The sequence below is a fragment of the Lonchura striata genome, chromosome 2, assembly GCF_050655825.1.
Source record: "Lonchura striata isolate lonStrDom1 chromosome 2, ASM5065582v1, whole genome shotgun sequence".
NCBI lineage: Eukaryota > Metazoa > Chordata > Aves > Passeriformes > Estrildidae > Lonchura > Lonchura striata.
In genome coordinates, this window is record NC_140704.1 from 120685959 (window position 1) to 120829357 (window position 143399).

The 143399-nt window shown below is 35.9% G+C and overlaps 1 protein-coding gene across 20 annotated transcripts; it reads right to left on the reverse strand.

The window, feature by feature from the left end:
- Positions 1 to 2653: 2653 nt before the first annotated feature.
- Positions 2654 to 110643, reverse strand: ASPH (aspartate beta-hydroxylase). Of its 20 annotated transcripts, XM_085572126.1 has the most exons (29): positions 110482 to 110643; positions 104462 to 104526; positions 94112 to 94261; positions 93327 to 93371; positions 91993 to 92061; positions 78295 to 78339; positions 71307 to 71396; positions 69752 to 69826; positions 69116 to 69277; positions 67405 to 67464; positions 65837 to 65893; positions 65303 to 65347; positions 64471 to 64506; positions 61310 to 61348; positions 59921 to 59962; positions 58452 to 58505; positions 57439 to 57483; positions 47295 to 47336; positions 36665 to 36753; positions 34450 to 34536; positions 31271 to 31421; positions 30212 to 30348; positions 24908 to 25006; positions 24135 to 24224; positions 20527 to 20664; positions 14003 to 14138; positions 13029 to 13120; positions 8243 to 8376; positions 2654 to 2922 (listed from the first exon to the last, which is right to left on the reverse strand). In XM_085572126.1, the coding sequence occupies exons 3-29, from the start codon at positions 94188 to 94190 to the stop codon at positions 2772 to 2774; spliced, it is 2289 nt and encodes a 762-aa protein (XP_085428252.1). In that variant the 5' UTR covers positions 94191 to 94261; positions 104462 to 104526; positions 110482 to 110643; the 3' UTR covers positions 2654 to 2771. The 20 variants fall into 20 exon arrangements, with proteins under 20 accessions (XP_085428252.1, XP_085428244.1, XP_085428257.1 ...); XM_085572118.1 differs by lacking the exon at positions 104462 to 104526; XM_085572131.1 differs by lacking the exon at positions 93327 to 93371.
- Positions 110644 to 143399: the final 32756 nt, after the last annotated feature.

Consider the following 143399-nt stretch of genomic DNA (forward strand, 5'->3'; position numbering starts at 1 on the left):
CCAGTAATTCCCTGCAGAATTTCTGCTCTATGTATCCTCCCCACGTACAGAGGATATGTACTTATCCAGTAACTGTACCTAACAAAATTATCCACTCTTTGCTCCCTGACAGGTGGGCATAGAATAGATTCCCTGCAGCGTTGCAGAAACACCTTGTCTTATTTGAGGCACTTAAGATTTTTAAAAGGCCAATGTATCACTACACAATCTAATAAAGAGTGCTGCTCTGGTACACATGCATCTTGGGGAGATTACTTTTATCTATTTGCCAATTTTATCTATTCACCAATTGCAATTGGACAAGGTAAAGTATGAGCCTAAAATAGGAACAAAGAAATAATTCGAAGGATGGCATGGATCTTCATAAATAAAGCTCCAAAGCTTTTACCACTCCTTTAGCATTTACTCTGAGCTACAGAAGATAAAATGCAACATTAAGAAAAATATTCCTAAAGCATCAATTTTTGTTTAAAAAGTTCTTGATTTTTTTATTTACACACGCTGTCTTTATTTCAAGAGAATTACCTTATAATTTGTACTGCTTGATCACTTCAAAAAGATATAAAATATAGGCTTTAACTTGACAGCTAATAGGATGTTTAAAAAACATTTTTACTCTTTTACTCCCCACAATAAGTACCTTATTTCCAGTTTTGCATGATTCTCCAAATGATCTCCAAAAGTATTTTTATATTATGCAAAACTTATAAATCTTTACAGATTTTCATTATTATTAACTGAGAACGGTTACTTTCTTGAACATTGTGTATAGTTTCATGATTATTTTTGATATGGACAACATGTTAAAATCTAATTATCTTAGCTGTCTAAAAGTGACTTTTGATAAGAGAGGGTTTATCAGTTTAATATTCAGAAAAGGAAATTAAAGTGCACACTTCCAGAAACTGTTTACACTAATTTATGGTGCAGTCACCATGTGTTATATGGCATTACAAGATTTAATGACCTAGTAAAATATGAGTACCTGAAAAGCATTCAGTTTATGGGAATGCAAAGCTCTTATCTGCAGTCTGCTTCAGCTAATAGGACATTCAGGTCAGGATACTCCAATGCCATGATGTAGATTCTGCAGTAATAAACCACTGAGTACTACACAAATAAAAACTCTTCTGTGTCTTTTGGACAAGAAAGTCAAAGCTGCAAAAAATAAGTAATCTCAGTGCCTCCTTGCTTAGTGTTTGTCACTCACAACCCTCAGTAATGATGCCCAGAACATCCTAGCACACCTGTCTGCACCCAGCTGGTGCAGCAGGTGAGGAGATAAAAGCCAGCCAAAAACATCAGCAGCACAATCTCTGCTCTCTCTCCTGTTAGTGTTCTTAGAAGTTAAAAGTGGAGGGTTCTGCACACTCCATCTCTCATTAAACAGACTCAAAAGATCTGCCAACTGCTTAAACACTAAACTAGTTTTCTTTCTTGGAAATAAGCCTTTCTATTGTATAGTAAATTCTGTATGGCACATACAGAGTACACTGTAAACAGTACTGGGATCAGATTACTTCAGTATTATGTCACACATTTCAAGACAAGGAAAACACCATTAAGTCAATTAGAGGCTCATTCTATTTCTCTATAGGATGCTAGCAGTGGAAGTTAATACAAGGTAATAACTGGAAGGTCTTCATCTGCTCTGCATTCTGGCAGGAAGCCAAGTTAGACCTTGTCCTTCTGCCCAAAGCACAAGAAATTCTTCATATATTTTTTTTATTCTGAGTGATCACCCAAGGACAGCCAAGGAGGAGCCCCTGGAAGGAGGGGCCTCAGACCCTCAGTGGATAGAGAAAGGCTATTACACCAGAAGCTTTTGTAATTATAGGAGAAATAGCAGCTCACCATATAATCCTAAGAACAGTCAAGTACTTCAAGATCTGAGCCTAAAAATGTCAGATTTGCTCAACATTTTCCAGAATCACATTATCAAACTGAAGGTCACCTGCTGACTAAGAGAATTATTCTGTTTTAAAAGAAAAAAGCTTCACTAGGCAGCTATTATGCAAGTTTCTGTTAACATTTGCAGGAAGGCAAAAGAAGGCGACAATTGGCAAAAATTAAATTTGTTCATATATAGTGTTTTCCTTCTGCCGATAGGTAGAGAGGCATTTGTATATATATCACCTTTTTTAAAAATAGTGGTTAATTAAAGAAGATTTGTTCATAATTAAGCTAGAAAAATACAGTTACTCAGGTAGAAAAAGTACAAAACACACATAACTCATTCACATTATCTACAGTGATAACATAGGGACATGTTCTATGCCTAAAGCAGCTAATATTACACCTGCATACTGATTTTCAAAGTCGATTGTGTGCATACATTTGCAAATATCTTACATGTTGCTTCCCATACAGAAGGCCAGGAAGTATTTCCTAGATGTAAGATTATAAATCATGAGCCTGAATATAGTCAAGCATGTGACTTATTGACTGGCTTTGTAAAGAAAATACAGGCGTGGCAAAAACATCTGCATATTCCTCAGTTTGAAAATCCAGATCTATTGCTTTTTGGCTGACAAGACTTGTGTTTTTTGACTTGCAGCCAGAAAAACAATACACATCAGTGCTGTATCAGTATGAAACAAAACATGGCATCTTTTTTCTTTTAAACCAAGTCCACTCTGATTGTAGAATGTCATCCTTATCTTTTCTTACCCTTAAAATGCTTGTATACTTTGTATGCTGGATAAATTAATCCTATTTTCATTCTCCAAAGGAGCTAATACTCCTCTGCTCCACATATCAGAGGAAACCCCCTAAATAGCAGGAAGGGTACGTCTCTGTTGAGCTGTTAACTCAGGGTGCCACACATCCACAATGAATATAAGGCGATAACTTTCAGCATCCTGCCATACTTCATGTTCAAAAGAGTCATCAAAAATAAGGACTTTCCCTTCTTCCCAGTCTCTGTAAAACAAAAAAGAACATACTTTAGTGTAGTATTTGAAGTGCCATGGTGTGGGTAAGCTATAGATCAGTTCTGAAGATGCTCTTTGACATATGAGAAATATTTTAACAGTACAGATTGCATAGTTAAGATTTCACTGCCTAATCCAAGGAGATGGGAGCTTTAAAAAAACTGCAGAAAGATCAGTCTAATGGACCTTCATATTACTGAGGGATCCTTCCTCCTCATTCTGCACAGTTATGCTCACAAACACATTCAGACATTTATGGTGTATGTTATTTATTATACTTTTTAATTATTTGAGTGAGTATACTACTGGTGTGATAATCCACTTCCCTTCTAATCAGATATATCAGTGATGTACATAAGTGATGGAAAATGTGGGAATGACAGTAACATGGTCATACAGTTCAAAAAGAAATGACTATAAATCAATTTACTTTTTCTAAAAATCAGAACAATGCCTTTGGAAGGTCATGTTATCCAAGCCTCTGCTCATAGAAGGACTCACTGCAAAGTTAGATTCAACTTTGAGGTTAGATGAAATATTAAAAAATCTACTAGTGAAGAGCTTGAGATATCTGAGATATCTGCAACCATGTCTACTCTACCATCTTACTGTGAAAACTCCCTTTTACCTAGATGAAAGTTCCTTCACTGTCACTTGTGTTCATTATCTCTCATTCTACAACTGCACCTCTCTGAAAAGAGTCCAGTTCTGTCTTTCTCACAGTCACCCACCCATTAGTACTTAAGAGAGTAACTAGGCTACTCTATAGCCTTCTGGTTTCCAGACTCCTAACCAGTTCCTTGAGTTTCTCCTCCTAATCATCTTATCCATCCTCCACTGGAGTCCCTCTAGTTTATCAATGACTTTATTTGTACTGAAGTATCCCAAACTGGACACCATACTCCAGAGGCAGTGTATTGAATGCAGAAGAGAGAGGAAAATATTGTACTGCTCAAACTGTTTCCTACAAATTTACTAACACAGCTAGACTTCATCAATACAAAAGAGGATTATAAGCCATGTTCAACTTGGTCCCTAGGCTCCTTAAGCCCTTTTCTGCAGAGCTGTTTTCCAGGCAGTCATCACCCAATCACTACAGCTGCAAGGTGTTTATCTGTTCTCAGCTGCAGGACTTTGCTTTTGCCTTTGTTGAACTTCATCACGTTTCAGCTGGCAGTTTTTCCAGCCTGCTGAGACCTGGATTCATAATTTTGAAGAGAAGTTTAACACCTGATTATACACCTCCAGGTGAGACTGGATGAATAACAGCCAAGGTAACAATGGTCAAAGAAACATTCCTTCCTAAAGCCACTCTACCATGAACACACACTCACTTTTTTTAACAGGATCCCTCAGGAGCTGAAGCAATCCAAGAGGATGGATGCCCTCAGAGGGAAGCAAGCACTGTGAACAGTAACAATCGTAAAGAAACAAAGGTCTTGCCCTCAAAGATGGAAATGCATTGCTTAAGCTCATTCAGCTGTATTCATTTACAGAGAAAACTATTTTCTTTTTCAAAAACAGGATGAAAACTAGGTTCATACTTCCAATTCATCCCCATATTTTTAATTCAGCAAGAGAAAAAAGTAACCATCAAAATTTATGGGGTTGTGCTGTAAGGTTATGAAAAGAAATTGAAATAGCATCAATTGAAATAATCAGCTAAACAAAATTTTTAAAAAAACATAACATAGTAAAAGAATTCACATTGACTTGCACATGCCTTAAAGGCCTAGATAAACAGCCTTTTGCAGATTTTAAATATGATCATGTGGGGTTTTTTGTTACCACATCAGTTATCTGGTAATGAAAATGTTGTATGTTGCACAGACCCTGAGTTACTGGTACTGCACTGAAGTTACATTGGTTTTATTAAAGTCCATGGGAGTAAACCACTTGCAATGCTATAATGAGGTAAAAAAATTCAAGCAAACTTTGGGTTGTATAATTAGTTTGGCTTGGTTTTTTGGGGTTGGTTTATTTTTGGAGTTTTTTGTGGGGGTTGATTTTGGGTGGCTTTGAGTAGGGTTTTTTTGGGAGGCGGTGCCAAGGGTGTTTGGTGGGGAGGGTTGGAGGATTTGGCTTTGCTTTGTCTGAAGCAATTGAGATCTAGTGTTGTTTTTCTTGTTGGGGGAAGTAGCTGGGTTTTCAGTTGGTTTGGGGTTTTTCTGAATTTTTTTTGTTTTGTTTCTAGTTTTGTTTTGTTTTGTTTTGTTTTTTTTTTTAAATTAAATCAAGCCTGAAAAGAACTGCTCTAAATAGCCTGAAAGTGCAACTCGGTTAAGGACAATAAAAACCCAGGCACCCAGATGAAGTAGCTTCAGAGGTTAAAACCCAGGCTCTATCATTTGCATCATAATGGGAATGGCTGTTTTGCACAACAAAGAAAAAGTCATAAAGCTGACAGGACTATTAGCCCCTTTTGAAAAGGCTACAAACCCCACTATTAGCATGCAAATAAATATTTTCTAGAAGCCTGATGGTGTGAAAAACACTTCTCAGTAGTAATACAGGGACCATATTGTTCTGGTCTGGTGCTGAGCCACTTTGGGTTAGTTTCCAGATAATTTTCCATATAAGCTCTAGTGTCACCTGTTAAAGGTGAGATCCCAGACTGGCTTCTGCATAATGGCTCTAGCTTCACCTTAATTTCAACATAAAGCTACCTTCCTTGATAGTGATGTTCGATTATGATAACTAGATATTATGTACCTACCATTTCCATGCATAATACTCTGCACTTTACAGACCTGGGACCTCAAAATAGCCAAGTGACCTAAAATTATCAATGCCATAGAAAACAAGAAACATAGAATTATAATAATTTTTGTTGAAAGAACCTTTAAAGGCATAACCTGCAATGAGCAGGGACATCTTCAACTCAATCAGGCTGCTCAAAGCCTTGTCCAGCCTGACCTCGAATGTTTCCAGGCATGGAACATAATCCCTGTGGGTGACCTGTTCCAGCATCTCACCACTCTCTCTATAAAACACTTCTCCCTTATATATAATCTAAACTATTCCTCTTTTAGTTTAAAAGCATTACCCCTGTCCTGTTGCAACCTATCTGATACATACTGTCCCAATCTTTCCTAAAAGCTCCCTTCAAGTACTTAAAGGCTATTATGAGGTCTCTCTGGACCCTTTTCTTCTCAAAGTCAAACAACTCCAGCTCTCTCAGCCTTTCCTCATAGCAGAGGTGTTTCAGCCCTCTGATCATCTTTGTGGCCCACTACCACAGGGTACACCAACTCCAAACAGCTGCAAAAAGCTCTTCTGCAAATGAAGGAGTAAGCCACAGCACTGGACAGTGCTGATTTGCCTGTCCATCAAATGATGAGTTCTAAACAACCACATTGGGTGGCATAGAGGTAACCAAGCATGAAAATCTCATTGTTTCTGTTGTCTCTCTCACGCGCACAGCGGTGGCACAGGAGGCCAGAGAAGGCTTGATGCTAACCTTCCTCTTCCAGCCAGCTCTCCTGCTGGAAACCACCAGTTTACCACTGCTCTGAACCACCAGGAGGAAAAGAATGGAAATTGATCAAGCTAAGTCTTCCTCCTGGCACCATTCCCTTTGCCAGTAGTCTACACACCTCCTCTGCCATAAGGGAAGGATATATAAAAGCCCTTTCACTGCCAGCAGTAGACATACTTTGAGAGCTTCCAGGGAAAATCTTGCCCTTGTTTCTGAATGTACAGCTCTTGCTGTAAGCAGCTGATCTTAACACATTTCAGCAGAAGTTGCAGTCAGCTCGTGAGTGTTTTACACATGAAATGAGTATGTCTGATGCATCAGACTGACTCAGGTTCTGGAATCTGGACGCTGACATGCTCTACATTCAACAGGTATTTTTCTGCTCTTGAGGGAGCATTGCTACCAAGGAGGTAGTTAAGTTCGTTTTCCACAGGACTATCCCTTCTGTCCAGGTTAAGACAAAGAAGGGTGCCAGCCTTATAACAGGTGGTGAGCTGTGGACACCTGCTCTCTTGGCAGCAGAGCAAAACCACTCTTTTTTGTTCATACCAGCTACTAAACAGCCACCTAATGGTCATGCCATGCAGTTGCTACCAATCTGAACTAACATTAATGTCCTAAAGTGAAAAGACTCCATGCCTCTATATCAGTCCTCTAAGGCAATTAGCTACCTCTCCCTCCACCCAGCTTGTTTTGGATATTGGATTGGAATGCTGGAAAAAAAGTCCGTCACTCCCTAGACATAGGCAGTGTAGGTTGTAACACTGACTGTCAGCTACATGTTGGCAGGAGAGTATAGTAACAATGCTTTTGGTTATTAACAGCTGGATACTTCTATCCTCAACAATTCCAAAGATTTCCAGTTGTGGTTGTTTTCAAATGTTATCAAAAAAACCCTCCTTTGCAGTCATGCAGACAGGAGTAGCATTTCATTTTTCAATACCAAAATTAGCTCTTGTTGCCCTCAGAAGCTGCAGAATCTTTCAAAATATATGTACAGATATTAAGCATCATGAGAACTTCACTTAAGCCCAGTAAATTTAGCCTGTAAGCAATAAGCAATATAGGTAACACTACATTTTTCTTTCTGTGTTTAATAATATAATACAAAAAACCTAGCACAATTTCCTGTCTTCCTAAGGGGAGTATATGCCCTGATTGTAAATGTATAAGCTATTGCATTTAATTTCATTTTGGACTGAGCAAACAGAGATAAAACTGACTTGAAGTTCAGTACAATTTTTCACGGGTAAGAAACTTCCCTTAAAGCATACTTTAAAATAAAATTGCCACCTGAGTAATCCACTGGGCCTAAAACTTCAGAGATGTCTTCATCTTGAGATCAAATTCAACTGGAATATTTTAACTGAATTATAAGAAATAATACTAGCTGAAAAGAAGGCTTCTGCTGGAAGTACCATGGTATTCTGTCACAGCAGTGAAAATGTAGTCAGCTTCTGCCAAACAAATTCTATGTCTCTCCAAAATCAAAATAAATACAGGAACTCTTTTGGCAGCAATATTAGTGTGGCATTGTAAAAGTAAATAGAGATCCCATTGACCAAACCCTTATTTCAATGCCATAGCAGAGAAGAGCAGGTTTGTCTCAATACGTTTGTACCATGAGTCAGAGTGCAAATTGTTTGTTTCATGAAATATATTACACATCCTCATCATCAAAACAGTCTCCTTTTTTTTAACTACATGCAGTTCCATTCCTTCTTCAGTCTTGAGAAAACTGGGGGGAAAAACACCCAAAAAAACAACCAAGCAAGCAAGCAACCCCCTTCTCCCCAAAACAGTAAAAAATACCCCAGTATTGCAACCATACCTGTTCTCTTGGGCACACCGTATTCTGCAGCCTTCCTTAGGGATCACCAAGCCCAAATGCATCCTCAGCCGACAATTGGTGGGCCCTGTGTGGGGCCAGACATGAGTCCCTGGGTGCATGATAGAATATTTGATCTGCAAGAAGAGAAAGGCACATATTTCAACACATTCTGTTTCACAACCATGCTGCTGGGAGTTAGGACTTCATTTAGTCTCATCCTTGGTGATGGGTGAAAAGTGTAATGTCATCTTTTGTTTGAGTTTCAGCAGCAATTCTCTCTCATATCCTAAAGGCAATTAATACTACAAAACATATGTCTTGTGGTGTGTGTGTGAAACCAGGGGTGTGTTTATGGCTGAAAGCACATAGTTTTAATTTTACTTAAAATAACCAGTATTCACATTTCAGGCTGAAAATAATTATCTTCTGTCTACAGTCAGAAAAAATACCTTATTTCCTATGGAAATATTTAAAAGTATGGACAATAGGAGACACAAGGCTTGTGTTCATCAGACTGGCCAGCCCCGCTCAGATGACGTCTTTGGACGTGACTGTCAACCTTGGGCATAGCAACCATGGGAAGGTGGAGTTCAAGATTGTGAGAGGATGGAAAATGTAAAAAAGCAGAATTACTACCCACAGCTTCAGGAGAGAAGATTTGGTCTTACTCATGGACCTGCTGAGAAAAATCTCAAGAGAAAAGAGGGGTCTAGGAGAGCTGGTTGATTTTTAAGTAGCACCTTGTCCAAACTCAATAATTCCTATGTGCAGGAAGCAAGGCAACCCAGAAAAAATGAAACACAAAAGGAAGCATACAGGAGGTGGAAGCAGGGTCAGGTCACCCAGGAAGACTGCAGAGACACTCTGCATGGGCAGGGATGAGGTTAGGAAAGTCAAAGCTCTCCTGGCACTGAATCTAGAGATAGAATTGAAGGGTAACGGGAGAGATTCCTACAAATATCTCAGCAATAAAAGGAAGTCTAGGGAAAACATGCCCAGCTACTAAATGTGACAGAATATCTGATGATATCTGATGACAAAGGTCATGGGAAAGGCTGAGGCACTACATGTCTTCTTTGCCTCAGTCGTTACTGGTATGACTGACTTTCAGCAGTGCCAGGCACCCAAGACCAGTGAAATAGACTGGAGCACTGGTGATTGATCTTCTGTGGATCAGGTTAGGGATCATTTAAACAAACTCAACAACCTGGTTCATGGGTCCTGATGGGATGCACCCATGAGTCCTGAGGGAAATGTCTGATGTGAATCCATACATAATCCATGCAATCTTTGAAAGGTCACTGCCACCTGCAGACGTCCCCTGGTAGAAAGGAAAGGTTCCTATCTTCAAGAAGGGCAAGTAGGAAGGTCTGAGGAGCTATTGTCTAGTCAGCCTCACCTCAGCCCTTGGAAAGGTGATGGTGCAAGTAATCCTGGAAACAACTTTCAAAAAAATGAAGGAAAAGAATGTACCTGGGTATATAGCCAGTATAGGTTTATGAAGGGGATTCTGTACTATACCAGCTTTTTATGGTGAGTTTTCTAGTTCGGTGGATATTGTTTATCTCAACGTTAAATCTTTGAACAGTCTGCCATAAACATCCTAATCAGCAAAGTGAGGAAATAGAATCTAGATAAGTTCCCAGTGAAAAGGATTGAAGCCTGGCATTTAAGCCAGGCTCAACAAGTTATGATCAGAGGCACAAAATCCAGCTGAAGGCCACTCCTCAGAGGTGCATCACAGGGCTCAGTACTGGGTCCAGCACTGTTTAGGAGATTCACAGTGACTCAGAAGATGGGACAGAGTGCATTTCCCTCAGCAAGTTTGCAGATGATAGAAAATTGAATAGGAATTGCCAACACACTACTTTTTTTTTTCTTTTTTTTTTTTTTTTTCCTGTCTTTTATAAAGACCTTGGCAGGATGGAGAAAAGGCAAAATCTTAAAATACTTGACAAAAAGAAGCATAAAATTCTGCACTAGGGAGGCATGCACCAATACAGGCTGATGGACAACTGTCTGGAAAGCAACTTCCTAGAAAGAGACCGTGGGGTCCTCAAGGGGGGCCCTCAAAATGTCCTCACAGTGCCCAAATTAAACAGGAGCCAGCATTGCAGCAAAGCCATCAACAGCTTCCAGGGCTGCATTATGGAAAGGTCTGTCAGCCTGTTGAGGGAGGTTATTCTTCCCCTCAGAGCTGGTGAGACATCTTAAATGTTGGACCCAGTTCTGTGCTACCTACTGGGAGAGAGATGTGGACACACTGGAGCAGGTGAAGGGGTATAAAGGGGATTAAGGGATAGGAGAATCTAATATACAAGGGGAAGCTGAGGTAGTTGGGACCATTCAGCCTGGAGAGCAAAAAGGTCAAGAAAGGATTTTATCAATGCATATAAATACCTGATGAGAGGAGTGGAGAAGGCAGAGGCAGGCTCTTCTCAATGGAATCCAGGGAAAGAGGCAATGGGCACAGATTGAAACACAGGAAATGCCATTTAAGCATAAGGAAACACTTTTTTACTGTACACAGGAACAGGTTGCCCAGAGAGGCTGTAGAGTCTCTGTCCTCAGAGGCATTCAAAACCTGGCTGGACACAGCAACCTGCTCTAATTCATCAACTTTGAGCAAGGAATTGGACTACATAATCTCCAGATATCCCTCTCACCTCAATCTTTTTGATTCATTCTACAACAACTGAAAGAACAGGGAAGTGTGAATAATGCATGACAGTGATGAGAAACACCTTTTCAACTGAGAAAAGTGCACATTTGGTTGGGACAGAGTAGTTTTGATAAATCTTACAGATTAAGGTGTTGCATGCTCTTCAACTGTTATCAAAACCAGCAGAAGACAGTGTGTGCCTCTTGCCTGAGGTTTTTTTGTGCCCCTAAGCTGAGGTTTCAGCTTTTTGGCAGTTTCTTATGACAGCAAGTGATGATCTCCAATGGCTCTGGTGAACACAGACCCTCCCACCCAACTCTGCTACACTGTGATGTGTTAGACCCTAACACAATGCAAATAACTGGTGATGCAAGATACTTTTTAATATCTGAGCTAAACATTTTTTGTAATGCTAATATGACAGCACTAAAGATTGATTGCTGTCATGTACATTATCTGCCCATGCAGATCAGTCTGGATATGTCTGTGAATTATATCTGCCTGCTGTGCTCAAGTGCTATAGGTAAATTGTTCTAAACTACCAATGAGTTGTACTATGGCTGCAATGTAAGAAATGTCCAGAATTAAAACTACCTGTGATACTTTTAGTTTTCTGCTATTTTTAAGAAGAATGCTACAATTTTGATCATTTCCTATTGTTCTATACAGTGTCTCAGCAACACTGAGCAGGTAGATGATTATTTTACATTCCATTTATCTTTGTCACTACATGACGTGACCAAAGCATCCAAATAGTCTATCCACCACAGAATGCCTTATTTCCTGATTGTGTTTGCTCCCATTGCTTGCCAGTGCTTCTGTATGTGAATAGGGATCAGCTGATATTTTATTTTAGCAGTAACATCTGAGTCATGGTTAGCATAAAACTAAAATTTCCCTAGGCATCTCATAATAGTGGATGTAAAACTTTAGACTTCTAGAGCATGACTTTTCAGATTATTTTACATTCATATGTTCAAAACATGTGACTACAGCTACAGCTGTAAATGTACAACATCTCTGCAAACCATATCGTGGTCATAACACGTAGGGCAATGAAGAACAAAACAGCAGCTCTCAAAGAGAATCTGCTCTCAGGGACAGATGCGACTGAGAGCAGTTTTCTTGTAGCCACATTGAGTGTGATGACTTCTCATCAGTCATATTCACTACAACCTGCCTTTGCAACAACAGCTTTGTTCATTCCCACAGCAGTAGCCACCCAGTGCAGTTCTGCACATCAAAAGCAAGGGACTGGTGAAAAAGATGAACACATACACTCAAGGATCTGAATTAGGCCTACATTAGCACTGTGGTTTTCAACTTTTTCCTTAATTTTGCCATGTGAAGGATATTCTCACGTAGTCATTGTAGACAAAATATAATAACTTGGAAAAAAATGAAAACATGTCCTACAGAACCACTACATGTATATTGACCCATACAGGTCTACTGCATGATTAAGTGAGATTAACTGATAGCTGAATAGTCATCATAGGCCCTTGAAACAAATTTGAAACGAATTTTGTTGGCACTCACACTCATGGATATAAAATTTCTTTCCTTCACCTTCAGGAAAGAAGCACGTGGGAGCACTATTTGGCTTCCACAAGGTGATTCTCCCTCTGTCTAATGCAGCCAGGCTGGGGTAGACAGGTGAAGTTTATCACAGTGAGAATCTGGCTCACCAAATTAGTCATGTGAAGCTGGGTTCAGATCAGAAGAAAAAGAAAAGCTCAGGTTAGAAAGGACCTAATCCAACCTCCTGCTGAAAGCAGAGTTAGGCTACGAGTCAGATCAGGTCACTTCAGGCTGAGGTTTAGTAAGGCATTACTTACTGGTTGACCCATGGCAAACAGCTATTTGCCTACCATGAGCTCCCAGGAAACACAAGGTAAAATGGCTCAACTAAAGAGTCCATAGAAAGGTTTCAGCTAACATATTTCACCTGGTATTTACTGACAGTTAAAATAGGGCATATCTTTATTGTTAAGTTTATTGTCTACTTGAGGCATCATTAAATATACCAAAATTGTGCATTCCTCTGTACATGTCCCTCTATTCCTCAAAATCACCTGCTCCCAGCATTATGAATTTGCAAAAATGAAGAAGTTTGTCAGGTACCTGCCCTCTTCTGCAGCCAGTAGCTTCCGGGAACCTTTCCAATAAAGCACATGTTTTTGGAACACTTTTACAAGCATTCTCATTTTTTCTCCCTAGTGAATATAAGGGATAGAACATTGGTAAGAGCAATGAATAAATATTTCCATTTTCTGCTTTGCATAAGACCAACAAAGCTGCCAAAGATCTGACTCTGAGAGACAAGTAAATATTACTATTCCCATTTTACAGACTGTGCAACCTAAGTACCTCCATGCTGTAATATCATAGCAGCCTACACATTTTACTTTTACATTATTTGTGAATACCAGGCTTTCTACCATTTAAAAAAGTGTTATTTAAAATGTATAATCACTAACATGGATGCATAAGAAAAAAGAAGATTTTAAATGCCCCCAGTATCATAAAATTTCAACACCAGATTATATTTTGATATAAATTTAATTTTAATAATTTATTTTACAGTACCCTTTCATATGTGGAGTTTTATAAGAATTTAAGGTCATTCCAAGAGTTGGGCCTCCCAGTGCACAGCATAGGGGCAAGGCAGCAGGCAAATTAAAGTTATATTCTTTTGCTCATACTGTTTCTGAATGACAGATCTCCTCCAGCTGGCAACACAGAATTGAGGATGGGGAAGATGGGGACCTTCTCCCAGGTTCCCATCTTCCCTCAGCTCATCTGTACTATGCATTACCAGGTAAAGAGCTGGCAGCCTTGCCAGAAGAGGAATACACTCATTGAACAGTTACCATACTCAAGGGACCCTTAGAGGTATTTGGGGACAACAGAGTTTAGAATTAAGAACTCCTGTTCATTGTCATAGGGGTCCCAAACATTGTTTTATCAGTTCCCTTCCTCTGTACATACTGATTACAAAAACAGTTCTAGAAAAATCTGTGTTGGTACTCCTTACTATACTATGTTAATCTGAGATAATGAAATTGAGGTAAGAGGAGAAATACAGAATGTTTTACCTTGTTGCCATAAGGTAAACTGGCTCCAGTCTCCTTTTTCCCGTAGGTTCTCATCTTCAGGCAGGAAGAGGCTTTGTTTTTTATCCATCACAGCAAGACCTTCATCCCGAATGAGCTTCCAGTTTTTCTCTAAGGACTGTTGTAAGAGCCATGTTACTGCACTGAGAAATTACTTTGTTTGGCTTTAGTACCATTTTTATTTTTTCCTGCTGTTATTAGCTTTTTTTAATATTTAAAGGCAATAAAAGAAAGTGTTCTTTGCTATTATCAAGTTGCTTCAAATTCTATTCCCTTCTGACATGTTAAGGCAGGAAAAATAACTCTTCAGATTCAATTGCATTGGGATTGTAAGATTTCAACAATAGCCAGTGTCTTTGTAGATGAGGCCTCACTTTAACTTGCTTTTTGATGAGCCTAAGGGATCTTTAAGTATTTTTTGTATTGCAAGCTAAATGTATTGATCTTCCTAAATGCTGTGCATGCGACCTGGAATCATTCCTCTAACTGGAAAACCACTCATATAACCTGGAACTCCAGGTGTTGGCAGAATTTTACAGGCCAAAGAGGCCAAATTTAAACACACCACTTGATTAGGAATTTATCATTTAAACCTTCAGAAAGGCTTGCTGAGATTCACTTGCATGTATTGATGCTATTGCAAAAATCATATACAACTTGAAATGCCAGGTGATCATTTATGGACACAATTGAGAACATGTGAGCTGCCTTACACTTCATACATACAAATCCTCAAAATACCAGAATTGAAATTTCTGTTCTCTGCTGCCTTAGGACATCATATTTGGAGAAATCAGATAGCTTAGGAAACCTTTTATTCTACCAATAATAAGTCATTTTAATGTTATAGCAATATAAATGGAAAACCCATAACAATGGATCTGGATAAAAGTAACTTCAATTTCCCAGCAGCTTACTTTTCTCACTAAACCTTATTTTGGGTGAATAGTTTTCATTTTTCCTTTGTGCTCTTGAACAATGCATTTCTGTAAGACATCTTCAATCCATTTAACACTGAAATAAGCTATGGTATGTTCCCACACTTCCTCCTTATATGATGAATAAAAGGTGATACAGGTGCTAGGTGATATAAGTGTCCCCTTTTAGTCTTAAAACTTCATATGATTATTAGCCATCCTCTTGTAAATTAACAGTTGCATGTTCCACTTGAGTTTTATTACTTAAAGGAAAAGCTGATCTGACAAAATAGGTTTATATTGCTAGATCATAAAATGCTCAACAAAGCAAACTTTAGTTAGAACATTGTCTATAATACAGCTACTTTCTTCCACTACAACAATTTTAGCTAGGCTAAAATATATGAAAATATAGATTTCACTTATCCTATATAGTAATTTCTATCATAACAAATTGTTTTTTTTTCTCACCTATCAAAAAAATGAGGAAGAACACTTATTTTTCCTAGTGTATTCACATTATTCTCCCTCCACAATATTCTCCTATTGATGGTTTCTTTAACACTCATTTACACTCATTTCTATTACACTTATTTCTGTAACACTCATTTAACAGCTAGCATTAAGTAAAATTGCAAAAAGTTATTCTGGAGTTTGGGTGTTTTTTTAGAATATCTTTGGAAAACTGACTTTTCCAAAATGTAAGGTATAAAAAGATTGAAAATTTCCACCTAATTAGAGATGTATATGAGAACAGTGCTGCTACTTATTCAGCATTACCCTATCTACAAAAGGAAATGCTAGCTTGAGTACCTGGTTTTGCACTGGGTGGAGAAGAGAAACAAGAAAATAACCTACACTCACACCAGCCTCAATTTAAAGTGATACAGAGCAACAAAACTGGAAAAGTTTAAAGGATATTCCAAGTTCTTCTGTGCTTCCTCAAACTCCTCCTACTCCCTCAGCTGAGAAAAGGTAAGAGGGAGCATTCATCCATGCAGACAAGATGACACATGAAGAGCACTGGTGGTCCAAGGCATTGCCAGCAACAGCTGCTGTCACCTCCACTTTCTCTCTCAAGTGCCACAGGTTGAAGGTTAACCTATACAGGTGAGTGTTTGTCCTTGTGTTTAAAGGCTCTCCCTCCCTAATATGTTAGGTACAAATTTATTTGAATATATCTCATCAATTTTGAGCTAAAGTCTCAATGGTTTTAGACATAAATTGCTCAGAAATCAATAGGGTTTCTGCCCTGAAAACGTAGACCCCCACCTGTAAAACACACTGACAGTGCTTTATAATGACCAACAGACAACTCCTAGGGACAAATAAAGTGGGGAGTTCAAACACCACCCAGCCTTGGTCTTCCTGATACCACAGACTCTCAGGGATACCTTGAATAATAATAAAAAAACCAACATTTAAACATAATGATTAAGTCCAGGACTTGGACTTCCAGTTCCTGATCTGAGTTAGTGTCTGCAGGAAATAAGTCAAATATACTTATGACTCTGTGATATGTAAGGATTCAAGCTCCATGTTAGAGCAAAAAATTCATATTATATTTGGTGCAGTATCCTGATTACAAGTGAAAAATCAGGAGGCAGCCAGAACTGGGAGCATATGTACTTGTTTGCTAGCAGCTGATTCCCATAAACCTCCATATGGCTTTTTAAATACAGTTCCTAATAACAATTGAAGTTTACAGTTGCTGTACATCTGGCAATAATGTTGATTTTATTTAAATAGGGATTTTTTAATATTGGAGGCTTTTATGTGAGACTATTACATTGAAAATATCTTTACTCTGTGCTGTCAAACCCATTCAATGTGTGGTTATAAATGACAGAGGAAGAGATTAAGGGGTTGCTACCCTTCATGTGAGGCATAACAACTGGCCACACATCCATTTTAATCCACTGAACTATAAAATAAAATCGTGGTGAAGAGTTTAATGCACTTCACTTTGTTACTTAAACAGAATAGGAAAGCATTCACAATCAGTTACCACATCTCCACTGGGTAATGCTGATAACCTCCAAGCAAGGAGCAGTGTTTTAAAACAGATTCCTTGTACCCATTCAATCAACTCACAGAGCTTAAACATCAACACTTGTATGCATCATATTTGCTCTTTTCAACACAACTCTCTCCTTAAAGCATACAAACACACTCTAAGTACACATTTCAATTTAATTTCTCCCTTGACTATGAATGTTTAGCTATCATTACCTAAACTATTAAGGCCCAGCTGTCAACCTATGGAAAACTATAAAGATATGTGCTGCTGCCTATACTTTCATTATCTTTCTGCACTTTTCTTGATGCACTTGAAAATTAATATAATAAAATCTAAGCCATCACAGCAAAGCAACAATACAAGTTCTACTTAAAATCAATCACCTATTCACTGTAGTAAATTATTGGCAAAGCATCATCTGGGTCCTTTCCAAAAGCCAAAGGACACAACATGCAGAAAGGACAAAGTTACTGAAGTCAATGCCTACATATTAATTTCAGACCAGTGGAAAGTCTCTAGGATCCAACACCATCATAAGTCTTTTATTATCTTTTAAATGAGCACCAGAATAGAATAATGCTATGAATGGGGTTCTGCAGAAGGTACTGGAGAAAGATGCAATGACTCAGTAAGACTGGCTGAGGAAAGCTAATCCTCCTGAGGGAAAAGAATGGGATTTTAAAGATGAAAGTAAGTGTTCCTTTCAGCTGAGATAAAAAGAAGAAGACAAGTTTCCTGAATTCCCAGATCCAAAGGTCTAAAATGCCTGTAAATCAGAAACATTAGCAGAACATCTTTACATAAATCACTCACCACACCCTTCTTAATATAAAGGTTTATATTTTCTTCTCCCTGAGAAATCAGGTGTCTCTCCCTGTTCTTTCAAGGAAAAACATTAAGCCTCAGTGAACTGCAGAGAGATTCAAAACTCCCCTTCAGCACAGTTCCACTGTTTAAGGTCTACAATGTCCTGATAAGTGTTACTGAGATATTCTCAGTCTTCCCCACTTCTGCCCACCAAAAAAAAAGCCCAAACCAAAACCCTCTTCCTTAAGACATACAGGCAAGCAGGTAAAAAAAAAATAGATAAAGTATGGGATTGTCTTATTCTAACCTTATTTTAACACATCAGGAAGTTAAGCATCAGGACCCATTTTTTAAGTAAAGTAGTAGGACAGCTAACACCAGAAAAGGAGATACACCATGCTTACAGTTGTTATTCACCATTGTAAAAATGAATAATCCTGTGGAAATATCCCTTTTTTCTCACTTGCAAACAATGCCACTAGCATGGACAGTTTGTCTCACATCTGTATGATTACAGCTAGTTAAGCTGAATGCCCCTCAGAAGGAAGTTATTAAACTGAGAATACCAAAAAAAGACAAATTTCTTTTTAGGATTTCTGTGGAAGAAGCAAGTCAGTGTCAAAATTCATATCTCCATCTCTATGCCAAAGAAACTAGATGACCTTTTATAAGAAAATCAAGCCAGGTCTGTGGTATAAGATGTCACTGACCACAGCTGTGTTGGTTAATGGAATGAATCAAAGAGAGTTCAGCTTCACTACTGCTCCAGCCCCAAATAAATGCTCAGTTAGCATTATTAAGATACCAAGTTATTGGTATAAAAATAGTTCATTCCCATTTAACAAGCAGTGAAATTCAGAGATAGGGTCAGGGCCCCCAGTGCTATGTACATTATATATCCATATTGAATTCTACCATGGTGATTTGGAAGCATTTCCCACATTTCCCACACAGAAGTAAGAGAAATGTAATGAAATGAAGCAGTAGGAACTAACTGTTGATTGGTTTTTGTTCTGTGAGAAGGGGAAATAATTTTTTTTAACTAAACCATGTACAGAAGTTGGAGTACTTCAGAAATTAGAAAACTAAGGTCATCAATATTTTTTTCCTGCTTCCTGAAGAATACTACTTCTAGTCTTGCTTGCAGCATTGAATCTTGCTTGCATAATTAAAATCAAACCTGCTTTCTTGCAAAACTTCAAGTACTTTCTTGAGTTACAAAAAAACCCAACAACACAAATATTTGTCCTGATGAATATAGCAACATTTTGGCTTTATACTTTAAACTCTGTTGTCTTAAAGATCTTACTGCTCCCAAATTACGATACATGTGCAAGTAAATTATTAATCACAATTTAATCTAGATTCACTGACATATTGCTAATAAACATGTACCACCAAATTATTGGAATAAAAAGGTATTACTGAATTCCAAAGAGGCAATTGTACTGTGGAGGTCGGGGTGAATTTTTATCCTTGCTGGTTTTCTGAGCAGCTCTTCTAGGAGCCAATCATGATGCTGATCCAAACCATATACAGCCTGATTCATCTGAAAAAATCCCCTTCAAGGTGAAGCTCTGGCCATTTTGTAACATCAGCTGAATTCTTTCACCCTTCAAAGCTGACTCAAAACAAGTGTGAATGGATCATTACCTTCTGTGACATAGGAATTTGAAAGGTTTACATGTAAGGAACTGTAAAACAACACTGCAAGTAGCTCTAAAACGCCAATCAAATAATATGTATATTTCCTTTTTGTTTGACAGAAACAAATTAAGAAGTTCCCAGTTTCTCTATATCTTGTATGGCAAGAAGCATCCATTCCCCACATACCTCAAGAATTAGTTCAATATGAGCACATTTCATGTGCTAGTACATAAAGCTCACTACTTTTTGGTGTAGCTGAGATTACATTGGAGAATCACACTTTAATCTAAATTTCTAGCCTTATTTTTGTTCCCATCAAAACCATAACAAAGAGCAATCTTTCTTTTTAAACTACTTTTATTTTTTTAAAATAACCATCACTCCATAGTGTTTTTTTAAATATTCTATGTAACTTAGTAGAAAGAAACAACCACTCTGAAGGAATTTGTTCCTTAAAAATATACTTTTCTGGGTTTAAATTATTTATCCATAATAGTTTCTCTAAACCACACACCAATAATTGAAACATACAGGAAAAAAGGCTTCTCCTAATTTTTTAGGAATTATTATTAGAATTCTAATAAATTAATAAAAAACAATGCTATTTTGGAAATAAAAGCTATTGTTATGAACAATATTTAATGCCTTGCTTTAAATAAATAAATAAATAACCTTTTAAAGAATTTAAATTCTGCATTATTATTTTTGTTAAATCCATCACTGGGAATCTATATTTGTTTCTCTCATGCAATTAAAAGCTTCCAAATATTACACAAGGGCTCAAAAGCACAGTCTTTCCTGACTAATTAAAAATTCACAATGGTTATTCCAGATATTACCAAATTGTGCTGTCATTTTCCACTTGAGATGTTACATTTGTTTACCATGCAAATTTAGTATTTATTAATAATTTCAGTCATCTTGTCCCCATTCTCAAATTTGAAAATGTCTAAGCTTATTTTATAGTATCTTACTTAAGTCTTGTGCTCAGTCTGACAGTGGTGTCTGGAATTCACAGTCAGTAGTTCTGACCTTATTGATTAGCATTTTCTCTGCTTAATAACTGAAATTATAGCTGTCATTTTAAGAAAAATAAAAATATAAGGAAGCCTTACCTTCACCAGTTCTGTATACCCAGTTTCCCTTGCTGTCCACCAAGGTTGAGCTTTCAGTCCCTTGACATTGTAGAGGGAGCGCTGCCAAACTGATGCAAAGTGACCTCTTTGGTATCCAAGTTCATACCACTTGTATGCCTAAAACATTGCAGTTGTAAATAACCAAGTTCATATCAGCCAAGCTCCTACAGGAAAAAAGTAACATTTCCTGGCAAGGTAGCAGACAGTCTCTTTGGATGTTGGGGTTATTCTTTTAATAAAATATACTAATGAATACTTTAAGGAAAAAAATCCACAAACAAACAAAAAAACCAAATAAGCAAATAGTTGGCCAAGAGTGTCCAGTCCAACATTAACAAAACAGGACAATCTTCTCACAAAAGTAATATGGGCCAGTAACCCACACCCTGTCCTTGGACTTGGAATATCAAATTGTTTCTCATCTTGGTCAATTTAATTTTCTCTGTTTCAATCCTCTACCTACAAATGAAAGATGCCAGTCTTCTGCTGTCAGTGGAGATGCTGTGATGATGAAAATAATGATGACTTTGTGGATCTAAAGTGTTAATTATCTAATATTTAAATGCACTTGAGTTTTTTCAAATACTTTTAGCCACACCAAAGCTGATCACATGACAGAAACCTGCTGAAGTTAATAGTGGACCTTTGCTTGTCTTTACTCTCCCTTTACACAACTTGTTTTACTCCTGCATAGCAGCAAAAAAAAAAAAAACAAAAAAAACCAAAAACAAAAACAAAAAAAACCCAACAAAAAACAAAGAAAATGAAACGTATGGAAAGAAAAGATCCAGCATTTCTAGTACGGCAACAAACCATATGCAGAGAGGGCTATACAGAACTGCTGCCTTCCCACCTTGCATTGCTGCCAGAGCTGCAATATTTCAGACAACATAATTTTAAAAAATCCCCTAATAATCAAACAACATTCCCCCACAAAACACCACAAACTAAAAAAAACCAGGACAGCTAAGTAGGGAAATATGAGAACAATAATTCCAGAGCGGAGGGACTGAGGCAGGCAGCAATCCCTGCCTTGAACAGAAACTGGCCAAAGTCCTCATTAAGAGTTTGTAAACTTTCTTCAGGTTTTTGAAAAATGTGGTACTTTGATCTTTATAACTCTCCCAAACTATGGAGCAAAGTCTGCAATACATTGTTGCCCTACAGTATTTATTGGAAGTGCACAAAAGTAGTGTGGATGAACTGAATAACAGCAGATCATATATAAATTGTCATCTTTTTCTCCCTACAGAAGCTCAGTAAAATTATGCATGGGTCAAAAATATAATAAGGTAATACACAAAGGTAATACACTGTATTATATCTTTAAATGTTGATGTTATCTTGTTTAACTGTCTGAAATGGAAGCATTAGGATTTATAACATTTGTTCCTCAAAGTTAAAATACCAGTGAGATGTCAATAGATGGTTCATGTTCTCTGCCTGCACTCAACTGCAATGTCTGGAGTTAGCCCAAATGATAAGGGGAATTAATTATTTGTTTCAGCCCCTGAGTGATGTGAGTATGTGAGTATGAATGTTGCTCTCTTTGAGCCACATCAGCTATTATGACTATGTATAATACAATTAATTTTTATTTATTAGAATAATTGTGCTATGAATATTGCCTTTACCAAGAGGCTGTCTCACTCATCCTTCCCATTCTCAAGACTTTGTGAGAAGCATTCCTTTTCTCATGCAGGTCTTGGCAGTGGAACATGGACAGCTACAACAGTGTAGCTCACCTTTCCAGGACAGAAATTGTTTGAGATGCACTCAGTTTATACATTCTGTGTGAAAAGTGCTTTTGTTCTGTAACAACTTCCACGGTTTTAATTTCTCTTCTCTTTTCTTAAGTCAATATGGCATTTTATCAATTTATAGTTGGAGAAGGCATATTCAATACTCTTCCCCTAACATTTCCCAAGGCCACATTCATAACTCCTAATTTAGCTCTAATAGATGAATATCTCCCTTCAACAAACCTTCAGTGATAGCAATTTCACATTTAACTTAAATATTGATCTGTTTCCCTGATTAAATCTTGAAAATCAGCAAGTCTAGCAAGGTCAGTGAGAAAAATTTAGCTGAACAATGGACTTTCCACTGATAAATTTAGAAGTCTTCTCTATCCCAATAAGCTCATTTGTCATTAATTAAATTTTTTCTTCAGAATATTTGGCCATTAACTCCATAAACATTAACATATAATTATCCTGGGGTTAGAGATGCTGTACATTAATTACATCTATGTGGTATCATTATTTAAACATGTCATTGGGATATTCTAGGCTCAGCAACTCAACCCAGAATGTTCCATGGAAATGTACAGGGATTTGAGAGGAGACAGAGTTAGATAGAGTCTGAAAGCAGACCCTGTGTCTGCATGTGTTTCTAAGTAAAATGAGGTAAACTAATTCTCACTTAAAAATGAACAATTAAAAAAAAAATATCATTGGAAGAATATTGCTGGGAAGGCAATCTAACTTAAAATTTGGATATTACATTCTAGGTCTACTGCATGTATAAAGTATTATAATAAAAGTTCCATGAATTATCAAAAAAAAGGTAACCTGATGAACTAGACTTGAGAAAGATTACATACAGAGGCTTCATCACAGCCCAGTGATGAAGTCTACAGCTCATCCTGGAAAACCACCAACTGACAGGGCCACAGCACTAAAGGGGTCAGTATTTTTTACAATTTTTTAGGTATTAATATTGCACACATTATTAGGTAAATAATTAAAAAGCAGTGATTTTCATGGTTATTTCTACTCTGATTTTTAAAGCTTATTCTCTTTATATTTTTCACCTAGGAATCGGATTTTTTTTTTGCTGTTGTTTATAAATTCGTGCCCATATTTAAGTACATGACTAATCAGAGTCTTCAAAAAAGGTTCTTTGCTCCCCTACCATGACCATAGTGGAAATTCATACATTTAAATTTCACTTCTAAGTATAATTTGATTTCAAATAAACAAAAGAGAAACTCCTATGGTTTCCAGCATCATATGTTTGTTTTTGTTGGCCACTTAACTATACATAGTACAAATTTCTTTTTTCCTGATTGATTTGCTAATTTAGTTATTGAAAAAATTTCATAACTCAGCCCACACATTCAATCCTCTCATGATTCTCTTTTATCTCATACTCACTGGCACTTTTTCCTTGGAAAGAAAGGAAGATTTACAAAACAGTGTTATACAAGAACTTCCATACATGTAATATACATGTAACTGATTCTTTTAACTCTCATTAAAATCTGTGTTGTGATATAAGCAGAAAACAAATTCTAGAAATATTCAAAACCTTTGTAAATTTTTCGTTCCTTGTTTCAAGCAGCCCTATGCCAGCTTCAACATTTTAAGTTAAATCTAAAGCAAGGGATGCTAAGAGATTATATTGTAATGCATACAACAGATTTTTTGCTGTTAGTAATTTTGACCTCTACACGCACATGCTGGATTGTTATTGCAATCAGACTGCTCTTGTTTTTAACGTTAAGCCCATCATTAAATGCTTCTCTGGATTCTGTCACCGCTCAGAGATTTAGATTTTAAAGCAAGAACACGTTAAACGTGTACCTCTTTGTCTCCCATTCTCTGTAATGCATCACCCAGATGAAAATAAAAACGTCCATCATCTGTGCCAGGGTCACCAGACTCCAGTCCTTCCTAAAAATTACATAAATAAGTAAATAAAAATGAAAGGTATAAGAAAACTTCAATAGGACTTCTAAAATACTTCATTTGATTTCTCTAAATAGTCTGTCAAGCCTATGCAAGAGACAGGCTAAGAAATTAGGTAAAAATGTAACCACCATGTAACCTGGAATTTAAGCTGAATGAATACAATATGTCAATAGAAAGTCATTGAGAAATGTTATCAGTTTTCCACAGCCCACAGCCTCTCCCCTCAATCCCTCCAAGACAGAGGTATATTTGGAGATTGATACTTTGTCCTGACCCCCTGTATATAAACATATATACAGCATTTTATAAAGCTGGATCAAGACTTATTTTGTAGTATTTCTTCCCAAACACTCAGAAGTATACACAAGACTTTTCTGGATCTTTCAAGAACTTTAGGTTTGCAGCATACTACCAACCTCAAAAAAATTTGAGGCTCAGAGCTGTTACTTTGGGTCAACCATTAAGAAAACAAAAACTTGATGCTTAATAATTGATGCTTTTCAATGTACAAGTTTGTTCCAGTTCATAAGCAGTGATACACCAATATAATTCCAACAAATAGCTTAAGCAGTGATTTGTAATTAGTACACTTCTAATCTGACACATTTTATACATTCCAATTCTACTGTTTGCTGGTAAAACATTTACTGTGGGTGAAAAAGTACCTGTAGATAAGGTATGCTCTCTGCTATCTTGTTTTCTGCCTTCAGGATGAAGCCATAATGTACTTTGGCAAAACCATCATCTGGAGCCAGACTTAGGACCTGTTTGAGAGGAAATGAATTAAATACACCAGTATGAATATACGCCAAATAACAAACCTGTGTACATAAAACTATTTGGCACTGTCTTCCATTACTGATTCTCAGGTAAACCCTTAGCTTGTTTGTGATTTATTTTCCTCATTCACTTTTGTGCTTTCTCCAGATAAGCCAAACTTCGAAGTCTCAGAAGTAAAATTATTTCAACAGAAATTGCTTTATTTTTCACTTGTCTGTCCTTTTCTACACTTCTCTCTTGAGTTATAACATGCTACTTACAGAATTAAACCCACTATTAACACTGAAGTTACTTATTCCAGGTTGTACTAATCAGAAGAAAGGCATCGACTCTTGAAAAAATCTGCAGCAGAAATAGTTTTAAATTATATAGATTAACTAGTTTTTGCAAGAGAAAGCATGTGAAGCATGACTACAATTTAGAAAGAAGGTGCAATGTAATGCCAGCATTGTGAGATGGGGATGTGCAAACCCTGGAACACCAAGGGTACTCTCACCACAGTGGTGAGCTGGAGCACTCTCTGGAACAGTGTGTACTTTCTGGCCATGAGAAAGAAGGCAATAAAAAGTCTATTGCAGTAGTGACTCAATGTGCTTTTACACTAGAAGGTGATGGAAAAATTATTATTGTGTAGTTTTGTGCTGCACTTCTTGACCAAGAACAAGCATGCTAGATTCAGCTAAAGGATTTTGTACCCTCAACAACATTCAGTTCATATCTGAGTTACAAACTGGCTTAATTTTGCAGAAAAGGGAGACTCATAGGCAAATGTCCAGAGATGGATATTTCATCTTGAAATTTTCAGCTTGTCTTCCATTTGTCATGGTAGACAAAGATTTGTGAGTACAGGGACAGCTGTAGGAAAGGATTGGTGTATGGGGCAGTGTTTCAGGGAAAGGAGCTGAAAAGCTGGCAGCCTGACTTCTGAAACATGCACCCCAACACCAGTCAGATAATTTAAGTGCAACTGGTCTGCCTCAGCTAAGGGCAAAAATTAGAGAGAACGTCTTGACCTACTTTTCAGCTCTGCATTTCTATGGTGTACATATTCAATATAATTTGTGGCTCTATGCAATATAATTACACAGTTAAGTTACACCTCTTCTCTCCTTAAAATAAGGGCAGACAGTCTTATCAGGATAGACCCTCAGTCTGTGAAGATCATCACAGGAGACTGGCAGGCAGAGGAATTACAGAAGCTGATATCCACTGAATGTCTAGACAGGTGCTAAATACAAAACAACAGACAGATGAGCAATTTCTCTTGCCTAAATCCATTTTTTAAGTTACTAAACTTATGCCATGGATAAAATGCCTGCATTCATTATAGTTATTTTCCTCTGCCTTTTCCAGTCCCTGTCTGATATCACTTTTCAATCAAAATAATTACAATCAAAATAATAAGAAATTTTCTGGACCAATTTCTCTCTTTTCTCAAATCTTAAACACACCAACTACATCCAAGGAAAACCAAAAATGATAGCCATGAAGGTACAAAACGTTATGAGTTAAAAATAGCAGCATTTTATATATTTTCACAGAAAATACTTATTACGGAGGAACAAACAATTTGAGAATCTATTGGAAGTCCAGAGTATGAGACATTATTAGGAAAAAGTGCCACAGTAAGGATGAGCTTGATCTCTAGTATAAGACTACACTACCACCTTCTGCATCTTATGCCTTTTGACTACAGCATTCTGTGTATAATTATTTTGATCCAAGAATCTGTACCTGCAGGGTGAAATGAAATGACTGACAGAAATATTTATTAGCCACATAATTTCGTTACAGTTTCTTTAACTATAGGATAAAGCTATCTGATTAATTAAGACAGAATAGAATTTTCTGTACTATGGTTCATTTAAACTATGCCGAGTTGCATTAAGGAATGATCTACATTCAGAGCCCCTAAAGAGAAGCAAAGAGATACAATCAGCAGAAATTACACTGGAAGTATTTAATGTAAATTGTATTACTCTGTTGCTGTTGCTGTGTGCAATATTAATTATGTTTAGAAATAAGTTTTACTAAACTGCTCATAGCCCATTAAATATTAATCATGAACATAGAAATTAACCTCTGGGGCTATCAGAGACTAATTAGCCATGGCAAAGTACTGTGTTAATGTGCATATTCTGGTTTTGGTACCTGAGATAGCTTAATCAGAGCTGGCTTATGCATGTCTCTATAATGCTGCACACATGCCTCAGCATGGAGGCAGAAAAAGAGCTATTAGCTGAGTAGCCAGTCTTACAAAGTTCTCTTTTACTGTATTTTTTATAATCTGTGAATGTTTGAACCAAAAATAGTTCTAATTCTACCAGGACTACTTTTAAAGTTATGTTTTCTTTGAAAATAGAAATAGCTCTGAATTCTACTAAGATTACCCTTAAAATTATGTTTCCATGTCCATAAGTGCAATATTCAAAGGAAAACAATTTAATATTAGAGGCAAAACTGAAATCCTCTCCAGCTGGACACCATTTTCCATCTGTGGTTCAGCAAAAAATTATGGCAAACACAAACTAGAAAACTGTATTTTGGGCAAGTTATACTATACCACACTACAGTTGGAAGCAAAAAACTCTCTTGGTCTGAAGTTCAGTGTTTATACACATTGCTTCTGTAGCTAAAAGAAGAAACACATATTAAAGACTTTTAAAATAGGCTGCTAAGATGTAACAAATTTGCAAAGAAAGATAAGAATTAACTGGCAAATAAGTAAACTGGCTATTAAATGCAAAGCATAACATCTACTAGGATTTCCTGGGCTTCTATTCAGTTCCTTGGAGATGATCCAAGCTTGGGTTAGTCTGGTCTGAAATGGCATGTACTGTGATCCCATGTAGAGAATGTTGCCTGTGCAGGGTTCATCTGGTTGCATGCTTAACACAGAGCAGTAACATTGAATGGAGATTGAAATGTTACAGCAGGAAGTAAAGATTTTGCCCACTAATCTAGCAGCTTCCCAGGAAATGGGAAATTTGGAGTTTAAGTTCCTCTGCAGAGAAGAGTGTTTAACTACTTGGGAATTTTCCTGAGCAGCAGAAACAAATACCACATACACAGGAATTTAGACAACCATGAATAAGGCTAGAGGGAAATCAACAAAAAGCTGAGACTCTAAGTTGAATGAGGTGTATGGTCTCCTGAGGATGTGTACTGACATCTAAGATGCTGTGCTTTCTGCATTAAAGAACACTTGAATAAAATGTATGAACACCCTTACAGTGGGAAACAGGATGTATAACTATTGGAGGTATCTACTTTGCAGCACTGAGTTCATGCTCTTGTCTGTGCTCTCTTAACATTTTTGTATCAAAAGATGATACAAGTGAGAAGGACTTAGTTACAATTCAGCAGTTTCTCAGTTTTTTCAAAAATCATGGGAAGACTAAGACGTGAGGCCCTCAGAACCACTATTCATTTTTCCCCTTTCTCTACCGTGCAGAGAACCCGAGCACCTATGGTAGGAGCTCAAAACCAAGCACTTTCTAAATATGCATTGCAACAGCTGAGCAAAGCACTCCAGAGCAAGCCATGTAGCCCCTAAGCAATCTGCCCAAAATCATCCAAGAAGCCTTCAGCAGAACCAAGAACCAAAGCAGGTATACAAAAGATTCTCCCTGTTTCTTTGGGTATTCTTTCTAAAAATCCTTAGTGTAAATTTATCCTGAATTGCAACAAAAAAAATTACATTATTGTGTTGGAATTCAGCCTGAGTAATACTTAAAATATGGACAAACCCACCATGATTAAAAAAAAAAATCAATCCAAATCTTTAAAAAAAAATTAGTTGTCCTCCTTTTACAATGACAGACGATCACTATGCTCTATTCTGTTTCAGTGCTAGTGAACTGCAAAACAGAGTAATTAAAGATTGGATAAAGAAGAATGGAAAACAATATGTTAAAAGCACACCAGTTGCATATCTGTTCTTCATCAGCCCTGTATATTTCTTCTGAAGTATATAAAATTCAGTATCAAAATAATTATATAGCAAATTCATGACCTTCCTCCGTGTATAAAAATCCCTGTGATTATTGAGAAATTCTAACAATTATGTTGTTTCCCACAAAATAATGAATAATTGCATGGGAAAATCTTGCCTGAAAGGAGTATATTTTTGTTTTCTCAAATTCCTTGCAGCTTGAGTAGCAGACTTGTTTAATAAATTCTATCTTTAAAAGCCAAGATTTCCAATCCTCTGAAAAATTTTGATAGCAAGCCAAAAATTATTGGACAGAAATGTTTTATGGAAGGACCTAAAAAGTAGCCAAGGTAGCAAAGCAAACATTATTCTGGCAACATCTGAGACTACCAGAGGAGCTTGAGGGAAAAAAATGGTATTCCTTGTGTTTGACTTCTGCTTCCAACCATGTGGTTGAACATCCTCCTTCTCTTTGAGAGGCTGTCTCAGATGAGAATTGCTTCAGCCTCCCAGATGTGGGGGGATGGAAAATTGGGCCTTTATTCTCAGGAGGTGGCACTAATCCTGCTGATCCCTTCCCAGCCTCCATAACCAGACAATCAGCAAGCCTGTCCTACACAAGCACCACAAGTGTGCCAATATCAACAGGACCATTCCTGGTCAGGTGTGATGATTTGTGCTCTACCAATGATGTCAGATTCCACATCTGTCAGAGAGTTTCCAGATGTTAACAGGGTTTCTAGATCACAGGAAGAGAGTGGCCTTTCCTGGCAGTGAATTTTCTCCAACCAGATAACCACAGTATAAGACAGAAATATAAATTCAATTAATTGTCCACACTACAAACATAATGAAATATAAACAGATTTTAAGCTGCTTATAAAAAGATGAACAAAACTAAGGTTAAATAACTTTGTGAGTACTGATCTACTTGATTACATAGTTAGATTCTGTTCCTGTAAAAAAACTTACTTCTGCTTTCCTTATCTTGAAGATTGGTTATCTTTTTTTTAGAATGCGTTATATGTTACATACATCACACCTAGATGTGTTGTCAATATATTCCAAACCTGACTACCAGAAAGTAGAGATTTCTTATTATTAAGCATGTGGAAATAATCTGCATTCCTGTCAATGAGGAAAATCTTAGCATGACAGTATCAGAAAATAGAAATTAAAATTAGAAGAATGGAATGGAATGGAATGGAATGGAATGGAATGGAATGGAATGGAATGGAATGGAATGGAAACTCACCTCTTCATATACTTTCTTAGCATTGCTGTTATCTCCTATCAAGAGGTAACCAACACCAAGGTCATTCTTGAATGAAGTCTCACTGGGAAACAGCTGAACTAATTTCTGTAGAGTAACCAGGGAACCCCTCATGCGACCTGATTTGATTGAACAAGGCTTAATTACAAGCACAGATATAAGAAACAGTAGCAAGACAACATCTAATGAAACACAAATCAGAGGCAAGTGGTCCACTTTCACTGACAATCAAGAAGGAAAACCTGGAAAAACTTGTGCAGACAGGAGCACATTCGGCTGCCTGGCTGTCACTATGGGTGTACCAGGAATATCTCAGAGAATCACTGAGATACTGCAATCACGCAGTGTTAGGGCAGCCTCTTGTGGAGAACCTTTCACAGTGCAGAAATAACATTATTTAAGTTTTAGTTGCTCAATCATACACAGATTTATTTTAGTTGCTCAATCATACACAGATAGCAAAGCACTGGACAAAACTAAGTAAACATATATTAATAAATTTCACCTTAATTAAGTAAATTCAATTAATTTCTAGTGTTAAGTAATAGTTCTACTCTATCTCTGTTATGAAGTCTATCATGCTTTGTGTGCTTAAAATTGAGTATGTTCTTAGACTTCCTAAATGAGGTCATGCTAAGGAAAAGTAAGATCAAAACAACTTGATATTAAAAATTCAACCCATGGGAACAGAACCCTTGATTTTGCCTCATATTCTAATCATCAATTCTCATACATCACAGAATTGAGATCTAAAACTAGAATCTCAACCAAAATCTTGGGGCTCTTCTCCTCATATTTAATTCCATTCTTCTCTACGTTTATCAAAAGTTTATTCTAAGTATGCTTACTCTTCTTACGCCAGAAATTTCCTCTTTTCACTAGAAAAAAATTAAGTAATGTAAAAATGTTTTTAATTTAAAATACTAGGAAGACAAGTCCAACCAAAAATTCAATGGAATTGTCACCTTAAAATCCTTAGTGATATCTTGAAATCCTTGTGCAGACAACTTCTGTAAATTTTATAGCATCCTCAAAACTTACCAAGGAACTGCTGCCTGTCTGCCTCTCGCTTCAAGCTCAGTTTTATCAGGTCTGAAGGGACGTTTGGCAGACTAACCACCTCATCATAGGTGTTGATAGCTTGTTGCAGCATCTCATTGCTTCTCATTTTCTCAGCTAAGTCATCTTCAGACTAGAAAGAATAATACAACCATTATTAGAACACCTAATAATCTGTTAGGCTTAAAGCCAACTATTTTCTTACCAGGAAAACTTATGCTGTGTGTTGTGTTTTATGGGAAAGCAGACTAGAATTACCATTAAATCCTTTTACCTACAAACTATTTGAAAGGAGAAATATGAAAAAATTTGCACCAAAAACATATATTAACACAGATTTTTGCTTAATATTTGTAGAATTCATAATTCCTACTTTCAAAAGCAGATGGATCAATCTGTTTTAATAACACAGAAGAAATGCAAAATTTTGTCTATGGACTATTTGCATACTAAGCCTCACTCTGGAAGCAATACACCAACAGACTTTTCATCTATTCTGACACATCTATTTACACTCTTTATTGCAAAATTAATTAGGAATTGCCTTATGCCTTGCATACATTAATAGAATATGTACTATACAACTCCTTCAAAACTTAAATTTGTTCATCAAATTCAGAAGCAGACCAAAGCATCTATGACCTCTCTACAGTTAAATTACAACTGCAGTGAATCTAACAGAAGTTATGACTGATCTCACCTGTGGTAAGGCATGTTCATACTCAGCTTCCATAGCTGAAAAAGACTATGTCTCAAATGCAGAATTTTTAAAGGCTTACTTTGAATTGTTTATACAAATGCATGCATTTTTATGTGTTTAACTCATTCTTCTCAAATACTTCTGTATTTATTGTCTTACGTTCTTTCTTAAGAACCACAGCAGATGTAACACAAGCATGATGGTGCAGAAGCTACTGTTGGACTATTTAAATTCACTGTTGCATCAAAGACACACATTAAATGAAATTGCTTCAGCTGTATTATCTGTATATGTTACAGCAAGTATCTGAAATCTTTTTGCAATTTTGTCCTTTAATTTTTCCTTGAGTTGCTTTAAAACTTAGTATTGGAAATACCAAAAAATATGGTTACTCAGTCAAACAGTTCATCAAGCAGCTTTCAGAGACAACTTCAGAAATTAGTTTTAAGCAATAATTTATTTTTTCTGATGTACATTCACTAGGAAATTTATTTCTCCTTTTTTCAAAGGAATTGCAGGGCAAAGAATATTAAAGATATATAACAAAGAAGGAAAAATTGTCAGCATAAAATCTGCACAGCTACACCAGTATAAATCATATAAGGAGGTTAAAAACCTATCCATTCTTCTTTTCAGCTGTAAAAAAGTTAATGAATTCTGCAGAGTATAATTTTATCTGGCTCAAATGTAATTCTGACAGCAAATAAAGAATTGCTCATATTTCTGAAAAACACACCAACACTGAAATATTTTAGATTTTTGGGAAAACAGTTGCCTTTTAAAACCATTAAAAGATCCAGAAAAAAATCAATCCTCATGTCTTATTAAAAATCAAATCTACAAAATGAGCATGTAATGTTGGTTCATGCTTCAAAGAAAAGGAGAAGTACACTTTTGTGATGAATTCTTGACCTTCTTTACCTTTAACCTTCAGGGCCTTTGACCTTATCTTTTGCAGTTTTCCTTCTAGTTAGTGATGAGAAATAGCAAATTTAAATGAATTTTGTTGGTATGAATATGCATTTAAAATAATACCGTGTTACAATGCAAATCTTAAAAATAATTCATCTGTCTGAAGCTTATGGTTTTCCTTTTCCTTCAAACAGCTTGAATTTACACATACTGGGTCCAATAAAATTACCATTGATAATTAATACGACTGTTCAGTAAAATGAGTAGTATGAACCTTCAAAGGCAACAGAAAATGTATTTATCGTTGTTTTTACACACTCACAGAAAATGCACCTAATTATTTATTCAGATCTTGGTCTGTATTGACCTTTCATGAATTACTAAAGTAGTAGTAGGCAAGTATAAATTGCTGTAAATGGAGAAATGAAGTTGGGTCACTGAGATGGGAATTTTGAATGAGAATAAATTTCACAACTGGCTGCAGTGATCTACCCTTCTCCCTAAAGCCATTCAGGAGGAGGGAAGCATATCGAGTAGATTTGTATAAACTGGTAAATATTAAAAGTGTAACTTAACAAAGGTAAGTTCATTACGTGTATGAACAAAGTGGTCTCCTACTGTAAAGAGGAAAAGAGTTCAGCAAACTGTCACCACAGAGAGCAGGGAAGCATTTGGTCTGCTCTATATCAAGTGCTTGTGTGATAGATTTTTGGATAATCACAGCTTTGATTTTAGCATGGCCAGTTTTATTATTAACCGAGTGGAAACTGGTCGTGACTCCAAGGTCCTCATCAATTGTCTAACAGCACCATTCCTTCCTGCAGTGAGGGCTTCACTTTGTTATCCTGATTAACATGAGTCCAAGGAGTCTTTTATTACTCCTAGTGCAGCAGGATTATCCTACTATTATTCCCTTTTGAGACATCTCAACACAGCCTAAAAGTATTATAAATGCAGAGATTATTTTCTGATGCCTTCTGGGTTTTATTTGGTTTTTTTAACTTTTTTTTTTTTTGAAGGGAAACACCTGAAACAACTCACTCTACAAGTAAAGCTAATTAAGCCTCATCACTCAAGAATTTGTGTTCTTTATCCTTTAACTCTTTCTGTCTTAAAACTCCAAATCCTCTTCTCTGTTCCCACTAGAGCAAGAAGCAGCATTTATCCCAGGCTGACAGTCATGTTGGTTTCCCAGCTATAGCAAATAGGATGTAACAGGTAGGTTCTGCATGTTGTGACTGCAGTATTAGCTGGTATTTATCTCATTCACCTGACAGTTCTCCTGAGATCTACAGGATGTACCATATATATATATTTTTTTTTTGTTATTTACAATACGTCCCACTGAAGTTCCACAAAAGCTGCCAAAACAACTGGGGAAGGACAATTGACTGAAGAGATACATATGAAAGATCACATGATTCTTTTTTCACCTAGAAAACCAGCATAAATTTATAAATTAGTTCCAACTGGTGTTTATAACTCTATTGGTAAAACAAAATGTTTAGTTTAGCTTTTTTCAACACCTATTATTTCTTTTTCTAAGTACCTGTGCTTTCCCGTATCTTGCTCGAGGACTTTGTGGATATTGATTCACTAACACTTCAAAGGCCTTTAGGGCTTCTTCAACTTTCCCCTGAAAAGCAGAGACATTTATCAGTAATTCTATCTAATAAAAATGCTGAAGGATGCAGGACCTAAAAACACATTTGTTTTTTAATTAAAGAACAAACACAAAACAATGCAGACTGAATCAACAGCTTTCACTCATATACTCAGCTTTTCCATACTTCTTGGGATTGTCATTATTTATGAAAACATATATAATATATATATAATATAAAATATAATATATATAATATTATATTATATATAATATAGAATATAGAATATAGAATATAGAATATAGAATATATGTATATATAATATAGAAGATAATATATATAATTCTCATGGTGAAAATTAATAACTTGTTTTTTCATACTTTACTCACTTTCCCTTGTTCACTGGATAAAATGCTGAGATGAAAATAACCTGACTGTATACAAAAGTAAAGACTCCAATAACAAATTTCAGACCAGAAATCTTGCTAATAAAAAAATTCAGAGCAGAAATAATAGAGTACAGCAAGAAAATTCTGGAGACAGGTGGAAATTTTCCCTCTGCATACCTCTCATGATGAACACTATCATAACTGCAGTTCTTCTAAGGGAAATACTGTAGACTTAATCACAGTGTATTGCTGTTTCCAATTTCTTTGCATGACCATGTCCCTCAGGACATGTCACACAAGTCTAAATGTGACTGTGGTATTCTCCTGATGGATGTTGATCCCATGATGGACACTGACTAGAGAGTACAGGTGGAAGTTGAGAAGAACCAGCCCCACTGTCAAACAGGTGCTAAGCACTGCTTGACAACATTTGTCAATAGACCTTGCTGCCACTCCCACCTTATTACAGCTTTATGAGTTATATGTGTATAAATTATACACAACTGCCTTGTTATCTTCAAATATTATACATGTCTGATTTGCTCCTAAATTTATCCTGCTTCCTACATGACATGTATAGCTATCTGTAACTTATCAAGAAATACAGTAGGGAAAGAGAGTCAACAAACTGACCCTACAGATTCATCAAATGTGTCTATTACGCCTATTTCTGATTAACCAATTGCTTAAGTAACAGAAGCATGAACATTTTTGGTTTTGTATTCTAAATGTAAAGGAGGCTTCTAGTGAGGAACAGCAGCAGTGGCAGCCAGAGCCACTATGCAAGAGCCCTCCAGCCCCATCACAGACCTACCAGAACTCTGGGGCTGCACAGATGGCAAGGTAAAGTCAAAACTGCACAGTATGTCCTGAAAATCAGGAATAATCCTGCACATGCAATGACCTAATTGGTTTTTATTTTCCTGTACTGAAAATATTATATCTCACTGCTCATCCACCTCAAATCTAAGGTACAGCACAGACCTGCAGTTGTTCTTTATGTGCTAGGAATGTCTGCCATATCAGAGTTTTAACAAGAAATTCAAAGGACTTGAAGTCCCTCATTTTTAACAGCCACAATCTTGCTTCACTACTTAATCTCACATCTGGAAAAGGGATATCTCTGCAAAGATATTATTTTCTGAAATATTCAAATGAAAGTATAAAATTGGAAGCTATAAGGGGAGATGACTGAAGAGCTTGGGGAGATTTTTGTTTCTTTTACATGGTCGAATTATTAAATTCAGAACTACCCAAACTGAATGATTGATGTTAAGGCCATGCTGCCCCTGGTGAGAAGCAGGAACATCTGTTTCATCCTCTAAGCAGCTGTACAAGAGCCTAGGTGCTCCTAGGACACAGAATCTCAACAGAAACAACACCTGCTTCGGTGATCTGCACCTAATGCTCACGAGGCATCAGAAACTCACTGAGAGATCCCTGCGCACAGACTCAACTTCAGCAGTCAAGTGGACAAGAGTGATAGGACAGAACTAACCCTGTTTGATGTGATCCATTTAAGCAGAAATTCAATGATTATGCTATCTATCTTCAAGGTAAACAAACACATATGAACAAACATATACTTATAACTTTAAAAAATGTAAGACAAACTATCTAGCAGAAATTAAACATGAAGGACAAATATGCACTGACTATTTCAAAAGTTTAATTTCACAAAAAGCAATCTAAAATTCATTCTCCCTTTTTACAAGTATTTATCAATTTTTGTCCACTGTGTACAATCCTGAGTGAAACATTCAAAACTTACTTTTTTACGTAGTTTTTCTGCAGCATCTAGTTCAGCTTTAATGGTCTTATCAAACTTGTTTAAGAGCTTTGGCTTCTTCTTCTTTTTAGCTAGAAGATTTAACAAATAGACAGCTTATTACTTCTTTCATATTTCAATTGCCTGGAGTAACACTTAGCTAGGAACTGTGCTGGCAAAGTGCATCATTTTCAAGTAAGGCAGTTTCAAATTACACTGAAAAGAAACTAATTTCTTACTTATTACAATCACAATCTCCTATATGAAAAAGCAAACTTCAGTCATTCGAATAGAGTAACTTGGCAGTTAAGAGAAAGCATTTTTCATCACACTACAGTCAAGAATTTTTGTTTTCCAAATGTTCAACTGATATGAAAGAGCAAAGGGAACTGTTATTTTTCCACATTTATATGGTATCATGAAAAATATGATCATCAGGGCACACTAGCAATTTCTAAAAGTTGTGACTATATGCTTTGCCTAGAGCAATTACTGAGACCGCATCTGGAGTGCTGTGTCAGTTCTGAGCTCCTCGGGACAAGAGACAAGGGAACCCCTGGAGTGGGTCCAGTGGAGGGCAATAAAGATGGATGATTAAGGGACTGGAGCATCTCTCTTATGAGGAAAGGCTGAGGAAGTTGGGCCTGTTCAGCCTTGAGAAGAAATAACTGAGATTTATACATCAATTGATTTATACATCAATGTGTATAAGTATCTTAAAAGTAGGTGATAAGAGGATAGAGTCAGGCTCTTCTCAGTGCTGCCAAGCAATGGGACAAGAGGCAACAGGGAGAAATTAATTCATAGGAAGTTCCACCTGAACATAAGGAAGAACTTTACTGTGCAGATCACCAAGCTTACCAATCTGTCACTGATGTCAGTCTTTCTCTGTCTTATTTATTATCCTCCATTTCATAGGAAATCAATGTCTTTCCTGCCTTTTCATGCATTTAATGACAATAATGGTTAAGAAGCACACAGCACTGGCTATCTTCCAAGTGTTCACATCCCCTGAATCCAGTAAAATTCACATGAACAGCTCTTATTTCAAGTGCAAGGATCCCTCCACTCCAAACCTTCAGTCCACAGTGACTGACAGGTGTGGTGAGAAGTTTCTCACATAATGTCTTTGGGCCTGAAAATAACAACCCATAACATGAAAAAGGTTTGTTGGGTTTTGTGTTTGCTTTTTTTTTTTTCTTTTTAAAAAATATGCCAGCTCAATTTTTCAAGAAATCATTGCTATTTCTAAGGCTTGGCTTGCTTCACAGCAGGAGTGGAAGAACACAGAAACATCACCCTAAGGAACCAATGAAAGCAAGTAACCCTGAGGATCTTTTAGGTTTATTTTGCTCTTAGCTGCCATGTGAAACTGTCCTTTGCTGTTAGCAAGAAAACTGAGGCATGTCAGTTCCTCTGGGTATAGTATCAGGGGAGCTTCCAATAGGATATTGCCACTAAACACTTGGTTTAGTTTCTGTTCTCTAAGTAACATAAACTGCAATTAAAATGTGAGTTCGCATGAACAAATATATTTAAGGTCAGCCAGCTGCACAGGAGCTGTATTTCAGTGAGACACAACAGGTATGTCTCAGCTTTTTAGCTTTGAGCATGCATAGAAAGACAGAGTTATTTGGTCCTTCTCAAACCTCAAACTCTGTCAGCATGGCAACAGTGAAGCTCCTTTGAGGCAAAGGAAAGAAGCTCTCCCACCAATCAAGAAACTCCCACTGCCCTCCCATTGTGACACTCTCTGCAGTTCATTTAAGTTTACAAGTACTGAGAAACAGCTCAGAAAAAAAAAGTAAATGAAAAAAGTAAATTCAAATCTTACACGTCTGTGGCACAAAGATACAATATCTTCATGTCCAACTTGGGTGATGTGTTCGAAGAACCTATTTAATACCCTCCATTACAGAAAAAGAATTACTATCTTCCTATTTTCAGTACAATTATATATCAGCCCTAGAACAGCAGGAGATCAATATAAAAAGCTGGAAAGGAGTTGTTAACATAAATATTATTCATCTTCTAGGCACCAATATAACACAGTAAACACTATATAACGAGCAAACATTTCCAACTCCCATTCTATTCCTGTGTCAAAGGATTCACCAGGGAGCTTTCAGTGTAAGCATCAAGCATTCCTCTATATTAACCAGATAGCCTGCTATCTCCCTGCAGGGGTATTTTAATAAATTATCCATTGCTTTCTTCTAGTGCAATAATCCTTTAGCAGATGTGACCCAATATATTAAATTCAATGATACAAAGAAGTTAACTTATCTGTTTTCAGAGGAAAATATATGTAATTTTTCTTCAGTGACAAATTTCACCATGACACTGAGATTGTACATGATCGTACAACTGCTTGCTTCAGTTTGTGGTCCAAATCAGGTTGGGCATTAAAATGTTAATAATCCTTTTATATATTGTACTGTGGACTTTCACGAATACTACTGGGGATTTTCAATAACAGCCTTGGGGAATAGGCTTTCTATCTAGAACTGCTGTCATAGGATTTCTGAAGACTTCCTTACGAGAAAACAGTTTCCACTGAAAAAGCAGCAAGCTTGGAAGAAGTCTTACAAAAAACTCTATGCTAGTTCTTGTGCTGGAGACAAAACAATTACCAGTGATGACAAGCAAACTCATATCTCACCAAGATACAGAATTTAAAAAAAAAATCAAAGTAGCAATGTATTAAAATGAATTACAATAAATGTACAGTAAACTTAATAGCCTGTCATATCATCCAGTGAAATTTGATAAAATATTTCATATAACTGTTTTGGCATATGAAAACTAAAATACCAGGCATATTTTGGTTTTATGTTGGAAAGCACCTTGTCATCACCAAAAACAGTGACAGTCTTACTTCTACAAGGGACAGAGAAATTATTTTTGAATAATGGACACATTGTTGGATACTCTTCAGACTACAAGAGAATCACATCAAAATTAAGGAAAAGTAACCAAATTAATAAGCATAATTGAATCACTCTTGAAGATTAGTTTAAAAATATTTTCCCTTTAATTGGAGTGGGGAGGGGAGTAAGAAGTAAGTAATAAGTAAGAACAAAGGATAAAAAGGCAGTAATAAAGAATTTGCCATGGGAAGATGGGTACACACTACACTGTAAAACATAGCCACAGAGATGAAAAGAATAAATTATTTTCCGTATCATCATAGTTAGGATAAGGAAGAGAAGGCTTGAAATGGCTGTAACAGAAAGTTTGTCTTGAACATCTGGAACTACTATCTCTGAGCAAGCACAGTAGAACAGGTTGCTGAGGGCAATTGTGGAATGCTAATTACTGAAAATTTTGTTTATCTGAGATAACAAGATGTGTAAGCATCTGTCAAGAACAATGCACACAGCTGATAAGGCCTTCAGTCAACCAAAGAGACAAAGTAAGTTTTAGGGTCCCATTTAGTCATATGTTCTACAATTTCTGTAATATACTATTATATGTCAATGTGCTTTAGTGCCAACACTGTAATTACACAAGTAACTTTCACTCTCTCATTTGACAATCAAAGAAATCCTCACAGGATCTCACTGTGCCAGTCATCACAGCAGCTGAGATTCCTCCTAGCCCAATGCTAGCAATAGAATATTGAAGTTCCAAAATCTTTCTCATTGCAAAATTTCACCTCAGTGCTATAATTCCAGAAAAGCCATAAGTGATTAAAAACAGTCTTGTGATAGAAAGCAATCTCAATTACCACTGTTCTTATTAGCTTTTTCAGTAAAAATAAAATACGAATACAATTCAAAGAATCAAGGTCTCTGATCTTCATCTGAAACAGGTCGTTTTACCTTAAGAAACCATCCAAACATCATCAGAAAAACAATTTTGCAAACTGTTGATTTATTCACCGAATTTTATTTCTTGATACTTGATAACTTTTAATGTGAAAAGCTGCCTGAAGCTATAATAATCAAGAAGTTAAAACTTTCTCTAGAATTTCTAGACAAATGTCCTCACATGATCAAATGTCTGCAAATTCTTGTGCAACTGACCAGAAAACCCAAGGTTGGAAATTGGTACAAAACACCAAGTAGACAATTATGTTAAGGCAGTTACATGGAAACAATGAAAACAAAAAGAGATAACTAGTACATGGCAAAAAAAGTTGATTACATATGACCCTAAGTCCAAAGCAATAACAAAAAAACTGATAGATATGTCACAAATAACTAGTAATACCACTTCTAAAATGGAGCAAATGAATCCTCTCTAGCTTCCAGAGAAGTGGGAATTGTTGTGCATATGAAATCTCTCCATTTCATCTTTTCATCTGAAATATAACACCATCATCCAGGCTAAGGAAAACCTCATTCTCCTGAAAGAGAAGACACTGATGTCCTGTCTGATTAGATATCAGTCTAGTAAATCAAAACAGCTAACATTAGCCAGAATTGGACAAAAATATTGAATGCTATCATGCAATCATGATTGCCTTTCACAATTAACACACTTCTTACCCTAGAGAGATTGATTTTAACAGATAGCAAATTTAAGTGGGTGAAGAAGGATTTTCTACACTGTAAAGGCTTCAACTTGCTGTTTCCTGAGAAGATAATTTAAAAGATAGGGTATCTTTACCACAACACATAGCATGAATTATTTTGTCCTTGCTGCTATACTCTGAGCCTCTGATGCATGTACAGTTTTCTTCCTGAGTAAAGTAAGTAGGAGATAACATCATGCTGCTATTAACACTTCCAGAGCAATTACTGTTTGTATCTAAAAACAAGTATGCACTTCCATACATTTAGTACAAACCATCTCTCACTCCTATGCCTTGTAAAATATTGGGAGCAGATATTCTACAACTCTATGATTTTATTCTAACCCAACAGACATGCCAGGAAGGACACCTCAAACAGAGAGCTTTTAGCTGATGTGCAGCCACGACCAGGAGTAAATTTCAACTGGGACTACCTCAGGCAGTTTTCCACTTGCTGCTCTTTTCTCCCCCTCCCCCTTGCTCTCAGTACTAATGATTCCCTTCCTAAGCCTTCTGCTCCCTTTCTTATGTTCAGAGCCTAGGAAAATTGGTGGGATGGGAAGGCAGGCTTACCTCCAGTGCTGGAGCTGACATTTGGAACCTGGTCTGTTCACTGAGAGCAATGAGTGACAGCCTGGCTGGTCTGACTTGGACTTGCCTTTCACAAAGAATAAACGGTTTTGCTTCAGTCTTTGGAAACGAATGCTCTAAGATTTACAGTCAATTGAGAGGGGCCTGCTCTGTGATTATGAGAGTCCAAATTACATATTAACATAAGTATTTCTTGTTAAACTTGTCTTTAATGAAATTTCTAGGTCCTCAGAAATAGTGAGACAATAAGATTACAATCCCTCTGTGGACTTGAGGGAAAAAACATGAGGATGGAAAGGTATTACTCCCTATCTAACAAACCACCTTGTAAATGTGGTTTGGATCTTATAATTAGATTTTTTTATTCACTCATTGATTCATTCATACTGTCATTATGATGTTAAGGGAGCATTCCTGGTGGCTTCCTTGATATTGCATCTGCTATTACTTGCATGCAAAACAGAGAGGAGTTAGGACTCCAGTTTTAATTACATCTGTAAGATATAAGTGATTCAAGATAAAGGTTGGTCTTTACCTTGAGGATGCATGGTCCCCAGTTTCTGATTTGAAAAGTACACTGGAACAATCCTACTCCATTGACTGTATGTTGTGCTTACTGCTATCCAGAAAATTGAATGACCCCAATGCAGGAGTTGGACAAAATAGCCTTTAAAGGTCCTTTGCAACCCAAACTGTTCTATTATTTTATGACTTGAGTCTTAAATGAAATTTTAATAGAAGTTATAATTATTTAATTATAGAGGCTATAACTATATCGTTATGTCTCCTTATGTTATGCCATCCCTAAAGTTAATCTGAAATAAAACCCCCTTCATGTGATGCAGTCTCATAAATAATTTGCAGCAAAGGTTCCTCCTGTCAGTTCTCGGTCTTAAACTTTCAAAAACTAAGAAAGATATTTCCAGGGGTGGGGGGGTCATAGGCTTTGTTTTCAAACACCCTTCCATCTCTGCTGTGATATAAATTCAATAATAATGCTCTTGGCAACTTGTGAATGACAACTTCTGAGTGTGGGACAATGACAAGTAGATACTGATGATGATGGTCTGTAGTTGTTTTCCAACTAATTTCATGATCTTTTGTTTTACTAATTCCCTTTGCCACCCACTAACAATACTACATCTTCCCAGTTCAAAGTTTCAATTATATTCTGAAGAACATACATATATTAGTAGACTTTGACTTGGAATTCAAAATTTACTCAAGTAATTGACCTCCTTCCTGATACTAGCCCAACATCATTACCCAAATTAGTTTTGGAAACTGTGCTGCATCTCAGTGGACACTTGAATGAGAATTTGATGATGATAAAAAACTCCTGTCATTGTCCTGTTGTTTGGGAAGCTCATTAGGTGAGATACAGAGAGTGTAAGTAATCTGCTTGTTTTATGGGCTTCTATAAATGATAACTTAGAAGGTATAAAACCAAGAAAACTGAATCTACACAATTTAAAGCCGGGAGCACTAGAATAATTAAAAGATCTTTCTAAACTGTATTGGTAGAACAGGCAAAACCACTATAATCAACTTATCTGGGGAAGTAATCAGACAATAAAAACAGAGGCATTTTAGGGGCTAATAAAGCTGGAATCTAATTACTATAATAAATCTTTAACTGCAGTTATTCCAGAACAATTTCCCTTGCAGTAAAAAGTATTCTACAGGGCTTTCTGTATGAAATTATTGTTGGTTGGTTGGTTAGATGTTGATCGTAAGAAACAACGGCAGAATGATAATTTTGGTTTTGGCATGCGCTTCCATCATTCACCTCTCCTTCACCATTAAGACTTTTGGATTCACTCAAAGAGTAGACTCGAGCAATCCTCTGACAAAACCAGAAAGAAATTTCTGCATTGACTTTCTGTTAAAACATACACTGTAATATTCTAATGTCCTATATATTTAGTTCAGAATGGCATCATGCAGCAGTTTTGGACTTTGACAATTACGCTTGTGTGTTGGTCATTGTGGAGTTGCAGTCATTCTGCACACAACTCACAGATATTTAATTGTAACCTGTATCAGATTTGCAAATCAATAGGTAGTATGTATATTGTTATAAGCAGAGCTTGCAAGGGTGCAACTCAGCCCACATAACCCAAGGAGACAATGCTGGAGGTGAGCTAACCATGTAAGCTCCTTCTGCAGACAACAGAGCTCTGTCCCCAGTGGAATTTAGCACATAACTGATCTTACCCTGCAGCAAACCCCTACATTCAGTCAGAAGAACAGCACTTTAATCTCCTCAGACTAGATCTCTACTGGTATCACAGTGGAATCCTACATATCTGCAAAGGTAAACACTCAGAGTAAACAATGGTGAATGCTGATCTGTTATCAAAATGACACCAAGTGGCAGGGGCATGTGTGGAATGACATTGTCCTAAGCCTGGCTTACATGTACTTCTGTTCCTAATGCAATGCAGCTGGGTGTTCCAGCCAAACAGCACTCATTTTTACTGTCATGCTTTATCAGTTTTGGAAAGGGAAAATTATTATTTATAACAATAGCACCTATGCTGAAATTCACTGTATGAAACAAACCTGTTCATAGCTGAAAATTACTTTTATATATGTTCACCAATATAAATAAATATTCAATATATGTCCAATAAGAATCAAAGTAGAAAAATTAGGCTTACTTAAAAATATTCTTTTTTTTAGTCTATGTGATCAAAATAAACTTAAAATCACCTCAGACAGAAAGACACCTTATGGATGTGGCATGCATGTCCTGCATTGTACTACCTATGAAACCTTTTAAAGAATTAGTTCTCATATTCACCTGGAATACCCATCCCATTCCAATTAATTGTTTAAATATAAAGTCTGATTGCATGCTTATGGATAAAATGAAGATTCCACCTCAATTAAATATAACAGAGAAATCTTGAAGCAACTGTAAGTTAGAAAAAAGTTTATTTTCATTTTTATTTCTTTAGAGAACTTTCCAGAGGGGGATTTTGTTAATATCAAATAATTTTCAGTGAGAATTTCAATAAACTTGATGAAATAGTTGAATATTAAACTTTACAAAATTATTAGGACACTTTACTAACCAAGTACTATGAAGGCTGCAGCAGGAAAAAATAATTATGTTGTAAGAGGTAAGAGCTACTCCAAGCTATAAATACTTTCTGCACAGAAGGCTCTTTGGAGCGTGTATGGCCCAATACCACAAAACAAATGCAGACATGCAGATGAGAATGTACTCTCAGAATCAGAAGCAAATCCTAACCCAAGCAAAACATGAAGTTTCAAATTCCCAACTCATTAGATTTCCAAATTTCCTACATATATCAGTCACAGTACAGTATATTTTATAATACATCTCTCATCAATTTATTGCTGCATCTTATTAGCCTAATTTAAACAAATTCAACAGTACCTTATACCACTTCCTTTGACCAAGACATCTATAGCTAACCACTTTTATTGAAAATGGAAATTTAAACCAGTCCAAACTATGAAAAAAAGTTTAAGAAAATTCAGCTTGTATGAAAATCACACAAGCAGTGTACCCATAAACAAAGTTCATTAAAAATGCAGGGTTGTTTTTCCTCATAGGATGAAAAATTCTATCAATTTAACTTTGAAAACAAAACTATCCCTTTTTCCACCTTATAGAAATTCTGTAATCTGCAGTGACATTTATTTAGTTGCTGTTTAGAAAGAAACAACCACAAAGCACCTAGGGTAGAAAAGGAAAGTAGCTCCACTTTGTCATACTTTCATATCCTAAAGCTCTTGTACAGACTCTGAAATGTTGCATAATAGTATGTATCTTGTACAAGCTGGTGTTTTTGCCTATGACTGCTTTTTGCCTATACTGGATGGATCTTGTACATCATTTTATTATACTGTTCTAACAGGTCTGTAAAAGCAGCACATAACAGTGAGTTTTTTCCTACTATCAAGTACATAGGAAATGGATTCATTGCAGTAAGATATTCCCTGCCAATAGATGGAAATGTAAGCATAATTGCCAAGCTTTCCAAGTTGTTTTGGTTGTGTTTTTTATATGTAATGCTTAAATAAAATGTCTGAAGTTTGCCAGTCCTAGAAAATTATGTTTAAACCACCAATATACAAATCCAAACCAAAGAAACCATACCACAATATTGGAAAAGTAGTATTTCTAAATACTCAAATATAAAATAACAGCTACAAAGGAATAGAGCTACTGAATTCCTCGGCACAGGCCCTGAGGTTTCTGGGCATTGTCAACAACCAGACACGACCCCAGTGAAGGAGGTTTTGCAAGCTTTGTGCAGTGACAGGGAACACATGGGGGCAGAACAAATGTCATTGCAGGGAGAGCACATTCAGAGCAGTGCTCTTCAACAAAACCTCACTTCTCCATCTAATCTGTCTCTGCACCTTCCTACCCAACCTAAGACAGACTAGGCAATCATGGTGTCAACATTAGCATGTCACCTGTCTCTTCATACTTAGCACAGCTGGCAGTGCTGAACCCAGCTCCAGGGGCCAGGCAGCCCACATTGCTTCTTGCCCTCAGATGCAGAGAGAGCTTGGTGGAACTCTGACCTCCAGAATACTAATCTAGGAGTATGACACTGAACATTTTAGTCCTTAAACAGCAGGACTTGCCATAACCATTCCACGACTCAGTGCAATGCTACAAGCTTGGGGCAGAGTGGCTGGAAAGCTGCCCTTCAGAAAAGCACCTGGGGGTGCTGGTCTCCAGCAGCTGATGAGCCAGCCTGTTCCCAGGGGGCCAAGAAGGCCAATGGCATCCTGGCTTCTATCAGCATTAGTGTGGCCAGCAGGACCAGAGCAGTGGTTGTCCCCCTGTACTCAGCACTGGTGAGGTTGCAACCAAATCCTGTGTTCAGTTTTGGGCCCTTCACTACAAGAAAGACATTGAGGGGCTGGAGTGTGTCCAGAGAAAGGCAACAGAGCACAAATCTGATGAGGCAGCTGGGAGTATTTGGGGGTGTTTGGAGAAAAGCAGGCTCAGGAAGGACCTTATAGTTCTCTACAGCACCCTGAAAGGAGATTGTAGTGAGTGTAGTGAGGTGGAGGTTGGTCTCTTTCCACAGGTAACAAGGGACAGAACAAGAGGCCATGGCCTCAAGTTGTGCCTGGACAGGTTTAGACTGGACATTAGGAAAACTTCTATCACTGAAAAGGTTGTCAGGCTGTCCTTGTGGCATTTAAAAGATGTGTTACTTAGGGACATGGTTCAGTGTTAGGTTATGAGTTGGACTCAATGACCTTAAAGGTATTTTCCAACCTAAACAATTCTATATTTCCATTCTGTAACCAGGTAAGATTGATTGGTGCACATTTATGCCAGCCTTGGAAACAACCAAGTGTTTACCAATAAAAGTACATTCTCTCTAGATGTTTATTCAACTGCAGTTTATGTACATGAGATGTGCAGGAGCAAAGCTTCACTAGCTGTTAGTCTAATTTAAATCAATCCTCCCAGAAAGCATGGTTTTGAATTTCAGAACAAAATGTTACTTTCAGACTTACCTTTTTCTGTTTTGTCATGTTCAGTTTCTTTTTCACTTTTCCCTAGAACATTAAAAATATAATTTCATTGAAATAAATTTATGTTATCATTTTACAATAAGAAAGAGATATAAGAAAATTACAATTTATACTCAAAATGTATTGAATCAACAAGACTTTTTGTTTAGTTTTTATTTTTTAAAATAACCATAGATTATTTTCTGAACTATACAGTTACCTAAAAGGTCTTTCCCTGCAGATGCTTCAAATATTACAATATTGCTTCCATCACAAAACATTTCACAGAATTTCTCCTCTAGATATTTCATATATTTTTTTTTGTATACAATTACAATGCAAGCTATTTTGCAAGAAAGAAAATCTGTTCACTAATTAAAAGATATTGGAAACACTAGCTTAATACATATAATTGTTTAAAGTATGAAAAAATAGAATCAATTGGAACTTAAGTCTCATTTTTAGAAGTGACTTGGGCACTTGGAAGCTTTTGTCTTTTTACAACTTCTAAAACAATGTAACAGGTTTTTTGCAAACATCTGACTGCAGAGGTAGATGTTAAGCAAGCATTAGGCTAGTCTGTAGCAAAGGCAAACTAAATCCTGGACAAAAATCATGTATGTGTATTTCATGAAGGTGGTAGATACATAAAAATCTTTTCCCCGCCTCTAAACACTTTTTGATCCTGCTCTACTCTATAACATAAAAAGCACCTTGCCTCACAATTCTAACAGTTATTCTATTTCCATGTCCAATTTTTTCCCAATAAGCTTCCAATATTTCCCCCTAATAAACTTAGAGAGCACTAAACAGGGAGCTCTGTTGCCTTTTTAGCTAGTTACTGTCCTCTTTAACATATACTGTTTAATGTGAGGTATTCTTACATATATAAAAAACATATTCTTTAATTTCCAAATAATTTACAGACACCTTATCTGAATACTCAATCTTTACTGTTTTCTAAGCTGACTGATCAGAAGCATTATAGTACAAATACAACATTTAAAAATGCAGAAAAACATTGAATTTTTTAATAAAGAAACTGGATTATGCACACACATGAAATAAAATTTTTTAACACTGTAATTTCACCCTTTACTATAGGCTGAAAACTGCTATTCCTGAATGTATGGACACTATAACTCTAATTTATATTCAGTACAAGGCAGAATGAGCATTAACTTGATTATATGGTAAATTAAATAAATATGATCACACTGAAAGTCATTCACCTCTTCAATTACATCATGGGATCTATATTGTCAATTCAATTGTAAGAAATGACAAAAGATCTATAGAGTCAATTACATACTAGGAACAATTATTACTGTAGCAGTATATTATTGAAAGCATTGTGCAGTATTTCCCAAAACCCCGGCTTCTTTATTTTTTTGCACATATCACACAATCAATAAAATGGTCATATGCCATCCAAAACACTACAATTTTAAAAGAGCAATAATGCAGTCCCAGATGAAATAATAGTTTATTTTTACAGTTTTCACACAAACCATTTCATATACTCATATTTCTATTTTTACCACCTCTCGTTACCGTGACACATCATGCCACTTAGCCACCCACTTCTCACATATCCTCTCCTTCATTAGCAACACTTGAGATTCTCACTTGGCCTCTTCTCTCTGCTTCATTCTAGGTCACTGGATAACCCACCTTCACACATCTTGGACATTCATGTTACTTCTGCAAGTTCTTTGCCATTACAGGGAAAACAATGTATATGACCTCCTTACTCTAAAGCCCACTCCTATCTTCTGTTTCTTGTCTGGCTTCACATTCTTTAATCCTGAGACTCATGCAACATGCAACCTACAGCTCTCCAACTCTCTATTTATGCACTAGAATCAGTTCTCCAAACTCTCAGACTATTTTCAGCCTGTATTCTGCTAAATTAGTTGCAATTGACTTCACTAAAGCCTCTCCAATGATCTTTAAATACTCCCACTTCTCCTCCTATGTAGCTGCTTTTGAAATTCATCACAACTTGATCTTGTTAGCTCTGAAGCTAAGAATTGACACTTCACTAGGAATTCACTTCAGCATCATATTCAGCACATACTGCTTTGTTCCTTCCACACTGATCCCTAGCATATTTCAATGGTGCAAAAGGTTTTAATTATGCTATTTCTGACAAAGGCTTGAAAATGTGCTCTCTCAAAGTCAGGAATATGATAATAAACCTTGAGACTATTTTGTCATCAACTTAAACCAACTGTAGCTCAAGCAAACAAATAGAAAAAACCTTAGCTCTTCCAACCACTCTCATCCTTTATTCAATATTTTCATTTCCAGCAAAATTACTGACAAAAGAGCTTTAGCTAATCTCTTACAGGCCAGGAGTGCTATCACTATATAACGAAGGCACCAGGGATTCCCAAGAAGGTTTCTACCAGGAAGAAATTTATTTTTCATATTACAATACAACTAAATGTTTTATAGCATATGAGAATGTTCCAAGTCACAACTAAAAATGTGTTTCAGACCTTGTAGATTTCATAGGAATCTCAATCAACAGTATAAATGCACAGTACTATTTATTTACATACACATATTTTTTGAAAAATATAAAATTACAAATGATGTTCAGTAAAATCTTTATATTTTTCAGCATCTTTCCTATACCAAATCTTAGCCATTTACTTCTTAGAAAGAAGTGCCAAGATATGGTACCTTTTCAATTACAGAGAATGTTAAAAAGTCACTTAAATTGTAGCAGATTGGCAGTATTAAAATACAACTTTAGTATTCTACTCTGCTCACTGGTATTTCTTCTTGTGATTTCCAAAAAAACAAAAAACAACTGAAGCCAAGATTTCATAGATTCACTGACATATAATAAGAGGCTATGTAGCAATGTGAAAATATTAAGGAAAAGGTAATTTTCTGACTTTTTTTTTAACTACTATTCAGTAATAGCAGATCATTAAAGCTTTGGTGGTATTTGAAAACTGAGAAGGTCAATGAAGATTTTTGCTTTCACAGAAGTGCATGGACATTATGAGATTTCTGATTTAAACTATGGACCATAACCACAATATTCTGTATGCAAAACAGATATACCAGTTTCCCAGACATTTGTGTTTGCTAAGAAGTGCTATCTCATCCATTATAAATTACAAACAGAAATGATGTTTCATGAAAAAAAATTCAGACCTAGTTGGTTGCAGAATGTTAATACTCCGAAAGGACAATCATGACACAATTATAGATGACACAGATCTTAGCATACTGCCCATTTTCTCTACATAACAGCAGCCAGAAAGAAAATTAATTTATTTTACTTGCTACTTGCTCCTTGTAAACAATACTTTCAAATATATTTTTTAATATTTAAATCCACAATTAAAAAATAATATTACTTAGTGTCTGACTCAAATATTTATCCCTATAGCTAATATTTAATACATTTAGGAATAAATAATGACACTAGAAAGACAAAGATATTCTTCTGTGTTTTATTGCAGCCAAACATTAAAATGGATTAAATACACATATTTTTAATAGTCCACTTGACCTTGCTCAGCTTGGCATATTTTTGTAAACATGAAGCACATAAAATCACATACCCAGTTACAAAATACTTAGAATTCAATCACAGCATAATATACTCTCACAGCCCCATAATTCTACAAATAGGCTGCCACTGTTATATAAAAAGTCTTCCATTCACCATTCTAAAATAATTCCCAAGATACCTCACAAAATATGGCTTTGTAAAAATTATTGCTCTGCAATTCACAATCACAGGTAATTTTACTAGAATATCCCATCCCAAAACACATCACAGTCTAAGTGTATTATTGCTTTCCTGAAAAGTCTAAAGATATCACTTTGGGACATATGTATTTGTTGATAAAATGTAACACGTGGAGTCTTACTGACATCCCAAACCCAAAAAAAGGGCAAGCATATATGATGCCCCTTTCACTACAAATGTAAGCATCTAAAACCCTGCCTTCAAAACAGTGTTACAGAAATTGAAAATCTTCCTGCAAACCAAAAGGTAACCAACGTTAGGGTTACCAAATTGATTTTTCTTTTTATAAATTCATCTTACTTTATGTCTCCTAAGCTCCTGTAACAGGCTTGGCATCTTCCTAAAATCACAGCAATTATTCCTGAGCCAAAAAGGAACACATGCAAAATATCAAAGAATAAAATATGTCTTCGTAATTGTGGAACAGCAGCACAGAACAGGTAAAAAGCACACCTGTTACATTAAAATTCTAAATCCCTCACAGTACCTAAATTTCAGATGTACCATTTTTAAGAGCATTCATAACTGTAGGTCTTAAATTCTGACATATTTTTCTTAAGGTTGAATTTCCAAAGTACTTTTTGCAAATCAAGTGTTTATGCAAATTTGACTTTTAAAATAATTTACTGAACATAAAGCTTATTAAAGCCAGCTTTGAGATAATTATATTGGTAGGCAAACCAAAATGGAATAATTTTACTGAATTCAACATGATTCTAGCAACTCAGTCTTGTTGCAATCTCCACTGACTCCCTGTCAGACTAGCATTTAGTCTCTAGACATTTTTGCCTGAAAAATCAGATAAGCATAAATAAAAAGTGCTAATTCATACATAACAGGTTTTTGAAAATTGTAATTTTGTAATTTGGCCTTTTACTAGTATGAATTAAACACACATTTTATACCTTGTTAGGTATTTTAAAAATCACCTGAAATTCATGTTGACATAACATCAGTGCAAAGAGATATAAGTCAAACTTCACAGCATAGTTTGTGCCTGATTAGTGTTTTCTAATAAAATGTAATTAGGCTGTATTCTATATCAGCAGTTATGAAACATTTAAAAATTCATAACATCATATGTTTCATTTGACCAAACTGCTCTGTACATACTGTATGAATCCACAACAAAAGATATATATTAAAATCTGAAAAAAATGTACTTGCTGCTATGTTATAAATAGAATATTAACAGTTGCTTAAACAGTACATGAAATGCAGCTCTAAGCTGTAACTCTGTCACAAACACAGAAGAAAAATAATGAATTCACTAAACTTGACCAAGGGAAAAAAAAATATCAGACAGGAATGTAAACTAAACATCCAAGTGTTAAAAATGCTTACTAAAATGACAGTTGGCTAAAACCCATTTACAGCATCTTAGTGTTCATTCCCCAAACCCTGAACTGCTTGGTAATTACATCATAAGGTCTATTTCAACCATCTGCTCCCCTTTTGTAGCGTATGGTTAGGACTGGTCCTCCTGATGTAGGGACTTTTCTTTTGAAGCTTTAAGTATCTGAAAAAATAAGGGGAAATCTATATTAAAGGACCAACCAAAACACAACTTCCTCTAAAACAACAACAAAAAAATCTTAAATGCTAAAAAATGCAACTTTGTAGCAGACTACTTAATATTAATAAGCTACCATTTCTAAGAGCTACCTTAATGAATATACACAAAGTTGCTGTACAAGGTGGGAAACAAAGTTGTAAGTATTTTTCTAGGCAGTGATTTTTTTATTACCATATGGCACTTTATTTACCTTGTAAAGTATATCTAGGCCATGCCACAAATTCATTTAAACATTTTTAGTTTGGTTTTGGTTTGGTTTTTAGTGTTGGTTTGATTTTGGGTTTTATTTGTTAAAGTCAAAGGCAACTAGAAAAGAGGAGCCAGGGAATGAGGAAGGGTCAAAGTTCTAAAGTGGAAACTTCTCTACATGTAAGGGGTTTCAGCAGTTGGTAGAATAAATGTAGAGTTATAAAAATGTCAAGAATACAAGGTGAAGGGGAGGAGTGGAGCAACTTGTCGATATTTTAAATCTAAACACATACAAGCAAATTCAGAGAATAACAGTATCCCCTAAACCCACAATGTCTCCCTCTAGTATTTATGTCCAACAAGTACCACTCTATCACAACCACTGCAATTTATGTGCCAGTGTAAGGTAGGATTAGCCAGAAAATCTGAATCAGTACTATTTCAAGCTAGTTTATCAAACCATTAGTTTATAAAGTGCAGATTATAACAGTAGCTAAAGTATCCTATATCTGGAAAAGAATGCTGGCAATAATTTCAGAAGTAAACTCAGAGAACTGGAAAACAGGACTTACAGATACCTAAGGATGTACTTGACTAGTATGAACTTTCTTGTGATGTGCCCTGAAGTCAGCAAAAAACTTTTGAATTGCACTCTAGCATATTCAAATCCCACACCCAGTGTCTTCCCCGGTGATATGAGAATGCTCCTAACAGCTAAATTCAATCTCTGAGCTCTCCTGTTTTCTTTTCAAAAAACTAAGTTCCAATGTTTTAGCTAAAAACCAAACTACTCCAAACCGGATACAAACTGGTGCCATCATGCTTCAAATGCAATTGTATAATTTGAACTACCAAAGAATACAGACTGTATAGTAACTTTTCTGAATTTCTTTCACACTACCTGATGTTATGTTTGTTACTGCTTAAAGAAAAGGAAATATTAGCTTTGAACAACTGATGAAATAAAACCACAAACAAAGAAGAAAGACTCCCGACAACAAAATCTCCTATACTGAACCCTCCATCACAAAGATATGAAAGAAACACAGGAAACATGGATGTCATATTCTGAGAGAAAAATCTGAGAGCAATGTTGCTTTCAAACTGAAATATTCACATCAAAAAAAGACAGGTAGATATACTTAATAGCAGAAGAACTAATAATTTAATAAAATTTTATTCACTGTCAGTAAAACTACAGACATAAACATGTCCTATATTTCTTTTGTCAGTTTCCCAAGAAGCTACTTGAATTTTATGTGCTGAAACAGTAAGATTTTTAGAAAAAACTATAAATACTGGTTCTTCTGCCCTCAGAGTGGTTCCCACATGACTACACAAATTACAAGGATTCTTAAGTTAGTGCAGTGCTCAGATTTTGTGCTGATCAAATTATTTTCATTTTCTACTTCCTAAACAAGAGATCATGAACATTCTACTATGTCTATTAATTACTTGTGTCTTTAATAACTGTAATAACTGTCTTTAAAACACATTTTGATTGATTCTATCACTTTTTCCCTATGAAGGAAAGAAGAAAATAATTAATTCATTTGAGTGCTGCTCGAAGGAATTAATTATGTGTTTCCAAAAGCTATGTCAGAATAGATGCCAAAATAATTTTGTGATTTAAATGCTGTGTTGCACTAATTTTGAAAACAACCACAGGTAAAAAAAGAATAAATCTAAAAGATTTATTCAGAAATACCTACAATTTCAAAGTAGAACAAGCTATTTCTCATTCCAGCAGTGTTTGAAAATGGCAGTCTCTCAGTATCACGATACAACAAAAGAAGAGTGGGTAACTAGGTTCAATTCCACCATCTTATTTGCAAGTACATCTGCAATTAGAGGAGTGATCATTCCTCTCCACTTGGCACTGGTGAGGCTGTATCTCAAATCCTGTGCTCAGTTTTGGGCCCCTCACTGCAAGAAGGACACTGAGGTGCTGCAGTGAGTCTCGGGAAGGACAGAGCTGAGGCTGGGTCTGCAGCACAAGTCTCATAAAGAGCAGCTGAGGGACCTGGGGTTGTTTAGTCTGGAGCCAAGAAGGCTCAGGAAGAACCTTACTGCTCTCCATAAATGTCTGAAAGGAGCTTGTAGCCAAGTGAGGGCCAGTCTCTTCAGCCAAGTAGCAAGAGATAGTTTGAGAAAACAGCACTGAGTTGCACCAGGAGAGGTTTAGATTGGGTGCGAGGAAAAATTTATTCTCCAAAAGTGTGGTCAAACATTGCAATGTGCTGCCCAAGGAAGAGGTGGAGTCCCCAGCCTGAAGGTATTTAAAAGATGTGTAGATATGACAGCTGAAATGGCTTAGTGGTAGACTTGCCAGTGTTAGGTCTAAAGCTGGACTTGAATTTAAGGGTCTTTTCCAATCTAAATGATGCTATGATTCAAAATGGTTTATATCTAAATCCATCACTAATATATAAAACACCTAAGTTCTTTTTTGTGAAGGTAGAAAAATTAATTTACAGCTGCACCACTGAGCCATAAATTACAACACAAAAACTGATAGAAATGTGGCCCAAAATGCCAAAATTTCAAGTTGGCACTTCTATTCTGAATTTAATTTTTAAATAGCATCTGTAAGTCAAGAAATCATCTCAATATCCTCAACTGACATTGTGTAGTGGAATTATCTACTGCTGAAATTTTGTAATAGTTCTGTAAGGTGTGGAGTTGTGTTATTTGTATGTTTTATTATCCCTGTATTATGTATTGGTTTATTCCTTTGTACCCCCGTGTGCAACTTGGTTTACCCCCAGTTTTCCTGCCTTGTCCTCCCTTCCCGCCTTCCCAGTATCTATCCATCACCCTGAAAGAGGCATTTTACCCCCCCCCGGGTGCCTTGTCTATCACTCGGTGCCCCTTCCCATCCATCCAGAAGCTTCTACTCAGGGCACTGGGTGATTGGGGAGGACCTGGGGCTCCCCCCATATCCTTCCCCCATTGGACCCCACCATATCCCCCCATCCCGGAGCCACCCCCTATCCCTATCCCCATCAGTCGTCGGTTACCCCTCCCTTACAGTTTATAAGCCAGTGCAAGCACCTTGTGCTTGTTCCTGTTGGCTGGCACCGTTCTAGGATATTTGGCCCCGTTGGGCTACAATAAACTCGGACTTAGCCCCCAGCAGGATCCGCTCTTCATTTACCACCGCGAGGCTTGCTAGCGCTGCCCGGAACCCACAAAGGCACTCTCCAAACCCCAGCTGGGAGCGGCGGAGGGTGCCTCCATCGCCCGCCCTCGCCCCACAAGAGCTAGCCGGGGCTGAGAGAAAAGGGATTTGGGGCGGGAGCGCGGCAGTAAGGGACTTTTTGTTATTTTAACTTTAAACAGCAAACTTTTCTGAGAGAAAACATCTTTTCTGCTTCCCCAGTTCCAACCTAATGCGTAACAAACTGAGTTCTTTGCTGAACTTCTTGCCCACACTATCAAAGATATCTACTATTTGTTTCTACACTGATTATAAGCTTTGGTAAAAAATACATCATATTCATTATGAAACAAAACACCTTCAATTAATGCATTTATTAAATAATAGCTATGGCTTCAAACTTTCCAACACATCACACAGCTGTTGTGATAAACAACTTGGAAAGACCTTGCAGACAACACAATTATGCACCAATATGAACATTTCAAACCACCTCAGCTAAGGTTCAGCATACAAACTCAAACATGAATTAAACCACTCCTCCAATCTGTACTGGACAACCACAAAAGGCCTCCTATGTTTCTTTACTCCTCTGGATACTTTTGGCATGACTAAGAACCAAATACAAATACTGTAAGGCAAAAAAATAACAATGCAGAACTCTCTGGGCACCACATCTTGTAAGAGCTCCTGCATAGTACAGAGATTAACTAACCCAGAAAGGGGATCAGGCTAACCAGCTCAAAAGAAAAATACAGTTATTAGAGGTCTTGGATTGCAGCTTCTCTGATGTACTGCACTGAGATACAACTCTGTGTTCCACTCAACACAACTAGTTTGGTACAACAAGCAAAATAGCAAATTGCAACAGTTAACTCCAAGAAATGTAACAATATGCAGTTCTTGAATTTGGAAGCCACTTATCTAGGCTAAAAATGGTTTTGGTAAAATCCATGTCTACTACTGTCAGGCAACAGATGGAAGAACTGGAAGTGCTCTTGTTCTCAAAATCAGTCATGCGAAGAAAAATGTGATGGCATGACAAAACAGTCTCTGTTTCCAGATCCGTGTCCAAAGAATGTGCCACAGTCAGATTCCAACAGATACAACTGACATACAGAGAAGTAACACTATCATTGTCCATGACAATTTCTCTGGAGAGGAAGTACCTACATATCGAGACCTGAAATTGTACTCCCCTTTTAAAAGTATTCAGCTCTATCTGAAATCATTAAAAATAAATTCTAAATTAAAACTACTTCATTTATTTGGAATGCTTTCATATAACCCAATAACTATCATTGGCATTTATCAAATATAACAGAAAAATTATTGCAACTTTAACAATAATGATATCCTTCACAAAGTAATTTGATTATTCATTTCCATGTAGCTATAGCTTCACTTTTTTAGGAAAAAAACCAAGCATCCAAGATTGACTTACCCACTTGAACATCATCTGAATAATCTTCAGGTTTAACAGGTTTTTCTGTAAATAAAAAATGTAGATAAAATTCAAACTCAACCGCTTCTCAAATATTTACAAAAGGCCCCCCTTTTTTTTCCACAGTGACCTAGTAAGACTGTTCTGTAATATTACTTTTGCATAAGTAGGATGCAAACTTCTTCCTTGGCTAAATTTTTCCAAGGGACTTAAGTCGGCCAATGAGCCTACTGTAGGACTCCACAGTTTCAAAGATGATACTTCAAATTTCTGAAACTGTACTATCCAAAGCTCACATATCCCAGTTTCACATGCTACTACAGTATGGGTTTAGAAAACATACATATATACCTACCGTGTCTCTAGCTGTAACTGTGAAATACTTGACTTCAAAATTCAGTTACTTTTATTTCTATACGTATGTTTAAATTAGACATGTCACACATCACCTAGTGCTACCACTGCTAATAGACTGAAGTTTGGAAAGAGTTTGGAAGGAATCAGGCTCCCCAGAAAATGCTTCACAATAGGCAGGATGCTGGTTGTAAATAATAGGAAGAATTGAAGAGGGGAAATACATTCTCTGATTTGGGAAGCCCATAAATAAAGAGCGCAAAGCTAAGGGGACATTCCACTTCACTCCTTACATATACCCTCTTTGCTGAGTATGCACTCCTGACTGGCTGGTGGAAAACAAGACCATGGAAAAGAAATTTTCAATTCAATCATATAACCAAATACTGTCATTTTTAGCAATACAAGTTTTTTCTGTAAAAAAGCACTCTTGACTTCTAAAACTGAAGAGTGCTTCCTAAGCCATTAAATATGTCATTTAAAAGCCCAAGATGCTAGATTCCAAAAACACAGATATGTTTGTCCTTGAAAGAAAACAGCTGCAGAAAAAGTTATGAATCTATTTTTATTGCAGCATAGGATCCTATTCCATAGTATTTATCATTCCCAATTATAAATTTTTTTAAGTAACAAATGCATGGAAAACAAAATATACAAACCTGATTCCTCTGGTTCAATGACCACATCATCTTCTGTTGGCTTACTTTCTATTCCTAGGTAGAAAAGAAATGTTGAAAGTTATTAACATTACATTAATTATTTTGTTTTTATTTCCCAGCAGCCACACAATTGAATTAGTTTTAAACAAAAACGAAGACTTAAATTACAAACTAACAAGTTCAGTTAACTGAAGAGTAGGAAAAATGGTACTAAATACATTTCATATCCAAACATTTGCCTACTAGAAGCAGGACTTCTACTGCACACACCTGAAGGATTTTAGTTACAATTGTTGTTTGAGTGAAACAATATATGTTATACCTTTTAATCATACAATAATGCATTTTTAAAATAGAAAACCTAAATAAATATAGCATCAAATCCTACACACAGTGCTCAGGCTAATCTGCTTAGATCGTTTTGCTCTAGCTGACTCAATCAAAATCATATTTGAGAAAAACTTCTTTAACAAAATTTTTAACTTCTTAGAGCAGATTTTTAAATTAGATTTAACACAGTACTCATTTAAAATGTTTCAAGAACAACACAGCAAACAAAAATTTACAACATAACCTTTCTGAGTAGCAATGTGGGAAATTACCACAGAGCTCCAGTTTGAGCAATGGAATAAGCACTTTATAATAAAGTCATGAAGTTCAACAAGTCCAGGTACATAGTTCTGCACCAGGGTCAGGGCAACCTCCAGTATCAATAAACGTTGGGAGAAGAAGAGATTGGCAGCATCCCTGTGGAGAATGACTTGGATATGCTGATGGATAAAACACTGGATGTGAGCCAAAAATGCACTCACAGCCTAGAAGGCCAACTGCATCCAAGGATACATCTAAAGAGAACTCTCTCATCAGACCCCCACATGGAGTGCTACATCCTGCTCCCGAGTTTTTAGTACAGACATGGGGCTCTTAGAACAGATTCAGATGAGGCCCTTGAAGATGATCAGAGGGCCAGAGCACCTCTCCTAGGAAGGCAGGCTGACAGGCTGGGACTGTTCAGCCTGGACAAAAGAAGACTCCAGTGAGGCCTTACCACAGCCTTTCAATAAGGGATCTTGTAAAAGAGATGGAGAGAGATTTTTAACTCACACCTGTAGCAACAAGACAACAGATTTTGAAGTGAAAAAGAGGATAGAGATTGGACATAAGGAGATGTTTTATGATGAGTGTGGTGAGACACTGGAACAGGATGACCAGCGCAGTAGTGGATGCTCCATCCCTGGAAGAGTTTAAAGTCAGGTTGGACAGAGCTTTGAGCAAGTAGACTAAGAATAAGATGTCCCTAGATATGGCAGGGAGATTGAAGTAGATGATCTTTAAATACCTCTTTTAATTCAAACTGTTTCACAATTCTATTCTGTTCTGTGTTTTTGTTTTGTTTGTTTTTTTTTTATTATTGTATTAATAAATATAAATGGGAAAAAAAAAGTTTTACAAGCTATAAAATTTCATACCTGAAAGGTCTTTAGCAATATCAAAATCTTCATTAATTTCTTCTATAAGTACAAAAAGGAATAAAGTGTGTAATCAGCTTGACTTCTTTTTTAAACCTTTTTTTTTCAAGCACATATATATATATATATGTATATATAATCAAAACACTAAGTTCACAATTATAAAATATATACCTGGCCCTGTGGCTTCATTCACCCTCTTTGGAAGGTCCTCAACAGCTAAGAAAACATTCAATTCAAAGCAATAATGAAGTCAAGCCCTCAAGCGATGGAACTTACACAGTACACAAAAGAACACAGGTAGCATGCAGACATGCTAATCTGATATTAACAAGCAGACACTTTGATGAATTCCAGGGAAAAAAATACACCTTAAATATTATTTCCTGTTTCATTAAATAGCTCTTCTATTCATCAGCTAGTTATTTCAAAATTGTACATTTTCAACACTTGTTGTTTGGATTATGATACAAAAACTGAAATTTTAAAACAACTTCTTAATCTTTCTAAATACATTCAAGTACTCCCATGTTCTTTTGCAGCATTAACTTCATCTCCTAGACACAGTGAAAGCAAACTAAAAAACCTGCATACCTATAAACTTTAAGTCTTATTTAGATAAACATGCAATTCATTTGAGAGTCCTAATTTCCTTCTTGAAGCTCAACAAACTGTACGACTTAATACATTCTACAGAAAAAATAATTTTTTTTCGCTTAATATGGTACTTTTTAAATTCCTTTGACTGTCCTCTTTAGATTATGATAACAAAGATGGTAAAACAGATATATACAACTTATTTACACTAGAGAACTTCTTGACTTCCTTCTAATCTAAATTATTGGGGAGGGGGTTTCAGTCAGCTGAGATAATTCTCAAAAGAGCTGGCATTTCAAGACAACAAACCCAGAGAGAATACTGCAGACAAATAATTTGTAATTGCTTCTACTAATTAGACAAATGCATCAACAAGAGGTCTGCATCAAAGCACAGCTAGCACTGCCAGTCTGCACATTTCGAATGATCCTACACACTGGTTGCAGGGTTATGAGGAGGGCTCATTACAAGAAGCAGTGTCTGTGATGAACTACTGTGGTCCAGCTGTCCACTAAAAGCCTCAGACACCCAACTCTGTGTCAGCTGAGACCTTAAAGATGAATCCTCAAGGATGGCATATTAGAACAAAGTTTCTCTGTTCACAGTCAAAAATCTAACTTCATAACAATACAGACTGTTACGAACCTTTGCCATAACTGGCAGTGGCATGACTAAAAGTCACACAGATTGTGTACTTCAATTTATATAAACAGCAAGATTAAGTTTCTTATTTAATGCTAATTTGCCTAAAGTATTTTTTGTATATATGTATATATATATATAGGTATATACCTGTATCTTGAGTCTCAGTCTGCTTTTCATGTTTTGGTTCTGAAAGGATAGGAAAATAAAATTCCTGGGTTCTTGATATGCATTAAGTATTCTAAAAATTTGGTTAAATATACAGTTATTTTGTTAATGACAAAAGCAAGGGCCTTAAAAAAACTTCCCCTGGTTTGGGGGCCTGAATAGATATATGAAGCCTTTCTGGAGCTTGTAGTAGAAATTCTACATTAAAAACCTCAAACCAGATGTGTACATATTGCTGAAATTTCTAGACTTTCTATCACACAGATGAAATGCTGAAAACAATTACAAATTACAATCACAAATCTATCATTCAGTACAGTTGTTACAATTCTCCTACATTCTTAATCTTTGCATAGTCACTCTAATTTTTGTAATTCTGAAGAAGAAATAGATCAAGAATATTCATTATTTAATTTTAGATAATGTCTGAAAATAGACACAATGCTATCCATTGTCTGAATTTTCAATACATGCTTACTGTGAATTTTCAACTGAAAAAGTTCATTCAGTTTGGATAATTTAATCATCTAGCAGGTACTAATAGTCATTTGAAAAAGGTTGTTTACATAGCATAGAATTGTTATGTAAACTATGTTTTAACTATGTTTAAAAACATAGAATATCCTTACAAACATCCAGAACTCTTTCTTTCTAATGAAAATATTAGACTTACTTTCTTTCCTAGTTTCATGGCTAGAAAATGTAGGAAACTTTTCATAAAACTGGAAGTTACGTACAATAACTGAGTTCTTGTATTCCAAATTCTATGATTAATCATTTACCCACTCCACTCTGGCCACTTATTTCCACTAAAGAATTTTTAGCTTTGGCAATAACCTCAGATGTGATTACAGTGATCTTATTTGAGCAGTTCCTGATCTGAATTAAGAACCAAGCTTCACAAAGCCAGAGTCACAAAAGAAATTGGACTCTCTACCCAGCAGAGAGTCTTTAGCTGTCTTTAGCTTTGAGAACTCTAGAAAACAGCAGGATTGGAGAAAATATTTTACCAGAAGGTCTTGCCAGAAGAGGGGAAACGTGATAGAAATGGGGAACATAAATTGACTCAAAGCGATACTTCTGTTGATTTCACAGACAATTGCATATGAAGGCTTTAATGTGAATCTTCTGGTGGGGGTCAACTGAAGGTTTGGAGCCCATGCCAAAACCACAAGTTTCACATCTGAGAGGAAGGATTTCAGATCTCCACAATCGCCTCCAAGCACTCTCACTTCAGAAAAATGGAACCAAAATTGCTCTTCTCCAAAAATAAAGTAAATCTGTTTCACTTTCAATCCAACCAAAACCTTTCTTGTACCAAAAGGTACAAGGAAGATGTGCTTAGAGACAAAAGCAATGAAAAACAGATGCTACTGCTAAAATGGTGTCCAGCACATGAATATGAACATACCCTGAAACTCCATGGACTGAACTCAGACTGAACTGAGAAGGAAAAAAATGGTGTGTGACAGAAAGGCAGCCTCAATCCCTGGTCTTTTTCTTCTACACTGCTCCAGGCTGGAGCTCTGAAATGAAATTCCTCTAAAAAGTACAAAGGACACATTGTGCTTTCTCTCACAACCAGAATGCCTTCAAGGTGGAACTTGAAAGCAAGGTAAAATTATGTTGTGAAAAGGCAAATTTTATCAAGAGGAAAGCAGTTTTCTATGGATTAAGTTGAATTGCGGGAATAATTTACTACATTAAGAAGCCTGACAGTTTAATAGCCAAGAAAAATAAGTTTTTTTGACAGTCACATGCTACCTTAGAATTTCCTTTTGAGAAAAAGAATGAAAGTTCCTATTCTCCTTATTGTCCTAATCAGAGGACTGGCAAGAATAAAGAAAGTGTAGGCGGATTTATCTGATACTACTTAAAACTCTCATTGAAGTAGAAACAGGCACCACTACGTCCTGAAGTAAATGAATCACTGTATTTTCTGACTCCCAAAATGCAGTGATTCACTGTTATTGTACTGGGGTACCAGAAGAGACTGCAAAATATTAAATGCTTTTGGAACTGATTTAAAAAAAAAAGGTGATGCAATTTACTTTGTAACCTCCCTGATCAACTTAGTCGAAAAGCAGATATAGATGTCGCTTCACAAGAGCATGGAAGCATTTTCTGCTTGTGTTACCATTACATATGAAAGAGCATAAAAAGTAAAGATTAGAAGTTGCACTTCAAATCTAGGTGTGAGAAGCAAGAGAAGTGATTCTTGATTAGGAACTGATCATAAAATAACTATCTCCTGGCAAGGCAAGTAAAAATTAAGCCCTGGGAAAAACCAAGAGTCACTTGCTTTTCTATCCTATTACTGCTGAGACATTTTGTCAAGGGCACCATAACTGAGGTAAATAATTATTTTCTGCAGACTGGGAAAGGCACAGGCTAAGGGCTAAGTACACCTTTGGGCCACTGAAAGTATTTCAATGGAATTTTGACTTCTATCCCAAAGAAGGATGTTGGAATTTACCTCCTGATAACAAAGAATGAACCTCAAGGTATTCTGTTGCAAATATTTTGAAGAAACCCTGTCCTTTGCTCAGGTTACATAAACATGGGAAATAAACAAGAATGCCTTAAAGATATGTTTAACTATTCTGAAGCATGGTAGTCTCCAGAAGGATATCACAGCAGGAATCACAACTACACACCTTTGTTTCAAGGTTGTGACTAATATTCTTGTTTACTTTTTGATCTGGTCACAGCAATCATTAGCAAATCATCAACCAAATCAAACTAAAACAGTAGTTCCCAAAGAACTGATAGTGTCAGACATGACAAGAAGGTGATACTGAGCTAAAAGGATGCAATAAACCACATCTGACCTGGCCAGGATTTCACAACGAAAAAGGCACGGCAAAGCCTTCAATGTTATTTTTCCACATATGCACAAACTATGGCATTAGGACCAGTATGGGAATATAATGACTATGCACACTCTACACTTGGACTAGTGTTAAAAGAATGAGATTGACTGATTACAAACACAGGGAGTTTGAAAAGACAACCCAAAACCTTAGCTGAGAACTTACAAAGTAATGTGGCAGCATAGGAAATCTTTAAACAAAGTAATTCCACTTGCATATTAATTAAATATTTTGATACTGCAATTTCACTAAATATAGCAGCTGTCCTACCTTGGTCTTCACTATAATCTTCATGCACTCTATCCTCTGTTTAAAGAAAAAGAAAAATGAGCAGGAAAATTCATAGAATTTTAAGACAATAAAGATATACAAATCATACAATACACTGTCAAGTTTATTCAGATTAAAAAAAATATTTCAAACTATAGTAGTTCATATTGTAATAAAGTTTATAAGAGTGCAAAGGTGAAAATTTCTAAAATATCCTGTGAGAAGAACTGATTGATTTTCTGGCATCAAAAGATAGACTTAAAAAATAAAGCAGTATCAGCAGACTTTCTTATACAGTTCATAAATATTCATAAATATTTTGATTCTGAATTATTTATAAATCATTTATATATACAGCTAACTTCTAATTTTGGCATCTACTTGTTATGGCTTACTTGCTTTTAAAAAAACTTAAGAGATACTACTTTCTTCTTGACATCACACTAATAGCAACATCTCTGGCATATTTAAAATATTTTTTATCCACAGAAACATTTCTATACAATTTAAAATACCAATATCCATTCTCCTGGAAATTCAACCCTCAAAATATTATTCTGCCCATTTGGCTGACATTACAGAGAAGTAGTACTCATGCAGGTTTTAGCATAATTTCCTTAGGAAGTTATTATGTCTACATTTTCAGTTTACATTCTGAAAAAATATTACCTAGGAGTTCCAAAGTCTTGTGTGTTGTTGTGGTTTGTTTTGTTTGTTTGGGGGTTTTTTGTTTGGTTTTGTTTTGGGTTTTTTTTGTGTTGTGTGATTGTCTTGGTTTGGGGCCAAAATTCAGTGAATTTTCAATAAAAAGAAAGAAGACATTGGACTGTACCTTTATAATGTTCCATAGCGTCTTCTGGCATTATCTCAGAGTCACCTTAAATAGAAATATTCAATATTTTATATTCCAATTGAATTTTCATGCAACAGCTAAATAACACAAGAGAGCTTAAAAAGGTCACATATTTTGCTCAAAAATGAAAGAAACAATCATACTGACTTAATACTACAATATTTTATTTGAAAGTGAGAGCTGAATTATAAAATACAGCCATGAGCTACACCATAAAACACAGAGTACAACAAGTTCATGCATATTTTAGGCTTAAAGTTAGGAATATAAATAGGTGTTGGATAATCAATCCATTGATTAGACTAGAAAACTCCTGACAGAACAAAATACTTATGTAAGTATTTGTAGATTGGATTCATGGAGTGTTATGCTCACAAACATAACGATAATATAGTGGCATAAAAATTGGGCCTACTTAAAACTATCTAAAAACATTTGAAAATAAAACTGTGAACAAACAGTCAATATGACTTTGTAGCACATTATCATTTGAAGTAATGAAAATTTACAAACCTGGAGTGTCTGGATCACTTACTCTCTCTTCCAAATCTGCAACATAATCATCTAAGGCTGTAAATGAAATACGAACAAATAAATATCTTGAAATTTAAAATATGAAATATGTTTAATATTTCATTGTTTTCACTTGTATCCATAATGAGTCTGTCAATGGCTAAATGTTGCTCCTTAGCTGAAAACTGAAAAACTAAAACTTTATATACTGACAGTTGCAACTTGACATATGGCAATCTAATGTAAGGTGTTGAGCCACGCTCTCTTCCAGCCTTCTGCTATACTGTCTGTAGGAAAACTAGGGCAATGAGAGCCATAGGTCTCCATCAGTATTTTTTAATATTTATATGAATAAAAAATGCAAACATCCTCTATCTTCAAAATTGCAAAGTATCTTCTTTACTAATGTGGAGGAGGCTCACTTGATGAGGGATCTATAGAAGACAAGATATGAACCAGAAACTGACCTTGCAAAATACATACTTTATTTCTGGTATCTCAGATTTAGAGCAATTTACTTCCTTTCATTACCCAGCTAAATCTGAGGGTTATTTTCCTCTATAACTACAATTATTTTCAATATTCTTAATATACTTGCTAGACATGTGAGAAAACACAGTAGTGAAGGTAGAGTAGCTTATCCTTTGAATTTGGCAGTATAATAGCTTGGATTCTAAACCAGTTATCCCTCACACAGTTTGGAATAAACAGTTTTAGATACATCAAACAAATAAAACTATTTTTCTGTCACATCTGTGACACCAAACACAATGCAACGTCTAGAGCTAACACTGAATCAAATATAAGAAGCCTAGTATAAACAGAAATCAATTACTAATGTAAATGCAAGAGACTGTCCACACTGTAAAGAAACATTAGAATCCTGAAGAAAATACTTATCATACAGTAGAGAAATTGCAATGTCCATTTAATGCTTCTTCATAATGGGAAAGATGAGCTAATGCCATTGTACATGGTATCAAGCATAACATGAAGATGACTGTAAGGTAATCAGATTAGCCCAAGCCAAATTTCAAAAAGCTTTCAAGATTAAGATGTGCAGAAAGACAGAACAAGGACAGTTCAGAATTATGGCCTTGGTGTTGGCTCACTCTCTGATAGCAGAGCCAGCCACAAAGAACAAACAGTGCTGAAGGAAATGTACAAAAAACTGGATGTTCCTAATGACAAGAAAAATAGCCCTTAGAACCTTATGAAGACAATATAAGTAATAAATCTCATTCTCTCTTTTTTTAGACTGCACAACCACAGCTCACTTGCCTACCCAGACCCCAGTAACACAACAGCCAGAAACACATAGTAAGTAAAAAGTTTTTGCACCAATGAAAGCTAAGTTTCCATACCTGTCACCTGTTATTTGTAATAAAGATTTTCAAGAGCAAGTATGATGCAGTCATCCCTAAGTAAAATTCTCCAAGAAAATAACACCTAGTTATTGAGAGAAAAAAAAAAGCAAATTCTAACCTTTTCTATTTTTCTTTCTCATATAATTTGTTATATTGAGGCAGAAAACCATTATTACTGAGCAGGGAAAAACAAAAAGATACCTGGAATTTCATATGATTCAGACTCCACTGCTCCAACATCATCCACCATAGGATCAGCATCTGAAAAATAAATACATTTGCACAATTTTAACATTTTTAAATCAACAAACAGTAACAGAAATCCACTAACAGATAATATGTAAGAACAATAATATTTCTAAGCTGAAATTCTAAGCAAATTTATTCTAATGGCAGCAGGATATGTATATATAGACTGAAAAAAAAGTTACTATTTTATTAATAGACAATATTGAGAATATGTATATATTAATAAACTCTATACATATTTCCTTTAAGAAAGAGGACTCTCCACAAAAATTTCTGAATAAATTGGAGGAAAGAAGAATATGTTCACTTTGACTTCTTAATTGCAAAGATTTAAAGTAAATGGAATTTGAATTTCTCCTCCAGTCTTCCACTTTGAAGATTAGTAGTGCTGTGAATGAGTAAGAGAGATACAGAAACAAGGAGGTTTAATAGACACAGACTGAAGAGTTACTTTGGTTGTGAAGACAGAATCTCAGTGCACTTCCAGCAGCAAAACATTTAGATGACATTGATTATTTGGGTTTTATCAAAAGGTATTAAGAGATATTAAAAGATAGGTAAAATTTTCAGCAGTACAAATAAAAAGTATTCAAAAAAATTTCCCCCTAGTTGGATTTAGATCATATGATTCTGCTTTAATATTTTGACTTCAATTTTCATCATCCAGTCAATGCCCCAAGGTGACAAGATATGAGCATCTTCGTTATATGATGTCTTCATCTCTGCAGGACTTAAATATAATTAATGCTCTTAGGGAGCCATATTTGAATGAAAGAAGAATGAGAATAAAGTATAGAAAAGGCTGTGTTAATAAACTTTCATATTTAGTTCAATAAACCAAAAGGCCCAGAAGCAGAATCCATACAGGCTTTACTGATGGGGAATTAAAAGATTGAGAGCAGCCACACCAAGAAGCACTGCGGGGTGCTGGTACATGAAAGATGACATGGAATGCCTCTCCAACGGTGTGAGAAAAGGCTGAGAACTGGGGTTCAGCCTGGAGGGAAAACACTCTGGGGTGACCTAATTGCAGCCTTTCAGTATCTTAAGGGGACAATAAAGCTTAAGAGGGACTTTTTACAAGGGCATGTATTGATAGGAAAGGGGTTCTGGCTTTAAACTGAAAGGAGGCAGGTTTCGATTGGATATAAAGTAAAAAATTCTTCACTGTGAGGGTGATGAAGCACTGGAACAGTGCTTCGGAGAACAGTTGTCCAGAAAAGCTGTGAATGCCTCATTCCTGGAAAAGTTCAAGGCCAGGCTAGATGGGGCTTGGAATAATCTAGTCTAGTGAAAAGTGTCCTTTGTGGTAGCAGGGTTAGAACTAGGTGATCTTTAAAGCCCCTTTCAACCAAAACAATTCCATATGATTATATTCATGCCAGTGTTGGGGATATGCATATCTGGAGCACAGATTAATACTGCTGAAAGCCCAGAAAGTAGCAATTAATAATATTTGGTTACCTGGGTTCCAAAACACATAGCATTAAAATATCCCATTTTGACTCAAAATATATGCATTTGTTAAAAAATGCTGTGGTTGGCACTTGCTAAGGCTCTGTTTTAATCAGAAATTACAAGTTTTAATGAGACATATATTCATTTTTCTGGATTGAGTTTTCTTCTGTAAATTTATTTTAAATTTATTTAGTCATTCAGATACCTTTCTGAACTGAGTCTGGTGTCTCATATGCTTCTGGAATTTCAGGCTCAAATTCTCTGAGCATGTCATCTGTTGCAGGAGCTTCAAAAGTTTCTCCATGTGTTTCTTCCTCTACTTGCCACTGGTCACTTACACTTTCATCTACATCTTCATGTCTCTCTCCTAATCAACAATGCAGACTGTTAGTAAATAAATTTTCTTTGGTATATTCTATTACCAGCAAATATTCAGTCTTCGGTACACCCTTCGTGTTTTCCAGCTAGTCTCCAAAGGGAATGGGGAGTGACAGAAATCTTATCTGCACAGTCCAGCATTATAAACACAACTTGCTGGGACCTTCTTTGCTCACAGTAGAGGCTCTGTCCACTTTTGCCCTCTACACAGCATTTTGAGGAAGCTTCTGTTAAAATGACTGATTTGAGATATCAGTGCCAAACAAGTCTGGGGAAGAAGACACAGTTTTGAGATTTGGTGGCAGAACTTTCTGAATTTTTTGAAAATGCCAAACAAGTTGATTTGAATGTTTTATGCAGGCAAAAGTACCTTAAGTGCATACCAAAAGCGGACTCTGAGATTCATCTAGCCTATGGCAGTGTTTATAAACTCTTCAGTGATTTCTAAGTGTAAATGCATTACCAGGCTGGGAATGGAGAGCTTCATGAAGAACAGACTGAATTTCCTCTTCCAATTCTATGTCAGCAGTCTTGTGATCTACAAGGATTATAAATTGCAGTGAAGGTAAGCACAAAAAGAAAATCTAAACATTAACTCAAGGCTTGCAGCTTTTAGTAGACTCCATAATGTTCTCAATCCCTTTCACAAAGTTCCCTAGAGACTGACCTGGTGAACCTCTGCAACTCATACAGTTAGAAAAACAATTTTGTCTTGCTTATTCTCCAGTATAGAAAGTATGCATCAATCACATCAGATTCATCCATCTGAAGATGAATTGGAAGAATTTATGTACATTGCATTTTTTGCACATATATTTTTCCAGGGGTAGTAACAATGTCAGGTAATTATTCAAACCAAAAACTCTCTTCTAAGGAATTGATTTACTAACACTTTCATTCATTATCTTCCTACAATTCAGGCAGCAGCACTAGCAAGTCATATCTGACAACAAAATGTGAGTTGAAGAAGTAGGGTCCTGTCAACTTCATAAACAGGGAAAATAGATACATTACAATATCAAGGTCTTGTTCTGCTACAAACTGCCAGTAGAAATCACAAACTGGTTTCATGGACAAGTCATTGCCATCCAACACACCAGCCCAGGACATAATAGGAATTTGTATGAAGTGTTGTCTTCATATAAATGTCCTGAAATTAACATTGAGAAACCCTACAATGACACATCTGACAAAAAAGCTCTAAACCAGGTAAACAGCTGCATTTTCAAAATGGCACCAGTTATGAAAAACAGTCCCACAAAAACAAACACCACATACACACAAAAGAAAGCCACCCAACCAAGAAATATGATACGTTTTATAATTCATATCCTAAGAAAAGGAATGCAAATATTTTGAAACAAAATCTATATTCCATAGATTCTACTAGCCATATGCTCTGTATTTGTATATATGTATGTATTAGATTCACATAAACATCACACAGGATAAGCCTCTTCAATAAACAAGAACATGTATTCTCTGAGTAACACTAATGCAAATCACATATGTGAAATGCAACGTGTAAAACATTTTTTCTTGAATCCCTCTTAATTTTAATACATTCTATTAATAATATAGTGCTTTAAAAATATTTAGATTATTTTTTAACAGCAGGAGCTCAGTTTATTGTATTTATTATATACTAGTAGTTTTAGCAGAAAAGTGAGTACTTTATTACCTTACTAAGTTGGTTGTGAGAGGGTTTTGTTTCTTTTTTAAGGTGAAGAATCTGCTGTTATTCTGGTTGGATATACAGATGGAAATCAATCTAAACCACAACTATACATCATCAGAAGTTATCACATCAGAATAACCTACAGTGGCAACCATGAGGTTTTACAACTTTCATGGTCAGTGATTTATACGAAGTTATAAATAATGATTCCTGTTAAATAAACTTCAGTAGATAAGCAACACAAAAACTAAAAAAGAGTCTGCATGTTAATGACACAGAATTATACTTCAAATGAAACATCATGCATTTTGTTTCGCCTCTGATTCACAAAAGGTCTTACCTGGTTCGACATATGACTTTTCAGCAGGCTGGACAGTCTCCTCAGATTCTGGTGATGTTGGCTGTGCTGGGACAGATCTTTCTTTAAGGCCTGCATTTTTCAGTTATAAAGTTAACTTTATGCCTTTTTTTAACTGATTCAGTTATAAAATAAGAAAGTTCTTTCAATTAAATTAAATGATGTTACACTCTCCAAAAATGCATTCAAACAACCAATTACAGGGCTGTCATAATATACAGTGATCTATAAAAAGATTAAAGCATATTCAGATAGTAAACAAAGATGTTTAAAAGACAAACATACAACGAGGAGGTAAAAAGGGACAGAAATTTAAGCACTTGCTTTTATTTCAAAGTAATTGAACAAATGACCATGCTATTCTCAACATCTATTCGGTAAAAAATTAGGCAGCAAATTTTTCTCTGTTTTCAATTAGGCAAAAAGTGCTTCATATAATCAATTTTATAGGTTCTATGAAGAACTAATTTGAATTTTACAAAAAGCTGCACAGAATAAGTACTTTAAATTCATGTGTTACATCTTACAAGACCTGATTAGGATTAGTTTGTTTTGACAAATGACTATAGAAAAAGTGTGACTGATGGAATTTTGCCACTAAGATCATGACTATACAACAGTCTCTTTCTAGATCAAAACACAACAAAATGAAAGCAATCAATAAATGTAATGATCAACACCACCATCATGGCAGGAGATACAGCTGTGATAGATCATGTCACATCTTAAAACACCATATGATCAAGAATGTGTTAGTATTATACTAATTCTCCTCTCAACTATCCTTTAGGAGGGTTCAAGCAAGACTTATACAAGAGCATAAGAAAATCACCACACACCCATATCCCCCCCTCCACTATGAGAGCAGTGAAATCAGTGGAAAAGACTGCACAGAGAGGCTGTGCATTCCTATCCTCGGAGGTTTGGAAGACCACACTGGGAAATGGCCAGACCAACCTAGTCATTCCTCTGAAAGGACCCTGTTTTGAACAGGATGTTGGAATAAGGATCTCCTGAAATCCCTTCCAAATGGCATTTGCTAATAATCCTACATCCAAGGTCAATTAACATGACTCCCTTCTCAACAATCATCACTGCCCAAAGCAAACCAGTTTTTCAACAGCTGTGTGCATGCAAATCAATGGAAAAGATAGAATATAAGAAAGTAGAGGCTAAACTATAATGAACACTCCAGTAGTACTAGCAGTCTTGTAAAAGCAACTCTCAAGTGGATAAATATTATATTTCAAGTAAGTACAATTTAAAAAATAGTAATTACCACATATCTATTGGAGTCAAACATATCTCAATGTAAATTGAACTAGTATGTCTCAAACCAAATTTTCGTAGACTAGAGAGAGATCTTTTATCTTTTTATATTATTTAAATTTAAATTATTTGAAGCTAGGTAGGTAGACTGTATCCAAAAGTACTGTAACTAGGATTCCACCATTTTGGAGTCAAAATAAGAAGCTAAAGAAAAATAACAAATTTACACTTCATTTTTGGCCAATTTTCTTCTGTCATTAAAAAAACACCCACTTAGAATATGAAAAAATATTATTAAATATCAAATATTAGTATTAAGCATCAATATTTAATATTATTAAAATATTTAAATATTTAATGTTTTGGTGTTCAAATTAAATATTATTACTTTATAATAATAAAATATTATTGCAAATATGTAATATTATTATAACACATATACTTTCCTGCAGGACTATTAATGGCTACAAGAGTAAGAAGTTACTTCCTTCTACAATCATTTTAGGATGGAAACAAAACTAGTAAGTCATATTAACCATTCTCACACTTCAGAATCCATAAGCATGGAAACAGCCACCTTCCTTTCACAAACAGTTCAGTTACTTTACACATACACTGCTTTAAGTAAGTAAGTCTTCGTATCCTCAATAACCCAAGCCCATGTTCAGATCCAGACAACCACACACTCTGCTTCATGAACAATAAATGAATTCAAAACATTTCAAAAGACAGCCGATATTCCAACAAGCTCTACGGCTACTTAACAGGAAAGAAGGAACCAACAAGAGCGTCTTTGTTTCATTGCACATTTCTAAACTTAACCTTCAAGCTTTTTGTACATGTCTATTGTGCTTAACATTGATTTCGATTCAATCTTCTCAAGTATGTAATATACTAAATAATTTACTTTTTAGAAGATATTATTTTCTCTCTTCTGTTTATTAAAATTGCATTCAGCTTTTACATGTCTAGTGCATTTTTTGAGCTTATGTGGCAACTTGTTGCATTAAGTTTAATGACAATAATATTTAATAGAGATATAGAACAACACAACAGATCTCTGGAGCAAAAATACTTTATTTTGTGGCTGTCTGTATAGCCTGGAGTGCTGCTCAAATAAAAATTTCTTTGGAAAGGAAAAAAATAAAACAACCCAACCTTTCCAGAACTCCATAAACTTTGGGTCATAGATATAATATGTTAATCAGAACAGCAATTCATTTGAACTTTCACTCCCACACAGTTACAAGTTCTGGCACATTACAGGAGAAAATAAAAAGTGATGTGCACTATACCATTGTGCCACCATCCTTGAGAAGTGTGATTTTAATGCTCCTCTGGTCAAATATGCATTTTAACACTTACCAGAGCAAGGCTGAAAAGGTATACCTATCATCACCAAAACCTAACAGAGAATGTTCATTATGGAAATAGATTTACTAGATATTTATTCTTTCATATTTTTTGCTAGGCACTGTAATATTCACAATGCACATCTCTTCCCTCCCTCTTCATGAATTTAGAAAATACCTCAGAGTAGATAATCTCTGTTAATTATCACTGCCAGAATCCTAAGATACTGTACTGCTTTCTACAGCTTTAATTTGAACTACTTTTCACAACTATTTGAATATTTCATTTTCTCTAAAAAAAAAAAATCCAATAATCTTTAGCCATATTATCAAAAACTCTAGGGATCAAAGCATGATGAAGACATATGTATGGAACGGCTGAGCTAAGTGTATTGCCAACTGTTATACACAAAATTTTAGCAAAACTACAAACAGAATTAACCTTCAGGACTTCAATCTTAAATTACCATCCACATGCATATATATACTCACTCTCAATTTCAGTCCTTCATTTTGTTTTCTTTAAATTAATGCTGTGGCACTTCAAAAAATCAATCTTAAACTTCCACTACAAATTTTGTTCTGAATTCTGTGTAATTATATTGTGCAGTTCCGTACATTATACTTGCTTTCAAATTTATTTGAAAATATTCATTTCTAGATAAACTTGAAAGCAACCATAGATTCAATAATATTCTGAAATCTCTCTATTATCTCTGCAAAAAATATTTTTGCAACTTTATTTATTCTAATGAGATTGCTGGATAAATCCTTCCATGATGCTGAAAATACAGAAGCTGTAAGAACAAACTAACAGAAGACTTTGTTTATAAAAGCATCATGCACTTGAAAGTGTTGAAGTAGATAATAGCTGCAAAATATATAAGCTGTTCTCTAAACAAGTTCAACCAGAATAGAGTAGTACTAGCATACCACATCTTAAGTGTAACTGGAATACAACAATACTTATCAATGATGAAATAGATGGCCTAATTTTTATCAGTATTCCCTTACCAAAAGGTTGGCAAACTTAAAAAAAAATCAGGACACAGTTAAATAAAAAGTGATAATGAATCAAGCTTTCCAACACAAATATAGAGAAATAAGTAAATAGGGAATTGAAGAAAAAAAGAAATATATCGTCATGGGATCAAAAGACAAAAATGTAGAAACATTTTGATTGTGTATACCCTGGGGTTTCATGATATAGTGCAAATGTCAAGTTGGTTTGACTATTTGCATGCAAAATATTTTTCTCAGGAAAAAAACCAGTTTTCTTAGGGAAAAAATTTGGCAAAGAGTAAGTTATATTTATTTGTTTAGTTCCTACAACAGTACAGTCCATAAATGTTCCTCTTGGTTGTTTCTGTGAAATAGAAATATTTTATTAATTTTCACCATGTGTGTCCAGATAAACCTATTAATATTGCTTTTAAACTTGCATTTCATATAGAACATTAGACTTTCATCTCCAGATCAACCAAATACAACTAAACAGGGAAGGAAAAAAAAGTCACAAAAACCCAAACCCATATTTAGAGCAGACTTGAAGTAACTGGCATCAATTTGACATTTGAATGTTTTAAATACACATTGGTACCCAGGCTATTAATTATTACAATTACAATATTAACATATGTACACACTTGAGTTTCACATCAGATGTTTTTGCATTATGTTTACAATATCAGTACACACTGAACAGTTTAAAAAAATATTATATATAGCCTTTGTTCACACTTATTTCCAGAAAACATTATTTTCTTATTGCCATATTTACCACATTCATATAAATACTGAATTTTACATTCTTGAGGTCTGTTCCTCATTAGCAGAACAGGAACTCTTGTTTATTTCTTTTCTTTCTTGTCTTCCTTGGATTGGCTTTTAACTATCTTTTTTGTTTCTTTGTCTTTTCCCACCTGAACAGTGCCATCCTTTTCACTGGCTGACCTTTTCGTAGTCTCCTTGGATTTTATACTTTTGTCTAGGCCTTTTTCCTTTCCTCTGTCTCTTTTAGTCTTGTCAGAATCTTTCTTTAATTTATTCACATCAACAGCTTTCTTGTCCTTTCGATCAGTAGCATCTTTTCCTTTCCTGGTTTTCTTTTTTTCGTCTTCATTTTCCTCCTTCTTGGATTCCTGTTTCTCCCTTAATTTCTTGAGTGATTCTTTAATAGCTTCTTTTACTTTTTAGTTTTTCATTTAAAAAAGAGGAAATGTTCAATAAGAGAACCATTCTTAGGCCAAAAACCATCTTATGAACAACCATGTACAAGCTTTGATCAAATTATTATTTAATGCTTGTTAGATTTAAATTTGTATAATTAACTCCTAAGCTTTAAGCAATTTCAACAAATTAGTTTTGACTTTTAGGAACATCTCACACCATGCAGCCAGCAAATAACCTCGGCTTATACTGCAGCTGCATCCAAATGAAGTGTTAATCTAGAGAAGATGATGCCTCTATTATCTTACTGCTAACTTCTGCAGAATCCTAAAACCACTTTTGCCTGTGAGTGTGAAAATCACAATAAATTTTGAACCTTTGACAATAGCTTAACAGTTATAAATGTTATTAAAAAAGTTTATCATACAATGTTTTACTGATATTGCTACCTCATATTAAGCAAACACTTAAGAAAGATAACGGAAGTACCTGTTGAGAAGTATATGTAAGAAGAAACACCAATGTCCTGATTACTTACATCCAAAAAAGTTAGCTGGGTTAGACTAAACTCAGCTAAATCAAAGCAATAATTGTAAATTGGTTCTTACAACTTTGTTTTTCAGTTATCAGTAACATTTTTTTCTTTGTTTTACTTTTGGAGTTGTGTCACTTGTGCTTCTTTTCTCTACTTCAATTCACATTTAGCTTTGACAGGGTATACAGATAACATATCAGAAGAACAACCAGAACAGAATCCTTCAAATTTATGTTCAATGTTTACTTCCGTTTTGCCGTAGTTTTGAAAATATTTGTCAGTAACAGTAGAATTCTCCAGAATAAGGAATTTTTAAGTCAATAAAATTCAGAGAATTTTCCATTAAATCTGTATGCAGTATTTACATTTAATTTTGAAATGAATACTCCTACATTATTAAGAAAGTGATAATAACTTTTACATATAAACAGCTCTATTTTTATTCAGACTTTTGACAGAAACTGCAATCTGTAGAGGCAAAAAAGCAGGACTGCCTCTAGGTGCTGTGTAATGTTTCTGTGGAGTGAACAATTTGATTAAACAGCTCAGTCTAAAAGGAATGGCATCATCTTTCCTTCCAAATGTTTTTTTTACATAAAACATTTGAAATATGCCATTTCTTTATTCTCATATCAAACACTGAAAAATAATCCAAAACTCAGGAAAGGATTGCTAAGTTACATTTACTACATTCTTTGAAACATGCAGTTTGCAACCAAGTTATACCAAGCACAATGTGGAACAAATGCTAAAAATTTCAACTTGATGCAAGATACTGAGAAAAGCCACACTGAAATGAGCAGCAAACTTTCCTTAGCAAATACATTTTTTTCCTCATGAAGGTTTGTATGGTTAATAGCATGCATTTTTCACATATTACTAGGAAAAACCACCTTGCAGTCTATATGTGGTTAATGTAACACAGACACTGTTTCCATAGCTTCATGCTGTCTGGAGATAACTGAGCAGATATAAAAAACTACACCTGAAGTACTCCTGGTACCTTGGTGTTTGTTGAGGCTAATAAGCTTTTTTTGTCTTCAACACTGTGACCTGTTCATACAGCAATGTAATTATAAATATATATATGGCATAAATTGGTTGCAAGCTCTCCCACGTTAAGCTTTTAGAAAATGTTGCAATCAATCCCACAAATAATATTAAAGAGGAAGTTACTGAACTTTGCCTAAATTTCAATTTCCACAGCAAAAAAACCCAGATGAAACTATTAAAGTACAGCCTTAGAAGAATTAAGGCACTCAAGTCCAATTACAATATAGCAACGGTACCATGAATTCATGGAAGATAACAAAGAGAATTGAGCAAAATCTTACTTAAAAACATGCAGAATATCAGGTCATCATAAACTACAATCCAAACAAGATATCTGTTGTAGAAAAGTCCACACAAACAAAATATAATCTCTAGTTAGGAAGCACTAGCATTACTACTGGATTTCAATCAGTAGTAAAAGAAAATACTGAGAAATTGCAAGAACAATAGTTTGCTGCACCATTAGAAAATATTTAGCCAACATAGCTAGTATTAGTAAACATTACAACCCACAGCTGGTGTTTGTAATGCACATGCATTTCATACATCATTATCTGCATAAAGTTTGCATGAAAGAAAACACCAAAAATACCTTTGAGTTTAGTTTTTTTCTTGGCTACCCCTCCTGGCTCCTCACCTAATTAGTTGCAAAATGGAAATAGGTTATGAACATATTTGTGATATTTAATGAATTGACATGAAATTTCCCAACTTGCCATGTTATATAAAGAGTTCACTTTACATAGCACACTACAATGCTATGGAGAAATAAAAAATACAAACTCTTTAAAAATAAATCAACTTCAGTTGCGGGACCATTATAAGTACTGATACGAAAGACTAACTAATCAAAGAGAAGTACCACATTACCAGATGCTACTTTTGAAGCATCTGAACTTGGAGATTGCTCAGGTCTCTCCAGACAAGTGCTGCCACATAAGAATAACTGATACCCGCTCTGATTTATCTGCAAAATATTTGTCAGTTCCCTCTCAAAAACAGTAATTTATGTTTATACAAAATTTTATAAATAATATATAAATATTTATTTATTATATATAAATAAATTTACATAACATTTTATAAATATTTTATAAACATATTAAGTCAAAGGGATTTCAAGTACACATTGAAGAGTATATAAACTGACTGTTTTCTTACACTAAATTACAATATGACTATTTATTCAAAATAAAATAAATGTTTTGGCAAAGGTTTTGCTTAGCTTAGATCAAAAAAACAGTTACCAGTTCATCAGCATTAAAATACTTAACTGCATTACTTCAGACTTCTTAAAACTGTTAGTCTTCTTTTCCCATTGTAGCTAACAAACTGAGGGCAGTCAGCTTCTTGATTGTACTTCATAGCTAGTACCACAAGAGGCATAAAGGCCAAAGCTTTTCCAAAAATACAAATAATATTTAGCTTCATCTTTTTAATACCATTAAAAGAGACTGGATTCACTATCATGATGCTGTGGATTAAGACTTAAATCCCACAAACACAGAATTTTAACTACAAAAATCATGTAAGTTGTTACCTAAAAACCAACTAGAAAGTAAAGCTGAAAAGATACAGTAAGTATTACTGTAAAGTATTACAGTACAGTAAGTATTTATTTTTAAACGCATACATAATCTTCTTAAACAAGAAGAGATATTCCCATGTCTCAACACTAGGCTTCTCATTCAGACATACAAAACACCTACACTGAACATCTGCACCATGAGCTTAGGTTTCCAGAAAACAGTATCTATCTAAACTGAGTCATATAGCAACACTTAATCTGAAAAAGAAAAAAATACTTTGATAGCCTATACTAAAAAAAAAAGAAATAATAAATTCAAATAATTTAATGTAAAGTCATTGTAGTCACCTTGCATCTAACTTCTATACTAAACGTTTTCAAAAAATCAAGCGTTGACATTATGGCCAAAATTGTTTTAAAAAGGGTTAGTCAAGTAAAAATACAGGCTTTAGATTAATTTCCTTACAAATTCATAATTGGGATATGAGTATTTCAAGCTCTTCCCTCATTGATTACCACCACTGCTAAAGTCCAGAGCTCTAACTTGACTAAAATCATTATTCGGTCTTACTATTTCTAAGCAGTGCATGGAAGAATAAGTTAACTTTTTTTTATATAAAAGGAAAAATAGACTCCAGCTTACATTTACATCTCAGTGAAAATATAAACAATAAAATGTACTCAGAAAAGTTGCACGAAGCCTTATTTAAATTTGCAACTCCTCCCCTCTTTTCATATTAAAATTAAACATTGCTGGATTTTTTTAAGATACTCTTAAAAGCATGTGTTGACAAAGAAAATTATAAAATTTTACAAGTATTGGTATACACAAAAAATATCATACAGATATTTCAAATTATTTTAAAATAAACATATAGGCACTATGTTGAAAGATTACGAAACCTTATTACTAATTATTGTTATTTCATTTGTTAAATATTCACACAAGTAGTAATTTTGTTTCAATCTGCTTTTATGCAATGTGTAACACTAAAATTCTCAGAAAATTTTCAATTCATGACATAACTGCACAACTCATGTAATCTTTAACATATTAGTAGACCTGTTCAAAAGAGAGGTATGTAAAATAATATATTTTAAAACATTAGTATTATGAGATAATCGCAAGACTGAAATCCTGCTGCATCTTGATTTCTGCCTGGATATGATCCCTACAAGGGGAAATCCCTACAGCACAGGGAAGTCTTACTTGTCAGCCCCAATTATGCTGAAGAAAGATGGGTGCAAACCACCTGGTTTTCCAAGACAGAAATATCCAGAGAATGTGACAAAATCCAGCATCTAAGGGAATTCATCCAAGACTTAGGCTCTTACAGCACAGGGGCACACAAACAAATGTCCAGAATTCTATAAATCATGTAGCTGAACTTGTGGACTGTTATTCTAAAGTGGTTTCACACTTGTTTTGAGCTAGTTTTAAAGTTCATTGTTTTTTCCATCCAATCTCACATAAATGTCCAATGCTGGTAATGCAAGAAGAAAATATACTATTTATAACATCAAATGTGGGTATAATGGAAGGTCAGAAATGGCTACTATTAGATTTAGTTAATTAAAAAGTTGAGTTCAAAGTTAACATAATTGGATAGGTTTACAATATTTTTTTTTAAATAACTCCTTTAAATAGTCATTATAAAAATAAAATGCTCCTCTCAAAATGGTCGTTTTCATACAGTGCTTAAAGGTGGTCAGCTTGCTATTGTAAATGACCTTTTGAAGCTCAGGAATATTACAAAGAATTCTTATTCTGCAACAAAGTCTAGTTCTTTCCTCTATTTTTCTCTATATAAACCTTCAAGAACATTATCCACAGACAATCCCCAAGTAAGAGCAGAAATTCAGAATTTGAACATCAGAAGAAAAATACATAAATACTATTTTTATTTAGAATTATAATCATTGCAAAACAGAAATAATAGGCAAATAGCTCTCAATTTTTGAGCAGTTTCCCAGATGTTGACAAATAACATTCTCATATTTAACAATCTATTGAGCTACCTAGCATGTTCAAATACAATTTTATTCACTTAATAATCCTGAAAACTTTAGTAGGCTTGCTAGACAACAGGCTTTGCCATGTGAAAAATTTCCTCTAAGTCAATTTCTCCACAACCTCTACCTGCATAAACACTTTTAACCTGCAGCACCAGGAAACAAATATAAGCTAATTAAGGTGGTTTATCCACTTAGATGGGAAAAAGGGAGAGACTACTTTGCATTTACTGCAGAAAGGACATGGGCCAGGTTAGCACTAAGGAGCCGACAGAGCTTGCTACCCTTCTGTAATTTATGCAAAGCCTGGACAACAGGATATAAAGTGTCAAGTTTTAAAACACCAGGGTTGGTGTTCAGACTCTTGCTTTAATTTATGATGTTACATCAAGAACCTCCTTAGTCACACAAAAAATTAATGAAAGATGTTAAAATTGCAGTACCAAAAAAGGAAATACAAATCTGTAAGCCAAAATAATGAACAATTTTTTCCCTCCTTTTTATTTTCCTTTTCCAGAAGAACTGCAAGTCAGAAAAAATAATGATTGTTTGTACATCCCTCTGCACATAATTAATACTATTATTGTGCATTTAAAATATGCTATATTAGATATACAAGGTCATCTGCTAAACAAAATTAGTTTACTGACAGGAAGCTAACACCCACTTACCTTTAACTGAGCTCAGAGTGCTTGTCTTATCAAAGCCTGTAACTCTCCAAGTGCAAGAGTTTTAATTCATACAACTAGCATAAAAATCCCTTAAACAACAAAAAAACCACCAAACTTCAGTATATTCTCCACACGTTGCTTTAATATCTCTTGCTTATTTAACTCTCTAATGTCAGAAGAAAAATCCACATCACATACACTTGGTAGGAAGCATTTTTGTTCCCTGAAGTCACAGATGTTTATGCTGCACCTTGTATGAGCAGATATAAGAAACCAACAAGTAAATCTTAACTTTATTAGCCTCATCTTGAGATATACATCCTAACTGACCATGAGAAAGACAATGTATTTCATGCTACTGTGACATCATTATGATAGATGCTTATCTGATGGAAACCAAACAGGGAACACAGTAACACATCTCTCCAAAATGACTGATCTGTACACAACAGCTTTCCCCATCTCCCAAATTACATTTACAATACAAGTAGGTTTTACCTCTCCCATCTGACCGTGAAATGAAATTAAAATCTTTCTCGTGCTTCAATACATTCTTCTTCTGTGCTGCCATCTAAATGCAACCTATACCAATAACAGTTATGAAAATCTGATTTCTTCTAAAGCCAGACAATTGAAGCTAACTAATAATGAAAATTTTTTAAAGGGGGCAAAATATTTTACAATAAAAATTTTAACAGATATGCAAACAATCTCGGTACTCTTTATTCTCTTCAATTCAAAGTTATTCTATATAGTATGAGCATTGTGATTTCTCTCTGCCATATAACACTCTTTAACCTTCAAATTAAATACTGCTGAAGGTGGTCACAGAAATCTGGGGTTCAAAGCGCCCAAAAGTTTTAAGCCATTTCAGATGTACAGGTATTAAGGATTTTTACCCCTATCAATTTATTTTGATTAGTATCACAAGAAAGCAAGCAAAAGCTTTACTACAAAGGTTAATGCAGTATTTTGTTTGAAAACTGGCAATTAAAATATCAAACATTTACCAAGAAATGACAAAATAAAACAGCCCACAGATTTCTAAAAACACTGGACAAACTGGAACACTACAGTTTTAGTCACAGATATTTATTTCTGGCATTCTGAAAACAACATAAATTAACTGCAAGGAATATGAAGGTATCTAATGAAACCTGCATGTCCAATTTAATATAAAATCAGTAAAGTTGTATTCCTTGCTAGGCATAAAACCCAGCAAGTTCCAATATTGTTTGCTATAATTTTCTCCTGTTTTAAATTCTCAAACCAGAAACTGCGGGAAAAAGTAGCAGCCTTGCTCTCTAAAATAATTATTCTAACATAATAGAAGGCAAAATGCCACAGCATTCAACTCACACTGTAAAAATACTTTAAAAAATTTTAATGACTGTATTTTTATAGTCACAAACAATCAAATTAAAAATCTAGTTTTTAAGTTCCTCAACTAATTTCAAACTATTTGTGAGGATTCACAAGAAAATTGGGATACTGTTCAGTTTTCTTTGCTTATCTCCACATCATACTCAGCTTAACGCTTTTTGCTTTTAGATGTTTTTTTAAAACAAATTAATAAACAAACAAAAAAGCTTGCCATGCTTATATAACTGAAGATTCAACTAAATCTTATTGTCACCCTTACTAGCCAAGTTCTGCTTGTAATCACAACCATTAATAGAATACATGAAAACCAACTCTTCCCAAACCTCTGAAGAGATCCATGGGTGAGAGTTCAATTCTTAACTCAACAGGAACAACCTCAGGCAAGACAGAATACTTCTGAGAAGACTATTTTCCAGAAATGAAGTACCCTACAAAGATATTTACTTAGGTCTTTGGGTCTTTGCATTCTTGCATTCACCCCTCACCCTTCTCCCCTGACAAATTCTTCATTCCTACTATAATTATTTTTGAGCTGATGTTTATAACTTAATAAAACCAAACAGGAAGTTGCACGATGTCAAATCAGAACTCTGTTGGCCTGCCTTTCATATCTGCAGCTCACATTAAACAAATTTACTGTTTAATGATCACCTATCTCAGTGCCTGTAGCTCTGTCATGGTTCAAGCAAGCCACCTCAATTTCACTTGAAAAATTTCCAGTATATCAATTCATTTTTTAACAATTTTGTATAAACTTCATTATATATATTCTTATAGCAGATGTTTCTCTTTGCTTTCTGGTTATCTAGTTCCATTACTGAAGTATCTACAATAGAATTCAGTGTTCCATGACAATTTTTAAATTCACACTGAGAGGTATTATTAGCCGAAAACAGTGATGAAACTCTTATTTCCAATTCAAATCTTCTTCAAAAATTGAGATTTAAAAAATTCTCAACCAAAACAAAACAACCCAAGCTTACTTATTTCCTACATCTCAGACACTGCAAGTTTCTTGCACTTGCTAACAAACCACTGAGTAATATTCTAGATCTACTAATATTTATTGTTATAATGTTTAGGGGTTTATTTATTTTTTTTTTACTTACACTTTGTATATCTTATTTTAAAAACCACTAAATTTATATCCTGTTAGCTTTCTTATATCCTAATCCCCAGATATTTGGAAGAAAATGCGACCAATGCTCTCATGGCTCTATTTAATTTGTACACCTTGAGTAGCATTATTAGGCCATCACATTTCACTTGCTTAACACTAGCATATTTTTATACCTTTTTTTTTTTAAGCAGGCATGTTAAATTGCTTTAAAAATTGCATGCCAAAGTAAGTGAAATTTTATTTATTTTAGAAAGATGTTAAAATTTCAGCCTACCACAGCCTGCAAATACTAGTGTTTAAACTTGGGTATCAACCTCATATAGGAAACCAGCACAAACTTAAGCAAAGCAGGCATTACAAAAAACAATTTTATACAATTTTTAATAGTAATTTGTTTGAGTACATTATTCATGTTTTAAAAGGATAGTTCCATTTCAGCTTTCGATACCTCATACAAACTGCAGGACACAATTATAAACTGTCCTTTCTATACCAGTAACTTCATGATAGCAGACAGAATTCACATACATGAAAAGTATTTTTGGAACAACTGTCATAGAACAGTTTCACAAGAAAAAGATTCAGATTTGTAAAACTACATTAAATACTTAAATTTCTCAAGGAATAGAAGACATTAAATTCTAATTTTCAATTAGTCTTTAATATATTCAGTATTACATTAGAAATACATAATCATAGCTTCCCACTTGCACAGAAGGCCCACCTTAAAAACTAAAAGAAATTTGGAACAGCCCTTTTGATGTGATTGTCATATTAAAGAAATGACTGAAGATAGTTTGAAAATAGACAAATCAGTGGGAATAAACCATATGACAGTGTAGCTAACTTAGAAATAAATGTTTCTGTAGAATTTTCAAGCACTTATAAATTAGTGCTTGTCTTTGAACAAGTAAAAAGAACCTATCTGAGAAATCAGTGAATCACAGAATAAGTTATTTATTAAAACTGTATTTCACAATATAATATAGAGAATTATCATTGTCATGACTATATTAAGGATTAACATAAAAATATGTATTTACAAAATGCAGTCATGCTAGAATACTTTACATTCGAGGCTGTTACAAAATGCTTCAGTTAATGTTTGCTAGAAAGACAAATGTTATAGTGTTAACAGCAGAGATTATTACACTTAAGCTTTGTAAATTTTGTGCACAAAATGCACAAATTGAAGCACATACAGAAACCAACTACACAACCACAGATACACGTTTTATTCTACATATTTACACACTTGTGTAATATTTGCCATCCTGTCACAAAAATGGAAAAATTATTGAAAGGCTTTCAGCTACTGAAATAGTATTGCATGGCTAACTTTAGTTCAATCTTTAGAGTGTCCATTTGGCAGGTTCCCCTCAATGCCATAAATTCTTGCTATATTAAAGTTGATGATTTCATGGACATTTTTGAAAGCCAATCAAATTAGTCTTTCAGTCACTGGTTCTGTAAATCCAAAATAACACAAGTCTTTTTTCCCTGAACCCCTTCATTCTGTGACGTACCATCAACATCATCTGCAGCTTCGCTCTCTTCTTCTTCTAGTATTTCAAAAGGAGTCAATACATCATAGAGAAATGAGAGAAAGCCATAAAACCAATCAGAGCTTTCCTCTGCTAAAATATTAAGGACTTCCTCAAGGGAATCAATATTTTCATTACTGCCATCTTTGGTCAGGCCTATACAAGAATAGAGGAAAGAGAGAGAGAGAGGGAAGGGGAAAAAAGAGACAGCAGTTAGGTGGAAAGAGGAAACTGTAAAAGAAGGATCTGTGAAAGACATCTCTTATCACAGAGAGAAGTCTTTAGAGGAATGCTAACTAGGAAATAGAAGGATATCAAGAAAGTTGAATCTTTCCCACACAGACTATAATTTGGGCAATAAACATGCAAAATATTATGCCAGAATCTTACTAAAAAAAAAAAAAAAAAAAAAAAGAGAGAGAGAAAAAAGGCAATAGCTTTGCTTTCCATTCTTTCTAGTCCTAAAATTAAATCCATTTATATTCAGGTTTTCTGCCACAGCATTCACATTAAGATAATTTTTTTATCAGTAATCTTGTACTATTTTAAAATCACCCAATTTGTTTTCTTTATTTTTTTAAACCATTACGTTCAATTTTGAGAGCTTGCAACTGATGGCCGAGAATAACATTTAAATGAGTACATAAACAATCTTGTCACAGACACACTGCTCAGGATAACATTCTTATCCATGCAGAATTTTGATTTTGCTTAGAAGTGAGGATTCTAATTGGTGGGTTTGTAGTTTGTTTGCTTCTTTGGGTTTTTTAAGAAGTTTCTGAAACATTTTTTTCTATGATAGATTTCTGTATGATGCACTTGATACTCAGGAATTATTTCCACACCTGAGGATATATAGAACACCAGATAAAAATGAGTAGGCAGCCAATACAGGGTGTGAGTTTTCTTATATAGAAAATCTAAAGCAAGGTAAAGAGCTAAAGCAGAGAAGTCCAGAACAGCAAAGAGTGACCTCATCACTGCTAAAGACCCTAATATTAGAAGTTACTATTTTATGTTACAAGACCCACTGATCTAAATGGCATTTGTAAAGTGCAAATAAGCCATGGCTTATGCTTTTTCCCCCTCCTGTTTTTGGGGAGGTCTTGCATAGGTTTGTTTTTTGTTTTTGTTTTTTTTTTTTTTAATTAAAATCACTGTTTTACAGTTGTTACTAAATAATATTTCAAATTTTCCATTCTAAGAAAAGCACAAGAGAATGACCAGGAAACAACAAATTACTGGTATGTTTTAAAGCTGCAGAGGGAGGAATTTCCCCCACTTCTAACCAGAACAAACCTTCATTTGTTTTGAAAAGACAAGCAGAAAAGTGATCTAAAGGTGAAGACAGATTGTTTAAACATAAAATTAAGTGAATGTGTTGCACATGCAGATTACAAAGCAATATTAGATGCAGGTTAATGAAACAATCAAGATAGAAAAAAATCATGGCAGAGACATTTAACACATTTCAACATGTTTTTCTTACAGCACATAGTGAAATTATCAATGATAATTCAGAAGAAATTTCCAAGTCCATGATATTCCACATCCTTGTACCTGGATGTCCAGAACCTCTACTTGAATGACCAGCCATTCTCTTTAACTTTTCACTGGATAGCCCAAAGGTTTAAAAATGACAGACTGAATCCAGGAGGCAATCAACGTATTATAAATATCCCTCTCCAACTTCTTCCATGGCTTAGTTCTATAAAAATTAAATTTTATGAACAACTTTATGCACAGTATTCAATTATTGTAATTTGTTTTCAAAATTTGGGTAATACAAGATATAAAGACATAAACTGAAGTAAGGATATTTATTGAAGAACAAAATCTCAATATAAGAATGGAAACTTGAATCTAAAAATCCTAAAAGTATAATCCAAGTTATAAATACAGAATTAATGTTTGTGTCATCCTAGTCTGTCAGAATCTCATATAAAAACATAATGGGGGGAAAAACAAAACAAATCCAACAAAAGAAAAAAACAACACACTCCTCCCAAAAGAACTCAAGAAGTCATTTTTGTACACATGTACAGAATCATATATAGATGCCCCTGTTATTGCATGAAGTCAAGAATATGACTTTTGGCCAATTATATTTGTAAAATGGAGTACAGCAGCATTATTTTCTTTGAAAATATTAGGACTCCAAAGAGAACCACAGAAATTGGAAGAATATGTCTTACAGTATTTGTCAAAAAAAAAAAAAACCCAACCAAAAAAAACCCCAAAAAACCAAACCTTTTCTTTCCAATTATTTGCAAAAATTATCCCAGATGAAAATTATGGCCTTTGAATTTAACAAAATAAACCCAAGAACAAAACCAAGAAAAACCCTCAGGCAACACTTCAGCCTGAGTTAAAGGAAAAAACCACAGGATTTTAAAGAGTATAGAAAAACTGCCAACTCACTAATACTCTGGTTTTCATCTTCATTCACCCCCATAATCAAGAAGTGTTTTTCAAAGTAATAACTGATAAGCTCACAAAAGCATCATAACAAGTATCTGAAAATGGTGACAAAAGCAGATCAGCAGGAACTCAAAAGAATATAGCTATTTTATTTCAAGAGAAGTCTTAACATGAAAATTTAAATCCAAGTAAGAAAGGAGTCAAAATATTTGTCCATTCAATAGTTACCACAAGCAGTACGGCACTGGACTTCCCTACATGCATTTAACAAGACAAAATATTTATTTTCCTGTAAACACCTCGTCTGAAAATGAGCACAAGCCAATAGTTGAAAGCGCTACAGTAGAGCACAAGAAAAATAGGGAAGAGAATGAAACTTATTCTAAACAGCTGAACTGCGCAAAAGCATTCTTTTTAATTTATAATCTCACTATAGATTTTTTGAATGTGTAATCTCAGTGTGACTGCCTGCAAACATATATTTCTACTGGAGGTGAACCAGAAGAAACTAAGATTTTATTTTTACTTGGATTCTACTGCTTATTACCATTTGACTGCTGATACATGAGGATAGGGTTTTGCCATTTTCTGCATAGCTGGACTACTCTGAACTAAATGCACAAAAACAATAAAGGGTTTGTTTTCTGTGGCTGCAGTTCCAAAACTGTACTAACTACTGCAAGCATTTAAGGAGAATTTCTCAGGATATTGTTGCTTGTTAAAAGGGAGATAAGTACAAAAGAAACAGCATAACTCCAAAGTGACTATTACAACAGACACTGGTACCCCTATGCATGCCACTTTTTTAGTAATACCACTAAAGCCACTGCTTCACTGTACTGATTTAAAGCAAGGTCAGATGTGTAGCACTCTCCCTAATAACACCCTTCTGAGAACAACTGGAATGGACAAAAACTGGGAAGCAAAGTACTGCAAACAGCAGCCCCCAAAGGAGCAGGTTACAGAGCCTCTCTTCACATTACCAGAAGGAAGTCTGTAAACAGAACCTCAGAAATATCTATGAAAAAGACAAAATCTGCAAGATAATGGCAAATTAGCTTCAACAAGTTTTCATTTCCACCACAGATAATTTTAAAATAAATGCTATAATACTCCATAATTACTTGGGGTTGGTTGACTGGAGTGGGTGCAGGTGGTTTGGGTTTTTTTGGGTTTTTTACTTCATTTACACAAGGAGTGGGGGAAGAGAGGAAGGACAAATTTCGCACATCTTTTTGAAAATTACACAAATCCTTCAAGAGAAGCTAATCATGAAACCCACTTTGATTCCAACAAATAATAAAGAACAGATCTTATCATACCTTATACAAACAAGAAATAAAACAATAAATTTTAATTATTCTATTTAGGTATAGCCAAGTAATACAGAAAATTATTAAACTATCAGCTATTAAAGCAATATTTGAAATACAAAATAAACTCATAGCAGTAGAAGCATTTCTCAAAATGTTAGTTAAATTAATTTAAACTTAATATTAAGATATTTAATTTTTTCATTAACATGATATTCAATCTTGAAATCTGTAGTGAAAACTAATGGTTATGGAAGTGGACAACATTAAACCACTGCATATATCACAACTTCAATACACAATACTAGTGCTGTGATAGCTAAAGATCAAAAGAGAATAAAGCATATGCATCCCTATCATTAAACACCAAACTCTAGTAACTCCTTTTGCACCAAAGAAACCACTTGCTGTTATGGCAGTCTGACCCAGAAAAAAATCCCAGAAAGTAATAAGCCTTCCTAACAAAATCCTCACAAATAAAAGGAGCTTTGCACTTAATATTCAGAAAGTAGGCTTACTATTCAGTTTCCTTTACTACAATGATTTAATTCTGGAAAAAATTCCTCAAGATGGAATCCAGGCTTCCTGTTTCTACATCAATGAAAGAATTTCAGTCTGCATTGTGGTACTGATTTTTTATTTTGCATTAAATTTTAAATGCAAAAGTAAATGTAAATGTAAACAAGTACAGTAGCTTACAGGAAAGTTCAGTGAATAATATAACATGCTTGTTATTGGAAAAAATATATTTTTATATACATAATTTTCTCACTGTCACAAAACTTTAAAATTTATGATTTCTTTCATCCTGCAAAAATTATTTTCAAATTTAAGTGATATTAAATCCTATTTCTAAGTAACTTTTCAAAAATAATAAAAATAAATCTTGATCTGTGACCTTTTAAGGTCACATTTGAAGTACAAGGTTTAAATGCATGATAAGACAAGCTTAGAATAGAAACACTTTCATGTACTGGCAGAACTCCCAGCTATATCAGGCTGCATAAAACAGAGATAGAACAAAGCAGCAGAATGTTTCTGCCTGTATATGACCATCTAGAAAAGAATATCCAGTTTCTATACACTACATAATAGATGGAGAAAGATTAGGATTATAACTATACAAGTATTAGTCACCAATTATAATTAACACCCAATCTGTAGCTCTGTAGCCAATAGGAGTGCTGGAAATTCTTTGGAGTGACTCTTACATGCACACCACTGCAAACTGATTCAGTTGATTACATGGGTTTTCTATAATTCGTGAAGGGATTAAACAAATGAACACACATCCTCCCAAAGACCTGCTTACTTCTCCAGATAAAAGTAGGAAAAATAAGATAAGCTGATTTTTATGGAAAATAGCAAACTATAACATCCTAATGTACTACTGATAACTTTGACTAGTTTGATACATTCAATTTTGTCCTCTGCTCAAACTGTTAGTTACTATGCTGGGGGGTTCATTGCTTTGTTAATTTGTTTAATTTTACAGGTTTGTGTGCTCAGCAGAGGTTTAAATTTGAACAAACTAACTAAAGAAAATCTAAAGAAAAGTAAACTTAAGTAAAATTTCTACCATCAGGTAGGCAAGAAGTATCTATCCAAGACTTGACTGAAGCTGAAGAAGGCAGTGCTTTAAAAGATGTAAGTAAACAACACTATCATAAAGCATGACTAGAGATTGAAATTTCCCTTTGAAGATACACAGTGAGCAGAAAGACATTCTCACAAATTACAAGGAACAAAAGCCTAAACCCATTGTTTCAATGCCAGAGAAGAAAAATTCATGTTATGTACTGTTTCTGAAGGGCAAAAAAATGAACAGACTTGTGGAGAATTCAGAATAGAGGGAAGACAATACAAAAATACACTACACAAATAGTCATCTAAGAAGTACAAAGGCACATTTAAGTAATTTTAAAATGGACCTAGCTTAACATGTTAACATAAACAATGTTTTCATTCTAGAAGCATCTTAGGTGCTGCATCTGATAAATTTACTGATAATCACAACCTTCTTTCAACACTCAATACAGCAGCATCAACCACCTAATTTAAAAATCATCCTGTAAGATTAAATACTTTCTGCTAACATTGCTATGTTAGAAGAAAAATAACAAAAATTACCTACAACTTGCATTAAGGAAAAACTCATCACAATGAAATCAACTTAAGTTTTCAAACTAGGAAAAAACAAACAAACCAGAAATATTGTTTTGACTTAAAAACAAAAAAGCAAAACTTGAATATGCCAGCTAAATTATATAGATTATTCCACCTGTATTTGTACTTGCCTAGCAATACTTTAGCATCTTCCACATCAAAATCTCCATCTCCATCAGCATCATATACCCCAAGCTTGCCTAGAAGTGCAAAGAAAGGAAGAAAAGACAATTAGGGATTTGGCTATTTGTGTCCAGCACAGTGTTCAATGTGCAATGATTGACTGTCAATGATAGGTTGTTACCATAGGTTTTTTAACAATCTAGCTGTAATATTCTTAACCACATTTTATATTTCCTGGTAAATACTCAAATATTTCAAGTTTCTTTCTGTATTTCCTGCACTTCAGATCAAACACAAGTTTGTCTTTTTCCTGCATTGATTTTGCAGCCTGTAGATTTAAAGCAAGTCTATAATTATATACTTGACATGGACATGCTTTGCTCAGAATAAAATTTAAGTTCATGAGAAGCATTCAACTTGTTTGAGGGAAAATAACAAAAACAAAAATTTGTAAAATAATAGCCATTTGTTTTCTGATTACATGCTTTCTGCAATTCTAAATTCTTGGAAAATAGATAGCTATATAGGTATATAGTTTTAGTGCCAAATTAATAGAAAGTAAGCAGCCTACTTCCTAGACAAAGGAAAACCATTCACAAATTTTACCAACAATTGCATAACCTGCCATGCAAACAAAAAAAGTTGTCCATCCTTTCATGTAAGACTAACAAATCAGTTTTCTCACTTTTTGTTTTTGAAACTGCAGCTCAATCAGCCCTAAGTATATGCAAAAGGAGAACTCAGTTTCTATTAAAATAGAATTTTTAGCATAAAAATATGGTATCTAGGATTTAAGTGTCCTGGGACCACCAAACTAAGCAGAGAGTTATCTAATTATAGGTTTGATAAAATTCAGACACAACTTTTAACAGGATCAAACTCTACAGAGTTTGCAGAACTTTGTGTCCTTATAGTCTGACAGTTTTCTACACTTGTCATTCTTTAAATGGAGGTAGAACTTTCTTGCTATCAAAATAAATGAAATACAGTTCTTAATATGGTACTTATAAAATTAGAAAACAGTTTTGTGGAAGAAAAAATTTAGACTTGGGTCTAGAATAGAAAAATATGTTCATCACCATTTTATGAAAGCAACCCAATAGAAAGGAGCCATATCTGTTTATGGATAAACACAGCAGACTGGTGCAAAAATATAAGTCTCTAGAAATATGAATTATATCATCTTCAAAACCATGAAGAATGAGACAAATGATAAATGGCTGAGCTTCATGTCATTGCAGAAGAAGCGTAATTCTTTAAAAAAAAATTAAAACTATAATAAAGTAAATAAAAACTTTCAGCCAAGGGACTGTAAAGCAAGATTATTTCTCTAATATCCTACCTTGTAGGACCTCTGACAAGTTATAACGGAAATCCTTTGCTTTGGCTGCATGCATGGTAAAAATACAAAAAACATTATTTGCATCACTAGACCCAGCTAAGTTTCAAACCAGAAGATTTTTTCTGAAAAAAAAAATCAGTCCAGATCAAAAAAAAAAAGCATGTACCAACAGATTTGTAAATTTTGTAAATCCACCAGTGCAAAAGTGCATATTGAATCCTACAACATCGGGGAAAATGGCTGTTCCTATGGACATACGTCTTGAAATTTGAGATATTAATTTGTAACCTTAAATATTATATTAACCAGTGCTATCTTAAAATTGTCATATTGAGATAGATAGAATTATCACCCCTATAAGCTTGAAACTGAGGTCATTCAACATCTCACTCATGAGAGGATGACTGATCAGCTGTACTGACCCCTACAAGCATGACAGTCCATCAGAGCACAGCTAGCATGAGCTGCCTACTTTCAACCACGGCTGAGTTTCTGAGAGCTTCAATTCAAACTGCATATTTAGCTGACCTCTCAAATTAACTACAGTATATATGTTACAAAGACATTCTACAGGATGTTCATACCCTTTTATGAGATCCCCATTTTAACATCATAATAGTGCTCAGCATTAAAACATACATTTTGAACCACACTGCCTATTCTTATCATGTAGATAATTTGTAAACACTACAGTAGACAAATCACCTATCTAAAAACAAAAAATGGCACTCACTTAATGCATATCATAACATTATTAGAAAAATCTTAAGATTTAGAATTCTTACCTAGAACTTCTTCATAATCTACAAGTTCAAACCAGACAACTGCTACTGATGTCCAAACTCCCAGCAAAGCAATTACCATAAACCAGGTGAAAAATGAGCTTCCAGAGAGGCCTTCTTTCTTTCCATTCTTGCTTCCTCCATGCTTAGTCTCTGTTAAAATAAAACAAGAAGAGAAAATGGATGTAAGAGTTAGAAAATTATTATTGAGGATACAATTATAAAACGTGGCACTTATGGATACACTACTAGACATTTGAGCAACAATGCTAGGTTTTGTTGTTGTTGTGGAGTTTTTTGGTTGACTGGGTTTTTTTTAACTTTACCACCTTTATTTATTTTCAATTTCACTGTAAATTACTGTGAGAAGCTTGATGATTATCTAAGCAAAAGCCTCATAACCAACCAAACACCAAAAGTCCCTATCTAATTTGTCTTACAAGGTAGCTGAAAATTCTGCCTTGCTCCCCTTTGTTGTCTGTTTACACAGAGCTTCACATTTTCGAAATGCTTTGCATCTGTTCCCCGCAGTTCCCAGACTGCCACCAGAGGCCAGTATGGCGAGCAGAAAAGATTTGCAAGAGAAGCATTTCTCCTAAATCGAGTTTTAAAACTAATCAAAATAGCTCACACAACCAATGTGACAATTCAAATAGCCTAAGAAAACTCTAAAACCTGACCTATGTTAAGGGTAAGACTTCAAATTCAGAACACTTTGCCAACTAAAACTACCTTCCCTGATGCTTAGAACTAAGCAGAGATTCACCCCATGCTACACAACTCTACAATTTCAGTCCTATGGAACATACATGTAAAAGGATGACACAGACATAACAAAAATCATATAATTTTTAATATAGATTTACTTTCCATATGTGCACTTATAACTGCACATATGGAAAGTAAATCTATATAAAAAATTACACATAATTGTAAACAAAAGACAGTGAAAGACATTGACCCAGCATATGTGTAGCAAGTTTCAAATGGGCATCATCACTAGAGAAGACATACATTGCTTAGTCTGTTGCTTTAGGATTGTTTTAGTGAAATAGGGATATGCATATACATATATATATATAAAAGTAAATAAATATGTAATCAGAAAGATGCCTTCCTGTGGCCTTCCTCCAAAGCTCAAGGTCTGCTCTTCTGCCCCTGACATTACTGCTGCAAGGGTGGCACTTGGCTGCAGTTTCAAATTTGTTAGTCTATTCCACTTCATTCCATTCTAAAAAACAACTTTTGCCTGCTCAGCCACATGCAGGCCCAGTTATTCAAGCAGAACTATTTCTTACATGATTTACAGAATGCTGCAAAAATTTTTGTCATGAATATTGAGATAAGCTAAGGAGTTATCTTTATACAAATTGAAAGAAATGTTAGATGTATTTATCAACACTGATCATAGAAAAAGACAAAAAATACTCTTAGAAGCTAAATATCAACACAATTGTTTTTTTAAATAAAATGGTATATCTGAAGGATAAGTAATGAGATGTGTGACTAACTTGTTTTTGTAACAGGAACTATATATAAGTACTCTCTGACCCTGCTTGCCAGCAGGTTTACAGTTGTAATAAAATACTCTTTTATTACATTCATTGTTCTTAATACCAAGCTCAGACCAAATAAAAACCATTGACCCATGTGAACTCTTACTCAGCTCAGCCTTTTACTGAAAAAAATTATTATTTTATTAACACTGCTCCCTTCAACGATCAAACACCAACTTTTAGTTTCTTTTCTACATTAAACACAAATGCCCAATAATATTCAGAGAGAAATTGAGGCAACTTAGCCTCATATCAGGCATATATCATTTGCTACTGCACAGTTCTCTAACTATATGTGTGCAGGGTCCATATACACAGCTCATTCTAACATCTCTCTTGTGGAAAATGTATGGGTAGCCTGAAAATTGAGGGACAGAAAAGCAGTGTCTGCATTCAGAAATATGTTCAACTGTATGAAAATGATTTATAGTACTATTGAACTGGTAATGTTAATACTATAAATAAACAATTATAGTATGTAACAGCAGGGCTTCACCTGTGTAGCAAGGCAGTCAATGAAAGCTTTGCATATACTTAAAATTAAATCCTTAGGTTAAAAACAGTTTAAATTATTCCAGATTGCAACTTGGTTCTAGCGCAAACAGAAAAGATGATCTTACTGCATTTCACACTTATTTGCCTTACTGTTTTCTACCATTTACTGCTATTTGCCTTCCAAGAAAGAAGCTTTACTTATCAGAAGAACAGGAAAATGAAAGAAAATTCAACCTATTTATATAATGAAGCAGAACTATTCATATTTTTTCCAGTATAAGAGATTGTTTCATGCAAATTCCTCCAAAATAGATTTTGCTGTAAGAATGTAGTTTACAATAGTCACAATACTTCTATGCTGGTGCTTTCTACCTTACAGCAAAATTATTTACAAAACTCTTGAATAACAACTCAAGCATGGCAGCTTGATCACACAACACTTTTATATAAATGGAGGTTATGTAAGAAAAAATTTACCTACAATCTGCACAAATAATGCTCCATGCAGGGTCAAAACAAAACACTGCAAGGACTGAAGCTGGCTCAGAGATCATTCCAAACAGTTAATTCTCAACTCAAACCCTTTCCCTGCACATGCTGCCAGCCATGCCAGAAGTAGGTCACTTGCCATATCTGGTAAGCCTGTGCTTACACCACCAGATGTCTTTATGCAGACATCAGAAAGTCTTAAAGCACGGTCTACCGCTCAACAGCAAATCTATAAAATCCTACACCTCATCCACCCCCCATTAAGTCACGTCCACCCAAAAATGTATGAAAACCTTTTTACTTTAGCTTACCTTCAAGACACCTAGCAATATTACATACTCTAAAAATAACTCTAAAGTCAAATATTTGAAGACAAAACAGTATCTCTTATGTTAATTTATGATCTATTAGGCAAAAAATTATTTACAATTAACCACCAGCCATAAACTCATGGAATACCTCTAGTCCAGAAAAGACGTAATCAGAGAGAACAGAGGCAGCCTGTAACACAGACTAGACAGCAAACTAGCAAGAAAACATACCAAAGTAAGCCAGTTATTTTGCTGAGTATAAAATCAGACATAACTGCTATTTGCAAGTACACATTTGCTCACCATAAAAAGGTTAGGATTATACCTGTGTCGTCAGCCATAACATTAGTGCTCGATTCCCACCAGCAGAGCGAGTGTGTCAGGATATCCAAAAATTAATGCTGAAGGCAGAATAAGAAATATCCTCACTGTTATCCTCCTGTTTGCAACAGGAGCAAACAGGTTTCCTAAAGCCAGCTCAGCTGGAACCTGAAACTGGACCCAAGAGAAACCTCGCCTTCAAATCTATTTTTAGAGCAGTTATCCTCAGGAGCCAAACGCTTTTCAGAACTCATATGGCAATCTAGTTCTGACGACAATGAAATTCACTTACTCCTCCAAACAGAGCATCCTGGGTATTTGATCCTTTCCCCTCCCCTTAATCCTCCAACATCAAAAACAACAGCGAATGAAACCAAGCACATTGTACTATAGTACTTCTGCTGCAATTTATGCCACAGTGCCTGATCTCTAAGGACATTAAATCCATTCGCATTAGCTGAAATACAAGTCTGGACACAAAGCTTGCCTGCTTGCATTTGTTACGCTGGCCCTCATCCAAGAAACTTTCTCCATGTTGGCACTCCCCTACTGGGCTCTGAGTATCCCTGTAGAGACTACCCATTTAAAACTTGCTAACTATTTTAAGAAGAAAGAGACAACTCCTTTCTATAATGTAGGTTTGTGTCTTCTAACAGAATTACTTGAAACCAACCTTATGCATCTTGCCAAAGAATTTTCATATCAGAAGCATACATATTGTATTTACTTCTGGTAGACCCTTCCCAGAAAGGGTTAATACTAAATTATCTCACTCGCTCCTCCCTTAAATTTTGACAAAATGCATACTGCTTGTACAATTTAAAGCTAATATAAATTAAATCACCAATACATGCTCCTCTTACGGACCAGAAAGAGAGCAAAAACCCATTAATACACTTTTCAACTTTTTTCCATCTTCAATTTTTAGCAAACCATTATTTTCCCATTACTTGTCAAACAAAAGTCAGCTCCTTTTAGGTGGAAGTCAGAAACAAACTAATTTCTCATTCAATACAACTGTAAAAAAAGCTTTAGAATCTACCACTCTGCCCCACTACCCTCATGCTTCTTTAAATAACACAGCTACCAGTGAACAGAAGAATGGAGCAAACAGAATGGAACAGAAGATGGAGCGAAGAGAAGAATGTTACAGCTACTTTGAAAATCAACACATATCTTCTGTGGTTTTAACATCCAGCAAATGCAATTCTCAAGAGTTCAAGGAAGAAAAATTGAGAAATAGAACTAGAGCTAAAGACTTTTCATATGGATGAAAAGGAACTACAGGCAGTTGATTCTATAACTAGTGTATATTTTAACTATGTTTAAAGCCACTTTAATACATTAAATGGATCAGATGCTTTAAGAAAGACCTCCTAGTAGTACATTTCAGTAACATAACTGAAGCACAAACAATTAAGAGCAAAGTGGGGAGAAATTTACACAGAGTGAAAGTGACTGAACATGGAGAAATAAAAAAAAATATTTAAAATCATTTTACATGCAATGATATGTATTCTATTGTATATAAACAACACAGTGTTTTGACAGGCATTAGATAAGGCAATTTATAGCAAATTCACTTCAGCTGCACTTGCATTTGCAGACAACAGATCTTACCACCAGTACACTTATAGAGTATTTAACTGATGCTGGGAACTTCCCTGTCCATTGATATATATTTTGGAGGGATCGGTCTGAACCAGATGTTATCTGGCAGAATGCCCATAATGATTGCAGCACACCTTTTGGCACCTTTAACTCAGACCTAAGTGAGCAAACTCCATTCAGGGACAACAGGCACAAGGCTTATAAGGAAAGTGAATTGAGATAATCAAGAAATTAATTTCAAATGTACACTCCAAATCTGAACTAACATATCTATGTTGACCTCTAGCCTTTAAAAATTAATTGATTGCAAGAATGACAAACATCTTCCTTCCTGAAAGGGGACACTACAGCTAAAATGGGGAAATTCTTCAAACTCATCAAAAGGAAAAAGGACCAAGAGCAAGATGGATCACAGTTAGCTCAAAACAGCACACAATTTTTGTTAGTTTTATGAAAGACAAAAGTTAAGTTGTATCTACTTACAATGCAATTTGACATTGGGACAGCAAAGTCAACACTGTAGACTTCTTACAATGTCTCATCTCTACTGTGTTCAGATGCTGCTTCTTTTTGAAGTAATTCCAATTGCTTCCCTAACGCTCAAAGTTATTATTCTTCACCTGATTTATATAACCATTCCAAAATTTAAAAACTATCTTCAAGTTAGTTGTGCTTCAACTATACAGACATGTATTTTAATTAATTTTACAGAAGTATAATTGACAATTCAGACTAGTAGCATTAGTTACACCTCTACACATCACTACCCAAGTGCAAGCAAAGAAATTTAGAGAGGAAAAATAAGTCAATTATGAACACAAAATGTCAGGTTTCAAATCATCAAGCTAAGCTTTTCCACAAAGATGGTTAGGAAGTTATATGGAAGAAATTATGATTTATCACTTGGAGATAAGGGAGCACAAAGCAAGCAGTCACTAGAAACTAGAAATACACACCAAAAGAAAAAGCAATAAAATACTAACCTCAAAGAAACAACTAAAAGTCACATTTCAGAAGTAAAAACTATCAATCAGCTAGATTAAAGGGAGACTTTAGAACGTGCTTTTAAGAAGAAAATGCAGTGTAGTAAGAAGCAAGCGGGCAAGAATTAAGAAGCTAAAATAAGGTACAAAAAAACGATCTTATCAACAACAGAGAATAACTAGAAGCAGTGCAAATACAAAACCTCTATTTTATAAGCACAGCCTACTACTGCTTGAAATTTTTGGCAAATTATCTTGTCCAATATGATTAATGATAAAGCAACTGCTGCAAGGCCCTGCTACTAATAGATCTGCAGATTACTATTTTAAACTGATTTTAGACAGAGGGGTTTATTGGGTTGGGTCTGTAAAAAGTATTTTGACTGAAATGTCTCAGGAAATTCAGAGCCTTCTCTGTTGATACTCACCTATCTATTTTCCCCTTCATATCAAAATACAAGGGTTTTTTTCACTCTCACTACTGAGAGACAGGTCATGTGAGTGTATACACACAGAGACTTTTTGTAATATGTATTTTATAATTGACTTAATAAGCACATATTGAACTGTTGCACTCCAAGAAGTCCCTACACCATAATGATTCCAAGTGCTAATCCAAAATCAAAATAAGGGTACATTAAGGGTAGAAATCATTAAGGACAAATCTGTGCTTTATGAACTCTATTTTATTTTTCAAAGGGAGACAGGGTTACTATTTTCTCTGTGTTTACTTTACAGATGGAACAGAGATTTTTACTCAAATACTTATGATATCATTTCTGAAATATTCCAACCTTAAATTTTCACTAATATCCATACTCAGAAATTTTAGTTTGTTTTATGGCAGCAGGGTCTTTAGAGGTAAGATCCAAAGTTTAAGGTAAAGGTTCACTTTAAATAAGTTAAATAAAAATTTTTTGCAATACAATATTGATTCTTCCTTTTAGTTTCTAAGAAATTTTCTTCAGCACTACAACCTTAAGGGAAATTAAAAGGGGAGGAAATAGCTTTTTTAATTACTATTTTCTCATTAAAAACTAGCTCTCTGATCTGAACTTTGTATAATCTAGGTTTTATGGTTATAAAGATACCTTGGCATCCTGCCAAAAGACCTTAATAATCTATATGGGAAACTTACTGATTCAGAATGAGGAAACTGATGGAACAGAAAAAGCACTAACTTCAAAGGAAATACAATGACGAGAACATAAATTTGAAATAAAAATTTACTAACTGAAATGCAATTTTTCACAGTAAAATTAAAGATTTCTCATAGTAAAATAAACCACTATACAAACAATCTAAAAAATACTGAAAAAAAGAGAAAAATCATAAATTCAGGATTAGACAACAAAGCAGGCTGATTGTGGAGATGCTGGGAATGGCCAACTGCAGGGGAAAAAAACAGTTGTCAAAAAAAAGGGATGCATCACAAAATATGTAAAAAACCTCTAGGATCATAAGCATCCTGCTGAACTTGCCTAGTGAAAGGAAGCTACTCCCTTCAAGAGATGAAGTGATTCCATTGACACATCTCCTCAAACTCCGCACTTAGGATGTGAAAGATCAGACTCAGTTCTCTCCTCTAGGGAACACTGTTTGAACTTCTTTGTAGGTCTAAAAGACATTTTTAAGTATACCCAAAGGTATAAGTTCAAAGCCATTTTAGTCCCTCAAAAATAGGATCTAAGATCCTATTATCTGAAAATATGCTTCAAGTACAAGAGACACGTACAGCTTTTTAGCTGTTTTATATTCAGTTTATAAAGAGATGGTCAGTAAGTCCATTTCTGAATATAAGCTGCTATATTTCAAAGTACTTTTAAGTCAAGAGATAGCTTTCTGACTCACAAAGTATCACAATATTTAATAGAGTTTTTTAGTTGCAAGCTAAGGTGATGTGTTAGTAAGTCAGAATTATTTATTCTTCAGAAAAAAAAATCCGAAACAAGAACAAGATTCTCATCTGGCTGATTGAAGCTAAGCATCATCCTCAGGGAGGGGCTTTTTACATTCAGTTATTATTCTTCAGTAGTTACATTTTTTTCTGACTATAAACAAATCCTATTGCTTTCCATTTACATGATTCTTCTAAGACATACACAACAAATATAATAAAATTCATTCCCAAGAAATCTATTCAGAAAACCCATCACAATAATGATGAGCTTCAGGCTTGTTGGCTGTTTGGGTCTTTTTTTAAAACCCTAAGGACTTGTCTCTATGAGAAAAACAGTCACAAATGAAAGAAAAGGAGAAATTTAGTGAGAAATTCTGCCCTAGGAGGTCGCACAGTTTCAAGAGACTTGTCAAAAGCACTTCATCTAAATACAGCACAGCAGTGGACTCTACTTGCAGTGCTGGCTCCACATTCTCAGTAAGATTTGGAGAGACCAGCCATTTGCCCCATAAGAGCTGCTGCTGTCAACAATCTTCTCAAATCTTGTTTATCTAAGCATAACTACTCAAGCTGGAGAAGGAGAGAAGAAGACAGAGATGTATATTCATAAGAGAAAATCCTGAATCTGTACTTACTTCTTTTCTAAATGTGACAGAAAGATGATCATGTCCAAAACCTAGTCAAATTTTGTCCAAGCCATGTTTTGGCTCTTTTATTTTAATTTTTGATTATTTGGATGACAATTTTTTGGGTAGCTCCTCAAGAAGGATTTATTACAAGGAAGAAATACACACAGATGTGCACACAGCTTAAATAACTAAAAAGGACATTGCTTACAACTTGAGTTTTATAATGAATACTAGCAACAGCAATATATTTAAATCAATATTTAATGCATCTATCACTATCAGAATACTATGGATTAGTTTTATTTTAAAACGTTTCTCCAGAAACTTAAAGATAGTACAATAACAAGCATAGTCAATTAGCACTGAAGAAAAAAAAAACAAACAAAAAAAAAAACCCAGGAGTCCTGTAAAGACAGAATACAAATAATTTGTTATAAAATTACCTAATCTAAATAGATTTGTACAGAAAAGTCCATATTTTTCCCAAACACATATGTTAATTTTCTCTAGTTTTGTTTTTATGTGTATAGAATCACAAAACAGAATTTAAGTCTGAAACAATGTAAAATGTGCCTCTTGTAAACTTACTTAACTCAAACATCAAGCCAAGAGGTTCAAGGTTAAGACCACATGCTTAAAAAGAAATTTTAGTTTGCCTCCTGCTGCAGGAACAATATCTCTGTAACACCACTCTATACAAATTACTTAAACATTTTAAGAGCTGCTATTTTGTTTAACCAGCTCTCTCCCACAGAACATTAGGAAAGAAGATCTAAAATTACACAATCTACCTATCTTGTACTTGAATGATTTAATATAGCCAACAATGCGGCATAATTACTAGGTTAATTAAATAGATAGATGGTTGTATTTAGGATGGAGCGGAGTTCAGGGAAGGTAAATGTGGAGAGGAAATACAAGAAATACTTGAGCCTAGAACATGCAAATTTTGCTGGTGGTGACCTTTAAAAAAGATTCTATTACATAAGGTTGAAAATCCTCATCGTCGTACATTACATGCTGGCATTAATTAAAGGGTATTTTTTCCTTGTTCCATTTTCCTATTCTGTAATGTGGGTCACATCAATTTGTTTTAGCAACAAGTCCTAATTAAGCCACAAAATAAAGAAAACAGACTATGTTGGTTTAGTTCTTTAAATTTTTCTCATGCTTTGAGGGAGCTCAAATAGAAAAACTCCAGTTGTCATGCAGGCACCTACAACTCTGCTTTTCATAGGTTTCTGCTCATGGAAAGGCAGAACACTTCAAAATGCTTAAAATGCCAAAAATGTATCAGTTTCAAGTCCAATAAATACTAAGCCAATTTAATTAGGTATTTGTTCATGGGGTGCTATGCACCTGCCACTCTTACGGAGTACAAAACAGGTTTTAGGTGTCATATGTTACTAAAATATGTTTTTAGGAGCTCTCAGTTGCAGAGAAATTGCTGTTATAGAACATTCTGGCTTTGAAAGATATGTCTGTGTCTTCTAGTCACTACGTGTCCTCTAGCTGCTATAGAAAGAAATTACAACAAACTACAGTTTACAAACTGCTATGTGAACTTTCTTTAAGAATTTTTAAATTTAAAAAACACCAGCATGAGGAATGAGAAAGTGAAATATGTTGCATTAGTAATTAATTGTCAGTTAACAAACAGAACCTCAGGAAATAAAACTGCAAAACCAGAAAACCACTACTGAGTAGTTATAACTCCCCCCTAGCTATTAAATGTTTTGTAAAGAAAGTCTTGAAGCAAACAACTTGGTCACATTTGTTACATGAGGTTAAGTACATGCATATTAAGAGTGCAACTCCATACGAAGAAAACTACAATTGGTTAAATCTTTGAAGTTCTAACAAAGTTGAACCACACATATTGCAGTATGTTCCAACTCACTACATAGTGAGTTGGAACATACTTCATTTCCAACATGTTTCAAGATACATAATATTATGAGTTCCACTTCAAAGCATAGCTCAAAACTTTTCCATGCAAAGAGCTATCCCACAGATGCAGTTAGGGAAAAGATTGCTGCAGGCTATCACACAGATTACCAGATTGTGATCTTCATCAGGAAAGAACCTCTTGGGGCAAATCAGAACTTCATTGCTCAAGTTCTCTACAATGAAGAATTCAACATACAAATTAGCACAGGAATTCTTATTATATGTTTCAAAGTGATTCCAGATGAAAATGAACCCTTTCTTTTCATATAGGTGATTGGCCAAGACGTTTTCAGTTTAAAGAGAAACTTTATTCAAATGTCACCTCTCTATGCACTCCATAGTTAGAAATAATCTCGACACATAGAGCCTTCCCCTGGTAGTAAATTTTGTTCTTTACTGAAGCCCTTTTATATCCAGCTATTACATTAGCATAGCCAACCAAACCAGTCACCTTTTGGTGTTCACACCATGGCTCCACAATTACATGACTGAACATAAAACTCTGGATTTAACCTCATCCTCCCCTAATGCCCACCCACTCATTGTCATGTCTTCCCTTCCCAGATGACCTTTCATAAAATCATGCATTGAGTCAGTCTAGAGGGGAGAAATAAAAAAATCAGCTTTCTGCTTCAGTTCCCTGTGTGGTTCACCTCACACCTGCACAGCCAATAATTCAGGTACAGGGAAAGGGGTATTGAAAAGCACAAGTCTGCAGAGAACCTCAAACTAGATTAAACTGACTGCAGACCTGGAGCTTAAACTATTAAAAAATTTTAACTTCTTAATCCCCCAATATGATATACATCCTTGGAGACTGAACACTGAGTAGCTATGACATCTGATGGGGAATCCTCATGTGCACTCTCAGAATAATTGCCAAAATGTGAGATAACATACTACAGCTTCCTGTCTCCCTGATACCAGAGATACTTCAGATTTTCCACCCAGCATTTTAAACAAGCCCTATCTTCAAAAGGCTATTGAAAAGGTTATCATTTAAACACATAACAAAATGCTCAAAAAGTATATTGAAGCAAACGTCCTTGCAGATGTGAAATGCAACCTTTCTCTGTGTTTGAAGCACTGTGAATAATTTCTTTTAGCCCACTTCCTGCATACAGATAAGATCCATCAGAAAACAGAGCAGGCACAAGATTTCAGCCCACACTGGATCAAAAGGGGCATGAGAACTTTAGTGTCCTCATCAAGAGATAGCATCTCTGGAAGTTTGGAGAGGACTCTCAGTGCTTCAGAATCCTTCAGGAGAAAAAGAACTGAGGGGAATGTATCAGGCTCTTTACATTTATGTCCATCCTGCTACACTAAGTATCAATCTTAAAACCCAAAATAATACATCCTTGAGAAAAGGTAAAGGAAGGAAATGCAAACACCTGGCAACATGGGAATACCAGAAAGGCATAGAAGCATATACTGTACTCAAATTGAATGTTTCTACTTCCAGAGTAATTTTGGCAATCAGCTACTGCACCTGTCAACAGTTCATGGTGTAGATAAAGTCTGATTCAGATAAACCTTATGGGCTGTCTTTCCAGAGCTCACTTGACTCTAGTACTAGACAAATGAATCAAGAGTTTATTGAGGATTCACTATTTCAATGCAAATCTGCTCGAGTGAGCTGAAAAATACCTATGTTAACCATTTAAGAATTTTTTATATCACTTTCATTGAATCAAAGCTAGGAAACAGACTTGTTTGAGGAGTTACTTCCTCCAGTTTTGTACAGGCCATTTAAAAAATAAAAGGGGGAAAAAAAGAGAAGAATGGCAGAGAATCAGCAAAAGTAGTAATTTCACCAGTGTCACTGCTGCAATGTACCATGCAAATCAGTGATGCTTGGACCATTACTGTTGCTACAGATTTTTTTGGCAGACTATTTTACAATACTTTAAAATGTCTTCCAGAAAGGCCACCCTGAATAAGACCCAAGGCAGACGGATCAATTATAAAGAGCTGTCTACATTTCCATGGTTTTGCTATTTGTATTAGCATCTGGCATTCATGGTAAACATACAGGCTCTTCAAATAGTTGTAAGCAACTAAACTAGGCAATAGGATAAACTTCCAAAAGAAATCACTGCAGAATTTCCTAAACAGTACACAAAGTTTCCATCAGTGAGACACAAAGTATTTCTCATTTGTTCACAACAGACCTACAGAAACTCTAACACCGTAATAAAAATTCGCTGTATATTTCTGAGAAGCAATAATGCTACAAGAAAAGGCCTTTACAATGAATTTTAAAAGCCAAATCAAGAGTTTGAGCAGCACACTAACTGATTGAGAATTCTTTTTGGTTCTGCAAACACTTGGACTTTGGTCATTTTTGGTCAGCAAACAGTTTGACAAGTCAAAATATTTATTAAGCCCCACAGTGCATCCCAAATTTACATCTCATTTATGACCTCCAACACCTTAACACCCTTCTTCCTAAGGGTTTCAATAAAAAAAGTGAATAATGGATAGATTATAATACAAGAAATCAGATGACACACCACACAACTGTAAAGAGCATAAACAGACACACTCGACAGCAGTTGAGGTCAGAAATCAAATTTTTATATAGATGAAAGCAACGTATTTAAACAGAAACCACGGCGCAAGAAAATGAGATGTTATACCATAGCACAGGTGGGTAGCTGAGAGACATCATAGAATGGATGGGCAATTCCACTTCAAGCACTGATGTGAAGTTCAGTGTTCCCAACAAAAGAACTTCAGTAGCAAAATATGACCTGTTTAGTTGATGAATTTTCTCTGCTCTTTGGGTAAACTGGAAAGCTAATGGAGATCCTCACCCAGATAAAAGCACACTCTAAAGTAGTCTTTACAACAGAGATGAGATAAAATGTGGAAATTCTTGTAAATTAACAGGCACAACTTCTTTCTAGAAGTGATACACTGAACTAAAAATGTTGTAATTATAACACAAAATTACATTTGGATAAGTACATTGGGTGACCTTGAATGTATACCAAAAAAAAGCCCCAAACAAATCTGGAGAAAGTCAAAACACCAAAAATGAAACAAAGAATTACAGCAAGGGGCACTAGAGGGTCCAAAGGATGAGTTTAAAAAATGGCAATACATTTGCACATGTAAGGAAACCACATGATTAAAGCAGCAAAATGGGAAAATTAACATCTCCTGGGATCTTGCAGAGAAAAATAAAGGATGCCATAAGATTCTCAGTCATCATTGTAGAGATTAAAGAAAATTTACCAAAGCAATGTTAGTTCTTTGTCATCATAAAGACTGAAGGCAACACACCCTCAGAATTGAGATAGGACTATGGGTTTTTTAATATAAAATACAGTTCTCTGTAGATACGGACGATGCTTTACATTGGAAATGTGTGGTTTGTATGGACCCTAGCCTAATGAAGAACCGTCCCACTTAACATCAGAGATGCAAAGAAAACAATAATTGCACAACTTATCTTCAATAAAAATGTTTAACTCCTCATTTACATACTGTAAGACATCATATACCCACACAGAAGCATACTGATAGCTGTCTTATAATCTGAACTTCTATAGGTAAGCATAGTTTACAAAGTCAACCATCATTTTTCAACCATCCATATTTCAAAAGTTCACTGGGATGCTGATCCTCAGTCTTGCTGGAAGGCTTCTCTATAGGCACCTGCTAATGCCCAAGACATTTCCACATTTCACATCTCATGAAATCTGAGGGAGCTGATTCATGACCAGGTGTTATGCATTTGTTTCTGTAACAAAACTGTCCTTCATCTAATGATGCTTCAAGTAACAATGCAGCAAGTATCTATAACAGTCTTTAAAACTGATATTCTTCCTTTTGAGAGGCCACATCTTTACAATGGATTCTGCAGGCTAGTAACAAGCAGCCAAACTTTCCAGTAAAGATAATAGCAAACACGTGTTTCTCTAAGTATCCCCAAACTGTCAGCTTTTTCCCTGGTTTTCACTTCTGTACTCTAAATAAAATTATTGTCATAAAATTCTGTAAATCTAATTTTCAAACAATAAGTAGCACTACAAAGGTAAAATAAAGATTTTTTTTCAGTTAGGACTGATTTGACAGCTTCTAGTATATGACTTGTCAAAGTATAAGCTAGAGTTCTATTTCTAAACGATTTTTAGTTCCATTTCTGACAATACAGTGTACCTGAAAACACCTATATAAAATAAAGTTAGAATTTAATCTATTTGTAGTTTACTGTAAATATTTTCTGATAGTGAAACCTAAAAGCAGATTGCTGATGCTGGCATCGTCTTGAGTGCACAGATTTTGAAATAAGCTGTTAGCCTCAGTGGCTTGAGCTGTGAGGAAGGCCTTGGCAAGAAGCCACATCCTCTCTCTAGAACTGCTGTGAAAGTGAATACTTCTATCAAGCAAAAAGTATCTCAGATCTGAGGTTTTCATACTTCTCAGTCTCAATTGCTTGTCATCTAAAAATCATTTCCTCATCTCACTTTCACATCCCTTGACTGTGGAAAGCTTACTGGCTGCTGGGAGCACTCTGCTCCTCCAGCTGTTCCTTTATTTGCACAGGAGTTACCATGCCTCACCTCTGCAGCTGCAACTGTGAAATCAGCATCAGCTTCATGCTGTAATTGCTATGGTTGTCTAAGGGATTCTACGTAGGAGTGTTGTGTATTAACAAATTTAAGAGGTTACATGTCAGTAGAGTGCCTAACACATTACCCATACTGCTTTATCCCCTCAAGGACATCTTTTAATATAAAGAAAGAAAATTTTATTCAGACTACAAATAAAAACCCATTGAATGCTTTCTTTATTCAGTTAGAGATTCAGTTTACCAATACATTTATTTCTCAGATATTGACAAACATGTAAAGTGATATTTAAAACATTAACTACCATATTCAAAATTACAACAGGGACTTATGTTTTTAAGGCATTAAAATTGAAAATCTGTATTTAACATGCTTAATACTGGGTGATCGTCATAGCATGTCCAGTCCAAGCAAAAACTGCAATTAACACAGACTTAACAGCATAGGTCAGCAATTGCAAAAAGGATTTTTAAATACAATTAAAAAACCCACTTCTACAAACATTGCAATATTTTCTCTAAACTCTTTTAAGCTTAAGTACATTTGAAATATTTCCCTCTTAATTCATCATGTGGTAGGTAAACTAATCCTATATGGTTCAGCCTTTAATAAACATTGTTCACACTATTATTACTATATTCAAAGAGGGACACCAGATATTATTTCTGTGTCATCACCACATTTTATCACTGGAGCTCTGTGCACACCAATCTCAAATCCAAAGAAGCTACGACACATAAACACAGTGTGTGGTAAAAAAACCTCCTTTCTCCAGTACAGTGCGCATGGCTGCATAGTGACTCTAGAAGTACAGACACTTTTCTCCCCTCTTTCAGGCGCATACTGAGATGCTGAGAAATGCCAATGGACATAAACTGTCCGCACACAGCGGTCTGTGAGCAGTCAGATTTGTTAAGGGATTCTTTATTGGTGAGGCGGGGGATCATTGCCTCACAAAACCCTCCTGGCTTGCATTTTTCTGCGACTCTTCCTCCTTGCCTCGAGTAACTGAAACCATCAGCTTAGGTGCTCCACCTAAAACAGATCTAATAATTTTGACCTAACCAGGTCAGTCTGAGGAGATATTCCACATCCCAGTTTGGATACGAGAATGTGTGAGACTGGGGCATCCCGGTTCCACCTCATCTCCCGGAGGAAGAGGTCTCGGGGTACCCACAGATGCTGAGGCCTGCCCGGCGCTCATCTCATCCCTTCTAGGGAGCTTTCGAGGGGGGACCCGCCGCCTAGGCCCCACGACTCCACGAGAACTCGCTGGATAGGGAACAGCGGGATCGTGAGGGACACATCCCGGCCGTCTACCCCCGCGTCCCCTCTGGTTCTGGGGGAACCAGAGGGGCCGGCAGGAAGGGAGGGAAGGGAAGGGCAGCAGAGGCAGGGGAAAGCGCAGCATCCCAGCGCTTTGCCTGGCGGCTGCCCCGCACCGCCGGGAGGGCCCTTCCTTCCCTCCTCTGGCTCCGGCGGCCGCTGGACCCCCGCCCCTTCCCCGCAGAGCTACTGCCTCGCTCCCGCAGCAGCGCCGCTCACCTCTCTTGGAGCCGGGGCTGGGGCTGCCGCCGGTGGCTCTGGAGCTCTTGCGGGAAGCCATCGCGCCTCCCGTCGGGCAGCGCAGGGGGCGGAGCGGGAGCGCGTTCCGGAGCCGCCGCCGCCACCCGAGCCCAGCGTGCGGCGGGAGCGCGCCTCGGCCCCGGCAGCGCGACCCCGAGCGCTCCGCGGCCCCGCCCCCGCGCCCGCCGGCAGCCAATCGCGCCAGCGAGGCGCGGCGCCGCTCGCCTCCGATTGGCGGCGGCGCAGCGAGGGGGCGGGGCGGCGGCCCGCCGGTCGCGCGCGCCCGCCGCGCTCCCCCGCCGCCGGCCCATTTGAACGTGGCACAGGCGGGCGCGCGCGGCGGCCTCTCGCGAGGGTTCGGGCGCGCGCGCGGCGCTGAGGGAGGGAGGCTGGGGAGGCGGCGGGGGGGAGGCGGCAGGGGAGCGTGTGTGCGGCAACTCCGCGTTTGTATGGCAACTCCGCGTTTGTATGGCAACTCCGCCTAAAGCATCCCGCCCTGAGCCTTAAACCGCGCTCCGCATCCAGCTGAACGCCCTGGTTGCGCGAAACACCGTTGATGTGTAAAATGTCCAACGGTCTAAGAGGATGGAGCTCGGCTCTTTTCGGCGGTGCTGAGTAATAGGACAAGAGGCAATGGGCAGAAACTGATGCACAGGAAGTTCCACCTGAACTTCTTTGTTGTGTGGGTGACAAGCGCTGGAGCAGATGACCCAGAGAGGCTGTGGAGGCTCTGTCGCTGGAGCTGCTCCAGAACAGTCCGGACACAATCCCCGCCGTGTTCTCTGGGCTGACCCTGCTTGACAGGAGGTTGGACCAGATAACCCCTCTGGTCCCTTCCAGCCCGACCCATTCTGTGACAGATTCCACGGGACGGCGTGTCAAACCTTCAGAGAGCGCCTTTGCAACCAACAGAGTGAAAGGATATGAAGTTCGTCGCGTCAGACTGATGACTTCCCCATCAAGGCGTTTTGAGGCTTTAAAAATACTTTTAATTTACTCTGATAAAACAAACCTGGGGTTTTGCAGGAGCTCTGGATGCCTCTTGGTAGTGATATTCAGTTTGAGATTGGGTTAAATACCAGTTTGGCATGACACTAAAAGTCTAAAAAAAAAAAAAAAAAAAGCCAAATCCAGCTTTGAGTCCTGACCATAAATACAGTGTTTTGAGTCAAAACAAACAATTCTGCAAAATCGAGAGCTTTGCAAGTGGACATGTGGAGAAGGAAACCTTTCTCAAATCAAAGATTAGCACTGTGTTTTGAATGGTAATGCCACGAAGCTAACCAGAAACAGTAATTTCCTGGAGAGCATTAATCAGTATTTTTAAATGGGATTTACAGTTAAATGCTGAGTCAAGTAACAGGATATCAGTACAGACAGTAGAAGTAAAAGCAACTAGTCTGGGGAACATCAAAAATAGTGATGCCTACTTCTTGGTATATCTCCTGTGAGTTAATTTGTTTCTAGTGTAGTGAATATCTGAGCTTTTCACTTGGTTATGGCACTCTACCAGAGTCTTATTTTCACATGATATATTAGTAATTAATATATTTTGAGATGCTTCCCTTTTGTTTGGTAAGACTAAAACTGCTGGACAAGTTTAAAAGCTGCTAGGGAGGAGTAGGTGTACTCATGACTATGTAGAATTTATCACAGAAAAGCTAACAGGATGAATTATTAGCATTTCAGCAAATTGGAAAGTACAATGCAAGGAATAAATTGTCCTAAGAAAAGCACAAAAAAAGTTGTAATCTGGTCCTGAGATTACTGAAAATACAGTATGTGACTGTACATATAAAAAATGTACAGTATAAAATACAGGATGTGTGACTATATTCTTGGAAGTAGCACTTACTGTCAATTGAGACAACAGCTGTATGTGGTTAATGTGGGACACAGTTTCCTGAAGATACACTACGGGAAATGGCACTCTGGTAAAAATAGAGATGCTGAGAACATTGATGCTACTGGACAGGCACGGACACTTAGAAGGATACTGTTATTGGTTTACTGTTGATGCCTTGTGAAGTCTGACCTAGAACACAGACTAGACAGAGCTAAAGAATAAAGTAGGTATTTATGAAGAGGCCTCAAACAGATCCACCAGCAGAACCCAAAATGGCCACAAAACTGGGCAGCAGGTTGTGGGGGTCTCACACTTTTATAAGTTCTGGTCCATTAGCATATTGGAGCTAATTGTCAAATTACAGCTTTAGCCCAGGAAGTCCCATCCTTGTTTTCTCTCTTCAGTCCACTGTTGTTTATGCTCTTGAGCCTGAGGTCTGGATTGGCTGTCCTTGGGTCCCCAGCTAGAGAAGATATTGTTTTGTCTTCCTGTTCTGTGGAGAGAGCTTACTATCCCCTAATATGAAGCCTAGACTTACACACTAAAGCAGAATAGAATCTGAAAAATATAAAAGCTAATACCTGAGGCATCACTGTGAATGAATCATTTGGCTTTAAATGGAAGGTGAAATTCCTTACTTCTGTTTACTTAGGCACACACCTGCCAGCACTTTGTAATTGGTGTATTTTAGTACCTGCTTGTACACTCTTCTGCCCAAGAAGTCTCCCTTGCAAGATTAAAATATACTCCCAGAGGTACAAATACTCATACAATATTGTATGTTTATACTAATCACCATCCGTTTGCATGATCTTGTCATTTGGAAGTTTCTGTTGATCTCTTACAGCATCAGAACTTTCCTCCCAGTCACAGGCATCTGTAAACTGAAGAGGAATGTTAGATAAGAGGGACGGTTGTCTTCTACTGATCAGAGAACATTTTTCTTTTATTTCTGCCTGATATCTCTGATCATACATTTAAATCTGATCATGACATGGTTTTGGATGAAGCAGACATTCAGCTTAATTTGCAGAAAGCAGCAGGCCGGATTTTCCTACTGGGATCACCTGAGCACAATGTACAGGCTATGGGATCTGTTTTGTGCTATTGAAGAAGCTTAGGACAGCTTGATATCAGTTCTTTTAGAGAAAGGAACACCTAATTTGAATTACATTTGCCAGGGTGACTGTTGCTACGAATGGTATGACAGTGCCTTCTGATCTGAAATGTAATGTAAATTGAAACGAATATTTAGATTGTCATTTCTGGGAAAGATGACAAAGAGAAAAGCTGACAGTATGGTTAGGTGTAAGTGCATGTGAATGGCTCACTTTTTAACCATATTAGTTAACTAGTTGTTTTAGAGCTACATGTTTGGTACATTGTAAGGGTGTGCAGGAAACCACAAAGGGATAAAGATCAGCTTTGTAGGAGGAAAAGAAGCAGGGCAGAAAAAGAATGTAACAACTGGTTGGTAAGGCAACCAGAAATTAAAGCCATATAAACAGAAGTTATAAATAAAGGCAAGGGCTATAAAACAGACCACAAAGTGATCAGTTGGAGCTTTTCTGCTTGTATCAGGCTTTTAAAAAAAGAAAATAAAAAATCCTTTCTATTGTCAAGAATCATATTTACCCTCACTCCAAACTGTCCTAATTGACTCCTTGTTGAGACTACAGGTAAACTAAATTTAAAGTATATGGCATATCATAAATCATTGTATTAAAAGAATGCCACCAATTAATGAGTCCTGCTTGGAAAAAAATGCATGTTTTTACTGTGCATGTTGTTTCCATAAATACCTTTGCATTAGTGCAGTCACAGCTAGTTTGCTGTCCTGATTCATTCAAGCACAGTGACTCCACTGTTTGACAGAAAGAAACATGTCCAAGGTGATAAGCAGAAGCAGCAATGAAATAATTACAGAAGAGAATTCAGTGTCCAGCCTTCTAATTTCTAAAAGAACTGCAAATATATGATCTGCATATAACAGTTAAATGGGATTCTGAGTGAAAGTATTATTCCAAAAGAATGAGTGACATCTCCTTAAAGGAACCATTAAATTAGGCCGATACTTTTCACTTCCTGTATCATAGCTGAATAAGACATTTTAAATTCCCCTTCACCTGTGCCAAAATCAGAGCTATAGTTTTCTCAGTTTATTTCCATTCACAGTTTTTCTCTGAATTTGTCATGAAGACATCTGTTATACTGCTAATATGTTGTGACATTTCTTGTATTAAAAAGTATAATAATTGAAGGCTTAAAGGGTTTATCCTCATTCTGTTGGTGTCCCTGTTATTCATGTTGATCATTGTGACATAGAGCTTTTCATTTAGCTATATATTTCTCATTAATAAATGAGTTTCAATTGATTATTAAGCAAAAATCCATTCTCCAACAAGAGAGGAAAAAAAATTTTATGTCTTAATACACTTAATTTAAAAGACATAGAGAATTCTCAGGATGGCAATAAAAATATCATGTTAAAAACTCCAAGAAAATGTAAGATTTTTGATTGAAAACTTGGGCATTTAGGATTTTAAAATTTTTGTTGCTTAGATAATATTTTTTTTTGTGCATGGTGAGTGAACTATGCACCTTGCTAGCTAGTTTGAAAAGATGCTCCCCCAAGAAGACTGTGTTTGAAAAGGTGCCTTTGGTAAATATAGGGCAAAGAGGGTAATGAACAGGTTTTACTGTTTGTTTTCTGGATTATCAAGTTGACACTTGAACTTCTGATCATTTTTCTGGTTACAGGCAGTTCAGAGAATCAGCCTCCAGACATTTGCATTTATCAGCCAGATTTCATTAATCGCTTGTGGAGAAACAGATCAGATGTTTTTGGAAGAGGAGGAGAGAAGAGAAAGTGAGGAGTGTCTCACTTATCCAAACACAAACAACTGCATTGTCTGTGTTGGTGTTCCACTTTTAACTAGTTGAATCTGCAGTAAAGTAAGGTGTAGTTGAGATGTTTATTATTAATGAGGAAATTTCTCTTTTATTTATTTTTTAATTTATTTGTTCTAACAGTGCTTCTGTGGCATCGAATACCTGTTATTATAATTGTGTATTCTTATATAATCTTAGAACAATTTCTAAATAGTTGGTGTTACTGATAAATAGAAGGCAGCCATTTGTTTGAGAGGTATTCAGAAGGATGTAATTATCCAGAATATCCAGACACAAAGAGCTTGACCTAGGTGCAGCTGGTTCAGGCATAGCTAAAGCTGAAGTAAAGCTTGGTTTTAAATTGCAGAGGTAAAAAGTAGGTCAAAAACTTGTTCTCGTTGCTCTCAGCTGATTTGATCAACCTCACTGAGGAGTAACTCAAATAGCATATGGCCTTTGGATCAGTGGTGTGGCCTAGTAGTCTGGGATTTCTTACAGCATTGCTTGGATTCTGGAGGTCTTAGTGCAGATTTTGCCAGGTCTGATTCAGGTAAATTGATCCCTGTGAGTGTAATCAAAGCTGAGAATGCAGCAAACTTCTCAGAGCAAGATTTTTCATCTGGTGATTAGATTTTGCATAAACTGTGAAGATACTTAGAATTTAAGTGATGCCTTTTGTCATGTTCCTATGCACCAGCACAGTAAAGTGTGGATTTGTTTCCTACAGCATGAGATGCCCAGAATAAAAGAGAAAAAATTTATTTGTATACCTGTAACAGTTATAATGTGTATTCTTAGAAGACCATGAGAAATAAGCCTTGAAAGGTAATTAAATTGGAAGTCATACCTTCCAGGAGAGCTCAAATAGTACTACACTACAGATAAAGACTACAACAAACCAGGATCAGTATTACTTCAATTATCTTAGATACAAATTCCTCATTAGAGTGGCAACAAGAGAATGAGGCTTAGTCAGCCATTTCCAGCATGTGCCATCATACATGCCACTGAAATTAGCAGGAAAAATAAGAAGGAGAAGGTTCTTTGCTGCCAATGTGCTGCCTGCTCTTTTCAACATATCTGAATTGTTTAGCAAAAGCAGGAAAGAATCAAAAAGCCTGTAGCCTACAATTGCATTTGGTAAAACCACTGGAGCAAAAGTAGTGATATTTAAAGATTCTATTTCTGCTATTCTGAATAGCAGAAATTTCTAGTCAGAAGCTCCTGAGTTTTGTTTAAAAAAAAAAAAACAAACAAAAACCAACAAACTATTTGCCATAAATTAGAATACTTAAGCTTGAAGAATAGATGAATAGAAATAGAATGGATTTTATACATTGTCCTGATGGGTAGATTTCCTGTGGGTGACTTGGCAGCTTTCCAAAATCAACCTGGAAAATTCTTATGAAATCAGTCATCACCAATAGCTACTTACCCCAGATGCCATGTCTGAACTAGTCTTGTTTGTTCACACTGTCTAATAAAATATTTTTGTGAATTTTCCACATTATCTACAAATTGTCCAAAGAGCAGCAGGATATACTGTGCCTAAATTCCTGGAGATTTGTTTCCTTTATCTCCCTAAACTCTCTCCCTCTGCTTGAGTAGCTTCTCATCTTCCACTGTGAATTGTGGTCATCCCTGTGGATTCAGATGGTGTGTACTGTCTGGTTAGTGCATAGCTGAATGGCTGCCATGCTCTGGCCAGCACATACTTGCTGATTAGTCATTCTGTCGGCAAATTAAAGAACTGAGTCCTCTCTAGTGAACTTTGTATCTTCAGTTATAAATAAATAACACTCAAGTGTATTTAACGTATGAGATTCTGTGGCCTTGAGAGGCTTTTACATAGTCTGTCATTCCAGAAAAAAGAACGGAGAGACTTCACTTAGCTATATTTAGAAGAATTTAAAAACTGAAAGCACGTGCAAAAAATAGGTAAACAATAGCTAGTGTTGGTTTTTTTATTTGTTTTTTTATTGTATTTTTAAAATAACTGTAATTGATAGAGCTTACCCTGTAGGAAGCTTTTGCAGTCTGGGCCTCTTGCTTAGGGATCCCCCCAGCTAGTGTCAGTCTGGCTGTAGTAAAGGGACAAGGCAGCAAATAAGATGAGAGTTATTCCCAGCCTCTGGAAACTATTTCTGCCTAGGGTAAGCACACCCACATGCCCAAAACCCACAAGAAATGGGAGTTATTAGTCTAGAGACAAATCTTAGTTACTAGTTAGTTCTAGCATTTCTAAACCCTCACCTGGTCCTTCATTTTACAAGGTGAAAGAATAAAGTTTAAGGTTGCTGTTTTCATGAAGCAAACTATTTCTATTTCTCTCTAAGGCTATTTCACTTTTCAGTGAAGAAATGTAACTTAATCATAGAATCTTGGCACATTCAAGATCCTGCATTCATTAGGCAAGTGACTTTTAGTAATAAAATGTTCTGTGTTTTATTTATTAATCTTTGGAGCTTGATGATGTGAGTAGGATGTGGACAGATCTGAGAGGAGTTGGTCTAAAATTCACTGTATTTCTTGATCTGAGAGGAGTTGGTCTAAAATTCACTGTATTTCTTAACTCTCTTGAGATAATGAAATTTCTTCATGAAATTTCTTCATATTTTTATCTGGTTTACTGCATATTGTAAATAATGTGAATACTTCTTTTTTTTTTTTTTTTTAATTGTGCATTTTTAAAGCATTCTGCAGTAAGCATTTTCTGCCAGCTGTAATGCCTCCATTAGATCTGCTTCAGTTGTCCACAGGTATGTCTTTCCCTCCTACTGGGGCAGAACTCTTTCAAGAGTGATTCATTTTGCCATTTGTTTACATAGCTCCTGGGGGGGGGGGGGGGAAGGTATTTGTTTTTTGTTATTTTTTTTTCCTTGTGTCTTTCACTGTAATAGTTTCAGAAATTTCTATTAAAAATTACTAGACTAGTAAGGTTTATTCATGATTTCACTTAATGACAAGTAAAAGCCAATTTTTTACTAAACTTTTCAAACTGAAAGAGCAATTACTTCATTTATTTGAAGTAGTTAGGCATGCTAACTCTTGTTTAGGTGTAGCCTAACTTAAGAAAATACTTGGCAGTACTGAACATTTAGGGCAGCAGTATATGTACTTGTTGTGCTATTGAACTTCTCCTCCAGTGAGAGGATGGCAATATGTATTTAGTAATCAAAAGAATAAAGTCTGTGACTTCTTTTGTTTGATATGACACAGCCAAATTGGAAGAAATGTATTTGATTAAATACAGGTAATTAATATTTACTGCGATAAAATATGTAAAGAATAAAAAGTGTGTGTGTGTGTCTCTGTGTGTGTGTGTATGAAGCAGTCTGAACCAGGCAAGAACAAAGATGAAATCCAAGGTGGGGAGTGGGAGTCAGTGGTGCTAGTTTTAAATGGATTTAAACAGGAAGTCAGAATACTAATTTGTTAAGAGCCTGTTTACATAAAGTCTCTTTGATGCATTGAATTCCCAGCTGCCAGTTCCATCTGTCCGGTATAAGCTAGTGTTTTCCTCTGGGGAGCAGGTAATAGTAATTCACCTTACAATTTGGGTATCTTGTAGGTGTGGTGGTCATGATCGTGTATCCTGTACGTTATGGGGAGAGACTACTTTTCCATGGAAGTGCAGTCATTCCAATGGAAAGTTTTCTGGTTTGTGGCTATGGAAGATCAGTTACACTGAAGGGTTATCATTCATTCTTAATAATTCAGATGACTGTGAACTTTGAAACTGCTCCTATTTTTATCTGATTAATCAAGCTAGTTGAATTTAAGGCTAAGTCCAGGAAAGCTAACATTCAAAATAGCAACTTTAAAAAAAGCTAAAAGGATCTTCAAGCAGAATCTTTTAACATTACACATGCAAAAGTTCCTGCATTTTTGAGGGCCTTCACCTTTCATTCCCTTGCTTTGTGTGGAATGGAGGCAGGGTGCCAAGTTCTGTATATTAGTCACAAATAGCAGACTGGCATTCAGAGCATGAGTGGGTCCCAGCTCCACAAGCTGACAGATGCCTGTCAACATTTGTCTGACATCTGATTTTCCATATCAGGATTAAAATTACTGTTTCTCAGCAGTTAAGATGCTGACTTCATTTGCCCATATGATGCATTTTATAATAAGCACTGGTAAACTTCCTTCTATGTTCTTCTTTCTTCTTCATATACCACCTTAAAACTCTTGGGCACAAAAAAGTAGTAGCCTGTGGTGAGGACTGGTGCACTGTAATCAATAGGATGGTACAATTTCCTAGTACTCCTTGGCTGTCCATTTGTGGTCCTCTATGCTGACTTTCAGGATGTGTTCCTTTGCTGGAAGGAGGAGCCTGTCATTTATTGTGATAGTCAAGTTCTTCTGATCTTAGTTGCAACAGCGGTATGAGTGAGAAAAAGCTGAATGGAGCAATGCCAGCAAGAGAATCTGCCCTTTGTTGCTTTTTTGTTTCCCATGTGAAATTCATAAGCACAGCTCCTATAGTGGCTCCAGGATAGTATTGAATGGCACGTAGAGCTGGATCATACCAAATGTAATTCTCTTGGTTTCAGTACACTTTACTGATTTACCACTGTAAATTCTCTGGCCATAGGCTTGTAGCCCTCAAATTATATTATCTGGTTGGAAGGTACTTGCCTGTGGAATCTAAGGTCAAAGTACCACTAAATCTTTATCTCGGTTAAAGACTTCAAATTCTGATGCTCTTTTCTCAGACTTCCTGCTATCTATTTTTCTAATGCAAATTCAAATTTATTTTTTAGTGGTAAAATTTCCACTGACTTCCATTTACAAAGTCATTATTTATCTTTCTGAATTTATCAGGCTACTACATTCTTTGTAGTAAGGTGTTTTACAAACTGTGCCATCATCCATTGTCAGTTGGAGGAAGTTGACGTTGTGAAGGTCCAATTACACTGCACTGTGAGACTTCACTGCAGATGTAAAGGAAGATAGTAATATGAACCTACAACACCTATCACAACACATTAACTGAAGTAATGAAGTGTTGAGCCTAATGTTGTAAAGAAGATATCTTATTTCTTCTGTTTGCTTTACTCATGACTGGCTACTAAAATGGCATTATGTTAATTTAGAAAAACAGCCTGTGAACCTTTTGCATGCTGGTACATTTGGAACAATTGTTTTAGTAATGAAAAGCTATTTGGACTTTGGGATGGAGCTGAGAAGGGTGGGGATGCAGGAAAAGGGACAAGTGAGAAGTGGCAAGTACAGTTAAAAAGAATTTTATGTGCTCAGGTGGGTAAACACAACCCACACAAAATTTTATTTGCTTAAACCCAAATGTACTTTATTAAATTTAATTTAATATTAAATTTAATTAATATTAAATTACATTTTTATAAAATCTAACTTTATGTCTTAATATGGGCATCGAGTGGACATTACCAGAAGAATACAAGGTAGCAGAGAGTTCCTGTCACTGAGAGCTTGCTCTACATGGGGAGGTCATGTTATAAGAACTAAGAAATGGAGTAGAACATACCTGACATTAATATAATGCTGGCAAACATGGCGTGTTTGCCATGATCTTGGGGAAGAGATGGTTGCTGTTTGAATGGGAAAAATACTGAGACATTAAGGGGAGTGTGGAAGCCAAAGAAATGACATCTGAGAAGTTCATGTGCAGTGCAGCTGAGGAGAAAGGTTGACTGATGGCACTGTGCTTAGTTAATCCAATCAGAATTATTAATAAGCAGCTATTTACTCTAAGGATTTGGACTTTGATGATCCTTGTGGGTCCCTCCCAGTTCAGGATATTCTATGATTCTATGAATTAATATTCCATTAGACAAATAGACCCATGAGTGGCCATCAGTGGGGTGGCTGGAGGATATTGCTATAACAAAAAGGCAAGACAGGTAGTCCCTGCCTACTCCAGAAGTCCATGGTGGTTTTCAGCATAATTTCATATCACAAATGAGAGCAGCCTACTGGTGACTGGTAATCCCCACAGCAGAGCTGAGTGTGTATATTGAATTGTGTAGCTCCTCCGCTTGTAGTACCAAAATATAGACTAGCTAAGTCTGTTTCTCTTCTTCATAGTGGGCTGCCACTTCCATTTGCATTAATGAAAAAGAAGAGATTAGAGCTGCCCTACTGTAATGCAGTGACACAGGGATCAAGTGAAAAAAAAACCTCTTTTGTATACTTGGAGTGTCATTCTTAAGGTGGTTCTGCCCACTTTTATCTTTGTTTTATCCTGGGATCCTGTAGAGAAAGAGGTGTACCTCAAGACATAATGAGTAAAGAGAATGTCTTTGCTGTCACCTTCACATCTTCTTTCAATGCGGCCCACTCTAGGCTCCCTTTCTATTCCAAAAGCAGGAAATAATTCCAAAGGCTGGATATTTATATCACCTTTTTGTTTGTAAAGGATATAACAACTCAGGTTCAAATCCTCATGTATGAGTTTGTATGTGGTGGTTTTGTGTGTGAGCTTAAATATGTGTGTACATATCTGTTTATTAAAGCCTTACTATAAACAGGCTATTGGTAAAATTTTTCTCATAGCACTTCACAAATTTTAAAAATAATGCTAAAGAGTTTATTTTGACCTACATATGCCAAGGTGTGTCTTGGAATGTTTTTCATCCCATGCTAGCCTATACTGTCAAAGGAGGAACTTGTCTTAAATCATAATTAGAATAAGAAGAGAAAGTGGCAGGTGAAGTATTTCTTACTTTTTCACCCTTTCCTTTCTAATATCTGCAAAATATCTCTGCTTCCTGGACTGGCTGCAGAGCAGACCCTTTGGCTCACCCCTGTGACTGTGAGTAGTTGGATTTTCATTGGGGGTTGCCAGTGGCAATATGGAGGCTCTGCTCTAGGGAGCAGGAGGATCTATTTACTTTATGTTGTTACTGAATTACGTGATTTGGTCTGAGGAGTGTTTATTATCTTGTTTCTGTATTACTGAAGCCTTTAAAATATTATCAGTGATGCCTACAGCATTGAAGGGTAGTTTTAAATGATGTTATCTAGTAAGTATAATTAATTACATAGTGTAAGAATACATATTGCAAGTTAAAATCAAGGAAGTTTTCCTTAATTTTTATAAATTTGAATAACTTTATGATGCTGAGTTTATATCTTTGCTTGTAAAGCTATGCATTTTTATTTTGTATAACATTCTCATTTGAAGTGCCTAGTGGACCATGAAAATAAATTGGAAGTAAAATATTTAATGTAAATGAAATTACCTTGGAAGTCATCTGCATATTGAAATATATCATATGATAGGACTTTGTTCTTTTTCACCAAAGAATCCTATAACACTAAAAAGATAAGAGAACAAGATTTAGTGTACATAATCAGTTTTGTTGTGCACCTAGTCTAGAAAAAGTAATAAGCTTCTACTCAAGGAAAAGGTTAAAAAACAAGTATCAAGATCTATGCTACAGTGAGCCAGCTACTCAGGACTGCACATGTGAGGAACATTCTTTTCTAATCTTTGTAGGTGATCAGGTTATACCCTGGCATGAGATGCTGGAGTGCTCATATAACCTTCAGCTGGCTCAGCAAGTGACTATTCTTGAGTTGCTGACAAATCATCCAGCCCCTTAAAAAATCTTGCAATCTGTATGTGTGCTGTGTTCATGTCATAGGGATTGTAATGGTACTAATATAAATCTGTTTTATATTCAATGGCATGTCCTTTAGTTAGAAAGGTAATTAATTACTTATAATTTCACAAAACAGAAATCTGTTTTTATTAAGAATGTCACAATTCTCTGTAAATACAACTTTTCTTTCTCTGGAGAGAAAAGATATTCTTCTATTCATGATTTGTCACTCTAGGACAATCTTGATATTCCACTGTCTTTATTTTTGGTCTTTGCTTCTGTCAAGCATTTCCTTATTTTAAACTAACATAACCAAAAGAACACTAAGTGTTTTCAAGACATTTGTAAATCAATATGTTAAATTCTTCTGGGCATTAGAAGCATCAGAGCTGGGGAGGAAGATTATCTGTTTGGCACCAAAGGCAAAGGGGAACAACCTACCATGTCTAACATAATTTACATAAATCATTCTGTTATTTATCATAGTTCCACACAATACTGTTCTCTTCCTGCTTTAGATCTTCTTACTAAGTTAATATTTTGTATTAATGATCGTACAAATATGAATTTTGTAATTTGTTTCAGGGTTAAGAGCCATCCTGACATAATAGGCAGGGAATTGTGAATTGAGAATGGTGTTTATGTTTGTCACTATAACCTCCAAAGCTCCCTTCTGGCCAAAGTTTTTCTGTTATTTTGAGGGAAGCATCAGTAGTTCTGTCCAGGAAACTAGAAAAGGCTTTCTGAATAACAAGAGCAAGTCTAGCATTCTTGTTCCAGATCCTTCATTTTGAGGACATGGGAAAAGATGTGGTTTATGAGAGGCTATAGGCTTGGAGTGGCATGGGGCCAGGCTGAAATAGTGGCAGTTACTGCAGCAGAGAAGGGACTTTCCTTGGCTGGCTCAGGAAGAAGAGTTGTAGTTGCCCAATGGTAGTGCCCAGCTGATTTACAGGAAGAGTCCTCTCAATTGTAGCTGTGCTGCAGTTCAGAGAGTTCATGCTTTCTCTTACCCAAACAGGCAGCACAAACATGATCATCACAAACCTGGCAGCAATGGCAGAGTTCGTGTCACAGAAATTAATCATGCCAAAGCCCTCTGAAGCAGAACTGTGTGATACATGTGTTGCTTGACTGAAACAGATGTGAAAAAAGAGCGGATTTGAGCTAATGACTCCATGGACCCCTGGGCACAATTCTTTTGTTGCTAAATTGTATCTCGGTAAACCTGATAGTGTTGGGAATAATGGTATGAACATACTTCTGTTACATGGTAGATTTTGCTCCTTTTATAGACTGTATTGCTCATAAATGTGCACATTTATTAGAAATACAATTGTGTGTCTTCTTTCCTCACTCCTCTTTTTCATATGTACTATCAGATCTCAGTTTTTCAGGGGTTGGATAGGCAGAAACCTAGTAAATGTGATTAATGAACAAGCAAATCCAGCAAACTGTAATACAAGATACGACTGAAAAAAGGAGAAAGCATCATTGGCCATGGAAACCAGGGAACTCAGGCTGAGCCAAACTGGTAGGTGTGGATACTGAAGGTGTGGTTTTACTGCTTTCAGAACATGGTTGGCCTGCCTGAGGCAGTTCAGATGACTCTGCCTCCAATACTCTGCCCTCAATTCTATTATGTGGTTGAGCCACCTCCTAGATAACATAGATAAAGTCACCAGAGATGTTCTGAACAGTTGACTATCAACCAAATATGTGGCTCCCTGTTCACAAAGCCTCACTGGATTTGAGAATAGAGAGAAGATGAACAGGAGCATGGTTTAGCTTCTCAAATCCAGAAGCATAGGCCTGATCACCATCTGGCCTGTGTGTGCCTAGAGGTACAAAGCAGATTTGACACAGTAGTGTTACAGACAAGATTCAATCCTAATAGGATTGGAATAGTATAGACCTTCTTAAGTGTTATTTAACCATAGCACCTGTATTAAAGCATAGCTCCAAGAAGACAGTTGCAGTGGCATGAAGATTTGGGGCCACTCAGAACTCTGTAAGCAATACTCAGAAGGCTGTCATAAATGAGAACCATCTCTAGCTCACTGTTGGTACAGCTGAGCACCAAAGGGTGATTTCTGCTTTTGTGCCAAAATAAAGCAGATACAGTCAGCTCACTGAAGGGAATGTGAAAGATCTATAAAAGACAGCACATAGGATCTGCACAATAATACCTGCACATATCTCTGTTGACTCACCCTTTGTATTTAAAATGTCTCATCTCTTGTGAGACACTACACTTCAGTTTAGGTCTTTTTTGAGAGACTATTTTGACTAGCCATACTGACCCAAAAAAAAAAAAAAAAAAAAAAAAAAAGACTAATTGTAGTCACATGTTTTGTATTAGTTGAAAGGTTTTAAGTGGGTCTGTTGTATGCACAAGGATAAAAGGCCAGGGTTTTTTTCTGAGGTATAGCTGCGTATGTGATGTTTAGATTCTAGAGTCAATTTACATTGCCTCAGACTATGGCTGAGGTCAGAGAAGAATCTTCTTGCTGAGAAGTGGCACAAAGTGAAGAGATGCAGTTTGACCTAGTAGGTTCACAAATACAGTTCAGCATTTCACAGACTTAGCAGCTCAGTTTTGAAGGCACTGTGCCTATAAATGAGCTTAACACAGTTCCTGAACTAATGAGTTCTGACTCTTGCTACTGCATGGTAACTGGGGCACAGAGCTGCACTAATGCAGATTTGTTTCTCTGTGGCCTGGAGCTGGCTCATTGTTCTTAGATTCCTGTGAAAATTCTGGGCCCTCACCATGCTCAGCACAGTCAGAGCCTGTTGAGGTCTGTCTGCACCCATAAGTGCAGAGTGATTTGGGAGGTTGTTTCCAGTGTCCTAAGACTCAGATGAGTCTTATTTTTCTGCTCTTTAGAAGTCCTCTAGTTCCAAACTACTTTTCGGACACTAAGCGGAGTGGTTTTTAGGCTTCTGATTCCCCATCATTTGCTGAAGAGTCAAATTACTTTATTCTAGATAAATGTGAATTCAAAACACCATAATGGGTTCTGAGACAGTGAGAAAAACTGCTATAAACAGCTGGCAATGATTTGGGGATTTATTTGAGTTTTGGGTGGGGGTTTTTTTCATGGCTTTTTTGTGTTTGTTTGTTTGTTTGGGTGGGTTTGTTTTTGGTGTTGCTTTTTTTTTTTTTTTTTTTTTTTTGGTCTTTCTATTCTATTATCAGATGTATGAATGTGCCATTTTGGCTAGGTGTCATTTTCCAGTTCATTGCTTTGGAATGTCATGTGAGAAATGTAGAAATGTGCATTCGCATTTCAAGTCACTTTAATGGGTAATTGGATAAATGCAATTAAATGAGAGAAATTAATTTTTTAAAATCAATGTTTATGTAATTCATCTGTCAAGAAATTATCCTTATCCTATAACACTAAGAGAGACAAATAAAATAATGATATTAATAAATTATCACATACTGAACACTTGTGTTTGATATGCTCTTTCCTCTTTTCAGTTATGTCTGTTAGTAAGGCTTTTGCAAGAAAAAAAAATCATGATGGGGCAAGTGAAAGTTTAACAGAGATTTCCAGTTTGCTTCAGTCCAAATTTAGACAGTGGCCTTTGTGCTAGAAGTCTCCAGGCTGTATCCTGTCTGAGACTCAGAACTCAGATGCAGATGCCCAAGTCCTGATGTACACAACGTTCCCCACAGCAGAGTGTCCCAAAGACTTCTGTGTTTGCTAAAGATGTTATGCTGACACATTCATTTTTCTGCTTAAGAATGACTTCTATGGTTCTCTTAAGAAACTCACTTAGGACTACATTGGGTTTAGAAAAAGGAGGAGGTTTGAATTAATTTTACATGATATTGGTGATCTGGGCTGCTTACAGTCAAAGATCAGAAAAAGGTTTGTCAGAATGCAGAAGGTTTTATCTGGGATGGAGATGAGCATAGACCATGGACTGACAATGGGGACACTCTGGTAGAGGAAAGTATTTGTCAATCTGTATGATTACTTTTGGTTCTCAAAGTGAAAGAATGCCTTACATTTTGTATCTGAAGAATGTTCTGACACTGCTGTCAATTAAACATTAACTCACCTCTTTACCAGGTTTATTTCTGTTTTGTATAATGGCAGTGCCTTTTTGTGGTTTTACTAGAGACTACTAAATAGGAGTGAAAACTGAAAAGCCAATTTTCATACCTTGGAAATAGAAATAGATTTGTATCTTTTACAGGCTGAGAGCAGAGAGGGTTTTGCAACCCTAGCTTCTCTAGGGACTTATATACTATCCCACCATATAGGAGGCCATTGACAGTGCTCAGGTTGTACCCCATTACTCTGTTGTGGGGTGAAATTATTCTTTATATGATTTCTGGTTTCAATTCCCAAAACCAGTATCATGAGTTACAGCAGATGTAAGCTACAAAGGGCTTTAACAGACAATGGGTTTAACAGACAGTGGGTATTCCTCATGGGGCAGACACTGAAATCCCTAAATTGTGTTTGCATTCACAGGTACATTCTATGCTCTTCTTATATAGTATAAGAAAGTGTTTAATCTGTCACCTGAGTTTTCTTTTTCCTCCAAGGAAGTTTAACATCTCATCTACTCTCAAGTATCTTACTGAGACCTGAGACACTACCCAGGGAGTAAGTCTTTTGCCTCTATGGCAACAAATAAGTTCTATTTATTCTAGCTGAGCATGTGGTTACTTTTTAGGACACCTAGATAGTGTTGCTTACTCTTTTGTAAGAGTATGATTGAAATTTTATTTATTTTGGAAAAAGAAAAGTATCTTGCTCAAGACTAATAATCAAGAGCTTTCTTGATATATTAATATGAATGCATTTAGAATTCATTAGCATAAAATATTTACCTTTACTGGTGATAAAAATGCTTTGGAGAAATACATAAAAACTTTATAGGACTATTAAACAGTCTCTAAATACAAAAGGAGAATTAACTTTTGTTTTTTTCATGGTCTATTTAGAAAATTGGGAAAACACTAATGCAGGTTTCATATTTCTCATATATAACACAGCTGTTATTTGTAGTATGGGCAGAATTATTTTGTTGTCATTTTCAAAAGTATTTTAGAAGTTATCCTCTTTGTACCCTAATTATAAGATATTTTTCACATAGCCAACACTTTTTTTGTGTTAATTTTTCAGCTTTTGCTGAAGTTTTTGAGATTACAACCATGCTGGTTTTCTGCTGTGACTATGTGTTTTATCTCAAAGGAATTAAAAAATATAATTCAAGTTTTAAGGGTTGTACATTTGTAATTATTATTCCATAAACACGCTCATTTGTTTTCTAGCCAAACTAATCCAGGGCAGGGGTTAGAAAACTTACTGAAGCTTTTCTGTAGGAATTTCTACCCGACAGCAATACTCAATTTGAGGCTGAGGAAAAGTGGAATTCTCTCCTTGCCAGTTTAAGCTCCTGCTAAGTGCAGCAAGGCTGAAGACTTGGTGGCTCCTGAAGCTCCTCCTACTGTGACTCAGATCCTGCCCAGATTCAGTGGATATGTAAGAGCCTACCACCACCCTGGGGTGAAGCAAACACTTGGGTGAAGTGTTGGTGAAGCCTTGCTGTTGAAGCACAGAGGCCATAACACAATTGGCATAGCAGTACTGTACTGCTGCAGTAGTGCAGTGCAATACTGCAGCATTAATTGGAAAGCATTAATTTCAGTGATTGCTCTGAAAAAAAATCTCTGTCCACACCTTTCTATGCTTCCTTAACAGGCAGCACCAAGGGAAAAGAGTGCTCTGAGCTCCTACTGAGTGATTCAGCACTTTTCAGTGCTGTCTGGATGCTGTGTACACAGAGAGCTCATTAATATGTGTATTTTTGGAGTGTTGTTTGTCCTTTTCCCAGTGGTACAAGTAATGTGCTGCTGTTTCCATGAGTTTTACCAATTCCCAATCTGTGCATAAGTTTAAAAGTGCCTACAGCCTCCTCAGCAGAGGGAAATTATTATGTGGTGACATAGAGAATTTAGAACTCAATAGCACTTCTGGAATAATGCCCTGTTATGACTGCTTACTCCAGAATACAATGGCATGCAGAGCCCCAATGAGGATGTTGCAAAATGGCTTTTAATGCAGCATCTGCTTTTGGTCAAGCTTGTTTGCAGGACCAAAGGGACTGTGGCTGCAGCCCTCTGGGAGAGAGTGCAACTTTACCCTCATTTCACAATATTTTCTGTGGGAGTTTATAGCACACAACTGACCCTGTCATTCATTTGTGCTGCTATTCCCCTGTCTTTTCTTAAAAAAAGCTTCTTGTTCTAGTAATTATCACCAGACTATTTTGAGTAATATAATGTCCTCCTTTGATTTTTTGATGGCAGTTGAAGCTGTTAAAAATTCCAATTTTTTAGAATTATGACTTTATCTTAAATCCTGTAAATGTTATTATTGTCAGCAATTTAGAAAATACCTTGTAGCAATTTTCAGGCATATTGTATTCTTCCTGGGAGATGAATTGCTCAGTCAGAAGAAATAGAAATTCTGTTTTGGACTAATAACACTACAGCTAGTGTAATGCTACTGGAACTCTAGATAAAAACCTGTGGGAGTCATAGAGAAATTCCCACAATTAGACAATATTGTCAGTCCCTGGATATTTGAAGTTGTTTGGGATGTGGAAACATTTCTACATTATTTTTACCCTTATATGGAGGCTTTTTTAGTATCATGTAAAGATAGTTGTATAGTGCAAAAATATGATAACTTTGATAGACTGTTTGAAGATGGAAATACTGTAATTACTATAATTGTAAGAGCTGTTAACCTAGGCATTCTTACCAGACTGTCAAATTATATAATATCAACTAAGTTGTGAACTAGGATGAGGAAAAACAGTTGACAGGCATTCATATAAATACTAAAATAAAAACACATTAACCATCTGAACTCTATAAAATACTTTCAAAGTTTTACATCATTTTCAATATCATGTGTTTGACACAGTACACAGTATTCCTCAGGAGTAAAACTCCTGACCAGTCAAGCACATACCAAGAGGAATATGTGTGAGACTATTTCAATGGTGTGCTATTTTTACAGTATACAATAAACTGCTTCTCAAAATACTCAGATTTCACTGTATTCACATGGGGTTTGCAAACCTGGTTTAAGAAGCATTCTGGACTTTGAGTATCATGTACCATGTTTGCAGATTTCTTTTAATCTGCTAGTATCTTGGATGTTTTACTAACTTATCATGGTTAAAAATATAATTTCCTCGTTGTATAACATATCTCTCTGGAAAGCAGCTTTTTAGGAAGCATAGTTCAGGAATCCAACCCACTAAGTCTTGTGAGCATTCCTGTTTACTCTGAGTGTATTAGGGAGTACATTTCTTCTCCGTAAAGGACTAAGAATTTCAGACAGTTTCCTTACTGCTCATTAGAGGTCAGTAGTGAAGCACGATGGAAAGGAGAGTTCAGCAAGCATTTAGAGAACTCAGTCGGTCTCTTCAGGATTTCAGACAGGAAAAAGAATCTGGTTTCCAGATGTAGAATTCAATGATAGTCTCTTAAAAGACATTTTGTGTTAAAATGAATGAGGATGTAGTTTATGAACACTGGATAAAACACAAAAGTAATTAGGTCCTTGGTAAATTTTGTGTTCTAGTAGAGTATCCAGGAACTGAATGTATGCTAGATGATTTTGTAGGCAAACCCAACAGATTTAAATTACAAACTAAATATGTAATAATTATCTCAGAATGCCTCCCAAAAGAGATACATTACATGAGAGAAAGCCACATTGCTGCCTTAAGGACAGTGACTGTCATCTTCATTTCTGACTAATCAGTGTTATTAGAATATGGTGAGTACCATCTAGTCTCAGGTTTTATGACCTTTTTGATGTGGATGTCAAATAACAAATACATGCAATGTAACTCTCACTTGGTCACTGATGTCCTGAAGGGACATCTGATCTTGCAGTTTCAAAATGTATCATTAAGACCCATCTCCCCTCTCCTCTAAGGCCCATTATGGCTCCAACCCAAGTGTTACCACTGTGAAGACTCGATTGCCTCTTTTGATTGAAAAGTTGATTGCCTCAACTTTTTTGTCAGCACCTTAAAATAGTAGACCCCAAGGGACTAACAGTTCATACAGGTAAAAAGGGTAAAGCAGTTTAACAGTTTAAAACCAATGCTTTTAAACATTCTTGAGTAATTTACATAGTCTGAAAAAAGAATCCTCTACAGTCATCTTATTTCAGAGTGAAGAACCACTGTGATTTTAATTATGGTCTTAGAGACAGAATTATTAGTGTACTAAATCAAGTAAATTGCATCTCATGCAAAGGTAGGTTATTTTCTGGGTTTAATAATGCAAAATCAATAGATGCATTTACTGCATTCTGGTGCTTTCTGAACATGGTCTGAGACAGTTTTTCAAAAAACAGTTTTTCAGCACTTGATCTATTGTGAACTGCTGCCAGGGCAGTCCCTCATAAACTGCTCCGAGCAACCTTTGTATTTAACATCTTCCTTCCATATCCCCTCTTCAGGTTTTGCTTAAAGCTTCACGTCATCATTTCAGCCTTTATATATAAGAATAAAAATCACAATCAGCCAGCACAAACATGTGCCTTTCTCTTATGGAAGTTTTAGGTTTTGAGATAAAGATAAAAAGGGGGCCCTTAAGAATCCAAAAACTTCACTTCTTGTCTTCTCCATCCCATGGTATCAGCTGGCAAGGAGCTGGGCTCTTTCCTACTGAAATCAAACAAATAGTTATTGATGGCTTTTTCTGGAAGTTACATTTACCTTTAAAATAAAGAATATTCCTTCCATCAGTATTAGGGATATATACCCATCTCCATCCTCTGCCCTTTCCAAGCTATCTGGTTGCAATAACATTAATCTCAGGAGTGAAACCAATGGAATCCTTTTTTCTGTTCATAATATGACTTTTGTTAAACATAGTACATGAAAATCATAGTACATGAAAAGCAGACACTCAGAACTGAATCTCTGATAGACAACACAGAGTTACCTGTCTAGACTGAAGTACCAGGAAACCCATTATATTCTGACAACCATTCTCATAGCATATAGTTATTCCCAGGAACATAAACATTTTTAAACTGAGGTGGTAAAGTCAATGTGGTAAGTGAAGTTCAACTGCATTTTTAAAAGAATCTCAGGGACTGTATGTAAATTCGTCTTCTGGAATTGGTCCTGTTCAGTGGAAGACTGCCTAAGATGAAAGTTTAAACTTGTGTAAATTTCCTAGCAGGGAACTAGTAAATAAAATATAAATGTTTGATATCTGACCCAATAGATGGGCCTCAAAGGTAAGATGCAACCATACCTGTTTTTATGGAAGTAGAGATGCACCCTTCCCAGGAAAAAAAAAATATAAAATTATTTCATTTTCTACTGTATGTAGTGCAATTATGATATATATTGTGGGGCAATGAGAAAATAAATCCCTGTGATTATCATGTAATTCTATCTCCTCTCATTTCTCTTCCTTTCTAGTGGGTAATGGCACAGTTGTGAGACTTCGTAGACTTTGCATAAGCAATGAGTGCTCTTAGATACTGAAAGGGCTCAATGTTTTATAGGTATCTAAATACCTGGTTGTCCCCAGAATGTCTTCAAGTTCATGGGCAGAACTTCTGGGTACTGTATAGTGAGGAATGATGGGGCATCATGTTCTGAGTCCAGGCTGCTTGAGCTATGCAGTGTTTCTAGGTTAATTCAGCAAATAAAAGGCCAGCTTTTCTGCTCCATTAGGTGTGACCTGTATAGCCAGCTAGACTTAAATTGATTTGAATTGACATTTTGATTCCCCTAGTCCAGGGCTGCTTTGAGGAAGAGAACAGCAGGTATAGCAGAGGAGGTGTTTTGTTCTGCTCATTAGTCTCCTCATATGTTTATTTTACTTATTATTTTTTTTCTTCTTGTGAAGACTTAGAGAAAGGAATGAAAAGACACAAAGGTAGTTTAACATCATTCCACTATCTTTATCATATCATGCTTATATTGCACATGCAAAAGAAGTAACTACAGAGTAGTGTAGGGATTCCCCATATTGCTTTAATGTAGCAAAGGAGAATGGTCCTAGCACTTGGCCATTGCAGCATGGAGCTGCATTTCTTTAAATTGTAGATGATGCATGTTCTCTATTTACTCTTTCCTAGATTGAAGCATGGGGAAAAATATTTTCTATGCTAGATTTCAACTTCCAGAGTATTATAACACATTTTGATCTTTTATCTTTATTTCTCTTTCAGTGAAACAGCAAGGAAGACCTGCTGTACTGACAAAGAATTATAACTTCCAGGTACTGCTAAAGTCACACTAAAAACTGCTCTCATTTCCCAGGCAGCCTGTGCTTGGTTCAGTGCAATTGTACTGGTCTTCTCTCCAGGAAATGTTCCAGAGCAATGGTCTAACACAGCAAGTGTGCTGTGGACCTAACTCATCCTTACCTTCTAATTTGCTGGCACTTTGATCTATGTAATTTGGTGTTATAGGTGCTAAAGTGTTGAAAATCCTGATCTGAGAACACTCTGCCCTAACAAAAGTTATTTTTTTCCCATATGATTTCACAATGTAAGAGCCATCCCAGAGGCAAAACAAATCTCATGCAGAAAAGGATCAGAAGGAAACTAGAAAGGCTATTTCTTTGGGTATCTTCCTATTTACATGACTATGGTACTGTTTATAGCAAGTTAAGATGCCTAAATAAAAGACCATTGAATATGTTTTCTATTTTACTTTTTATATTATTTTTTTTCCTGTGTCACTTGTGGGAAAACTGGCAAATGCAACACTTCATGTTTTGTAATAAATTATAGCTTTACCACATATTGTTTCTGTTTCTAGATATATTTCTGAAAACCTGCACAGGTCTATCCTAACTCTGTTGTCACTTTTTCATCTGTGTTCAGGAAGGGAGATAGCATGTAATAGTAATTAATAATTCTGGATAGGCAATAACATGGTCATTGCAAGCACTCTTTTCTTTCAAAACCACTCTAATCATGAAAGTAGCATTTCCCTTATGTATATAATCAGACTACACTCAGACTTAACAGTAGTTGCATTTTGGAAAATGAGGCACTTTTCCCAAAGTACACTGGAATTTGCTCCACTAACTATTCCAGTAATTAAAAATAAAAATCAGTTATTTTATATCAAAATATACCAACTTCACACCAGTACATGACATTCTTCCATACTGTAGCCCTGCAACATTTTCTTCTGACATCTGTTATGTTGTCTATGAAGCAAAGTATTTATCTTGGTAATCTGTACCATCAGCATATTGCACCATAGGAATTACCAAATTATTGTACCTTAAACTTAGACAAAATTTCATGGTTCCCTAAATCTCTGAGAAGAAGCTCTACCCTTGAAGTATTTACTCAAGCATTTGAGGACAAAGACTTTTTGAAAATGAAACTTTGAGGTATTGAGAACGCACACACTGGACAGAAATATAGGGCAGTGAGAAGTAATAGGCAAATTATTAGGCAAATTTTTAGGTCTAGTAATAGGCAAATTAGATAATTTTGTTCAAAATACTTTGTTAAAAATAATCAAGGGGGCATTAGAAACACAATATAATGACTTGGAAATTTAATTGCCTTGCCGGTTTTATTTGTAACTTTTACGTAGCTGAGTAACAGCCAAGGGGTTTGAGACATAGTTGTTTTGTGTAAAAAGTCCATAATACAACTCTTTTGTTACAATAGCCTTTTTTACTGAATGAGGATTGCGATATCAGCCGTGGTTTCAGGTAACTACAATGCTGAATCTAAGTCCTGAGAAGTTGCTAAGTGATCATTTGAATTTCAAGTAGCCAAGGAGATGCTAAGTGTCCTTTAATGCCTTACAGAAATAGTAATAACCCCCCACCCCACAGTTTCAGAACTGCTCATAATTTTAATTTGTTATTTCAGTTAAAAGAGATTAATTGGAGAAAGACCAGAAACCTTATTCTCAGTCATCTGACTAGTTTCTGCACAGCCAAAGCAGCTGGAGCACTATTACCACGTAACTCATCCTGAGGGGCCATTACCATTAGTCACATTAATGTCTGATCGCACCATTAGCTTAGGTGAACTCTCAATCAACAGCCATTTAATTTTTCTTTCATGAATAATTGTTTCTGTGAAGGACAGGTGGCTGGCTCTAGCCTTGACAGGAATCAGTGGGGAATGCGCCTTCCCCATTTAAGTTTCTGGTACAGGATTAAAGACATTTTGCATATTCTGGTCTGTGGTAAAGAGAGATTGTACAAAAGTGAGCAAAAATTAAATAATATCTCAACAACCTCAAATAACCAATAGTAAGTCATTGTGGGCTAAACTCTGGATCATGTAGAGAGTCTTCTTTTATGGCTGCTGTGTGACCTTCTCTGGAAACTCAAAAGGTACATCTTCGCCTCTAAGAAAGAGGCTGTAAAAAAGATGTAAAGGACAAAGTACTGTGCAGAATTCATTGACAGGCCATGCTGCAAAAGTCAGATGGCATTTTGGTGAGCAGGGCAAAGGCTACTGCCTATATAGTAATGCACATGCATCAGAAACTTTGTCCTGGGAGTAATTCTGAAGCAGAACAGTTCTGACTGAATTCTTCCCCAGATCAAAAATTGACATCTACATCTGTATCTTTAAAAGTATCTTGGATTACACAAAGTGTAAACCAGCAAGTCCTATAGGCTGTTTCTGATTTGTCCTGGATGACTGTAATTGTTGGATGATTTGTTGATGGATTCTGCACTTGGGATGGGGTAACCCTGATTGTGTGAATAGTGTGGGGAACAAGAACTTGGAGAAAAATGCTGTGGAAAGGACCTGGGGTCCTGGTTGATGGCAAACTGAATGTGATTCAGCAGTGCCCTGGCAGCCAGGAGGGCCAAGTGTGTCCTGGGGTGCATCAGGCACAGCATCACAGCCAGGCAAGGGAGGGGATTGTCCTGCTCTGCTCTGCACTGGGGTAGCCTTGCCTCAAGTGCTGTGTGCAGTTTTGAGCACCAGAATATAAAAAAGACATTAGGCTATTAGAGTTTCCAAAGGAGGGCCGTGAGGATGCTGATGAGTCTGAAGGGCAAACCTAATGAAGAGTGGCTGAGGTCATGTGTTCTGTACATCCTGGAGAAGAGAAGACTGAGGGGAGACCTCATTGTGATCTTCAACATCCTCAAGAGGGAAGCAGAGGTGAAGGTGTTGATCTCTTCACTCTTGTGACCAGTGATAGAACTGGAGAAAATGGCAAGAAGCTGGGTCAGGGAAGGTTTAGATTAGATATCAGGAAAAGATTTTTCACCCAGAGGTGGCTGAACACTGGGACAAGCTGCTCAGGGAAGTGGTCACAGCACCAAGCCTGACAGAGTTCAAGAAGTATTTGGACAACACTCTCAGGCACATGGTTTGACTCTTAGGGTGTCCTGAACAGGTCCAGGAATTGGTCTTGATGACCCTGATGGCTTTCTTCCAACTCAACATATTCTATGATGCTATGATTTAATAGTTTCAACAGTGCAAAAAGGAAAGAGCATTTGACTCACCAAGCAGGGATAGACTAAAACCATATTGCTACTGAACTATGATAAACAGCCCAGATGCACTAGAGCATCCAGCAACAAGGCTCCGTATCTGAAATGCAACAGTTGGAAGTACTTTCAAGTCTTCCTCTTGAACTATTGCTTAATTATATGTAGGGCGGTGGTAGGCTGTATAACTCCATGAGTCTGAGAAAGCGAAAAATCCAAGAATGCTAATATTCTTGTCCATTTCCATTTAAGCTGACCCTTCTAGTCTCAAGGATTCACAGAGTTTCTAGAAAAGAGTTTTTATGGCATTGAAAAACAAGGAAGTAGTGCTCACAGAGGAGTGTTTCACAAATACAAAATTCCTCCCTTCAAAAGGAAAGCGTGTAGGATTGTGAATGGTTACAGTGTCCCAGGATCATAAGTAGGAAGTACGATCATATCACAGCAATATTAAAGTAACTAATACTATCAAGTCAACAAGGTCTTTTTATTAGGATATTAGTCACCCTTATGCCAAATTTCCAGCAGGGTTACAGACAAAGCTGTAGTTCTTAGATCTGCTTTGTAATTTTCTGCTCCTGTGCTTTAAAGTTTTCTGAAATAAATCTCTGTATTTTGAAAAGTCAAATTTGAGCCAATTTAAAATACCAGTAGAAGTGGATAACTCTTTCCATTTGAGCATAAATTAACTGAAAAATGCTGTTTCAGAAGGGACAAAATTGTCCATGATCAATGTAAAATTTGGGGAAGAGGAATATTTGGAAAAATGATGAAAATATTTGAAGAAATTTAAAAGTTTAATTTTGAAAAGTACAGAAGTTTTATACTGTTTCTCAAAACTGTATTTTTGAATAAATTTTTTTCTTAAGTTCCATATGAAAAAGTAAAATATATATTCCATTCTTTCTGGCAATATTTATGCCAGGAAAAATGTCAGGAATATTTATTTATGTTTATATGAGCTGAACACTTTACCCACCCTGTGGATTCTAAAGAACACTTAATTAGATTTAAACACACTCTTAGAGCTTGTCATACATTTTAGGGACATGATGGAGCATCTCTAATCAGTTAGAACTAGAACACTGATTTTAATGAGTGATTCTAAAAAAATTAATAAAATATTTCAGCCTTCATTCAACTGAAATAGGAGCTTCAATGTGTGTCATACATACTAAGCATGGTAAGTGGTTACTCACTATTAATGCATGTATAATTTATAGAAAACATATTCCTTCACATCTGTCATTCCTGTGACTGAAGCCTTTCCTTTGGAAATTTCTTCTTTTCACTAGAAAGAAGACGTCTCAAAAGAAATGTTGTGTATTGAAGTACTATCTGTCTGCTGAAAAGTAGATTTTGAAATTAAATTTGAGCTGTTTCTTTGGGCTCTACGTTTGCATCCAAACATTTAAAATCTACATAGGCTGTACTTTCTATTAGAAGATACCTATGGAAATATTTAAAAGAGAGAAATATTTCAAGTCAGAATTAATTTACCTTTCACAACTTATACAGAAAATACAAACCCTTTTGTGATCTTATTTTTCTGCTCTCTGCTTTCATTACTAGTCATAGAAATATTTCAAATGCATGAAGATAACAGATGACTGATTGCTCAATGATGCAGCAGAATAAATCTGTTGTAACCATAATTAAAGAGTAAATGTATTCCACACTAACTGTGCAGTGGGCATTATATATGTTACACAGAAGAAGCAGACACCTTATTGACTACCCATGGCCCTGTAATAAATTTAGATAATTAATTTCTGCTGAACATATTGCATACAGATGTAAGTTTAAGCTTACCAAAAAATAATGTTAGAGTTCTGTCTTTTTTGAAGTCATGTCCAATTAAAGTAGCTGAGAAAAATAAAATAAAATAAAATAAAATAAAATAAAATAAAATAAAATAAAATAAAATAAATCAATTTTCTCAACTGAATGTCTGTATTTCTCTTACAGCTATATAAGAGGTTTTGGTTGGCATCAAGGATTCATGAAATAAGATCTATGGGGAGCAACCAGTGAAAATAGATCTCTTTATGCCCTGCTTTATATGTTTCCTAACCTCTTTAACACTTAAGTGATGAGTACATTGAAGGAGACAGAAGTTCTCATACCCCGATTTGTCATAGTGATGGAAAGCTCTGTCAGTACCGGGGGGATCAGCAATATGTGTGAGGATACCCAATACCCCTCCCAGCACTTGGTGGGCCTTCCAGCCCTGGGAAAAAGAAGTCTGCAATATCCTATATCCATGGCTTGCCTAACCCATGTGATTCCTGCAGAAGGAAAGCACAATTTCATGCAAAGGTATGCTGAAAAGACAGATCCTGTGTCTCTTTTGTTGTTTTGGTGGACAAAATGGTAGCAGTGGGTGGTGTGGATATTTTTCATCCTGACTTTGCTTTGCTTTTTGTATCTGTGGAAAACCAGATCCATGAGGAGGATCTTGTATCACACGTGAAAAAAGGACCTTGGTGAGACAGGAACAGTGGCCATGTAGTCTCTGTCTACCTTAGTACAAGAGAAATTAACTCCATGCAATTCAGGATATGAGATTTTATTTTAGTCTCATCATTTTTAATATTGTCATCATAAAATATTTTGCAGATAGATTTTATGTCCACAGGTTCCTTTGCACAAATATATTTAATAACAGCCTTGGTTTCCATGTCTAGAACAGCTGCCTTGAACTTATTTCTTCTTGTCTTTTAAAATTACAATCTCTACAGGAATTTAGTGAGCTAACCTGGAAATAATGGCCTGACATTGAGGCAGTTAAAATAAATTATCCACTTTCATATAAATTTATTTATTTATTTATTTATTTATTTATTTATTTATTTCATGTCTGTAACTTACAAATTTGACATGTTTTACTTCTTTCCTTTTACAGAATGCTTATAGAAATATTGTAGGTGTTGCTGCTTTTGCTGCATTGCAATTACATTAGTTCATTGAATGAAACTGTCAGATCAATATAATCATGACAATGAGCTTCTGTACAGGTGCCTTTATCAACAGAACTTTTTGGAATGGGTATAAGTCTGCTGTTGTAAGAGCTTTCTGTGAAGTTGTTCAGAAATTGAGCTGATATGTGTAAGTACTCTGGGACTTGCCGTTGCAGTCATCTTTTGTGGAAAAGTGTATTCTATAGAAATTAAAACTTTATTTAGGAAAATGTCTGTTTTGGGAGGAACTTTTGGGTTTGAAAGAGAGCTGCCATTAATTCAGTGATTTGTTTTTGGTTTTAACACATTGCTAAGTCATTGACATTGCTCTGAATGCTTCCTGCCTGAGTACTTCAGAGGCATTTCCAGAAGATGGCAGTGAATGTCATTGTGCCTGCTCAAAACATAATTCCTCTTTGCTAAGTCAAAAAATTCAGCCATCTATCTGTCTTCAGAGTCCTGACTGCCAGATTAGCCTTCAGCTAGCAAAAACTTGGTACCAAATCTGTGTTTCCCTTTGTCTTTAGCCTGCATTTACAAAAATATTGGTCAAAATATACCATCAGTTATGAAGTTCACTTTCCAACAGTGTTATCCTCTGGGTTTAAACATATGTCAGCCTAAAAGTGCCAGATCTTAATCAATTCTAATTACTATTTAGAATTAATCACTGCCCTGAATTGCTGAGTTGAAAATTATGTGGAGACATTTTCCCTCACCTTTCTTGAGGTGCTTTTAAATAATTATTGTATTATCTTTATTTTCTTTATGAATTTGTTTCATGAGGACCTAAAAACAAACAAACTCAACAACAGCTCAAGTCAATTGCTCAAGTTAAGCTCTGAAGTCTGCTTCCCCATAGTTTCCTTTTGCCCTTTTAAGTCAGGTTTACATTCCACAATGGTTTACATCTCACAACGACTTCTCCTTTATGAAATACTTCCATAAAACTGGAATTTGGTAATTGCTGTGGGAAAAGCAGAGTCCAGAGAACAAAATAGACTGAGTTGACCAAAGAAGTAATAAGTCAGAGTTGGGTTTGAGTACAGAGCATGACCAGTATGTATTTTAATGGATTTATTTATCAAAAAAACCCTTTTAGCCTCAGAAATTTCTGTGGTTTAGACGTTAGTTCACATTTATGATATTTTGTTGTAATTTTTGTTGCTTGAGTTTTCAGTTCTGTTGACTTAGCTATTTTCTTGTTCTGTTGCATCTGAGTCTATGAGGTGTTTGTTCCTGACACTAGGTGTCACACTAAGAATGTTTCTGTTTCTGGAGAGAAACTAAGTCCAAGTAAAGGAGAATATATACTTCCCAGAATGTCTGCTCAGTCCGAGCGCTTGAGATCACTAGGAGGTTTTGCACTGATACTGGTGCAGCAGAGTTTGTGACATTGACGCTTATCTTGATTCATTCCTAATAGAACTGCAAGACTTGGACACAAACTGCCAATCTGGCAGTCACTTGGATGTAGTGTCCCCATTCAGTGTCCAAGAACCAGCTAAGTGAAATGTCATTTGCCTTCAAGTGTTACAGTCTTTTCCAAGACTTGGATATAAAGTTAATTTGATTTTCCAATACAGTATTCTAGCATAAATATAAGTTCTCAAAACAAAATTAAGTGGGAGGGAGGGTGACCATATTTGCATGCCCTAAGACCCAAAGTCAATGAACTGGTTCCTGGGCTGTGGCTGGAGAATATGCATTATTCCATACTTCATGCTGAGCCCTCAATTCACACGTGAACCTACAGTGACTCTTTCCTTTGCAATGAGTTTCGTGGGAACACTTCTATGGCCGATGTACACGTTAGGAGGGTAGTGAGAGAGGTGGAAGAAGTATCCTTGTGGTAGAAGAAAGGATCATTGTGCAATAATAGTGCAAAGTTTAGCAAGTCAAAGTTTCCAAATATTTTGCCAGGAGCTTTCCTGCATAAGCTATTGATATATGGCCCAGTCTGAAGCTTGTGGAAGTACAGAAGCTTGTGCATCAGTAGTGGTGCACTTTGGATTAGGCCCTTAGCGCAAATATGAAAAGATGGGTCCACACCTGAAGTGTTTGCAATTATGAACAAAGAGTGTAGGTGGAGAGACAGATGCAACAGAGGACTTTAAAACTCTGTATTCATTTTGCTTTTGTGCTTTTGTACAAAAGGACTTTTCTCATTTGAGTGAGCAATTTGTTCACCAGGTGTCTCATGCCAGCTCATACTGATAGATGCAAGAATTTTGTTTTGGAAGGTTCTGAAAGCTTTTAGAGATAAAGCCCTTAGAGATAAAGCCCTTGCTGTTCCAGCCTTATGTTCTGAGAAAGGGGTTTAAATCCTAAATACTTGCAATTCTTCTGCAGCACAGAATGGAGCCAAGTTGAAAGCACTATAAAACTTGTTTACAAGGACTCAGAGAGTGAAAAATTGTTTCATTTAGAATGTTGCAGGGGAAGTAGTGTCCGACTGCTCAAGAACCTGATTTTTTGCTGCCTCACAGCAGGAGTAATGCATGGACCTTGGAAAGCCCTTAAATCATCTATGCATATGTAGGCCAGATAACAAGAGGGGTACAGTGGACAAAATAATTTTCATTCTATTCACCTGCTTCTTCACAAGTTTTCAATAGCACAAAGGAAGGTCTGCTCTAGTTTCTTGCCCATCACTGTTTTGATGGGAAAAGCAATGGCGCTACACACAGAGCTGGTTCCCATATTTCTCTTTCTAAAGGAAGAGATGTTGCAAAGGATACAGACCTCATAGGCCTGTTAATATTGTGAGGTGCTGAAACCTGTCTCCTTTGTCTTGTACCTCTCCAATACAAAGAAAAAACTAAAAGAGCTGTTGACGGTGAAAATTTTTCAATGTCAGGTTAAAAAGATTTGACATTCTTGGTGCTTGTTTCACCCTACTGTTGTTTAGCATAAATTTGGAGCAAAGCCTTCCCAGAAACGTAGTTTCAGTTCTCATGTTCTGGTATTGCTGTTATGCCCATTAGGCAAAACTCTAGTTTTATGTATAATAAAAAGATAATGTTGTGCAGAAATGATCAAACTGGACCATGGACAGGTTCTGGGCCTGTCTCATGTATCAGTATGTATTAGCTATTCTGTCAGTTTCTTACACCAACTCACACCTAGACAGAACACTGGTTTACAGTATTCTGCATCCCAAACATTGGAAGATAATACCTAAGGGTGAGAGTCACTGTCTTGCAAATAAGAAAGCAAAAAAAAACAACTTTCACTGTCCAGTTTTGTCCTTCTCTATGCAAGACACATAATGAATATATGCAGCAGGCTTATCTTCATGCTTGCAGATAATGTAAACTGTAGCATGTTCAACATATTCTGCTTCAGATCATGTAGGAGATATGCAGGAAGCTGCACAAAACATAGAAGCAGGCAGAAGTGAGAAAAGAGGAGGTGGTCCGATGAGAGCCTGAGAGCAGCATTAGTACAGCTTTTACTGGCTGTAAAAAGCTTCTCACTGCCTGTTGGCTGGGGATGAAGGTTGCTTTTTCAACCCCCTGGCGCAGAACCATCCTGTAAGATGAAACAGAAAAATCATGTGGGGTTTTTTTCTCCTCAGCAAACGACATTACCCTTGCTAGGTGAAGACAGCAATTCTGCAGGCCATCAGTCTCAGACTAGGGTTCAGCTGGAGGAAATTGTGACAAAATTGCCAGGGCAGAATATGAAGTGGGACATCTGATGCCTGCTATTTTTCTAACATTATCCTGTTTTCTAGACTCAATGAAAAACAAAACAAAAAAAAATGTATACAATAGAATTGTGTGTTTAAGTTCTAGCTCTGTACCTTCAATAACTGGACAGACCATAATGTACTTTAAGATATGTCAAATGTGTTCTTATCTCAAAGAATCATAGAATCATCAAGGTTGGAAGAGACCTTCAAGATGATCTAGTCCAACCATCAGTGTGGTGGTGGTGGTGGTGATGACTCCACCACCTCCCTGAGGAAGTTATTCCAATGCCTAACCATTCTTAAAGTGAAGGGTTTTTTCTAATATCTAATCTGAACTTCTCCTGCTGCAATTTAAGACCATTCCCTCTTGTCCTTTCACTTGAGGTTTGGCAGA

Coding starts and splice junctions, on each gene's coding strand:
- ASPH (XM_085572118.1), bottom strand. CDS start 110,542: ATGGCTTCCCGCAAGAGCTCCAGAGCCACCGGCGGCAGCCCCAGCCCC. Junction 36,754..47,294: donor ACATGACAAAACAGAAAAAG/GTAAGTCTGAAA, acceptor TAAATCTTCTAG/CTAAAAAGAAGAAGAAGCCA. Junction 2,923..8,242: donor CGGTGTGCCCAAGAGAACAG/GTATGGTTGCAA, acceptor TTTGTTTTACAG/AGACTGGGAAGAAGGGAAAG.